General features: G+C 31.9%; 4 protein-coding genes, 2 long non-coding RNA genes and 1 other non-coding gene across 7 annotated transcripts; 5 read left to right on the top strand and 2 right to left on the bottom strand.

Moving 5' to 3' along the window:
• The first annotated feature begins 23,537 nt into the window (after positions 1 to 23,537).
• LOC139518524 (uncharacterized) lies at positions 23,538 to 32,006 on the top strand. Its single transcript, XM_071310025.1, has 4 exons — positions 23,538 to 23,642; positions 27,110 to 27,174; positions 29,121 to 30,704; positions 31,903 to 32,006. Coding segments are annotated over exons 2-4 (1,647 nt in total). The 5' UTR covers positions 23,538 to 23,642; positions 27,110 to 27,113; the 3' UTR covers positions 31,905 to 32,006.
• Positions 32,007 to 34,752: 2,746 nt separating this feature from the next.
• LOC139520559 (isatin hydrolase-like) lies at positions 34,753 to 43,831 on the top strand. The gene is made up of 3 exons (XM_071313331.1): positions 34,753 to 34,845; positions 41,981 to 42,163; positions 43,190 to 43,831. The coding sequence occupies exons 2-3, from the start codon at positions 41,982 to 41,984 to the stop codon at positions 43,812 to 43,814; spliced, it is 807 nt and encodes a 268-aa protein (XP_071169432.1). The 5' UTR covers positions 34,753 to 34,845; position 41,981; the 3' UTR covers positions 43,815 to 43,831.
• Positions 43,832 to 52,520: 8,689 nt separating this feature from the next.
• LOC139522156 (U6atac minor spliceosomal RNA) lies at positions 52,521 to 52,604 on the top strand. The gene has a single exon (XR_011664331.1). It is a non-coding gene; the product is annotated as a U6atac minor spliceosomal RNA (small nuclear RNA).
• Positions 52,605 to 59,473: 6,869 nt separating this feature from the next.
• LOC139520545 (uncharacterized) lies at positions 59,474 to 62,237 on the top strand. The gene is made up of 3 exons (XR_011663916.1): positions 59,474 to 59,586; positions 60,318 to 60,400; positions 61,853 to 62,237. It is a non-coding gene; the product is annotated as an uncharacterized lncRNA (long non-coding RNA).
• A 3,857-nt stretch (positions 62,238 to 66,094) lies between these two features.
• Positions 66,095 to 70,633, top strand: LOC139521532 (uncharacterized). Its single transcript, XM_071315008.1, has 3 exons — positions 66,095 to 66,143; positions 67,870 to 68,235; positions 70,108 to 70,633. Exons 1-3 carry the CDS (start codon positions 66,095 to 66,097, stop codon positions 70,551 to 70,553), a joined length of 861 nt encoding a protein of 286 aa, XP_071171109.1. The 3' UTR covers positions 70,554 to 70,633.
• Positions 70,634 to 70,780: 147 nt separating this feature from the next.
• Positions 70,781 to 77,064, bottom strand: LOC139520546 (uncharacterized). The gene is made up of 3 exons (XR_011663917.1): positions 76,662 to 77,064; positions 74,516 to 74,591; positions 70,781 to 71,812 (listed from the first exon to the last, which is right to left on the bottom strand). It is a non-coding gene; the product is annotated as an uncharacterized lncRNA (long non-coding RNA).
• A 13,898-nt stretch (positions 77,065 to 90,962) lies between these two features.
• LOC139520544 (uncharacterized) lies at positions 90,963 to 118,767 on the bottom strand. Its single transcript, XM_071313276.1, has 3 exons — positions 118,262 to 118,767; positions 97,417 to 97,523; positions 90,963 to 91,994 (listed from the first exon to the last, which is right to left on the bottom strand). Exons 1-3 carry the CDS (start codon positions 118,443 to 118,445, stop codon positions 91,338 to 91,340), a joined length of 948 nt encoding a protein of 315 aa, XP_071169377.1. The 5' UTR covers positions 118,446 to 118,767; the 3' UTR covers positions 90,963 to 91,337.
• Between the last annotated feature and the right edge of the window lie 1,839 nt (positions 118,768 to 120,606).

Genomic DNA, 120,606 nt, shown 5'->3' with positions numbered 1-120,606 from the left:
TTTAATAAATGTTTGGAGGGAAGTTCTTTTCTGAAGAGGTAAAATGATAGACCAATGTTATTTCATTATTACTTTCAATAAGAGTAGCACTTCATAAATTTGGTGTACTTGAATACATTTCTGAATTTATTTAAATCTGTCCTTAGGAACTCTCCCACATCTCATTTATTATCCCAGGGAAAGATTACCTTAGCCGTATTTGGCACAAATGTTTTAGCTCACCTAAGTGAGCTTTTCTCATCACTTGGCGTCCGTCGTCTTCGTTGTCTGTCGTTGTTATTGTCCGTCGTCGTTAACTTTTACAAAAATCTTCTCCTCTGAAACTACAGGGCCAAATTTAACCAAACTTAGTCACAATCATTATTAGGGTATCTAGTTGCAGGACACAAAGTGTCATTGGTGAAAACAATTCGGAAAATGACATTTCATTGCCTTTTCTGAAACTACTTTGCCAGATTTAGGATGTGTTTGAAAATTCTCCAGAAAAGGTACTTATTTGGTTCCAATCGATGTAAATCATTTTGGTTGGCATTTTTTTTTAAAAGTCTGAAACAATTAGGCAAAATGTTTAAACACTGCGATTTATTGTTCGATGACCTTCAACAGTTGTTTCTCAAGTGATGTTGATTAGCTTGCCCTCATTGCAGGTATATGGATCATTTCTATGAAACTACATAACCAATTTTTCTTTATCAAAACTCGAAGTATGTAAGGGTGATTTGATGGATTCCTTCATATGATCTTCATGGGTGATTTTTTTATGATATATTTGTAAGTTTATTTTCGACTTGTGAGTTTGAATGTCCCTATTGTATTTCGCCACTGTCTAGTATGCATCTAAACTTTTTCGAGAATGTATGTAAAAGTTGCAGGAAGAAATACAGGGATTACTATCCATCAGCAGCACTGGAACATATTATTTGTATAAAGCTTTATATTTGAGAGTGTAGACGACATGGATGAATAAATGCTATATGTTATGAAGTTTTCAAAATTTCATATTTCAATTGGCCATGACCTCATTTTCATGTTCCATCAACTGTGGAAAAATGTTTTTTTTAGTTATGTGAATTTCCCAGTTATGAGTAATATGATTTACATATTTGGTACACGCATGAGCTCCTTACTAGGCCTAGATGACCGCCTGACAGTGTTCACCAGTGATTTCGACCTCATGGACCAATGATCAAGGTTATGTGAATAGGTCAGTATCTCAGATACTTGAAGCAGTAGGTCAACTAAATTTTGTGTAAGAGAACAATTGTTATGTGAACATGTCAGTCGAAAAGGTTTCATTACATCTTGACTTCATTTTCATGGTTCATTGGCCAACATAAGGTTTTCATGGTTTGATCCCTTTCTTGTGTTTCAAATACTCTTGGCAATATACCAACTATATTAGGTGTATGGAATGATGGTAAGATGAATATGTCTGTCTGGTTTTGATTTTCATCATTCATTGGTCAATTATCAGTGTTTTTTTGGAATTAAGATTGTTTCTTAGATACTATTATCAAAAGTCTAAATATATTTGGTGCATAGAATGATTGTGAGGAGCACATGTATGTTTGGCTTGTATCATCTGACCTTTTCCCATTGGTCAATGTTAAGTTTTCAAAGTTGAGTTTGTTTCTCGTTTACTAGACAGACAGGTTTTTTTAACCTTGATCTCAAGGCATGGATCTTTGAAAATGTTGTGTCGTTTTTCTCCTCTTATATTTAATGCGTTTCCCTCAGTTTTAGTTTGGTACCCCGATTTTGTTTTTGTCCATTGATTTATGAGTTTTGAACAGCGGTATACTACTGTTGCCTTTATTTAAAACTTGTAGTAAAACTATATATTTTTAAAGTCTTTCAACTTTTAAGATTAGTCATTGTCAGTAACGTAGACAAGACACTTTAGAGGGTGCACTTTTATTTTTGTTATCTTGGTTTGATTCTTATTGGATCTATGAGATTTGAAAATCAGTAAAACAACATTGTCTCATTTTAGAAATTATAAATAATTTATATGGGATTCATTTTTCAGTAAAAATCAAGAGGGGTAAAACACAAAATAACAGTACCATTATGTCGGCGTTTTGATAAAAAAAAAGTATTTTGTCATTCATCATTAAACATTAACGAGCAAGACAACAAAAACGAATCTGTCTTCCCCCACATTATTTTCAAATCATTTACACTGAAATAAAAACAGTTGCAATGCAATAACAATATTTATAAAAAAGATTTATATGATAACAGAAATACTCGCTCATCTTGTAAACCCTTTTATATAACTTCTTTTTGAAACATTCTGTTCATTTGCAGGTCACCCTTTTTAGTCATATCTTTCGGATGATTTAGAGCCCCATATGCAATTTTTTGATATTCAAATAAAGTTAAATGAATCCTATGTACATACACTGTCTAATCAAATCAGAAATACTTCCCAATTATGCATTCATTATAATTTTCAAAATCTGCCTAAGGTTAAAATATTTATAGTCAATTGTAAAAAAAAAAAAAAACCCGCACTTTGTCATATGCCTTTTTCAGTATCGATAGATCCATCGTAACAAATTAACTAGAAAGAGTTTATGGTGTGAACATGTTCTAATGACATTGACTTCGCATATTTGATACATTCCAGTCACAATTGATCAGAAACCGACGCTATCAAGTCATCATCAACCGACGAGTAAAAAAACAAACCCCAATGTAAGTTAAAAAAAATACATAAAAGCTAACAAAATATCAAACATTATCAACCGACGGAACGAGTGAAAAACAACTTTTATATTCCTAGCTTGATCCAAACATTTTTCGACGAGTTTTTACAACTACTTACAACCGACTCTACCGTGCGGGAGTTGTATGGGCAGTCAAGGTCGTTAACACCTTCTATCATCACTTACAACCATTGCTGGTGGACGTGTCATATTGGAGGGTTTCACCAATTCAGTAGTAAACAGTGTTGACACGAAATATCAGTAATGATAATAATCGCCACAGGTGAGTTTTGAAGACGAAACCCGTGTCTGACGTATAGAATTAAAAGCCTGGAGTTGGTTTCACAAAACATTTACGATCAAGATTGATCGTAAGTACACTGAATTGTTCTTGACTTACGATCAATCTTAGTCGTAAGTTTTTTTTTGGGAAACCGACTACTGGTATAACTAGTACTATATATTTGATGAATTATTCAAAGAAGAACAAAATGTCATTAAGATGAAGATTAAAAATAAGAAGGGGTGGATCTACAAGAAGTAAATATAAATGGAAGTTATAAGAGTCCTTCATTTATATAAAAGATAGATATAATACGCTATAATATGTAAATTTTTACAAGAGTTTGTATAGAAGGTATTATCATAGATTTATATAGAATACTCAACAAAGATACGATGGATTATTTTTTGTATGTCTGACTCGCGTTTCGTCTCCAACATTTCATTATAGCTTGAAACGAAACAGCTGGAAGCTTAAATCAAATACAAACTTTATCGACGTTAAAAACCGCAAATGCAGATAAAATGTTCCAAATGCGGCTTTATATTCCTTTGCATAGAACACCGTACTATTTCGAATAATCAAAAAGTCAGTATTCAGAAAATATAATCTTTTCTACCACAGGCATAGATTACCTTAGCTGGCTGGATTAATTTGACAAAACTTTTAAGAATTTTGGTCCTCAATGCTCTTCAACTTCGTATTTTATTTGGCCTTTTTAACTGTTTTGGATTCGAGCGTCACTGATGAGTCTTTTGTAGACGAATCGCGCGTCTGGCGTATATACAAAATTTAGTCCTGGTATCTTTGATGAGTTTATATACATATTAAAAGATGATTACACATATTTCGTCTTATTTTACAAAAGCTTGATAGAAATCAAAAAGATTATATGATATGGCAACATAATTAATTGGATGATTTAATGCGTCCTCGCTTATCGTGACTACCAACTTCTGATCGATTTTGTGAAATAAATATACCCTGTGGTTTCCCGTTACTTAAAACCAGAGACATAATCAATTTTAACCAAGTGGAATTCAACGAGTAGTATTTCGTTTCTCTATCATTACATGTTGCAAATCAAATCTAAATAAAATTGCATAATAAAAGAACTTGAAATTTATCCAAAAATATAAAATGCAATTACTGTCATATTCAATCTTTATTTATGGATAAATCAAAAACACTTTTACGATTGTCATCATATATTTGACATTCATAGAGTATACATCATAAGTGATTCAAGTCATCTTTTTACATTATAAATATCTTATAAGGAATTTTCTATATGACAAAATAGCTTAAGGAATAATCGATTAGCCAGGGTTATAATTTTCTATATTTTTTTTACACGCAATACTTGTTTTGAAGGAACGAGATCGAATCGTTGCTGTTTTTCGATTTTTATTTTTTATAATTTTGTACTACATATAAAATTTTGCAATAAATCTTAAAAAAATATTACTAGCAGTGACCGTTCTTGAGTCGATTACATTAGCTACCTTATATCTATTAACCTGGATGACCGTATGTTCATTTGTTCGTCCTTGGTCCATTGGAGAACACTGAACTGGTGTCTTTGATCAGTTTATTTGCATTCAAATTACAATTTTTAGTTGTCGTCCTTATGATAGTAAATAATTTACATTCCAAAGATATTGTAGAAAACAATTGTTTTACAAATAGTTTGAAATATTACGTCAAAAGTTCATACTTTGATTGACTGCATGTACTTTTGAAATAATGATATAAAGGTTGGGACAAGTTTATTCTTTCTAGAACAGTTTATATTTACGTTTTTTTGCATGGAATTGTCGTTGTCTCTTCGACTTATAGTATTTGATTATCCCTTCATTAAGTTCTGCTTGTGTTTTTCTACGTTCTGTTTCAGACATGTAAGGTTGGTAAAAGGTCCATAGATCATTAAGTATCATTATCTAGTAAAGGCAACAGTAGTATACCTCTGTTCAAAATCACAAATCGATTGAGAGAAAACAAATCCGGGTTACGAACTAAAACCATGGGAAACACATCAACTATAAGAGGAAAACAATGGAACAACAGAAACATTGAAGTGTAATAAAAACAAACACCAATGCAATACACAGAAACGTATTGCAATTTACCGATTTAAAACGGAGTAACGCATTTAATTGTTTAAATCAAGCTTCAGTCGTCAGGTTCGCATGGAATAGATACATCGAACGAGAACTAATAAATTAAACATCACAATATAAATTGTATGTGTCTGAAGCGCTTTTCTGGATTTACCTTCATCATGAACGCTCAAAGCCGAATATATTTGAAGGACAAGGATGTGTAAGATCATAAACAGTTGAAGAGCTATATAACCAAAATGAAATTAAAAAAAAAACCAAACCCATCTAAAGTCAGCTTTGCCTGAGGAAGTTGAAACCTTAGTTTTTAACCATTTCAAAATTCATTTACAAACACTGATAAAAATGATGTCCATACCAAAGTACCGGTGTACTGAATACTGAGCTGATTATAACCTCGGGGACTGATAGTTCACCAGGAGATGTATGGTCTGGGTGCTGTAAAAAAACAACACTATAAATATCATGCGTTCAAAGCGTGTTTTTTTGGGGTTTACCTTTTCAAGATTGCCCAAAGCCGAATATTAGAAAGCTAGAAGAACATAAAGAGCTATGTACATTACCATACTAAAAGAGACAGTTACAACCTTATCCGGTGAAGGTAAAATGACAAATCATGATACATACGGATGATTAATTTGAAGACTTAAACTATCAATTTCATATTGAAATGAAAAATTACTAATGGACTGACATTGCAATATATCATTAACGGATACGTCTCTTACAGTCAACAGTTTATAATCTACAAGTATAATCCGTTTTGTTGCTGCTGTCACAATTTGAACATTAATTCGAATTAATCTCTTATTTGTATTAAGTAGTCTACAACCATTACAATGAAGTAAATAAAGGCAACAGTAGTATACCCCTGTTCAATAGTCATAGATTGATTAAGCGAAAAACAAGCCCGGTTACAAACTAAAACAGAGCGAAACACATCATTTTTAAGTGGAAGACAACGGAACAACAGAAGCAACGAACTGCAACAACAACAAAAAAAACCAAACAAACATATATACAAATGGACTATGTTTTAATTTGATAACAACTACCATATTACTTACTTGATACAAGATATTTGAAAAAAGGTGGATTGAAGCTGGTTTAATGTGTATTTAAATCTCTTTTATGGCAATGTTAAACATCACGCTTAAATGATAACACCAAGTGCCAGGAATAAAGTACAAACAAACGCAAGAACACTCAGCAATGAGAACTGCATTAACAAATAATAAAATAGTACATTATAACATGAGTACCGCAGAAAAACAACGAACACCCCCATGAATCCAACAGTACACTACAAACGAAGTACTAACTGCGAATGGATCATTGCCACACAAACTAAATAACCTTTTTGTCAGATAGTTAATAACGTTTCGATTCGACTTTTTTTTTTACATCCCTGACTTTCAAATGTTTTTGTTTTATCGTTCCGGATGAAGGTAAATAAAAAGCGTTTTTGACACAAGGAATTCATAGCCTTATTTTCACGTACTTGCATTGGATCGATGTATCTGCTGGTTGACTGTTAGTGCCGATGTTATCATACGATTAGTAGTAATTGTTTCTGTACTGACATGATTTTTAACATTGATCGTTTTCATAATTCCCAATGATATATTAAGAAAATATTCAGAAACTAAGGTTCAAACTCCCTCATCGAAAACTGACCTTAACTGATTTTGACTATTCCTTTCATCTTTCTTTTGCTTATATAGCTACTAAAGTCTCTTCGTATTTTACATGCTGGCTTTCCAATACTTTAATTCGAGCGTTTTTAATGTAGGCTAACGAATTTGTAAAATAATTATTTTAATTTCATAGCACGTGGTCGATATCACTTCTGGTGGTCTGTTGCATGGTCCCCGATGGTATTATCAGATCAAGAGTCCGTGCTACTGTATTGATATGATTTGTAACATATATTGTTTATTGAATTCCCCGATGATAGATTAAAACAAATATTCAGCAACAAATGTTTCAACTCCCCATGCAAAGTTGACCACAAAAACATTGCTTTATTCTTTTCAGACAATTTTTTCATATAACTTTATTGAGTCCTCGTATGTTAACATTGCTTTCTTTAACTTGACCTCATTTGTATTGATCATCGGTCAGTGTTAAGTTTATATGTGTTGGAATATAGTTCAAGTACTATAATCAATAGGTTAGCTACATTTAGTGTATGAATTTACTGTAACGTTAACATGTCTTTAAAGCAGAAACAATCTGACCTTGAACTCATTTGCATGGTTCATAGGTCAATGATAAATGTTGTATTTTGGTCTGTTTGTCAAATAGCAATAGGTAAGCTATATTTTATCGTATGAAAATATTGTAAGGTCTATATGTATGTCTGGTAGGTATCATCTGATCTTGACATTTTTTCATGGTTTATTGTTCAATCTTAAGTATTTGTATTTAAGTCTGTTTTTCAAATACTGCAATCAATCAGATAACTACATATGGTGTAAGGAATAATTATATGGTGTACATGTTTGTCTGATAGAATTCATCTGAACTAGATTTCATTGTCAGGGATCTTTAAAAATGCTAAGTTCATGCGATTCTTGTAGTAAAACCTTTATCTGTAAGACTTATAAAATCAGTGATCAGTATAGCAGGCGTGATATATCAGCGTGTGTACTCTCGTTGTATTATCTCCTTGTTTTTCTAATTTCTCGGAGAAGTCGGTTGTTAGAAGTTCGTTTTATGTAGTACTGTCTTGCATGTTTGTTAATCAGTGGTATCAGCTACTGCATCTTGCCACGTTCTTTAATTTGATTTACTTACTTTCAAAAATATTGATGATCCCTCTTAATATGTGTGATTGTGGTTACAAAAGTTAAATTCAACTCAAAATAAATAATGGTTAAGATTATTCTTGTGATTTCAGTATTTACGCTATCAAATCTAATGTATCAAATTGTTGTTAGCTTTCTACATCTGAGGATTGGAACCTACATGACAAAGAATAAGTAAACTAGAATTAAAATAGAATTATAACAAACAATTTTATAAAAGTTCACATTTGACTATGGCCTGTTTGTCTTTTTTTTAGCCATGGCGTTGTAAGTTTATTTTCGATATATGGTATCTTTCTCCCCTCTTTTATCTGATCACCTTACACAATAGGCAAAGTGAGCTGTTCTCATTACTAAATGTTAGTGTTTTGTGACGTCCTCCGTTCTTCGTCCTCTCTAAACGACTAGGCTAAATACAATCACACTTGTCTACTACAATCATTTTTGGGATACACGTATTAAGTTTAAGAAATAGGCCCGATGACCAAGCTTGTATATGTTACCACCAAGACACAAAAAAAGAGAACATTAAAAGATTGACATAACATTAATAGAACGATAGAAATAATCAGCAATACATTATAAATATGTCAATTAACACTGCCAAAACATTCACTTGACTACTTGTAGGATTTGTTTCTCCTTAATGATAGTTTTTGCCAATTTTAGTTTTTGTTATATATTGTCTTTAGCAGTATTATAAAAAAGATAATAATTTCAGCAAAAGGTACCAACAGGTAAAGATCTAAAGAAATATTCAAAAGCTAAAACTGCATGTAAGACAATGTTTTATTGAAATAATGACCTTTTAATGATGATGGTTACACATTGTTGGATTTTTGACAAACAACTTTAGTAAATTACTGCATACCGAAATATAAGAGTAAGACAAGAACAGTCAAGTGGCAGAAATTGTCAGTCAGTCAACTCCTTCAGAAGTTATTACCGTACAATTGTCCTCTTATTATTGAGTTTCTGGCAATACCTATAGAATAGTTATCAAAGGTACCAGGATTATAATTTAGTACGCTATAGAAGATAGACGCTGTAAAAGGTCAGCACTGACAAAATTGCCTATTTCATATAGGAGTTACTGCCCTTTTAATGACGATGTTTTTTGGATTTTTAGAAGAAGAAATACAACATGCAGTAGATTGAGAAACACTGTACACTGACAGAAGGCTGAAAAAAAGATAGCGCAGTCATGAATTTTATTCTAGACCTTAATTGTGGAGAGTGACCGTTCTTAAGAGTGTAAAGCCTTTAACATTCTAGCAATATCATTGGATAAAATATGTAATTCTTATTGTTTAAAGATAAAGACGAAACACATACATCAATCACCAAGTAAAAATAGTGGCTGTATTTTTGAAAAACAAAGTTTATATTGTCATTTGATATTAATCAATACACACACGATGCTAATCAGTGCAAGAAAGGCTTAAAAGTTTTAAGATCTCTTACGTAATTCATTGTTTCATACTTATGTAATTGCATTGATATATCTTTGTCGTGATTGATTACTGTACTATTTAAAAAGATTAATGTATGTCAGTAGCATTGTTAAAAATGCTTATATACATAATACTAATATTTTGTAAATGTATTTTCAACGACAATGTTCAGGAAGCTGATTTAAACTAGTGGATTTGATAAGGTATCGATATTTCGAAAATAAATCATCTGAAAGTTTGTGTCATTTGGAAAATATGTTACCTAAATTTGGACTTTAGAAAACTTGTCAGATAATTCTACTCTTATAGAATATTAAATTAAAATATTTTTTTGAACTTTATTTGTCAATCAATATTGATGTGAGTGTCAATTAATGAATTCTAGACCGTGTATATTTACGCCAAACATTTTTCATTTTAAGCTGAACAAATAGATTTTGAAAATACCCTACAAATTTTAAAATTAATTGGTTTGATAAATGTAACAAACATCTGTTGAAGTCACTTCTGAAAAATCATTTTCGTTATGAGAATTGAAATTTGTAATTTTCATGACATTACATTATTTAATTTCACGAGGATAATATTAAAAGTAATGATAAGTTTGTCTTAAAAAGATATCATCTTATCAACAGTTTGAATTAATTAAAACATTTGAATTTGATTGTTTTAGAAAAGAAACAAATTTCAATCTCCTTCTTAAGGACAAAATATTGAAATTGCTAACCTTAAGCATTTTTCAATTTGCCATAAAATATTGAAAAATGAAAAATGCTCCAACGTGGAGCATTTTTCAATTTGCATTTAAAAATTGAAAAATGAAAAATGCTCCAACATGGAGCATTTTTCAATTTGCCTTTAAAAATTGAAAAATGAAAAATGCTCCAATGTGGAGCATTTTTCAATTTGCTTTGAAATATTGAAAAATGAAAAATGTTGAATTTTCATCTTTAATTTTTTTTTCTCAAAAATGAAAATGTTTTTTATTTTGTGTTGAGGATTTTTCAATTTGTTTAATCAAAGTTTTGTTTTTATGCTTTAAATATAATACACATATGTGTATGTGTGAACCCGTGTATACACATTTATTACCTTACCCCGAAAAGATAGGAGAACAACAACGCACCAGCAAAATTTTGTGATGTGGCGCAGGATTATTATGCAAAAAAATATTGTTATTTCCCTTGCTTAAAACCCTTAACTTTATATTTCCCTATTTTGTTATTCACATTCAGGTTAACTACATATTCTCGTTATATCTGTTAAATCAAATGGATATTGGTTTGTTTAATTCATTGATAGAGATATTTATTTTTACTCCAAAGTTTAGTATTTGCACCGTTGCAAAACATTTGTAAACTTCTTTAAAAAGTTAATATACATTTAAGATAACATCTGAGCAATACGGACACGCATAGATGAAGGCATACATAACCCTGCTCATAACAACACGGTTCGGTTATTGTCATTAAAGGAACTAGCATAGCGGGAAGCAATTACAATATGCCCTATAAAACCCTCAATGACAGAATAGCTTCACCAAAGTGAGAGCTATTCATCAATAAATAGTAAATGAAAAATATTGTAACATAAGATTTCGTACTTTCATGCAATTGCTACGGATTTGGTGATACCCTCGTTGACAACCTAGAAAATATGTAAAGATAAAAACAACACCTAGGAAAGCTGTTCTGTTCCCAGTCTCTCTGTATAAGGTTGATTAATATGCCATTTTTCTTCTAAATACAGCTAATCTTGGAAGTCATTGAATGCTCCCTTTCTTAACTAGATAAAATGAATTAAATAATTTGTTCACTGGTTTTTTGGGGGGAGAGGGGGGGGGGGGGGTAGTATTACTTAGCTATTTTAATACCAATAGTGCTTTAACATTTGGCATTCGTCGTCTCTGTTTACAACTAGAACAAGCTGTGGTTTACATCTCCGAATCTCAATCAGAATTACTAATGCTAAATGTTGGTCCCGCGAGGTTGATGTTGAATTTTACAGCGATTTTTCTGTTTTTAACTGAAATACATTATTTTGGGAAAACTAATCAGAAATGAAGCAGACATTTGAGTCAGTGCTCGGTGAAATTAGATACGACTGTCTTTAGGAGACAAGTTTTGAAAATGTAGGTGTATAATTGTTCCTGTGGTCTTTTATTTTTATAGTATGGTTTATTTGGTATATTTTGTGTCAATGTATAGTCAAAATATGTTTAATGTTGTCAAGACTGATATTGCTGATTACTTAAAGTTTGTTCATTTTGAGACAGATTTTCTTTTATTTGGAATGAATGTGCGGTGGCATTTTAGCTAAAAATTAACTTCAAATGTGAAGCTAGTTTACATTTCTCTACATATAAGAAGATGTGGTATGAGTGCCAATGAGACAGTTTGCCTTCTAAGTCACAATTTTTAAAATAAAAACCATTATAGGTCAAAGTACGGTCTTCAACACAGAGTCATGGTTCACATAAAACAATAAGCTATAAATTGTTCCCAAAATGACTAGTGTAAAACGATTCAAGCGGGAAAAACAACGATATAATCTATATACAGAACGAGAAACACTTATGAATCACATCAACTAACGACAACAAGGAACATTATAGAAGATAAAAAAAAACCTGTTAAACAGACTTAGGAAGAAGGGATATAGTACGATTCTGTTGTGGTTGTCAGATTATTAAAGTTTGCATATTTTGGTTTTAATATTGTTTCACTTATAGGGTCTTTACATCGGGATTAAACATATTTTTTAAAAACCAGTTGTTGGCATGACACGGGTTATGTTCTTCTCTTAAATATTTTATAATTTGTATAATACTGAACCCCTAACGGGAGTTGCCTGATATTCCTATAATGAAGACGTAATCTTAAAATCAGTTTAATTAAGGTCTGGAGCTGACATGTCAGTAACTTCTAGTAGTCTGTTGTTATTTATGTGTTATTATCATTTTGTTTATTTTCTTTTGTTACTTCTTCTGACATCGGACTCGGACTTCTTTTGAACAGAATTTTACTGGGTGTATGGTTATGCATTTACTTTTCTACATTGGTCAGAGGTATCAGGGGAGGGTTGAAATCTCATAAACATGTTTAACCCCACTTATTTTGCGCCTGTTCCAAGTCAGGAGCCTCTGGCCTCTGTTAGTCTTGTATTATTTTTAAATTAGGTTTTTAGTTTTTAATTTGTTGAGTATGGCGTCCATTATCACTGAACTAGTACATGTATATATATATTTGTTTAGGGGCAAACTGAAGGACGCCTCTGGGTGCGGCAATTTCTCGCTGCATTAAAGACCTATTGGTGACCTTCTGCTGTTGTCTGTTCTATATATATGGTCGGGTTATTATCTCTTTGACACATTCCCCATTTCCATTTCTCAATTGGATTGTCTATTTAAAAAAATAAAAGATACAAAATTATTATGCCTGAAGCTGTCAGGGAGAATCATAAAACCCTTGACATAAAATTATCCATATTTTGAGTCAGAGATGGGAGATCTTCCTATGATGCCCGCCCGTCCTCCCCTTAGAAAAAAGTAAACAACACTAAAATCTTATTACAAGTGACTCGGTGTGCGCCTTTTCCTAAATTCATCTTTTTTGTTTGTTCTCCAGATTCCACCTTTGGTGTCCCCTTGATTTCATTACCCACATTTTAATAATCCTATATCCGACCATCCCTTTTTGTAACCTCAATAGCACCCCCTCTCTATATCCCACTTCTGGAGCTACTTGCAAAATTCATTTTGGTCAAGATGGATTGTATGCTCAGAATTATCAGCCTGATATGGATCAGGATAAAAGTTTCGTGATCCCTGTAAAAAAACAAAACAGTTGTGACTTTCTGTTTACATAACGAATATAAAAGGGCAGCGGACGAGCTACAAAAAATATATTAGTATCAACAAAGAGGCAATTTCGATAAATGTTCAAATTATTTAAAATTTCTCAAATTTCGAAAAGAGTGCACACGCTGAAATGTCTCGCCTTCTTTACTAATCATTGATATTATGTTGATCCAAAATCCTGGACTGAAAAACATGAAATCCCGAGGTCCTGAATGAAAAAAAAAATCCCGGGTCCCGAAAGGGTTAATCCCGAAATCACAAGCTTAAAACCACCCGATCCTGACGTCCTGAAAAAGGTCCTGCCCACCCTCTATGTTGATAGTCCTAAATATAAAGCTTTACTACAACTATCACATAAACTTAACATGGTCAAAGAAAATAAGGACAAGGACATATAAACAAAACAAGAAATACATGTACACCTTACAATAAATCACTAAGTATAAATGACCCATGTTAAAAGTTTCTAACTGAAACAGACTTAACCGAGAAAACTAAACACATGAACCACGAAACTAAGGTCAAGGATCTGAACCATGGCAGGCAGAAGTGTACAACTTACAATTCCATACAGCAAGTAAAGTTAACCTATTTCTTATAGTTTAAGAAAATCAGAACAAAACTAAAAAACTGAATACTGTGCAATGACAGTGAAAATGAGGACAAGGCCAAATAAAACCTGCCAGACTGACATGCACATCATTAAATATTTCCATACACCAAACAAAGATTACATATTGCATATAGTGTTAGAAAAAAAGACCAAATATCAAAAACTTAACGTTGGTCAAGGTTTGATAAGCACAACCATGCTTGACACATCTATATCATTTCCTCTATTGTTCAATAAAATATCGTAATTTGATCTCGATGGATCAGCATCGCGTTGTGACTCAGGTTGGATTGGTTGATCTGACATGCATATATGTCTACTGGATCAGAATTCGTATCAGACTCTCCTCTGATTCTACCTCTATCTCTACCATCACGCCCACTAGTTCTGGTATATTTTGGTGGTATGTCTGTGTTGTTTGCGAGAATTCTACGTATTTTAAATGACAATTAGAAGAATTAAAGGGAACAGTATTTATAAACAATATGTATATGCAATATGATGTTGATGATAATGACGAGAGCGTAGGCAGATTACGTTTTGAAAGTGGAAAGGACCTAGACCGGTCGATGTAAGAGCGGTCTATAATCGCAGAAAAGGTGTGTTAAGATCGTGTTGCAATCGAATAAATCGTGCATGTATTGTCGTTATGAAAACGTGATTAGTGTAATAAATCGTGATTATCGTATTGAAGACTCAGAATAGGCGTGATGAGAACGTGACCCGGGATCGTAGTAGCATCGTGAAAACAATGAAAATCCAAACTTTCATCCTGCTCGTACCGGGACCTCACCTTTTAGATCGCGGTGAGCGTGGTGCAATAGTGGTCTAGTGTGACTTTGGCATAAAACATGCTCCTTGTTTCTCTACCTTTCCTACTGATCAAAATGAGCAACTGGTTCTTGTCTTGAATTGTTGATACCGTACGTTTCCTGCTTTCATCGTGTCAGAATACATTTTTTAATAATCGTGAAATATATATCACTTATTGTTCAGTAATTTCAACTGTTGGTATTATTGTTATTGGTCGTAACGTAATCAATAAACATAATCAATACCGAAGAAACTGTGCCATCTTATTTTTTCTTAGTTTCCCAGGTAGCAAGTACAAAAAACATCACCAATTGATACATGTACATTTATAAAAATTCATATATGTATAGCATGTATGGCACATGAAAATAAACAACGCTGTGCTCTCCATGTATTCATTTACTCAATTCGTGAATGGAATGCTCTATAACTAAACTGACGAATACTAGTGATAAACTTTGTATTATTCATAATTTCACAAAAAAAAGATGTGGTATGATTGCGAGAGAAACAATTTTTTCCAACGGATCGTTGTTTTTTTCCTGGAATTTTGGTGGAGTGTTCTTGAAACAGTACTTGATTGATTGCAAAAGAAAACAATTGGGGTCCATGTGCTTGTTTTTTCAATAAAAGCCATACATCTTTATTTTTTACGACTTACACGAGTTCGCTGTCAAGTTTATGCAGGTGTTTTTCAAAGCGTTGATACTTAATATAAATGAAGGATTCTAGCAGATTGCTTTGTCAGATGTAGATCTGCTAGAAGTATAAAGGTGCATCTCCGTCCGACATTAGTTCTAAATTGCTTGATGTACTGTAGGATGATAGACAACATTATTGACATGACAAAATGTGAACCAACTATAAATTAAGTGAGGCGATCATACCATATAACCGTCTACAATGACAAAACCGATACCGTATCGTCAACTTTAAAAGGTCCCGACGTACTTTGATTTTATTTATTTTTTTTAGAAGAAGAGCTATATTGAAAACACTGTGTTCGTCTGTCTGATCGTCTAACTTTACGACCAGTTTTAAAGTGTGTACACTTTCTGATCTGTCTGATTTTACATATGTCCGTTTTTTACAATCAATATTTCACGGTAAATTAAGTTAAGAATAAGGAATCAGTGAAAAAACTATGTAAATTAAGTATTTTTTTATTATCCTACATTGAACTTTTGATGTTGTCCCTTACTTTGGCTTTGTGGAAGCGTCGACCATGTGCATTTTACGCTGTCATCATTGCAGAAGTTGAAACACTATGTATTTCCGTTGGTTCCCCCACCCTTTTGTGGGGAAAATTTGGTTGATTATATAGGAAATCGCCGAAGCATGACTGGACCCCCTTAAGGTCAGTCAGTGCCACCCCTTATGAAAAGTTCTGGATCAACCACTGCTGCTGTCGTAAATGATGGTAGCGAGGGTTAACTGTCGCTAATGCTTTACCAACTCTAGCTTCACACACGTTGATTCCTTTGCTTCATAAATGTAACTACTAGTATTTGTTCCATGTACATGATGCATACGGTTTGAAATTCGATCATTTGTGTCGATCTGTGTCGATCTGTTATTTTTTCCTTTTTGTATTTCAAAAGAAGATTGTCACTGACTGAGACCCCTTTTTTGTGTCGACATATTTGTCCTATAATACTCGTTTTGCTTTCACATATTGAAGATGTAAAATCATATTAAAGACATGATAATAGAATGTACATAATTATACAGAACCTCGGGGGAACTGTTTCATGTTTGTTGAAATACTATTCACATAATTATTATATATTCTTTGCTACATTTTGTTTTCGGTAAAAGCAAATATAAGAAGTCTTTTATTCTTCGAAATATACAATTACCACACATACATGCATGCAAGTTAATTTCATATTTTCTTTTATAAGATGATTGCTTATTTGAAATTCTGCGAATGAAATTGTGAATATCATAAGCTTGGGAAAAACAAGTTTGTATTAAACAGATTCAAAATTTGGAAACGCTGTACAATGTAGAAAAATACAAAATTGAAAACATATACTAGCACAGTAATCAGAACAATTTAACATCTACACCCATCCCTCCCCATCCCTTTCGAATCGCGAACCCTGCTCCTTTAGCATGTACAGAAACTGACATGGACAATATCTAATATTCTAATATTTTCTCTTCTTTTCTAACATGTTTGACACATTCAGCCACGATATGGTTCAATGCAACTTCGTCTACTCCGCATCGCCTAGTAATTCAATTTTCAGAACAAAAACGACTTACGGAAAGAAAAACAAAAGTCAGATAGATAGACAGATAGCAAGATATATACAATGAATGACAGATTGATAGATCGAAAGATAGATATAAACACGTAGCTACAAAGACAGCTATATACATTGTATATAGATAAAAAGAAAGAATGATTCTTTGTGGTCATTATCGTACTTGTCAGTGTACCATTCTTATTCGGAATTTGTTGATACCACACATAGTTCACACACACAAACAAACACACCTTAAAAAGATCTTCAAGACATATTGCGCTTAAAACAAGACAAAAAAAAAACGGAAATAGTAAAACATTTAATAGAAAGGGACAACAATTTAAACATTTAAAACGCCTACATTGAAACAAATTACATTTCGTTCCCATTATTAGACATTTAAATAATGAACATTTTTCAAATTTGAATATTGCACAGTAAAATGAAAATTGAAAAATTGGAGCATTTTTCATTTTTCAATATTAAACGTCAAATTGAAAAATGCTCCACGTTGGAGCATTTTTCATTTTTCAATATTTGAAGACAAATTGAAAAATGCTCCACGCTTGAGCATTTTTCATTTTTCAATATTGTAAGTCAAATTGAAAAATGCTCCACGTTAGATCATTTTCCATTTGTCAATATTGTAAACTAAATTGAAAAATGCTAAAGGTCAGTATTTTCAATATTTGCTTTTAAGAATGAGATTGAAATATGTTTTGTTTTCTAAAGCAAGCAAATACAAATGTTTTAATAATTTTAAACTTTTGACAAAATAAAATCATTTTTAACAGAAAGTTATTGTTATTTGTTTCAATATCTTCGTTAAATCAAAAATATAATTTCATGAAAATAACAAATTTCAAATCTCATAGAGAAAATGGTTTTTCGGAAGTGATTTCTATAGGTTTTTGTTACATTTTTCAAACCAACTACCTTGAAGATTTGCAGAGCAATTTGAAAATTTATTTTTCATTTTAAAATGAAAAATGTTTGGCGTAAATGTACACGGACGAATTCTAATCAGATATTTTATTCACATTTATATAGATACTAAAAATACACTTTCAGGTCAAATTGCGTTCATTACGTTATTAAAAGAGGTTAGTGAATCATTATTTCAGAAAAAACCATTAAAATATTTATCATACTTGCCTTTAATAACTCTCTTTGTATGTGTTAGTAGAATAGTAACAACTTATCTACCTATCAAATAATCCTGTTTAATTGGTTTTTGTTGAAGCAAAGGAACTAAAAAAATTAACCTTCAAATCGAAAATTAGGAAACGTTTCCATACTTGTTTGTGGTTGAAAAAAAATATATTAGAATTACCTTTTCTTTCTGGAGTTCCCATTTGCATTTGACATGTGCTTACAACAAAGGACTTTCCATTTTGAATTTTCCTCGGCGTTTGGTATATTGTGGTTTTACTTTTACAATAAATACACGTACTGTCTGGTAAGCTTAATTGAACGCAAGCAAAACGATTGAAAACATTAGAAAGATAAAGTAACAAGTAAAAGTAAAAAATGAAGCCGATGCAAAACATTTATAATTTTTGTCTCGCTAGTTTCGTCGCGGTTTTCCTATAGCGGCGGTACAAAACTATTTGTATAAAACTTTACAGGTCAGAAGGTTGAAGATTTGGATGCTTCACACCCGTTTGAAGAAACCTTATGATACAAATTTACGTCTGTCATATGACATAGTGTATGACAAAAATATGTACCATTGGAGATATTTCAATTAAATTACAAATGGGCCAATGGACTAAGAAGTCCCTCTCAATAGATACTTGTATTAATTTAAATTGACAGCAGGATTTTTACATACATGTTACTTGTACTTAAATCGGTGGGTCAATTATATGTGGTTTATGTAATGATTATAAGGGATCTGGTCAGTTTCATCTAACCTTGCCATCATTGTTGTGGTTCATTGATTAGTGATAAGTTTCTGTGGTATTGCCTGGTCCTCGAATGCTACAATCAATAAGTCAACTGTATTTGGTGTGTGAATAAACTCATCATAGATATCAGGATTGAAATTTTGTATTTACGCAAGACGCGTGTTTTGTTTATCAAAGACTCATCAGTGACGCTCGAATAAAAAATGTTAAAAACCCAAATATAGTACGAAGTTGAAGCGAATTGAGGACCAAAAATTCCTTAATGATTAAAAGGTGTTTATGTCAGTCTGTCAGTTATCACCTGACCTTGGCCTCATGTGCATGGTTCAGTGGTGAATGTTTATTGTTTGTGTTTTTTCTTCTTTTCGTAATACAATAAGCAATAGGTAAACTATACCATGTGTATGAACTAATTGGAAGAAGTACATGTTAGTCTAGCATAGGTTGCATCTGACCTTAACCTCACATTCATGGTTCATTTTTCAGTGATAAGGTTTTGAGTTTTGATCAGTTTTTACAATACAATAAGCAATAGGTTAGTCATATTTTGTGTATGGCATGATTGTTATGTGGTTACGTCTGTCTGGGAAGCATCATCTGACCATGACCTCAGTTTCATGCCTCATTGATCAATGATAAGTTTTCCTAGTTAAATATGTCTCTTATATACTATAAACAAAATCGAAAGTTTGCACCTATACATTTTATGACAATAATGATGTTGTTCATGCAATGTACCACTTACCATTCACAAAATATAGAACTAAGAATAAGAAATATATTTTTTTAAATTTAGTTTACAGTGTATATACAGACGTTAGACACAAAGATATTACTGATAATGCGTTTAGTTAGTTTAAATATATTTTAATGGTACAAAAGAACAAACGGATCAGACACAAGGTTTTTTCCCCGACTTTGTAACGTCTTTGACAGCAGTTTTAGGGAAGTGAGGTCGTATTATAGAAAACATAATCATATACGTGAGGGTACTTATTTCTCTGCTTTATTTCAAAGAGAGTACACACCGAATTCATGATTAAAACTCATTTTCATGAATCGATAAATACTCGGCACAGAACGTGAAATCCAATGTATTTCAAGAAACTATGAAGCTATTTGTATTTCCCTTTTTTTTTTAACTTAAAAGTGTCTAGCAACACGAACGTACTATTTCTATGTCAGATGGACATTAGCTTTTATACGGTGCATTAAACAATAACCGAAACGGCGGGTTGTTTTTAAACCAATGTCGTTAACAAGGTCATTATAGTTTACAATTTCAAATTTAGTATAACGTAGACTTTCAAACGAACTAGAAGTGACTGCCAAAAAAACTAGAAATACCTTAATTTTAATTGATATTATTTAAAAGGAATTAACAACCTAAACAAATACACAATTGATCTTTCTTTCAATTAGTAATAAGTACACGTAAAACGTAATTTTCGAAGTGTTCAAAATTAAAGAATTTATGTGGGTTTTTTTCTGAAAATACATGAGGTCATTATTAACAATTGCTCCGTAATTCATTAAAGAATATAAAGAAACCAATACAGTTAACAGGTGACGATATAAACGTTATCAATCATAGGGGAGAAGACACATTTGATTAAAAATCTGTAAAATATAAGCAAGAGTATAGTATTCATTAATAATTGAACATCGATTAATCATCTTAGTGTGCACGCTGAATATAAATAATTTTACTTAGATAAATTCGAGCGTCACTGATGAGTCCTTTGTAGACAGAACGCGCGTCTGGCGTGTATATTAAATTTAGTCCTGGTATCTATGATGAGTTTATTCATTTCAAATAGTGGGGGATATAAAATACCTTTTTATAGTATCTGCTTTCTGCAGATAAGAGAATTAAACGGTCAAATATTTCATTTGAAAAAAATCTGGATTAGCCACAAACGTTTAGTACTAAACCTTTTATAAAAAATAGGAAAAGAATACTAAAACTATATATATTTCTTAATTTTTTAATTTTTATTTTCAAACATACCGTCAATATTCTTCATCAAGTGATTCCCTCGATATTTGTTTGTTATATTGAATTTGTTTAAAGGTCAAGGTAAAAAATTAAAAACTGAAGAAACCCTTCTAATGGAACGACTCCATGTTCGACCACAGAATAAATGTTTCCTAATATCGGCCATGCGAATTCAAACACAGTGAATTTTAAATTTTTGGTTTATAGCTCTTCATCTTTTATGTAAGCTTTGGATTTCAAATATTTTGGCCACGAGCATCACTGAAGAGACATGTATTGTCGAAATGCGCATCTGGTGCAAGAAAATTGGTACCGTTAATTATATTAAACAATGGAGAATAGGACAAAATAGGGAATATGACAAAATCGGTAAATATACAGACCAGTCGACTATTTTGGTATCTAATTATCTAGGACCAAGAAAATATTTCGCTGAGACACAACTTTTGTGCAAATAGCAGATACTAGTAAGACATTTGTTCATATAGGTGTGACTTATGATTCTAAAATTGTTTATATTGCTATTTCAACGCATCTTTGTTTAAAATTATTGGTTTATTCAATGAAATAAACATAGAAATAACGATGTTATAGGATCGAATTGTTTGATGGACTTCAATATGTTATAAACGTTCCTTTTAATAGACAAAGTCAACAGTAGTATACTGTTGTTCGAAAGGCATACATCGATTTAGAGAAAACAAATCCGGGTTACAAACTAAAACCGACGGAAACACATCACCTATAAGAGGAAAACAAAGGACAACAGAAACCCTGAAGTGCAACAAAAACCAGCGACAATGCAGCACACACAAAAAAGAACTAAGATAACAACTGCCATTTTCCTGACTTGGTACATGACATTTGAATTAAAAAAGACACACTGTTTATTTTGCAGTCGGGTTATTTTATAAAAAAACTAGTATGTCATACACATTTGATTGCATGGATTGCCTTGGCCTGGTTTGGCACACCTTTTTGGAATGTTTGGTCTTCGATGCTCCTCGGCTTTGTGCTTGTTTGGCTTTATAGCTGTATCGATCTGAGCGTCACTGGTGTAGGCGGGGAGCATGTCTGGTGAATATAATTATAGTCTTGATACCTTTGATAACTATTTCAGTATAACTTACGATCAATTGTAATCGTAAAATTTATTTGCGAAAAGAGTCACAAGGCGCTCTCAATTTTCTGTAATACAAATATACGTTTAAGTGAGAGGCTAAGCTAGCTATATAACCCGAATTAATAAAAAAAAAATGTCTTTACGAAAAAATTCATGTACAAAGTCAGAAATATGACAGCAATTTTCAATTGTTTGATGTGTTTCAGCTTTTGATTTTGACATTTGATAAGGAATTGTACGTTTCATATTTACATTGGAATCAGTATTTAAGGTTACTTTACTTTTTGTCTTTTTTTAACAGAATGATGAGGTGATTTCAACAGTTCATAATGTAAAACTGGACCAGAGAGATTAACTTGAAGAAAAAAAAATGTTTGAAAAACATAGAACAGAGTTTAGAAAACGCTTAATTCATATATTGTTGAAACTGATAGATATTGAAAGATCCTGATTTGATAATAGTTTTTTTTAAAGTAAAATAAACATTAAAAATACGTATGCAGAGAGCATATATAAACTTTTGACGGATAGAATATTTTGACTGAGAAATTGATAATTCCACCGATAAACTCCTACATTGTCAATGCTCTTTCCTTAAGTATGTATGTATAATGTAGAATATAATGAAATAAATGATAACAAATCAATAATAATCAAAAACAAGAATAATTATATATTGTTATCAAAAAAAAGAAAAAAAGATAAGGAAAATAAAAACAAACGGTTAATGTCTATTTTTTTCCATGTTACTCGATAATGTATACTGAGATCTGTATAATTGTCACATTTGCAATTATACCACATCATTTCCTTATTTTTTATTTTTATGTTTTTCTGCTGACCAAACATTATTTTAATTTGTTAAAAAAAATGTAACAGAATATTGAAAGTTTGAGGATTGAGATTGTCTTTGTATGGAAATTATTATTTTTTTCTTTTGATTATTATCACGATTGGTCTTAAAGGGTTTCTCAATGAAAACAAAGCTTTACCTCAACCTGTCGTAATTGAAAGTTGTATATTACATCAGACTCTGCTTCAGCACTTTGTGGAAATTCCTATGGTAGTTGATGCTCATTAACATTTACTAAATTCGTCCCAGAATGAATTTGAGGAATGTGTTAAATTAAAAAGCCTAAATATATAACACTTTATAATTAAAACATGACGGCACTTTGTTTTAAGAAAATTAAAATAATAAAGCACCAAACAGAGTAAACCACACATAACAAAGCGTTTTATTCCAAGTCAGAAATGTGGCATTGGTTTGTTTTCTGTTGCACTTCTGTGTTCTGTTGTTTCGTTGTTTTCCTTTTATAGTTGATATTTTTCTCTCAATTTCAGTTTGTAACCCGGATTTGTTTTCTCTCAATCGATTTATGATTTCTAAATATCGGTTTACTACTGTTGCCTTTATATATTTAGCCCAAGAAGCACCGTGTAGAACTATTGTTATTTATTTTTATATTTGTCTTGCAAAGTACTACTAGTACTAGTAATTTATTTCACTAAATAGGTTTACGGAAATCATTTAGTACACAAATAAAAAAATTAATAACACACAGTGAATACAAAATTGAATGAAGACAATGATTATCAATCAGTTTGCTTGTATGAATATTGATCAGGCATATTTCAATTAGAAAAAGTAGGTTTTTTAGGTTTAGAAAGGATAAAAGTCATTGAGAAAAGGTAAGTTATACTCATAGATTTAAACATATGAAAATTGAGAGTGGGTGAAGGCGCAATTCTTATTCATAGATAAATATAATGCCTAAATGTCTTATTAACAAACTGTAATTTCATACTGTTATAGATAATTTTTTTTATAATACTGGTGAATATTTACTTTGCATCAAACTACGTCTGGCAGTCAATATATGAATGATTGTTGATGTGAAACCCTCAGTTTTGGTTTGCATCCCGGTTTTGTTTCAGTTAAATCAATGAATGACTATTGAACACCGGTATACTACTATTGTCTTTATGTTTTATTATATGTGTGATAAACAGTATATGACAAACAAATCATAAATATTCCGTGGATACCTAGATACCTAGATCTTTGAGAGATAAATAAAGGCAACAGTAGTATACCGCTGTTCAATCTCATAAATCCATGGACAAAAAACAAAATCGGGGTAACAAACTAAAACTGAGGGAAACGCATAGATATAAGAGGAGAACAACGACACAACACTACAATGTAACTAACACACACAGAAACGGACCAAGCATCAGACAAAATCCCACGAGAATAACAAATATAACATCAAAACCAAATACATGAATTTGGGATAGACAAGTACCGTGACACGTCTTATCGAAATGTCAATTACACTCAAAAATAAGAGAAAACAAACGACGCAACGTTAAATTGTATCACACACACACAGAAACGAACTATAATATAACAATGGCCATATTCCTGACTTGGTACAGGACATTTTTAAAGGAAAACATGGTGGGTTGAACCTGGTTTTGTGGCATGCCAAACCTCGCACTTTAATGGCAATGTTAAATATAACATAGAAATGACAACATAATATTACAGGACTACAATACAAATAAATAGGAAAACGTATTAGACAAAGAAACACATGATTAATGAATAACAAAAAGCATCAGGTTTAAAATTTAATACGCCAAAAACGCGCCTCGAGAGGCCTTTTTTGAAAACATTCCATGTTCGTTTAACAAAGTTCGGTAAGGGTTATATTCAATCCCTAAAATGAATTCCATTGTTTCAAGATAAATTTGAAAAGACAAGCAAGAAACGGAAAGTTTTGGCGAACTTTCTCACAAATAGATGTCATCCTAGTCTCTATGATGAGTTTATTAACAACTATTGGATCGATGGCACTGCTGGTAGAGTTTTAATTCCCTGAGGGTATTATCAACCTAGTAGTAAGCATTTATGTTATAAATTAACTGTTCACAAAACTTAGATTTTAAGAAATACTTAGGTATTTCTACCTCAGGAATAGATAACCTTGGCTGTATTTGGCAAAACGTTTAGGAATTTGTGGTCTCGATGCCCTTCAATTTTATTTGGTCTTTTTAACTTTCTTTATGCGACTGATGAGTCTTTTGTTGACGAAATGCGCGTCTTGCGCAAACACAAATGTTTAATCCTGGTATCTTTGATGAGTTTTTTTATATATATAGTACAGACTTCAAGCAACTGAATATTCAATAAATGTAAATTGTTAAAATAAACATAATATCAAAGCGTTCTATTGTCGACACATACATGATATGCTTCCAGCTCTACACATCAATGTAAAAAGCCCTGATTTGCATTGTGTTTCCTAGAAAAATCAAAACTATTCCAATTTTTGACGTCATGAAAAAAACGACATTCTATCAGCAAAAAATAAAGAACTTATACTTTTTAGAAAGATTCTAAGAATAAGATTTTGACAACTACAGTGTATACCTAGAAAAAAAATTAACACTTATAATTTATCAGCTAAAGAAAAAAGTAAAATCACAAAAATACCGAAAATAAACAATTAAAACGGAAAGTCCCTAATCAAATTGCAAAATCAAAAGCTAAAACAAATCAAACGAATGAATGGCAACTGTCAAATGCCTGACTTGGTATTGTCATTTTCTTATATAGAAAATGTTGGACCAAACCTGTTTTTATAGTCAGCTAAACCTCTCACAGACAGTCGCATAAAATTCCATTATATTGATAACGATGTGTGAACAAAACAAACAGACATAATAGGTAAAAATGTCAAAATAGAATTACAACAGTCAACATTGTGTTATAATCTTAATCACTATAAAAACAAATAAATATGTAACAAAGAAACACAAAAAGGCATATAGACAAAGCATATCAGCAAAAATGAAAGACAAGAAAACAAAACATTAACATAGCACAATAACACAACGACGGGATGCACAAGCACCGAGCCACGCCAAATGGACATCATCAAAAATAGATTAAGCAGTAATAGAAATATCCAAAAAGAACAATATTATAACCCGTTATAAGGATGATAAACAAAGCCAGTGCCCAGAATATACACTTCAATACCATCGTGTATTATTTGTTAAGTTGATACGTAATAAAATTAAAGGTCTTGGTACATCCGATGAAGCGCGTTACCAGATAACAACACATATGTAAAGGCCTATGTGTATATTAACCAAATGGAAATCTTTGGCACACAAAGAACTAAATTATTAAAAGGAATCTAAACTAATACTAGTTGTCAAATTCATCTTAGATCAACTTTGCCAGAGGGAGTTAGAACCTTAATTTGTTTGAATCATTAAAATTTTCAGATTTATAAATAGGCAATTATTTTTTTAAATAAATCCTTTCAGTTCCGATCACTGACTACTGAGCTAACGATTATTCAGGAACTAATAGTACACATGCAGAAGAATCGTCGAAGTTTTGTGAAAAATGGAAATAATATTTTTTTGTATTTTTGTTCGTCCGTAGTGCTTTTTTTTATTTATTTAGGAACGCTAATAATAACACCCCAAAAACCAGTATGGTTTCCTTATAAGGATTTTAGTGAAGTTTGTATCCAGTTCAAAGAAGGAAAATTTTCATTGGACTTTCTTATGTTGATACCAATGGTAAACTACTGTTGCCTAATATTTAAATAGGAATAATCCAACTTACATTTTTACATTTTTAACGTTTTTATGTATAACAGACTTCATTACTCATATATTTATTGAAAAAATAATATGAAATTTGATTTGCTTCTTATTTAGCTTGTTCACAAATGTCAGGGTTATTATACATTCATGTCTTATCAAATATCGTTTCTTGACGCAAATGGACGTAAAAGAAACATTAAATCCATCCGTATTAATACCGATTTCGGATTAGTTTTAGATTTGATCTCTAGCAAATCTAACGCTATGACATTTCGAAATTAGATAAATAACTCATTAAGAAATCCTTATGATATTCAGTTTTCAACATAATTTTTTAATGATTGGAAATGCATTTTAAATTTCATCTGCTTTTATTTTATTTCGTCATATAATTTTGTTTTGGGTGATAATATTAGTCAGTGCTTTAAAATTGACGTTCTTCAAGTGTTTTCTTAACAAAATACTCTATAAATATTTTTGAAGAGTTCTATGTAATCTATTCGATAAATTGATATCCTATCTTTCAGGGAAATGAAGGCATTCATCATTGTGTTAGCAGTTGCAATAGTATCTTCTCGGAAAGCACAAAAAGGTAAATATGGGTAAATATAAAAAAAAACATGCGATATGATTGCCAATGCGACAACTCTCCACAAGAGACCAAATACCACAGAAATTAACAACTGCAGGTCAAAGTAAGGCCTACACCAATGAATAAATCCCATACCGCATAGTCAGCTATAAAAGGTCCAGAAATGACAATGTAAAACAATTCATACGAGAAGACTAACGGCCTTATTTATGTACAAAAAATGAACGAAAAACAAATATGAAATATATAAACAAACGACATCCACTGAATTACAGGCTCCTGACTTGGGAGAGGTACATACATACAGAATGTGGACTGGTTAAACATGTTACCGGGATCCGAACCCTCCCCTAATCTGGGACAGTGGTGTAACAGTACAATATAAGAAGGAACTATAAAATTCAGTTGAAAAAGGCTTAACTCATCATATGGATAAAAATACAAATATTACAAATACAAGAGGACGGATCCTGAAAAAAACTTGACCTTGTGCAATGCCAATATACAGGTATCGGCATATTGTAGATCCATGAATGTGTATATGTATATAACAATGATATTTAGTTTGCTTTTATTTTACTGATAACAAACTCAATATTAATACCAATAAAAACAATATTCAATGATCTGATTACAGTGTTGAATTGGTAACTTTTTAGAATAAGTTTATTTAAAGGATAGATAAGTTTACCAGTACTGTTTCTATATTTCCGGGCACGGTAAACAACATTTCCGTAAAAATAAGGATGTGCTATCCCGTTTGAAATAAATTTTCGATAGGTACAACCAAACTTCAAAACCAAGTCTTTATATCTATGGAAGAATTTAGTAAATGTTTTAAGTAATATGTGGTAACGGAATCCCAGGTTTAATAATTTACCAGTTATACAAAGATTACGTTCGTTAAAATCAAGGTCCTATTGTCTATACATCGTGGCAGTCATCAGTGCAGATCTAGCGAACTAATTATAGTTTCTATCGATTTTTTTTCAAAATCAAAATATCTAAATTCAATGAAATCAGCAATAGATTTAAAAACATTACCTGATTAACCTATCAAATATGTGAGACTTATAATTGATAAATATAAAGAGTAAGGAGAACCATCCGACATATTTTTTGGAGGATTATGATTATAACACAGTGTCGACTGTTGTACCCCTAGTTTTGACATTTATACCTATTGTAGCTTTTCGTTTTGTTTCACATCATTTTCAATATAATGGAATTTTATGCGACTGTTTTTTTTATGTGTAGCTAGCTATAAAACTAGGTTTAATCCACCATTTTCTACATAAGAAAATGGCTGTTCTAAGTCAGGAATATGACAGGTGTTATCCCTTTGTTTGATGTGTTTGAGCTTTTGATTTTGCCATTTGCTTAGGAACTTTCCTTTAATAATTTTCCTCGGAGTTCGATATTTTTGTTATTTTACTTTTTATGTTATGAAATTTCATTTTCACAAATTGAATCCTGAGATATTTTTAATAAGTTTTATAATTGTGAAGATGAGACGAATTTTGTTCTAACATTTTTCATTTTAAGATTTTGCATTTTAACGACTGAAATACACTTGTTATATTTTCATTTCGGTGTTTATCTTTATAATTTTTGAATCTTTTCATTTATTTGATTATCTATGTTGACACAAAGATAAAATAGCTAAACATTTGAGCCATTTTAGTGTTAAAATACTGAAATTAAAATCAAAAGACAATAAAGGCATCCGATAATTAAAAATGTGAATATTTCAAACGCAAAGTTGTTTAAAATTTTCATACTTACTATTTCGTATATATTTTACTGTATCCAACTTGACGCAGTATCAGAATATTTAAAATAAGTACATGACGAATAAACACTGTCAAACGTTGATCCATCTATATTTAACAGTTTTTAACATTTGTTGATAACTCTCATGTTAGATATTGATCACTCTATTTAAGCTTTCAATCATTTGGAAGATGACTCTAGTATTTCTGAATTCAAGTGGTCAACTGAGTGGTCAGATTTTGATTTCATGGAACCAGTGAGTAGTTTTGAAGAGGACGACAGTTTATACAGTGAAAATATCGAAGACATGATGGAAAGCGTGATTGTAAGTGCTAAAAGCTTAGACGAACCTGAACAGATAGACATATCTAAAGAAAATACCTCGTCTGAGGATCAGACATATGAAATAACAGATGACCCATTACTAAACAGCAAAATACACATACACGTTTCTGAAAGTTCCGGTAATGGGGTTGCTGGTGAGTATTTATCACCAAGGGATACATTAAAGAAAAAGGATACCATCGATACAGAAAACAGTATATACCACGAAGTAAGTATATCAGATAGTCAGACAAGGAGAGATGTAAAAAGGCAATCACAAGTTAATAGTAAAACATTTGAGGAAATACAAGTAGACACTATAAAACAAGAACAAAAACCTTACGCTTTAGTTTTGAATAAAGCCTTAGTCAAAACCAATACAAGGGAAGAAAACATTAAAAGTGATGCCAATGTAGCAATTAATAGAAATTTAGAAAGTGCAAATGATTGGAAGGCAAAATGGACCTCTGGTATCAAATATAGAGCATGGATACCAAGTGGACTGTTAGATAAATTAACTTCAGTTAACAAGGTTAATGGTACTCAAAAGAATCTACAAACTGTATCTAGATCAAATAAACCATCCTCTGAAAACGTTGCACAAGACAGTAAAGAAAACAGACAAAATGTATTTTCGAGCTTTCAATCTAGGAGAAACTCCATTAGGAACGTAAATGCCAATAAAACAAGCACAGATAGTCAGGAACAGACAGTGAGTGCAACAAGTAAACGCATCGAAAACAAATCCGCTAATACAAGGGAAAATCAAGTTGCTCACCGAAATAGTATATCTTCAGCTTCTGTGAATATTGTTCAAGGCGGAAATAGACGAGGTCGCACATTTGATAGAAGGAACACCGGTTCTGTACATAGGGTGTTTAATTCAGGAACCAGATTTCCAACGAATAATATAGTTAGGGCAAGATTTCCTCCAAAGCAGTCTGGTTTCACGAGTAGAAATGCTCATCATCGTCGACCTCAAACGAGTATGAGAAGCAGAAATGCAGCCAATGTACCTGGTCATTTGATGAACACCAACAGAGTACAAAATGGGGCAGGTGCAAACATTGGACGTCAACAACCTCATAGAAATGATGCACGTGGAAGACCGTTGTCATCATGGAACATGCAGGAGCTCCATGATTTCATCCAACGCTTTGCTTCTAAAAACACAGTCAACATTTCAAAGCAAATGCGTTCTGTGGTTGCAGAATTCAATCGTCGCTTAAGTAATAATCGACAACAGAAAACGATTAACAGATCAAATATGGGGTCATTATCGTCTAGAAATTATAGACAACAATCTATAGGTTTAAAACGATTAACACCAGGTACTGTGTTTACAGGTGGTCCTTTATATAAAAAAATAATACTACGACAACGCACACCACCGTATCGGTTGATAGAAAGATATGTACCTATTTCAAGGACATGTAAGTATTAGTATATATAATGTATCACTTATATTTTACCTTTGATCTTTTTTAAGAGATGTTTGTTGTAAATCTTCCTTCTCGCTTTGTTAAATGTATCATGTTAAAAAACAAATGAGGTAAAATTGACAATAAATGAATTTAATAAGAGTTAGTCTATGGGGACTTTTAAATCTATCGACAAATTTAAAAGATTCTGTTTAAATTTACCAAATAGAATATAGAACCTATAGGTCGAATATAAACAACCAACAAAACGACGAATAGAAAATAAGATGAAAGAACAAATATAATTAAAAAAAGAGAAGCGGTGTGTTTGCAAATGTGACAACAATCCACCAAAGTTCAAGTGAAGTGGATGTTAGTAAGATATGTGCCACCGTGCGGGCTTCCACAGTGAGAAAAACCCAAACCGTATAGTCGGCTGTAAACGGCCCCGACTTTGAAATATGAAACAATTTAATTGAGAAAACTAACGACCTAGTTTATAACAAAGAAAGTAACGTAAGTTTTATAAAAAATCTTAAGTCGTCAAATATAATAAACGTTAAAACATTTAAAGCAATATCTAAACACTTCTTTATATTCGAAATTTTATTGTTTGTTGGGTTCGTGTTGCTCTGTCCTTAGATTTGATGTTGCGTTTTGTATACTGTTTTTTGTGTTTTGGACTTTTAAATGTCCCTTTGGTATGATTTCGCCTCTCTACTATATACAGTAGATCCTGCTTTTAATCTAACCTGACACCTCGAGATTGAAAATGTGGTTTGATTGAAACTAATCTTGACGTCAACAAAGATCATTTTCCTATTGTTTAGTGTTCGTATACTGTATACTACAATTAAAGTATATCCAAATTGGCCTGTCTTTTGCTATACTGGGTTCCTTGATAGAGCATTGGTGGTGATAATGAGCACACTTTTTCACCAAGGGTTCTATGTAGGCAACTTAAAATCATCTTCCGAAAACTTATTGATAATAAATGTGCAAAAGAGGACTTTTGATTACTAAAGATATGCTCCACTAGTAAACACTAATAAAAATGAAAAGAAGAAGGAATTTTCCTTTTAATGTTATATATATATCAAACCAATGTAAACTGAAACGCAATCCAAGCAATATACAAACTTAAACATTTTATATTGATACGTTCGTATAATAATTCTAATTGGTATAGTTTTATTATTTTTACTTTCAGAAAAATGCGGAAATCATGAAGATAAATGAAGTGTCATCCATCATGTTGCTGCTTCAATGAGTAGCATATTTTTCTATTTTAATCAATAAATTTTATTTTTTGTACACTTTATTGCATATGATTTTCATTGAGAAAACTATCGACAATACAAAACAATACAATATTTTTTTTTTTACAAATTAAAGGGCCCATTAAGGGCAAAACATCAATTACAACATGACATAAACATTACAGAGTGATTAAAGAAACATAAAATAATAATTCAAATGCATGAGGAAAGAATCAGTGGTCAAAGGGAGATAATTTTGATATCTTTTAGAGTATTTAAGTTAACTAATTTTCTGATTTTCTAAGTTGCAGGCCTTTATCGAGGCATGCACATAAAATAGATAAAAATCTGCTATCTCAATTAATCATGTTTCATAAAAAAGATCTTTTCTGTTCGAATTATCTAAACTGGGGTATTTTTTTTTTTTATAAAATCAGTCATATCTCTTCTGAGGTTATTGTAAAGAGGGCATTCCAGAAGAAAGTTCATTTCATTTTCAATACAATTTGAATTACAATATAAACATATCCTCTCATGTCGAGGTAATATAGACAAAAACATATATGTGTGACCGTTCACAATTAACAAAAACCAAAACGTAAAGTAACCTGATTTATTATTTGCATCTAATTGTTCTGTATTTGCCACCTAGCTATTTTGTCACGAATATATTCGATAAGGGTTTCCGGTAGCGCGGAACTGGAACTTGATTTTCTTCAGACTGGCAGTACCATCCTTGTCGAAGTGGGACGTTCCTTTGGCTGTGCGGGATGTACAAGTACACAGTCATATCCAGTCAGAATGCGGACTTTACAGCCGATGGCTCAATTACAGAAAGTGTCCTTTTGAAAATCAAAATTTCTTCTTCTATCAAATATCACCTCAATTTCCAGTCGCGTTCGATATTTTTTAATCTTCTTTCCGGACGGCCTCTATTACACGACTCGCCTATTGTATTTATTGTTAATTTGTAATCGTTTTGAATATGCATGCAATTTTTTCCACTGAATGCTATGAAACTAACAAGGGATATTTGTGTTGTGACTACTGATATTGCAACTGAATTTCTGCACTTTTTTGCATCTCAACCTGTTGTTATTCCACCTAGTAATAACAGGGAATGATTATTTACAAAATGTTCACCGATGAAGACGAAGGAAAGATAGACACTGTATGATACACGAGCTCACACTTATCACTCGCATGCAAAACAGGTTAGCAGTAACAATTAAAAGTAATAAAAGTACAGAATTAACTTGTGGAATGTGTCAACGAGACAACAATCCGACCAAAGGGTAAAAATAGCTGAAGGCAACCCATGGGTCTTCAACACAGCGAAAAATAGTAAACATGTTTTGATTTAGGCAGCAGTTGTTTCGAATATTCAAACCTGAATAATAATAAACACTGAACTATTTTAGAGAGAGTGACAGGTAGGAATTTTGCTTATTTCTAAAACTTTGTATAATGCACGAAATTCATATTTGAAGAAGAATATAGTAACATTTAACAAAAAAGATCTTTAGCTATAAACAATATCATTTTTGTTAATGAATGCCTTTGCTAACCATAAAAACATAGAATAAAAGTACATGACAAGTCACATCGACCATGTCAATTTTGTACTATTCCTAATTGTGATTTGTCTCTGGTGACAATGGAATTGCGTTGCGGCCAAGAAATACATGCAAACCAGAACACTAATATCATATCGTTGCGCCCGATCTCGCTTTTATTGAAAAAATAAATATCATGTATGAGTCAATAGAACAGCAACAAGATTTCAATATTGATAAATTATTGTTCCCTTTTATCATTAGAAAACCCTTTAATATACTCATTTACTATGTATATAAAGTAAAAGTACCGATATACCTTCACTTCATTTAAAAATGTCGACAAAGAAATCGTTATATGTTCATATTAGTCTATCAAACACCATTTTTTAATTTTGTCTAACTATGTCTTATAACGAATGTTATATTAGTAAAAAGTTTATCTAGCTATGAAACAAGGTTTAAACAACAATTTGTTTTCGTAAAATGCATGTACCAGTCAGGAATATGGCACTTGTTTCTCACTTGTTCCTTTGATTCATAGCGTTTGAATACTTAGTTTTAATAGTTTTCTTCTTTTTGAATTTGCCTTGGAGTTTGTATTTTTGTTATATTTTTTTCATGAAATGAAAGTAAGAACGGCAATATATCTTGAGATCTTGTCATTGACATTTAACATGATAACATGAGCAGCAATCATTCAGGAAATAATATTTTGCTACAAGTTGTCATCTTGCTGATTGGTTTAGGTCGTATGGTGATTCGGATATTCTGAAATATACGCCATGTGGTCTTTGAAGTTGTTTTTCAATTAGCAATCATATTTAACCTTCTGCCATTTGATAAGTGACTTTCCGTTTTGAATTTTCCTCGGAATTAAGTATTTTTGTGATTTTACATTATGGGTAGGATAACATCGTGGGGCCTTTGATTTGAAATCGATGAGCTTCAATCTTGCAATCATACTTAAATCTTCCCATTTGGATATTTTACAAAACTGTTTGCGGGGTTCAGTCTTTTATCTATTTATATTTTTATTATTTATTTTTTTATATTTGATTTAATCAAAATTGTATTTTATCACGATGTTGCCACAATTTTGACATGCGTACGACATCCACCAACTTAATCATTTTGCAATCAAGTAATGATTTTGAAAAAAATGCAGAATAATTACTATCTTTGCGCTCACAATACAAATAATGGTTCGTATCCTACATACAAGACAAGCAATTAGTATTTTGACGAAATCGTGTATAGTTACAAGGTGATCGTTCACACTTATCACAGAATAGAAAATGTTTGGTTATAAAGAATACCGTATGTCTTGGCCTTCAGGTAAGTTCATTTTCTATTGTTCATTGATAATGCAATGTCTTTATACCATATGATTTTGTTATGAAAATAAATTTGCTATTGACACAACCTCAAAATTGTTGGAAATATTGATAAGACCATACCCTTCATTGTGGCATCAGCAGTTAAACAAAATTAACAAGTATCAAAGTCTGCTACTTTTTTTCCTACTGTGTATTACACTTGTTTTAGGTTAAAGCTAATACAATAATTCAATTACTAAATTGCTAGAAAAAAATCGGAAAATGCCTATACTAAGTGAGGAACATGACAGTAATTTAGCAAAATTAAGTTTTAATATAAATTTGGCACTCTCATTAGTTTTAATACATGAAAGACGCATTATATAATCAAGATCAATGCATATTAATTAAAATGATAGATAAATAGAATGAGATAACATCATTTAAAGCAGTCACTTGCTGAAGTATTTTTCAATAATAACATTAAGGGTACCAATTTTTCTGCACGATGCGCATTTCGACAAAACATGTCTCTTCAGTGATGCTCGTGGCCAAAATATTTGAAATCCAAAGTTTATATAAAAGATGAAGAGCTATAATCCAAAAGGTCCAAAAAGTATAACCAAATCCGTGAAAGGAATCAGAGCTTTGCATGAGGGAGATAAATTCCTTAATTTTTGATAATTTCTAACAATTTGTAACAGCAGATTTTAAAACCACAAACAATCCGTATTTTCATGCCAGTACAGAAGTACAGGCTACTGGGCTGGTGATACCCTCGGGGACTAACAGTCCACCAGCAGAGGCATCTACGACGAACGGTCTCCGTCGTAAAGTAGATCTGCAAATTTGCTTACTTTCTCAGCGGGTTTCGGAGCCCTTCTTCTGTGACATCGTGGCAAAACGTCCAACCCTATTTTCAGCGTCCTAGACCACAGGATCAACTAGCATTAATCAGATATAGCAAGTAGATTGGGTATCTTTCACATCAGCTATTTTGGTCTGTCGTGACAGAATGATAGCGTTACTCCATAACAATTTGCTCTGGTGTTTTTTAATTTGGGTTTCCACCCTGAAATATTCAAATTTAGTTGTTTGGTAGGATAACTTCGTAACAAAACATATATATAAAATCTTTTGATATTAAATCAATGAGCATCGACCTAGATATTAAAACCAAGTTCAAAGGTCACTTTGATGTTTTTATTATCTGAACTTTGAATCAGTGAAGCTTGTGATGGAGTTACTTCATCAACTGTACACGTTTAACCGGAAGTCACCTGACTTGAACCAAGAAATAGTTTTCGAAAGTGGAGTAGATTGAGATTTCCCGCCAATATTATCATTTTTAAACCCTTTTTAATCAGAAAATCGAAATTATTTTTAGAGTAAAGATTAATAAACGCATGATATCCAATTTTATTTAAGAAATAATTGATACAAGGTATACTTTATTGTAGTTTTAACATGGGTCGGGATAAAATTCATGATTATTTTTGCCCGAGCGATAGTAAGGGCTAAAATAACACGAATATAATGCCTACCCATGTAAAAACTATAATAAATAGATATAGGAAGATGTGGTATGAGTGCCAATGAGACACCCATATTGTATCAATTATTTCGATTCTGATTAGGACAATAAAAGGACATTTCTATGTCCGATGTGTATAAGTGTAGAGGGTTTGTATAGGCTCTTTCATTAACATCCTTTTTTTTTATTGTAACAACAAGCAAACGACTGGCTATGTGATGTTTGAGTTGGAGGAGTTTGAACAGCCAGCATGGACGCTTTGTGGAATTTAGGTCAAATATGTCAATTTCGAATTGCAACACATGACAGTCATAATAAATGAATTAGTAACAACGTTTAAGAGTTTGGAAGTGTTTTAAGTTAATGAAATATATTAAATGCATGACAATCTGATAAAATCACTATTCTGTAGTGGTTAATATACGCATGTGCAAACAAATTTTATTGTATGTAGAGCATGGGTTTATTCACAAAGCGAAAGAAGCACGTCATATCAGAATTAAAGACAGAATGGTGTAATCATATATACATCAGGTTTGAAGACATAGTGAAATTATGTTGTTGGCATTACGAATTTTTATAGAGAGGTGTATATACGTACTTTCAAAACCGACTTGTTTTTACTGTAAACATTGTTTGTTTGCAATCCTCTTTGATTCATTTCTTTTTACTAGTTAAATTTGAATTTAATAGGTTTGTTTTGCAGCAACCTATGATAAATCGTATCTGTATGTTTTTGTGACTATTTCCCGATATTCATTGCTGCAGGTTATGCTCATTATGTTATTCAGGTGTTTATTTATGACATTGCATGTTCAATAAAACATCTTATACAAAAAGTATATGTTGCATACTTTAAGAGCCTTTTATGTATACGAATAAATTTTATTATCATGTTTTGGAGTTTACCGGTGTTTCATTGATCTTTTTTGACTAACTAGATTGAAGAAATGGTTCAGTTTAACATGTCTTTATTACTAGAAATTGACGTGCCTTTTCCCCCGTAATTACACTCACCAGAAATCAAAGGCACTTGTCTCAGATTCCGCCCTATATACCTTCATATAACACAAGGTGCTTAACTCGCATTTTTTGAAAAAAAGTCAGCCAGTCGCAAAATTTCGTTAAATGTCGATTTGTCGGTTGTCATCCCAACTAAAATTTGTTATGCCTGTAATCTCAATTGATTCTTCAACACAATGGTGTATGACGCTCTTGCTTTTGTTGTCGAAATCATCCGTAGCAGGCCTACTCAAATATGACAATCGTAATTATTCAGTCTACAGACGCCAAAAAAACGCATAAGCCAAATGTTTGAAAGCCAAGAATGTAGAACCGAAACATTTGAAGAGCTCTTGTAAACATTGACTGAGTATAATGTTATACAATTATATCAGGCTATTTTAGATTTCAAGCAACCTCTAAACACATAGGCTCAGCAGTATCCGACAAATGTGCGTTGTTATTAACATGACCATGTTCATTGTCAATCTTTTTGACTTTATATCTTCTAATTGTAAATTTTAGCTTAAATTTTCCTACACATAATTATCTATTGGTTTAAAATGTGTGTTTGTACTCATCCGACAATGGACTTCGTGTTTATCTGTCAAAGACAGTTTTTAGCATTATCGATAATCTTTACAAAAGACAATAGACAATAATCGCTAAATCAGTAGTTACATGTATTTCTTTATTTTAAGTTTTATGTGCTTCTTAAATAATTATTTTCAGTTTAAAAACGTACTTTAATCGTAAACACCGGACTCAATATTGTAAGATCATTTATTTACTTGTTAAATCGTTTATTAAGTTGTTAAACTTTATACCGACTTGATCTGATCTGTACCAAGTGTCTTTTTGTTGTTAGGATGTACTTATGGTATTAAACATTATGGTACAATTTCAGAGCAATTGAAATACTTATACACAACTTATTGTACTGACACTAAATTAATGCTTGTTTTGGGCACCTTTGGAACCTAAACCTTATGGACTATAACCCCCAAAATCAATCCCAAGCTTCCTTTTGTGGTTATAAACATTGTGTTATAATTTTATTTATTTCTTTTTGCTTATAGTTAAGTTATTATATGGAAACCATCTGTCTTCGGACGACGACGACAGGATACCTATTTAGGACCGCAAAAATTTCTGTGGTTGTATAAAAATTTCAAGCATGAACAATGAAATATAGTTTAAGAAATCGATAAGCCTAGATAGAGCTTATCATTTTTTTTAACATAATTGAACAAACATAATATGTTTGGTTCAAATTAAAATAGAATGCTTTTATCTCCCTAATACTTACATTGTACATAAGAGGTGATACTACTTTGACAAATCCTTGTACATGAGAGTTGTCTTTCAAATCTTTATTTTACAAAGAAAGAATTGCATAACAATGAACTGAGCTCAAAGCAAAGTAATTTAATAATACACTTAGACAAAGAGCTAAATCCAGTGATATACTTTGTACTACAGGTCCTTCGTGAACACCCATCGGCCAAAACCATATCTCAAGAACATTCCATACTACATGGTTGGATTCAGAATTCCTGAAAAAGACATGATTGTTTTATCGTATTTTAAGTATATATATGCACAGGTTAAAACTTTCTTGTGGTATAATCATTCAGTATCTAGCAACTATCAATTTGCTTTATGCACATATTGATATAGGTTTAGTGTACATCTGTTGGAAATAAGAACACACACACCTCCATCTAGTTTTAGCGGTCACGTCCACTTGTGTTTTTGATTATCTGATGAGTTAAGCCTTTTTCACAGATTTTTATATTTTATTCTTATGTGACCTATAGTTGTTAATTTCTGTGGTATTTTGGTCTCTTGTGGAGAGTTATCTCATTGGCAATCATATCATATTTTCTTTTTTTTATATATTGATAGCCGGTAAATAGTCTGGTTATACATTTCACATTATTGGCCTTTATTTTATACGAATTTCATAGGAAGACTGTAATTTTAATTGAATGTTCAAATATTTTGGTCACGAGCATCACTGAAGAGACATGTATTGTCGAAATGCGCATCTGGTGCAGGAAAATTGGTACCGTTAATGTTATTACTACCACTGGCTCGGTGCCTCTGCTGGTGGACTAGTAGTCCCCGAGGGTATCACCAGCCCAGTAGCCAGTACTTCGGTACTGGCATGAAAATACGTTTTTTTTTGTGTTATTAAAATTTGCTGTTACAAAATGTTAGAAATTATTGTAAATTAAGGAATGGTTCTCCCTCATGCAAAGCTCTGATTCCTTTCACGGATATATAGCTCTTCATCTTTTATATAAGCTTTGGATTTCAAATATTTTGGCCACGAGCATCACTGAAGAGACGTGTATTGTCGAAATGCGTATCTGGTGCAGGAAAATTGGTACCGTTAATGTTATTTATCCGAATTGATATCATAGAAAAACCGCCTCTCCAATAAGAGTGATAACTAGTCATTACATAGTAATTAACGGTCTATGTCGTTGAACGAAGTTTCGCTCGAAGTTACTCCATTGCAAATTTTACTTAATAATTTGATTAAGGGATTAAAAAACGTTTGAGCAATATTTTTCATAATTGATAGAAACACAAGAGAAGAACAACAGAATAACAGAAACACTGAACTGCTACAAAAACAGATGTCAACATACATAGAAACGGACTATATGATAACAACTGGCATAGTCCTGCTTTAGCACATGACATTTTACGAAAAAACTGCTATTATGGCTAGCAAACCTTCCCGCTTATATGGCAAAGTTAAAAACTACTGCTGGAATGACAACACTGCTCAACAGGAACACAATCATTCGAAAGAACACCGAGGGTAGAAACACATAATACACAGTAACTTCCGTTATATCACTTCTGAATAAGTCTGTTAAAAGGGAATGTTAGCTTTTAAGATGAATGTCGAAATTCATATTCTTTATATAGAAAATTACTATAAAAGATTTGATGTGAAATACATGAACGTACAGTTTGAGTAGCTTTGGCATATTTCCTTTCCTTGGAGATTATTGGGCAAGGCCTCCTCAGTTATAAAGTCTATTGAGTTCGTAACGTTTACTAGGTTTAATTGATAAATAAATTCTGATAAAGACAGTTGCACATTGTTTACTTGTAAAAGTTTGTGATCATTTCAGTTTGATTTGAACAATAATATATGGTATACGATTTTGTAATGATTGGCCTATGAATTTTAATAGAGATTAGTTTGTGCACTGAATTTTAATCGTGGTTCATAGATTTGGACTGTTTGTGTATATCAACATTAGGACACATAGACATGACGTAATTGTCTACTGGACGTTGAGACTTTAAATCGTTTAAAGAAAAATAAGGAATCGCCTTTTATATCTTGTATTTAGGTAGTCTCATTTTTGGTTTATGTATTGTCATTTTGTTTTTGGGACTAGATTTTGAATAATCGATAACAAATTGTTAGTGGTATTACAGGTGACTGATTCATATCACTTGATTGCTTTTCTTCCATGGATCACACTGTATAAGAAGCTCATGTGATTAAAACTCTAACTTGTTTAAGTTACCCTTTCATGAATATAATGCATCAAACAACATTGATTCAAATACCGTTTACTTACATTTATATGAAAATGTCTTTTATCTATTATATCTTATTATGTAATGTATGTAACATTTGCGTGTTCGAGGGATTGGCAATTATTAAACCTGAAAGTACAAAATGTAATATAATGTTTTAATATATGAAATAATGCTGATTTCTAAAAGATTCGATAAAACCTTTATCTATATTTTCGAACTAATATTTCAACGATTCGATCAAAGGAGTAGGGACAATAAGGCCCTTATTTGGCCAAACAATTACTGCAAATTTAAAAGTTATCATACATATTCTTAAATAACTGAAAATTTGACTGAGGTATAAGGTACTAAGGAAAACAAAACAAGTTTGACATCGAACAAGTTACCATGGCAACAAATCATGACTTAATTTGCATATTATGTGAAATTGCGTGATTTACCTTGCTTTTTCATCAAATTTTAAGTATATTTTAGTTTGAAAAAGTATGTGCGCTCCCAAGAAACAACTTTATATTTGGTGAGATTATGCCAATAGTTATAATAAAGCTTCTGTTAAATCATTTTATTGTTTCTTGGCTGCGCAGGATGTTTCCACAACGGAAATAAAAATAGAAAACATGTGTTACATCCTCTGACCATGCATATACTTTTAGCGTAATATTTAACGTACCATATATATAAAACGAGTTATAAACGAAAGCATTCTTTAATTGTACAGTTGTGTGATCAGATTTCTGTAGTTGTTGTCGTATTAGCAACTATTGTACATGTAAGTAAAACTAACTTACTAACTTTTACAGCATCTGTCATCATTACCTGCTACGACGCACAAATGAAGACGCTTTTAAACTGTTATGTTATCTTAAATCATTCAGGACTTTCTTCATCGTAACTCGTTATATCGTTTGTATCGTCAAATAGTATAGATTTAGTTAAATTTGTCATGGCTAGTACCCATATTACTCGAGAGTAGAACAAAAAAAAAACCCGGGAAATTTCAATATGATTATAAATGATGTGGTTTATTCTTGTCTATTTTTAGAATGTTGTTTGTGAAAGCATTGTTTGTGATTGCTGTTACTTATGCCTGTAATGAATGCGATCTTGATTTTCATGTCATAGATTTGACTCATACTATTGGACCGATGGAGGTTAAATTTCCAGACCAACCTCCATGGAACTTTACAATATTGACTAGAGGATTCAGCAGACGTGCACAAATTTGGTATGTACAATTAATTTTAAGATAAGTCACATTTGCTATCTCTATTATTTTTTGTGAAGGTTTTCAAGAACTTTTTTCTTTTCATATCTTTCTTCGATCTATTTTTTTTTGTAGCTTCTGTGCAATTCTAATTTTTTACCTCTCATTACTATTTGCTGCTGTTTTTTTTTAATTATCATAAAAAGTGAAATCACAAAAATACTGAACTCAGAGGAAAATTAAATCCAAAAGTCCCTAATCACATGGCAAAATCAAATGACAAAACACATCAAAAACGAATGGACAACAACTGTCATATTCCTGACAAGGTACAGGCACTCTAAAATTGTAGAAAATGGTAGATTAAACCTGGTTTTGTAGCGCTAAGCCTCTCACTTTGTACGACAGTCTCATCAAATTCCGTTATATTTACAATAATGCGTGAACTAAACAGAGAAAATAAATAACATAGTCAAAATATGGGTACAGCATATATTTACAGCATATATTTACAGCATAAATTTGCGTAACGTTTTTTCGCCTGATGGATTTTCCTCCTTTCCAATGACATGATTTGTTAACAAGATTTCACTACAGTACTGTACGTTTGTCCTCAATTTAGTCTTATTTGGAAATTTATGAAAGGTATGAACAAATAATTTGCCCTTTGTATCTATATTCTATTTAACCACGATATGAGTGGAATTACCTTAACATGTTTTAATAATTTCGTAATATCTGTAAAATATTTTTTTTCTCCTTTTCAATGACTTTATTTTATTCGTTCTACTTTAAAATTATTCATCATATAATCAGAGGTCTTTAATTAACCATAAATAATTGTGTACGATGGATTCATGTGGAAACTTATGTAACAATATGCATGCAACAATAGACATCGGAAAATAATGGGTTATATGATTTGACGTCTAAAAAATAGCAAAGGAAAGTTATTTGAAACAAAATATTAGAGGTATGTCAATCAATGCAAAACATGGATATTATTTTTTGTTCTCAATGATATTTCTTTACTTTTTCAAATTGTAGGCTAGAGTACAACTACTTTGGGTTGTCTGAACATACACTGACACATGTTGACGCACCTGGACATATGAATAGAAACAGAGCGCGCATGCATGAAGTTCGTATTGAAAATCTAATAGGCCCAGCTGTCATAATAAATGTGAAAAGGAAAGTTGCAATGAACCCTGGATATGGACTAACAATACAAGATCTACTAGACTGGGAGGCTCGATATGGTAGAATACCTTGTGGTGCCTTTGTTATAATGAACAACGGGTGGTCAAGAAGATATCCATACGCGAATAGAGTATTTAATACTAATAATATCTCAGATCCATCCAGCTTTCTTTTCCCAGCTTGGACTGTTGAGGCAGCTGATTGGCTTCTTTCTAACAGACGCGTCAAAGCTATTGGGACAGATGCACCATCACCTGATCTTAGAAGTCAGCCGCAAAGATTTCCGGTTCATGAACGCATATTCCGTGATTCGGTACTAGCACTTGAAGCTGTGGCTAACTTAGATAATGTTCCATGTCGTGGTGCAACCATTTTTGTACCTGCTCTGAAATTATATGAAGGAAGTGGTGCCCCAGCTAGAATGTTTGCAACAGTTCCGAGGCGTAAATGTAAAAGGAAAGCATATCAATAAATATTTATTTTAATATCTATGCGTATAACTTCTTTTTTTTCAGGTGGCAGGCACAATGACACAAAACAAATTTTGTCACCTTTCACTTTGATAAAAAAAAATGTTGCTTTTAAGATAGAGAATTCCAATCACACTATCGTTTTAATATATGATTATGAATTATAACTCACTGGATCTGTTACTCCGAATATACATGATCAAAATAACACTGCCTGCCTGGCAAAATACGTGCATTGAAAATTTTCATAGTATCTCTAAATGCCAATATGTAAGGCGGATGTTCACTTGTTTTGGACTAGAGCTATTATATAAAGTTTGTGTTCTTATAAGTTCTCTAATCAAAATTTAAAAACAATCAATAACATAGGACATAGATGAAAGTTGTTCAAATAACACTCTGTAATCTGGTTGTATTTTAAAAATGTCTGTATAGTCACTTTGTACGTCATGTACATGCGATTTTCAAAGTATCCCCATCTCGAATTCATTGGTGAATTTACCAGATAGAAATACATCTAAACAAAATTAAAAAAAGGAAACCTGGTGTCATTGCCAAATGAGACCACTATCAACCAGAGACCACATTATGTGGATGTTAGAAATTTTAAGTCTCATTACAGTTATTCGTTAAGCCTTCAATAATGACTAAACCAATTATGTATAATCAGTTATAAAAGGCCCCGACATGACAAAATATGAAACAATATCCACGAGATAGCTAACGGCGTAATATGTTACAAAGCAAAAAACGAGAATTAAAGGCTCCCGACTGCTGACAGGTATAAACATAATGTGACGAGGATGAAAATGTTTATGAAAGACTAGTCCTCTGTCATCTAGGGTGCTGGTGTGAAAAGTAAAATCACAAAAAAATGAACTCAAAGTAAAATTCAAAACAGAAAGTCCCTAATCAAATGTCACAATCAATCAAAAGCTCAACATATCAAACAATTGGACAACACCTGTTATATTTCTGACTTTGTACTGGAATTTTCTCATGTACAAAATGTTGAATAAAACCTGGTTTCATAGCTAGCTAAACCTCTCACTTGCACAACAGTTGTATTAAATTCCATTATATTGACAACGATGTGTGAACAAAACAAAACAGATATAATAGGTAAAAATGTCAAAAATAGAAGAACATCAGTCAACGTTGTGTTTTATAAACAAACCGATATATAAACAAACATTTACCATGACATAATAACACAATGACGGGATGTATAAGTAGAGAGCAATGTTACCTGCAAGAAAGAAACACAAAAAGGTACAGAAAAAAGACATATTAAGCAAAAACAAAACAAGATGTATAAGTAATCAAATGCATACCACCAAAAGGACAGACTAAACAGTGACAGAAATATTCATAAAAACAAATAAAAAAAACCTATAACACTTTATTAAGATGATAAACAAGGTCAGTACCCATAATCTATACTTCAAGATCTATAATCTTGTATTATTTGTGCAGACTTTTTTTTGACATACCCCTTGTTCATAAACTTTCTGCTTAGACACTGGTGACGTTTTATAAAGTCTGAGGAGCAGCTGCATTCCCTTGGATACCGAATAAGCTAGTTGGGAAATGTATATACCATATGCAGGTGAAGTTGGTATATTGGTACTAAATGGAAAAAAAATGATAATTTCTCAATTGAAATCGTCTTGTTTGTCATAGATTCTGGTACTGGGATGACCGCTTGTGCAAAATTCGAGGTTTAAGTCCAAATATGAGGCGGAGGAAGCAGTGTCTCTTGTTTCTCTGGGGAATATATTTATCGAACTAAATCAGAAACGTTTGGAATGTTAATGGAAAGAACATCATCAATATATTTGAATGTGAAATTAAATGATATGGCTTCTTTGATCTTCTTGTTTTTGACAAGTGTCTGATTCATGTGAAAATAAGAAGAGGTCGGCATGGAGAGGCGTTACATTCGTTCCCATAGGAATTCCGACAATTTATAGAAAAAGTTTATCTCAAAATTCAACATATATGTTGTCAATAAGAGCATGCCGATCACTTGTTCCTCTGTGAAACATGTTTTACCTTTTTGTTCACTACTAGCATAATATACCGTATGGTATCCCAAAGTAATAAATTATGCTACCATTTTTATGTTGAAAAGCATTATGGATTATTTCTTTTAGACATTTTTTTCAATTTCTCGTAGGGGGTGATGGTATACATGGTTGAAAAGTCAAAAGTTTTGATCGAACTAATTTTAGAAAAAGGATCGAGATTTAAAACCATCTTGAAGTGCTTGATAGTTTATAGAATCCGGATAAGGTTAGTACCACTATACTAGTTTTTTTCAGTATTTCTGAAGACCCTCTTTCACTGAGGACAGAATTTATGTCAATCGACAATTATTTAGTCGAACATGCAGATGAGCCGGCAATGTACCGTTGTTTGTATTGAAATTTGTTGTTCAATATAATGTTCATTGAAGTCATGAATGACTTACTTATGATTCGCCAAAATTTCATTGCAACAATCACAACATAAGAAAAAAGGTAAACATAAGTAAGAAACGACTGGTTCATTGCATAAGTTTCTGAACATCTATCTGACAACTATTACATGTTTTAACATAATGACTCACTGCATGTGTAACTTTGAACAAACTAAACTGATCCTAATATTATTAATTCTACATGTTAAAAGAAGACTTATAAAGGTAACAGTGGTATAACACTGTTCGAAATTCATACATCGATTGAGGAGAAAAACGTAGTTGTCTTGAAAAGGAATTTATATATATGTAAACAGACAACACTTTAATAATAAATGATTTGGTCAAAACTAGTATCACATAATGTTATAACTTAATTAATCAAACGAAACTGCTACTTGATGTTAATGTATTCCCTAGGGCATAACAACTCCCAGTGGTGATTAATAATTTGTTAAGCACATACTGTGCTATTATTTAGCCATAGACGATTTTTGCTGTGCTAATAAGCACTATAAAGTGCTATTTTGACCCTGTTAATTTTGGTATCTTTTAACTTTTGTGCTTTTTCAGTATTAAATGTCGCTAAAGACTATTCCGAATAATACTATTTTAAACCCGCCTCATGCTGCTGAGTCAAACGTCAGAAATTTCTTTGGAGGTGGACTTTTATTTGCTTTATTCCAATGGTTTTTTTTGTCTGTAATGATCGGATGATTTTTGATTGTCATGACTGATCTATAATAATCTCTGTCAAATTTATTTACAACTGTATTAAACTTAAACTGACGGAGACCTTGACATATAAAACAGACACCGTTTCTTTTGTTTAAGACCGGTTGCTAACCTTCGTTGTCTTTTGTATTCTTGTTGATTAGATTGTTTATTTTACTTTAGGTGGAATAGCAAGGCACATCTCTAAAGAAATCGTTAATCATTTTGTTTCCTTCTTCAAAACAAGCACTTGTCTCTGAAAACTTTCTGTTAAATTGCTGAAAAATATATAAGTTTTTTTTTAATTCAGAGACGTATGACTGCGTGTAACCCTTGTCGTTTCTTTGCTTATCCATGCATATCTGATGTTAATTCCATACTGTTTGAACAATTCTCCAGAAAAGTCACAAACAATACTCTTTAGCTAAAACTGACATACGTAAATCAAGACTGTTGTTCGGTGTGAGCCAATGCTCCGTGTTGAAGGCCGTACATTGACCGATAATGGTTTACTTTTTTGAAATTGTTATTTGGATGGAGAGTTGTCTCATTGGCACTCACACCACATCTTCCTACATCTATTTATATAAAAGAAGCTTGCAATTTAAACTCTTTTAAATATATTCCTGTAAAACTCATCGAATGCCGATCATGTGCTCTGGTTAAACTAATAACTTATCTTGTGAATCTATCAATTTCAATTGGGGTTGTACCAGAAGAACGAAAACTAGCCAGAGTGAGACATTCATTATAGAGAAGAGATGATAAGAAATTAAGAAATTATAAGCCAATGTTTAAGGTGTAATACCACCATTGATTTTCCCCTATTAGTAAAATTGAGAATGGAAATGGGGAATGTGCCAAAGAGACAACAACCCGACCATAGAAAAAAACAACAGCAGAAGATCACCAACAATTCTTCAATGTAGCGAGAAATTCCCGCACCCGGAGACGTCCTTCAACTGGCCCCTAAACAAATATATACTAGTTCAGTGATAATGAACGCCATACTAATTTCCAAATTGTACACAAGAAACTAAAATTAAAATAATACAAGACTAACAAAGGCCAGAGGCTCCTGACTTGGGACAGGCGCAAAAATGCGGCGGGGTTAAACATGTTTGTGAGATCTCAACCCTCCCCCTATACCTCTAGCCAATGTAGAAAAGTAAACGAATAACAATACGCACAAATTCAGTTCAAGAGAATTCCGAGTCTGATGTCAGAAGATGTAACCAAAGAAAATAAACAAAATGACAATAATACATAAATAACAACAGACTACTAGCAGTTAACTGACATGCCAGCTTCAGACTTCAATTAAACTGACTGAAAGATTATGATTTCATCATATGAACATCAGGCACAATCCTTCCCGTTAGGCGTTTAGTATCATACCATCCTAACATATATGAGAAGAACATAACCCGTGTCATGCCAACAACTGGTTTTTGAATAAATGTGTTTAGTTCCGATGCAAAGACCCTATAAGTGAATCAATATTAACGCCAAAATATGCAATCTTTAATGACCTGACAACAGTATCGTAACTATATCCCTTCTTAATAAGTCTATTCAAAGGTTTTGTTAGTTTTTGAAGTGAATACTGACACCTTTGTGCTTTATAAAGAATATTTCCATAAAAAATTGGATGTTAAATACCTGAACGTATAAGAAGTCTGCATGTTGAGCTATATTTACGAATGATGTCCTTATACCGATGATAAAATTTAGCAAATGTTTTGACTAGTTTGTGATATCGAAAACCCTGGTGTAATAATTTTTCAGTAATACATAAATTTCTCTCGTTAAAATCTAAAACATTGTTACATACACGAGCGAATCGTACAAGTTGAGATATATTAACACCGTCTTTGTTAAATTTGCACTTTTAAAAAAAATCTGTAGAATTTATCTCTTTCAAATAAAGAAATACTTGGCATGAGTAAAGTTTTATCCTGTCCAGTACTATAAAAAAAAAATTCACAAAATATTTCATTGCATATAAGAAAATAACCATCACTGGAAGGTAACCAATCAAATTTCTCCCCTTATTTTATCTGTGTACAGGTGTAATACCACCATTTATTTTCCCCTATTAGTCTTTGTTAAATTTGCACTTTTCAAAAAAATCTGTAGAATTTATCTATGTTTCAAATAAAGAAATACTTGGCATGAGTAAAGTTTTATTCTGTCCAGTACTATAAAAAAAATTTCACATAACATTTCATTGCATATAAGAAAATAACCATCACTGGAAGTTAACCAATCAAATTTCTCCCCTTAATTTATCTGTGTACAAGGTTTAGTCACCATGTAACCTCAAGATTATAAAATATTCTATAGAAATCTCAAATAAAAAAATAATGGTGCTTTGAAATACCCAAGACATATGTTTATGACACAGAAATCTTTTACTGCAATAAAATGTAGAATTATTTACCTACAACTGTCAAATTCAAGGGAATATTTCTTTTCGACCTATTTTCGTATACAACCGGATGTAACGTACCATGATTTGGTGGTATTACACCTAAAGTCTTACGGAAAAGAGAGCGAAAATGCTATCCCGTTCACTAATGACATAACAGTGCTACCTGATGATAATCCATTATCTGACGTCACACTGGAAATCTGCTGAATAATCGTGCTGCAGAAAATGCATTGCCACGTTTCACAAAATTATTGAACCTGCTTAATTTATAAAGTGAATTAAAACTTACGGTAGTTGCATTTCATCGTATAGTTATGATTAAGCTCATGGATATTTGTGAAGTTGATATGTTCCTTAGTATAAAAAAAAAAAAGATTTATAGATATGTGGGAACTTCAAAAGGACCAAAAGTCATATAACTGAATTTTGCAATGCGTATAAAATTGTTTGTCGTGACGTATGTGTAAAAGTATATTGATGACTGCTAACGATTAACCAAGTGAATGGAGACGGGGAATGTGTAAAAGAGACGACAACCCAACAAAAGTAGAAAACAGCCAAATGCGATTAACGGGTATTAAACGCATCGTGAAAATTCCGCACTCGGACGAGGATTTCAGCTGGCAGCTAAACTAAGAATATTCATCAGTATATGCGAAAATTGGAACTTTAAAAATTTGCTGAAATTATTCTTGAATCATTAAAAGTTTCGGTCTAAGTTTCCTGAATACCATGAAGGTTTGACAAAGTTATCAAAACTATGAAACTTGGATTCAAGTGATCAGTTTAACAAAAAAATCTTACAACAAAATTGACTATGAGTCATTAATAATACTTACAATCACATTAAGTCGTAAGTTTTTTTGTGAAACTGCTGATCAGATCAAATGCGAAATACAAAAAAAAAACTATGTGCTTTTATCAGTAAAGTATGTGGATAATAATGTTTGCTCTGGATAGTGTCTACTAAAAGATCATGAATATATTACACAAAAAGGACCGATTCATGAGTAAATGATACCTAATTCAAAGCCAATCTAAAATTGATAAGTTAACCAAGCCTTCCAAGACGTTAATAAGAAAAAGTGTAAATACTTCAGTCTGACACCCATGGTCTTTGTAAAGTTATCTACAAGATGAATGACTAAAGTGTTTATAACTATTTAGTCACACATAATTAGTTATATCTTAGAGGATTATAAACAAAATCAATGTTGCCACTATGTTTATGGATCTTATCTAAGTTAGGGATTTCTATAAATGATATAACCATAAAAAGTAGGATGCAGTATCCTGCTTGTTTTAAGGATTTTAAAGATCCAGGCTTCAAAACCAGTTAGATGTATAACCGAAAGAACTTGATGTAGATTGTATATAAGTATATATGGTAACGGAGTCCCTTCCTATGTAATGGACAAGTATACAACGGCCGAGTCAAGACTCTGAAATTTCAAATAAGGATCATTGCGAATTCGAACCTAATAAGTTCATGTAATACAAGTGAATTCATTTGGTTTTCATTAGATATGAATTGTATACATTTCAAAGCAATTGAAATTTAATATTATCTCATAATCTAAAACTTTGAATTAAAAAATTATATAACGAAATGTGAAGAAGGGATACGAACGAAAGTCAGCCTACGACATTCCATGAAACTACCTGACTTGATTCGAATATTTTAATGGACACATATTTTTTTTAAATATGACTAACAAATATTCATAAATTAAAATACATAATTTCTTCGATCATAATCGGTTAGAACTAGCTTAGAATATGAATTAAAAAAAAAACAGTCAGTAATATCAGAATATATAAGGATCGGGAACATTCTGGAGGCTGCAGTCCGATAACATTATGAATCTTTCCTTTTTTTGTTTTTATTTATATGCTTCTTTTTATGACTTTATTGCAGTATTGATTTCTTTATTTTAGATTTTTTTAGGTGCAAAAGCAGAAGCGCATCATACCAAAAATTGAAGTGCCTTACGATTATTGACTACCATTCATTACGGATTATAATAAAACATACATGCAATTGAATTATTAGACGATAACATTTCAGATTTCTGATATGATCAATTGGTTCACTGATATTTATTACAAAGTACATTCATCATCAAAATGTTTTCTCCGCATCAATTTTTATCTTTCTAATTTTCTTTAAAAAAAAATGAATGTTAACTTATGCACATTTTTACCTTACTTATTGTACATTAAATATATATTTAACTGTAAGAATAGAATAAATGTATCTTTTAAAAAAGTAATTATATCAGGAATACACCATTATGATATTATTTTTTTCTCTCTTTTCTTTATATTGTAAATGTATTTCTACTGTTTTATGAAAAGGCGACGGTGGTGGTTGGTTGTTGGTCTCATTCCTTAGTCAATTCTCCAATTCGTCATTAATAATATTGACAGAAATCTGGATTTATATTTATATCTTCTAAATAGATCATGAAGATATACATTGACACATTTATTCATCAATGTGACAAAAACATTATGTATACATTAAAATTCCAATTTTCATCAATCAAAATATTTTAATTTGAATATCAATTAAAAACATTTTTATATAACATTCTCAGAAACTAATAGACGCGAACAATCTAGAGACCGCAGTCACTGGGTAAGACAATCATTACTTATTTTCATAATTTTTTTAAGGGAGATAGGTTCGTTTTAAAAAAGATTGTCATTGGTTATATAGTCTCTCTTTTCTTTACAGACCATATTCTGTGTATACTTAAAAAACTAATAATTAAAAAATACATAGATTATTATTATTATTATTACTTTAATCTTATAGTTACAACTAAATGACTTGTTATTGAAAAATTAAAATATAATAATATTAGAAATTCAAATATTGGGAAACAAAAGTCTCACAAGAAACCACATACTTCAATAACATGGTAGTTTTATATATTTCAGTTTATTTCTATCTGAAAGTAATTGGGTTTTATTTCTATGAAATCTTTTACGTAGTTGCCAATATCAATGCACATACAATTAAGGATACATTAAATAGTGTCTATTTCTATTTTGCTGAACATATAATTTTCTCCGAAGTAAGAATCCATTCTAGCGCTGTAAGAAAGGAGAGAAGATTAACACCTTCTTCAATAAGGACGGAAGAGAGATTTTTTGTCTCTTGTCTTTCTACTTTTTGATAAGAAGAAAAAGAGAATATTTAATGTGTTATATGCAGCCATTCTACTATTTACATTTTTGAATTATATATATGATTGCATGAGTAGTTTGTAATTTTTATTTATGATATATGTAGACGTTTTTGCTTTAGGTCTGAGAAGAATTGATCGTTGAAAGAGTTCAAGATGAGGTTTATGATTCTTTTTCTAATTATAGGACTAGTTAAAACACAAGGTGAGTATAGACTGTATATATTTAAGTTATAGTATAATTAATCTCATCATAGATACCAAGATTGAAATTTTATATTAACGACGCGTTTCGTCTACAAAAAAACTCATCAGTGACGCTAGAATCACAAAATATTAAAATGGCCAAATAAAGTACGAAGATGAGAGCACAGAGGACCAAATATTCCTAAATATTTTGCCAAATACAGCTGAGGTACTCTATTCCTTAGGAAGAAAATCCTTAGTATTTCAAGAAATCAAAGTGTTGTTATCAGTCAATTTATAATTATCAACATATCAATGATAACTCAAGTCAACACAGAAGTGCTGACTACTGTGCTAGTGATACTCTAACGGAATTAAAACTCCAACTGCAGTGGCATCGACCCAGTGGTTGTAAATAAACTCATCATAGATACCAGATAGATAAAACATACCTTTTCTTGAAGTAAACTTATAAACTGAATAAAAACCTACAAGACAAAATATCGACCCAAGTAAACAGCTTCAGGTCAGCTAAACCTTGCTAGACCAAGTTTCAACCTTCACGACATCGTATAATTCATTGACTAAGAATTAACAGAAGGAATATATCTTTTCAATAGTACCAATGTCCAAGAACAGACAACTGGCAGGAACACTAATCATCTTCATTTTAAAGTAAAATAATATTATAAATAAAGAAGAACATTGCAATGATTTTCTTATACCCGTTTTGTCATTAAACATTTAGATGTAATTGCCGAGTAGACTTATAGCCAGAGCATTGAATGATTTTTTTTATTATACATATCAATGTATTTTATATGTAAACATATATAAAACCTTCAATATCAATTTGATCACGGAAACAAATAAATAAAAATATACCACATATGTACTAGACTAGTCGAATATTACATTTTATTATTTGTCTATTATTGATTGTTACATTTCCAAATGTGTTTTGTTATATTTTTCAAAGAACTGAACTTTAAAAAGCTATTAACTGCATTACTAGCGTTCATTATCATTTGAGTAGTTATAGCATTAAAATAACACGAAGTTCTCCAATTACAAGACATAACTATATCTTACCAAGTTACAATAATGGTTCACTAACTTAAGATGAGTATACATCTTTCAATTGGACATACTTATATATTTGTATTTTTCTCTGGAAGTAGAACACATGATATTTTACATTCTTTTGTTATAACTCTCGTCCTGTGTATCCTAATTAATATTTATAATATACATTCCGAAACTCGAAATAACAAATATACCAACTACATGTTTTATTATTATTCAATACATTAGAATACTTGAATCTATTTTAGACACCGATTCAAACAGTTTTTCAGACTCTACCGATTCAAATGATTGGTCAGACTCAACCGATTCTAATGACTGGTTAGATACTGATTCAAACGACTTTTCAGATTCAGCTTCATCAACTGAATGGTCAGATTCTGCTAACTCGAACGATTTCTCTGGATCTTCGGACGATGATTCCGGATCCTCCGATGAAGGCTGGAGGAGCCGACTTGCAACAACCCGCAGACTTAATGCTCGTGGACAGTGGATAAACCGTAGAGGTAACGTTGTGAGAGCCTTGAACAATCGCCTTATTCCAAATTTAGGACAAGCTAGTTTTATGAGACAAGCTAGTCCTTGGACAATTATTAGACCAGGATCGAGTTTATGGAATAATGTTATGAGGGGAACCGGAGTTCGATTAGCTGTGCGTGGACAGTTCAATAACATAAATACAAACAGACTACCTCAATTAAATAGAAACATACTTGCTCAAATGAATACAAACAGACTAACCCAAACGAATACCATCAGTCCAGGTAGAACCAATTGGGGCCGTGCTGGTAGAAATTTTGCAACAAGGTTTCCAAGACGAGATTTAAGGGGAAGAACACTGTCATCTTGGATCATTCCTGGTATAATCGGAACAACTCTTAACAGGACACCCAACTGGAGATCAAATACAAGATTTTCAAGCATAAGACGTCAACCTTCCCGCCTAAACTCCCGACGAAGAACAACAAATATTGCAAGAAATTCTTCATTGAGAAGAAGACAATTCAATAGAACATCGCCTTCCAACGCGAGATCTAGATTTGGTCCCGGACGAAGGATGACGACAGGTGGGTCCTCTTTGAAACGTATCGTGGTAAGACAAACAAGTCCACCATACAGATTAGTTTACAAATATGTTTCAAAATAGTTTCATGCCAATAGAGCTTTCTGCTGAGTTGAAATAAAGTTTAAACTCCAATTGTTCATGTAATATGACTCTTAAAAGCTGCACAAAATGTGTAATCTGTTTATTTTTTATATTTTAGTTTCCAAATAAACTATAATTGTAAATCGACAAATAATTGAGTTATCTCTTTTTTAACGAAATATTACTTATTGAGTTCTGTTTTTCGAATAGTGTGTATAAAAATAACATTGAATCGGCAAAAACGTTCTTAAGATCATCAAATATCAAATTTCAAAAATCCTAGTTAATTAGTTTTTGATACACATATTTCCGTTTTTATGCTGTAAAATGATAACAGGGTCACCGACTTCGTTATCATTGTAAACTTCATTTAAAGTGATGACCTGGGTGAAAAGTCGAAAACGTATTTAAAAAATTAAGGACTTCGGTGTTAATTCAAAAATTGGGAAATTCATTTAACCTGAATGTTAGACTTTCTTAACTAACAGAAAGGTGATTTTAAGCGTTACGTCATAGCTATGTTAGCAATTTGACGTTGTTTTTTTTTTGGGATGTTTTTCACTACTAACTAGGTAACAGATTGAATACAACGCAAAAAAAGCTCGGTGACCAAATGATTACAGTCACCAACCAGACGGCAAACTTTCTCGATGAATTTAAAAATCTGGTATTAACTAGCATTCGGCAATGTCATAACTTGGAAAAGTAAGCGGAGTTGACGCTACAATTGAACATCTTTTGACACATTTGATACAACTATTTCATAATGGTTTTTCATATAGTGATGACGTCAGTGAAAGTGAGGACAACGTTGAATAATTCCATACTTCGAAGGGCTTTTCCGAAACTACTTTCATCAGGAATGCTCAAAGCTTAGTATTAGAAAGCGTAGGATGTAAAAGTACCGAAAAAGTAATTGAAGAGCTTTAAGACAAAAATACCTAAAAGTGATCACAACAACTTTACCATTTAGAATCCCTAGTTCAGCAGCTCCTTAGGAACTAGCAATTCTCGATTACGACAATCATTTTAAAAAGAAGATGACAAAAAATACTAAACTACGAGGAAAATTCAAAACTTAAAGTCTCTAATCAAATGGCAAAATTAAATGCCCAAACACATGAAATGAATGAATAACGACAGTCATATTTCTGTTTTTGTACAGGAATTTTCTTATGAAGAAAATGATGGATCAAACATGGTTTTATAGCTATCTAAGCCACCCACATATATGACAGTCGCATAAAATTAATTTATTGCCAACAATGTGGGAACAAAACAAAACGACATAATAGATAAACATGTCAAAAGTAGGCGTACAGTAGTTATAATCGTAATCACCAAACAAAAACCTACAAATATGATTACAAAGAAATATAAAAAGACATATAGGCAAAACCGAGAGACAAAAATACAAAATAGCACAATAACACAATGACTGGATGTGTAAATATCGAGTCACATTAATTGGATATCACCTAAAAAAAAGACAAAACGGTAAAAGTAATTATTTAACAGGGACAAATAAAAATAAGCTTTAACACATAATTTAGATGATCAACAACGTCATTGCCTAGAATCTATACTTCGAGGTCATTGTGTGTTTTTTTGTGAAGTTGATAATGAATATTTATCCTGAAGACATCTTCCGTTGAACGTATTTAGTATTTAGAAAGAGGAAACGTTCTTTATGGGGCTGACTTCATGCAGGAACTTCTTAGGAAGAACGATAAGAAGTTAGCACTATCTTTTAACTCTACTTTTCGCTATATAGATGATGTTCTTGCACTAAATAATTCAAAATTTGGTGACTATGTGGAACGCATCTATCAAATCGAGCTAGAGATAAAGGATACTACAGATACAGTTACGTCGGCCTCATATCTTGACTTACATCTAGAAATTGACAACGAGGGTCGGTTGAAAACAAAACTTTACGACAAAAGAGATGATTTCAGCTTTCCAATTGTGAACTTTCCATTTCTAAGTAGCAACATTCCAGCAGCACCTGCATACGGGGTATATATCTCCCAATTGATACGATATTCCCGTGCTTGCATTTCCTATCATGATTTTCTTGATAGAGGGTTGCTGCTCACAAGGAAGCTATTAAACCAAGAGTTCCAAATGGTGAAGTTGAAATCATCCCTTCGTAAATTTTACGGACGGCATCACGAGTTGGTTGACCGTTATGGAATAACCGTATCACAAATGATATCGGATATGATCCTTACGTCGTAACTACAATCCCCTTCCCTTTCCTGAATGTGACCTACCGAATTAGACTTTTTACCGGATTTGTTATCACATAAGCAACACGACGGGTGCCGCATGTGGAGCAGGATCTGCTTACCCTTCCGGAGCACATGAGATCACCCCTAGTTTTTTGGTGGGGTTCGTGTTGTTTATTCTTTAGTTTTCTATGTTGTGTCGTGTGTGCTGTTGTTTGTTTGTCTTTTTCATTTTTAGCCATGGCGTTGTAAGTTTGTTTTAGATTTATGAGTTTGACTGTCCCTTTGGTATCTTTCGTCCCTCTTTTGAAATAATACTGGTTCATTTTCTGCTCAGACATTGGTTACGTGCTACAATTCTGAGAAGCAGCTGCAAGCTCTCGAAATCCGAATGAGTTGAGAAATGTTTATCCGATATGCAGTCAAAGTTGTTATATTGCTGCTGAGGTTGAGGAAATAAAAATCGTCTCGTTTGTCGTAAATGTTGGTACTGAGATGACCGCTTATGTTAAATTCGAGACATAACTTTCATACTATAAGTCTAAAGATGAGACAGAGTAAGATTTGTCTGTTGTTTCTTCAATTTCTAGTTCTTGAGGATATATTAATGGAACCAAACCAGCAAAGTTTGAATAGTTGATGGAAAGAACATCAGCAATATAATCTGAATGTGAAATTAAATGATGTGGTTTCATTGATCTTTTGGTTTAAAAAAAACAAGGTGTGGAATATCATATCAACTGTGAGATATATACTCATATTCATAAGACTTTTAAATTCTTCTTTGACAAATAAAATTAATACAAAATAAAAGCAAGTACAAACGATATATAACACAGCGATATTAAGCAAAAAAAATAAATTACAACAAGCATGTATGTGTTGTCATACTTTAAAATATGAAAACAACAAGTTCTACCTTCCATGCGTTCTACTGGATTTACCTGCATATCAAGAACGGTCAAAGCCGAATATTTGAAAGCCAAAGAATAAATTAAAGCCTAAAAAGTTGACAAGCTATATAAGCAAAATGTATATAAACAATAGCCAAATTAATCTTAGTTCAACTTTGCCTGAGGGAGTTTAAACCTTAGTTCCTTCTCGTTTCAAAACTTTTTAACGAACAATTTTAGAAAGGGTTGTTATAAATTATATTTGTACTGACTACTGATCTGACGATAGAATCACCAGTATGGGTATCGACCATGTGCTATAAACTATGAAAACAACACGTTATAAATTGGATGTGTCTAACGCGCTTGTCTAGATGATCTTGATCGCTCAAAACCGAATATTTGACAGCAAAGAATGTATAATAACATAAATAGTTGACGAGCCAAATTACCAAAAAGGACATTAAATAGCCTTATTCATTTGCCTGAGGTGTTAAAACCTTAGTTTCTAATAATTTCAAAATCTATTAACACAGTGTAACAGTCAACTTTACAATGGTTTGTTATAAGTCATGCTAGAACTAAAGTTCTAATTAATGAGCTGATGATACCTTCAGGGAATGATAATTCACCAGCAAAATATTGACTAAGTGCTGTAAAAAATGATAACAACAGGTTATTAATTTCATGTGTTCGAAGCGCTTGTCTGACTTAATTTTGTTTTGAACAAGAAGTGTAACAATTTGTTATAGTTCATTCAACATATAGAAAAAGTTGAAGTATTGGCAGACAGGAGTTGGGTATCGTGCAAAGCTGGATAGTGCATACCTTTTCTACAACTCACTACTGACCAAATATGAAGTCATTCAATAAAGTGATTTCAATAAAAGTTTAAAAAATTTATGATATTATTATATTAATCCTCCTGTTCACACATCGTTGTCCATATTATAGAATTTTATGAGACTTTCCTTCTAGTGAGAGGTTTAACTTGCTTAAAAACTAGGTTACATTCACCATTTTCGTCATAAGAAAATGTCTGTACCAAGTCATGAATATGACATTCGTTCGAAGCTTTTGGGTTTTCCATTTGATGAGGGACTTTCCGTTTTGACTTTTCCTCGGAGTTATTTTATTTTTAACAAAAAAGGTATACCTCATTCTGAATTCTTTATGACATACAACACATTGATTGGTCAAAACTGCATACAATGTCTTTAAATCTGTATGCATTATTACGTATGTGACTAGACTCGAAGATATGTATTGACGCAGTTATTTATAAATGTTATAAAAACATAACATGTATTTAACATTTAAATATAAATTTTCATCAATCAAAATATATCAATTTGAATATTATTTAAAAAGTCGTATAACATTATTAAATCTAGTGGACGTGAATAATTTGGAGACTGCAGTCACAGAGTAAGGCTATAATAACTTAATTTTCTTATTTTTTTTAGCTTATTTATGGGGAGGGTTGTATGAGGTTGTTATTTTTCTCATTTTGTAATTGGTTCAAATCCAGTCTGTAGTCTGAATTTATGACTCCATTCTGTGTAAACTATAAATCTTTGAAAGATACATAATTATACTCTTATTAATATTCTTACTTTAATTATTATTTAATGACTTGCAAAATATCTTTATCTAATACAATATTCTACTTTTGTTCCCTCAAGTAAAAGTTATTACCTGATTTTAATGATTTTAAGATGTAATGCTGAACATGGTTTAAAATTATTTATTAATTAATAAATAATTTTAAACCATGTACAATTATCCATGGAAATTATCAATATGGGTTTCGGAAACAAAATTTGAAAATAAACTTTATAAATCTGTCTCCGATGACTCACTTTGAGCTAGCTCTTCTAATTGATTATCTCTTTATTTTTTCATGTCTGATTGTTTTAAAATACGATAAAAGTCCAAAACAAATCAAAAGCTAACAAAGGCAATTCGTAGCTGAAGTCTGGTCCACTCCAAAGTCCTTTGATTTGTGGTGGATATGAAAGCCTAACAGTGTGCTAAAATCAATATAAATACAAATAAGGGATCTGTATTTGAATAGGCCATATACATAATACTAAGTGTTTTATGATGTTATGATTTGGACATATATATATTATAATGTAGACATGTTTTTTTTATAGAATCCGGAAAAATTAGTCGCTGAGAGTAGTCAAGATGAAACTTTTGATTCTTTTCCTTGTTATAGGACTAGTAAAAACACAAGGTAATTATTTAGTGTGCATACATGTTATGGTTATTATATTAAACATAGTGTTTCTAGTTGTAACTAACGTGTACACTAAGGCGAGTTACTCGCAACTGATTAAAGCCTGAAAGAAAAGAAAACAGTCGAAATAAAACAGCTTTCTTTTAACTTTGCCAGATCAAGTTGCAACCTTGCAGAATTTATCAACTGAAAAATTACACGATGCATATATCATGTTCATGATGCAAATGTCCAAGACCAGACAAGTTAATTGCTAGAGAAATGATTACACTATATTTTCATTAAAACTAAAGAAGTCAATTGAAATGATTTTGTCATGTTTGTACACATTTAAATCAATAGACCCATTTAGGATATATTCGTCGTGCAGATACTCTGAATTTTATTGTTTGAGCCTTGAAAGATCTTGAAAGACTTTTTCGTATTACACACATATATGTCCTATACGTAGCTTATCATATAATCATATATCATATAGTGGATAATTTTCGCTTATTTCGCAGATAGAACAAAATCCACCAAAATAATAACCACCAAAATATTTCGTATAATTTTAAATCAAAATAGCGAAATACTACACCAGCGAAAATAACCCGCTATACAGTATATTCGAATTTGTTCATGAAATCAGATAAATAGAAAAATTATTCTTACAGTTCCATAGTAATCGCATATATATTATTTCATCTTTTGACTTTTTTTTTATTGATACATTTCCTAACATGTTGTCTTCTAATTGGTAAATAACGAAATTTCGAATGTTAGTATCTGCATTACGTAAATACGTAAAAAAAATGTTTTACCCTGATTAAGTTTTGGCACGTAATTGACCCACATCTCACATTCAAAGAAATGTATTTCTTGCCTAGTCATAATAATGAATATAATAACTCCATGGGACACGTCTCTCTTACCTAGATCTCCTACTAGTTTTCTAACTTAATGGGACAATCATCTTCCAGATTGTATAAATGCTAGTCCTCCATCTTAAGATACATTTATATCTTACCTACTTCTAAAATTAGTTCTTCAGCTTGAAGACATATATCTCTCACCTAGGCATGATACTAGTTCTCAAACTTCATGATACTTATTATCGTTGATACGGCGAAAGTGAGAAAAGTAATCAAGGTGAGATGACCGATGATAATCTGTTTATCGTTAGTTTAACTATGACGACGTTATTAATTTCAGTGTAAATTTCGTTATCAACGCCAAGTGCACCCTGAGTTTCTAGCGATAATTATTCATGTCACTCGATTCCGCTAAGAGAGGAAATTATCAGTCGGCATGACTAAAGGAACATTTTGTAAAATAGCGATAAATGCATATCTTAAATAGTTTTAATACTATTTCTCCAACATTTAATTTAATTCACTTATATATTTTACATGTTTTATTACCATTCAATACATTAAAAGATCTGATTATGTTTATCTTATTCTACAGATTGGTCTGACTCAAACGACTCAAACGGCTTCTCAGATAATTCCGGGTCTTCCGAAGAAGCAGTAGGCTTTGGCAGACATACTGGTTTTATGCGTCGGGCAGGTGCTTGGGCAAATACAAGGCCAGTAGCCAGTTTATGGAATACTGCTGTGAGAAGGAATACTCGAAGCAATTCAAGACAATTAGTCAATTCTTCATTTAGAAGACAATCGCCAAGAACATCCAATTTGAACGAAAGATCAAAATTTATCATACGTTTCGTGATTAGACAACCCAATCCATCATACAGATCAGTTTACCAACATGTTTAGTCTAAAGTTAAAGGACTGAAGTGAAGAAAATTCAGTAGTGTGAATGTTAAAAGCTACTAAAATTTGTTAATTTATATTTGTGTTATTGCTTTAAATTCCAACAGATATATTTGGAATGCAAAAACATGTAACGTCAATTTATGCAAGACAAACCTATAGTTTGGCATTGCACAAGGTAATGTTTTTCTCTGATTGTTAATGACGTCTTTTACTAAATCCATTGGAAGTTGGGTGTGCACTAATTGACATTTCAGTTTTATGTTTATAAATGTTTAGTAGGTGTTATTGGCTTTGAACTTGCTGTCAGTAACTTCAAGTACTCTGAGATCTGACTTTGTGTCCTTTTTGTTAATAAAATGAGTAATGGATAATATCCTGTCATGTTCTTTCTGTGTTTCTCCTGTTTTTCTATGTATCGATTTGAGACTTTTAAACTGACTTTGGGATTTTTTTCTTATTTGTGTTGTTACACGACTGTCCCATGTTAGTAGAGGCTTGAACGCTAACAATATGCCTGTCCCAAGTCAGGAACCTGTGATTCAGTGTGTGTCGTTTGGTTCATGTCTTTCATATTTGATTTTCGTAAATTGTTCTGTTATTGATTAGGTCAATAGTTTTCTCATTGACTTTTTTCATATTGTTCTAGCCGACTATATGATTTTTGTATATTCTCACTGTCGAAGGACTATAATTGCTTCCATCACTTGTATTTAAAAATTGGTGGATACGTGTCTTATTGGCAGTAATACCACATCTTCTTTTTATATACAACCCAATTTCTTTGCAAAAAGTTATTGTCTCAAATAGCAACAAAACTAATCAGTTCTTTTTCAAAATACGAAACAAAATAGTAGACCAGCAAAATGTATTGTTTCATCACTAAACTTTTCGGAATTGTGGGTTATCGATGCCCTTTCAACTTATATTTTATTTTGCCTTTTTAAACTGTTAATTCAAACGTCACGTATAAATCTTTCGATGAAGAAACGCACGTCTTTCAAACAAGATTATAATTACGGTATATTTGATGAATTTATTTTCGTATAATGATGCGTAGGCAGCTGATTGAAGTAAAAAAAACAAAGAATTAATACGAGTATGAATAATGTGTACTGTTATGTGGTGAATATGTATATACATTAAAACAAACACTTTGCGGTTGTACTCGTAGATATTGCAACTATAACAAGTTAGTAATACAACAGAATGATGTAATCCAAAAAAGGCAGTCTGTACACATTTACAAAAAGCAGACACATACTTTTTGAAATACATGAAATTTGCAACAACTGATTCTTCTGTAATGTTTTGACAAGGAGGCTATGATGCGTCTGATTTTTTTTATGAAAATCCATGGGTTGAAAAACTTCCCACTTATTCACTTTTGTAATCAAGATAACAACCACTGTAGGAAGAGATACAATTCCCGATGGAGGTATCACAAGCCAAGTAGTCATCACGTCTTAGTTGACATGACTTAACATTTATATAGTCATACTTATGACTTTAGTTAAGCAAACTTTCAATATTTCGAAAAAATACGAATTTTCTACGTCAAGGAAAAGACAATAACCTTTGCTGTATCAGACAAAGCTAACGAAATATTTAGTTCTGAATGCTTTCAACTTCGTACTGGATTTGTTCTGTTCGTTTAACCTTTTTTCATTCGAGCGTTAAAGATGAGTTTTTTTTTTAAAGAAAATGCGCGTCTGGAGTTCAAAATTAAAATTATAACCTTTGATAATAGTTTTTAATGTATCATCTATATATGTTGTCTCTGTTTGGTTAATTAGATTAAGTCAAAGCATGTTTTTTATAAATGCGGTTACCTTATTAAACGTATATACAATGCATGTCAATCTTAAAATCTGTTTTTTTTCATAGAAATGCTGTATAGGATCATCCTTATAAGTTTGCAAAAAAAAGGAAAAACTGACTCAAACCTATAGATAAATCATAAATATTGTATTATGATTGATACCGTAGTATAGGAAGTGATGTGTAATAGACCTTTATTTTGCTAAACAATATACACGAAATATTAAAAGCATTGAATCATTTATTTAGAATCAAAATCTAAATGTATCTGTACATTTGTTGTGATTCAAGAATTTTATTAGTGTCAGTAATCCCCAGACATTGACAAAGAGAAATTGTTTATTAGTTTTTGTCTGCAATGATTGGTTCTTATGAAGGCAACCTGTTATAAAGAAAAAAATATAAATCATGTTGAACTCATCTTGAAAACACATCTATTGATTTAAACAAAACGCGCGTCCGAGGCACACATTTAAAAAACATGGTATCTATGATGTTGTTATTTATAACCATCGGGGTGATGCTACTGCTAGTGAAAGATTAACTTTTGTCCCGAGGGTATTTCCAGCCCAATAGTCAGTATTGGGGACACAAACTTTTAATCCTGTTATCTGCGATGAGTTTATTGCTAAATATTAGTCTAAACATGTGTACATTAATTTTTTTGTAGGCATGCATTATATAAAATAGCCTTTACATGTTCATGTTTATGCATTTATACTTATGTGACTAGACTTGAAATACATTTATTCATTAAAGTTTCGAAAACATTACATGCATTTCAACAGAAACATGTGAATTTTAATCAATCAAAGCATTTCAATTTGAATATCAATTAAAACTCCGTATAACATTATTAGAATCTAGTGGACGGGAGAAATTGAAGATCGCAATTACAGAGTAAGTCTTTCAATACTTAATTTTCTTATTTTTTATTTTTACTCATTCTTTTCTTTCGAAATCGCTCATCACAGTCTCTAGTGGATTTTTTGGTCTGTTTTTTTTCTAATAAGAATATATGCCGTTTTTTTTATATTAAATCTGTAAATTAAATGATTACACTATTATTACCGTTATAACTATATTTACTATTTAGTGACTCGCAAACTGTCTTTATTCAATACGATATTTTACTTTTTTTCACTCAAGTAAATAAAATGAACGGTATGTAACATCATGATGTTGATCAAAATATTTATCATTCAAAATAGTTGATAACATTGGAATGTACAATTATATATGGAATTTCCAATATGAGTTTCGAAACAAGTTTTGAAAAACAAAACTATTACGAATATGTCTCCCGAGACACGGTAGTTTAAAAGTGAAGATAAACTTCTTGTTTTTCGAAGTAATTGGCTTTTCGATTTTCGATTTTTGTCTTTTTATTATGAAATTAAAAAAGAAGTGATATGTTGTTGCTCGTTTTTGGTCGTTGCTAGATATAGAGGCCTTAAAATAGCATGTAGTTGTTCATGTGATTGCGCTTAGGTCTCATGCGGATAGTTAAGCCATTGACATTTAAAACACATCACCATATTAAACTAAACAGGTAAATCAAACTAAGGTCACCCAACCCTCCAAAAGATGTTGCAGATTATTTTTTTTTTTTTTTTTAAATAAAAATACATTTACATGATAAAAAAACGGAAAATTTAAAATTAAAAATGTTTCATTAATATACTACTACCTAACTACGTACTGGCTACTGATTTGGCGATTGGTATCTTTAATGTTGGAACAGATCGTCATCCTTCTGCGTCTATGATCCCCGAGCATTTTTTTCTGAGGGTGTTATCTTACATTACATTCAGCCATCTGCATTACCGATATAAGAATTATATTCCTTATCGGATGGTACCGTCCGGTGCCACTTACGGATGCTACTATGAGGTCAATATCATTAAAGCTTTATTCGGGCGACATCTTTTATCTATCTAAAAATATAAATTTTGATTTATCTTTTTACCAACTTATAAGCATGAGCTTGTGAGTTTTGTTCATCTGTATAATAACTTTTTGATTTATGATCATATGATCTGGACACTTATATATTTTTTGTAGACTAGATTGTTTTGAGACTAAACAGAACTGATCATTGAGAGTTGTCAAGATGAAGCTTGTGATTGTTTTCCTAGCTATAGGACTGGTCAAAATGCAAGGTGATTATGTAGTGTTCATTTTTGAATTCACTATAAAACACACCTCTTTGTGAAGGTTATTGATGTGCAAAAATTCAATATAGCACATTATCAATTTCAGGCGCCCGAAACGCTGTTCTTAATTTACCTTCATCAGGAACGCTCAAATCCAAATATGTAAAAGCCAAAAATGAATAAGAACCGAAACAGTTGATTGCCATACTACTTAAAAGAACATATTTGAATAGTCAAGTTTAATATATAATTTCAAATCTTATAAACGTGCAGTTTTAGAAACTTTTGTTATAAATCATGTCCATACCAAGGTACTCACTACTTGCCTGATGATTCCATCGGGTATTGATAATCCACCAGCAGAGGTATCGACCCAGAATGACGAATAAAAACCGAAACAATTGAAGACCTATACTTTTAAAATGACCTAATCAAATAGCCAGCTTCAAATAAATTTGAAAATTTATAAAGAGAAATGTATGATCTTTACTTAGTTTTAATACTGTTTCTTTAACTTAAAAAAACCGTATAGATTTCATCTAGTTGTAAAACTAGTTCTTTAATTTAGATAAATACAACAGTAATATACCACTGTTCGTTTGAGAGAATACAAATCCGTGTTACAAACTATAACCGAAGGAAAAACATCAACTATAAGAGGAAAACAAATGAAGTACTTACGTGCAACTAAAACAAACGCCAACATAAATAGAATGGAACTAGATAATTGCCATATTCCGGACTTGGTACAGGACATCGTATGCAAAAATGTCGGCTTGAACCTAGTTGTATGGTTAGCCAAACACCCCACTTATATGGCAATGTTAGAAAATATCGCTTAAATGACAATATTAAGCGACATAAAAACAGTACAAACACACGCAAGAACACTAATCACAGGGAAACGAACAAATAAAAAATATATAATAGTCGACACAACATGCAAAACGCAGAACAACACTAAACATCTTCCATCAACGACAGAATACACAAGACATCACAACGATCAGTGATGCACTTATGTAACGACTATTGTTTTTCTGTTTTTCTGTTTGTCTTTTTTATTTTTAGCCATGGCGTTGTCAGTTTGTTTTAGATTTATGAGTTTGACTGTCCCTTCGGTATCTTTCGTCCCTCTTTTCTCTCGACCTTGATACAATTATTTTCACAATACCAGTCCAAAACTTAATATATATCTTACAATTTTCCTTGTTCTAATACTTGTTCTCCAATTTAAAAGGAACATATGTGGTGTATCTAGTCCTAATAATAGTTCTCCATCTTAAAGGGATATACATATTTTTATTAGTGTTAATACTAATTCAACTTTAAAGGACATATATATTTAAATTAGTCTCAATACTAGTTCGACTTAAAGAGAAATATATCTTTAACTAAGTTTCATACTAGTTCTCCAACATAAACAGACATATTATGGTTTACTTTTACAAACTGTGACTTGGATGAAGGGTTGTCTCATTGGCACTCATAACGCATCTTCTTATATCTATATATCTCTAATATAACCTATGTATCATACTAGTTTTTTTCAACTTGAACGAACATATACATATTTATCTTATCTAGTTCCTATACCAGTTCAACAGCATGAAAGATGTATACATCTTCCATCTGGACATACTTATATATCTATGTAGTTTTCTGGAAGAAAACCTTATTTTTGGTACCCTTTTGTTATAGTGCCCACGTTTGTATCTGTTTTTTTTCACAGAATCGATTGACTTTAGATCCTCAGGCGATGATTCAAGATCTTCCGCTGAAGAAACGGACCAGAACAGACTCGCATCACCCCGTAGAACAAATGGCCGTGGACAGTGGATGAACCGTAGAGAAAATGGTTTCAGAGCTTGGAACAATCGTCAAGCTCGAAATTTTGGACATGGTGGATTCCAGAGTCAAACTGATGCTCGGACAATAAGAAGACCAAGACCAGGTTTGAGGAATACTCCTATTAGGGGGAATAATCCCAGAAATTCGAGACCATTTGTTGATTCTTCATTAAGAAGGAGACAACCGCCTAGACCTTCACCTTTCAATGCGAGATCAAGATTTGGTTCCAATAGAAGGGTGACGCCAGGTGGACCTTTATTCAGACGTATCGTGACAAGACAATTAAGTCCTCCATTCAGATTAGTGTACAGATATGTACCAGTCTAATTTAATGCTAACAGTCCTGTCCACTGAAGTGATGTAAAATCTTAAAAGCTACTATAAAAGTGTAAACTTTGTTTTTATTTCAGTTATTTCTTTAAATTCCTACAGTAATATTGAGAATACAAAATATATAAACGTCAGTGTACTCCAATTTAACAAAGATGGCTCTGACAAGCAGAAAAACTAAACAGTTCTAACTCGAAATACATTACAAAATAACAGACCGTTAAATGGTATTTTTCATCATATTTTTATTAAAATGTGTATGATAATGAGTAAGCATCTGTCACAATCACCAGACGAACACACAAGTTAAGTACGTTTGTACATTATGCAATGATTGTGTACTTACACTCAGCAGTTGTAGGCATTGAACTACTTCAAGTTGTCTAACAATCTAATTGAAATATAGATACTTTGTCAAAGCTTTGCTTACAATGTTCTGTAAACACTCAGTTTATAAATCATGTCCATACCAAGGTACTCACTACTTGCATGGTGATTCCATAGGGGATTGATAATTCACCAGCAGAGGTATCGACCCAGAATGACAAATAAAAACCGAAACAGTTGAAGACCTATACTTTCAAACTGACCTAATCAAATAGCCAATTTCAAATAATTTGAAAATTTATAAAGAGAAATGTATGATCTTTACTTAGTCTTAATACTGTTTCTGTAACTTTAAAAAAACGTATAGATTTCATCTAGTTGTAAAACTAGTTCTTTAATTTTAAATAAATACAACAGTATTATTCCACTTTTCGTTTGAGAGAAAACAAATCCGTGTTACAAACTATAACCGAAGGAAAGACATCAACTATAAGAGGAAAACAAATGAAGTACTTATGTGCAACAAAAACAAGTGCCAACATACATAGAATGGAACTAGATAACAACTGCCATATTCCTGACTTGGTACAGGACATCGTATGGAAAAATGTCGGGTTGAACCTAGTTTTATGGTTAGCCAAACACCCCGCTTATATGGCAATGTTAGAAAATATCGCTTAAATGACAATATTAAGCGACATAAAACAGTACAAACACACGCAAGAACACTAATCACAGGGAAACGAACAAATAAATAATATATAATAGTCGACACAACATGCAAAACGCAGAACAACACTAAACATCTTCCATCAACGACCGAATACACAAGACATCACAACGAAACAGTGATGCACTTATGTAACGACTATGTTCTCTCGACCTTGATACAATTATTTTCACAATACCAGTCCAAAACTTAATATATATCTTACAATTTTCCTTGTACTAATACTTGTTCTCCAATTTAAAAGGAACATATGTGGTGTATCTAGTCCTAATAATTGTTCTCCATCTTAAAGGGATATTTTTATTAGTGTTAATACTAATTCAACTTTAAGGGACACATATATTTAAATTAGTCTCAATACTAGTTCGACTTAAAGAGAAATATATCTTTAACTAAGTTGCAATACTAGTTCCCCAACATAAATAGACATATTATGGTTTACTTTTACAAATTGTGACTTGGATGAAGGGTTGTCTCATTGGCACTCATAACGCATCATCTTATATCTATATATCTCTAATATAACCTATGTATCATACTAGGTTTTTTTCAACTTGAACGGACATATACATATTTATCTTATCTAGTTCCTATACAAGTTCTACAGCATGAAAGATGTATACATCTTCCTTCTGAACATACTTATATATCTATATAGTTTTCTGGAAGAAAACATTATTTTTGGTACCCTTTTGTTATAGTGCCCACATTTGTATCTGTTTATTTTCACAGATTCGAATGACTTCAGATCCTCAAGCGATGATTCAAGATCTTCCGCTGAAGAAACAGACCAGAACAGACTCGCATCACCCCGTAGCACAAATGTCCGTGGGCAGGGGATGAACCGTAGAAATAATGGTTTTAGAGCTTGGAACAATCGTCAAGCTCGAAATTTTGGACATGGTGGATTCCAGAGTCAAACTGATGCTCGGACAATAAGAAGACCAAGACCAGGTTTGAGGAATACTCCTATGAGGGGGAATAATCCCAGAAATTCTAGACCATTTGTTGATTCTTCATTAAGAAGGAGACAACCGCCTAGATCTTCACCTTTCAATGCGAGATCAAGATTTGGTTCCAATAGAAGGGTGACGCCAGGTGGGCCTTTATTCAGACGTATCGTGACAAGACAATTAAGTCCTCCATTCAGATTAGTGTACAGATATGTATCAGTTTAATTTAATGCTAACAGACCTGTCCACTGAAGTGATGTAAAATCTTAAAAGCTACTATAAAAGAATAAACTTTGCTTTTATTTTAGTTATTTCTTTAAACTCCTACAGTAATATTGAGAATGCAAAATATATAAACGTCAGTGTACTCCCATTCAACAAAGATGGCTCTGACAAGCAGCAAAACTAAACGGTTCTAACTCGAAATACATTACAAAATAACAGACGTTAAATGGTATTTTTCATCATATTTTTATTAAAATGTGTATGATAATGAGTAAGCATCTGTCACAATCACCAGACGAACACACAAGTTAAGTACATTATGCGATGACTGTGTACTTGCACTCAGCAGTTGTAGGCATTGAACTATTTCAACGTGTCTAACAATCTAATTGAAATGTAGATACTTTGTCAAAGCTTTGCCTACAATGTTCTGTAAACACTCATTTTTAGCAGAACCTGGGCAAGATAATGTATTTAATCAGATTGGTAGTTTTACAGAAAGATAGAAAGCCAAATAAAGTAGAGCTGAGATAGACTCTGTTGAATTAGGAACAATTGTATTCAGGCCATAGGCGAGTAAGACCTGATACAAATGTATAATGGACAGACATTTCATTGGTCTTTTAATGCTAAGTTAAGGAATCGCTTTCTCAATGTCACAGTGTCGATCTAATTTAGGATAGTCGGATTTAAAGATCTAAAACTTAATAAAATCAAATGAATTGTCATTTATTGTACCGGTACAATAAAACGCCTTCTGGTAATTAAACTCGGCCGGAAAGTTCTAAACGTTGAAATCGGTCTTTGATGATATCTTGAAATACCTGAAATCGGTTTTTGTTGATATCTTGGAATAATTGATAACGGTCTTTGTCGATATCTTGGAATACTTGATATCGATCTGTGTTGTGGATATCTTGAAAAACTTGATATCGGTCTTTGTTGTGGATATCTTGAAAAACTTGATATCGGTCTTTGTTGATATCTTGAGATACTTCCTATAGCTGATACATATCTATTTGGTCTTCTTCTCGTGTGAACAAATGTTCGTCTGTTCGTCCATTTATTATCGCCATTGTCATTATCACTATCATTATCATCGTTTCTTAACGAAGTGGAATTTGCGTCAACGCGTCTTTGTTTGGGATCAACAATTCTAAATGTTCTTGAATAACTCGTTTTCGAAAGGTCCTCTCGAAATCGTTTTTTTTCTGTCCCTCCAATAAAGGAAAATCCACTTGGCAGTTCCACGCTGCTATCTGTATTTTAAAAAAAAGATATATTAATGATAAAATTGTTCATGATTCTCCTCAAGGAGTTTGACTATACAAATCTCTGTTCTCATTAACATAATTGTCTTTTCTTTGAATGATAAATGAGATGTTGGTGTTTTACTGGGATTGGTTTCATGATTTAATTTAAAATCATGACAGCTGCATAGTATGCGAATATATAAAAAAAAGAAGAGGTGGTGTGATTGCCAATGAGACAACTCTTAAAACAAGACCAAAATGAGACAGAAAATGGAATATTACATGATATAATGGATTATGTAGATAAGCAAAAACCCCTAGCTAACTGCAAAAATATCAGGCCATATTCTACAGACACGGGAATACATTATACTGCATCCACACAGCACGAATAACAAACTCAGCAGTAAATATAAAAAAAGAAGATAAGGTTTGATTGCCAATGAGAAAACTCTTCACAGGAGACCAATTGACACAGAATTTATAACATTAATATAACGGAATTTGTTGACATGTAAAGCTGTTGTGTTTCAAGGAACACTATTCATCTTGAACAATTACCAAATTTCTTAAGCGTTTTAAAACGCATTAATAATACGAGATAAATTCATTTACCTAAATATATTACCAGTTATACAATAAATATTGTTTGACATTGACAGATCCAATTGTTCAGTAAATCACTAAAACACATTGATTTATCTATTGGTTTAAGAATAAATTTACTGGATTATATTAAAATTCAATGCATATCTGTAGTAAATGTATTATAATACATTAAATTTTAGTGTCGCATAAAATTATCATTTGTTTTGTCTTTCATTGTGTACAGTCATATTTTGCTATTTTAAAATAAAGATAAGGAATGAAATCAGTGGTGAATCATAATATTATGATTATAAAGATTGACAAAGAATTTTGTGTATCCCTTGGCTTGACTATCAGATCGGAACGGTGCATAAAAATATCCCTCCCCCAAGGCAAAAACAAAACAAAAACAACCAACAAAACTAGTCAAAACATTTACTAAATTTCATAATCGGTCCAATGACATCATTCGTAAATATAAATCAACATGCAGACATCTTATACGTTCAAGTATTTCACATCCAATCTTCTTTGCAAAGCATCAAAATGTCGGCATTCACCTCAAAAGCAAACTAAACCTTTAAACAGAGTTATTAAGAAGGGATAAAGTAACGATACTGTTGTCAGGTCATTAAAGGTAGCATATTTTTGCTTTAATTTTGATTCACTTAAAAGGTCTTTGCATCGGAAATAAACACATTTATTCTAAAACCAGATGTTGGCCTGATACAGGTTAATTTGTTCTTTCTCATAAATTTTATGATTGTACGATACTTAACCCCTAACGGGAGGGATTGTGTTTGATATCCATATATAATGAAAACATAATCTTTTAATCAGTTTAATTAAGGTCTGTAGCAGGCATGTTAGTAACTGCTAGTACATGTAGTCCTTTGTTAGTTCATGTATCATTGTCATTGTAATTTTGTTTAGTACTTTTGTTATCTATTCTGACATTGGAATGGTTTCTTTTAAACTAAGTTTCACTGTGCATATTGCTGTGTGTTGTTTATTTTCTACATTGGATAGAGGTATAGGGGAGGGTTGAGTTCTCAAAAATATGTTTATTAACCCCGTCGCATTTTTGCGCCTGTCCCAAGTCAGGAGCCTCTGGCCTCTGTTAGTTTTGTATGATTTTTAATTTTAGTTCATATATATAATTCGGGGTTTAGTATGACGTCCATCATCACTGAACTAGTACAATTTTTTGTTTAGGGGCCAGCTGAAGCACGACTCCGGGTGCTGGATTTTCTCGCTGTGTTGAAGACCCATTGTTAGCCTTCGGCTGTGTTCTGCTCTTTGGTCGGCTTGTTGTCTCTTTGACACATTCCCCGTTTCAGGCCAATGCCACCAATCAGCGGGAAAAGTATGACCGGAAGTTTTCTTCAGTTGTCTCATCAACACAAAACGTGTACTAGTTCAGAAAAAAAAAGAAGTCACACTAAATTCCGAAACATAAATGAACCAAAATTTAAACAACATTCAGGACAAACAAAGACCAGAGGTTCCAGACTTAGAACAGGCGCGAGAATGCTTTTATTCGAAGGATCAATTCATTTGCATTGATCATGTCTAAGTTTACGAGACTTCTACCCGAAATTACCGTAATAATAAGGATTCGATGTCCCGCTTTTTACATGAAATCAACAGGTTCATCTTAACTTCAAAATTAATACTATCATGTATCTATGAAGGAATTGGGAAAATTTTTAAGTTGTTGATAAAACAATATCCCTATTGTAGCTTATAATAACTTACCACTTATGCTTATATTATGCTCACTGACATGATAATTTACGTTTTTTACGTTTATTTGATAATTTGTAATTTCCTGTGTATCAACTGATCGATAAACCGATTGTGTCAACTAAGTATAGATGTACTTTGCGAGAGATGCATACATGCATAGCTTGAGACAATCAACAAGTTTACGTATCCGGTCTCATTCCTTTGTTATTACATGCAAATCCCTCAGTTTGTTTTCCTCTTGATGTATATGCTCTACATATCTTTTTTAATAATTGGGTACCGGTAAATAGTTGTTGCCCTACTTTAATATTCCAATGCGTTTCTGTCTGTGTTCATTTTTTTTCTGAAATCTTTTCGATCGTTCCATCTTACCTGAAGGATCTAACTGTCCGTTACATGCTGTAACAGCGAACCCAATGATAACTGACACAAGGCTGATTAACTGCATCTGAAAATAAATACTGATGGTTTAAAAATTATTTGTATGTGACAGATTATATTAGAAAAAGAATGGACTACAGAGCTTCCTTTGTCAATGTTATTTTTAGTGCAAAAGTTCGGTAAAAACTCTTCGTTTATGTAAATAATATAAATTACAGGAGAGGAGAAAGATACCAAAGGGACTTCCAAACTCATATGTCAATAACAAACTTAAAACGTCAGGGAAAAACAGCACAACAAATCAGTTAAGTGTGTGGTCAAAACCCCTTTTTCAGTTATTTTTGGCAATATCACCATGACATGGCGGCAGGATTTTTACTGATGGAGGAAACACGAGCATCGGAGAGAACCATTGACCTTCTGCAGGAAAAAACTCAACCATTGTCGGTTAATACCACAGTCCCACTAGGCAACGATCGCACTACGATCTGTGAAAAAAATGCAAATTTTGATGACCGTAGTGCGATCGTGTAGATCGCAATAAGGTCGTATCACAGTCGTGGTGAGGTCTTCAAGATCGTGATCAGCGTGGCCAACTTTGAACATGTTCAAAACAATCGTGGTGCGGTCGTTGCGAAATCAGGTCGTAGTAGAATCGTAGTGAGATCGCACTAAGGTCGTAGTAAGATCGCAAAGGTCGCTGTACCATCGTAGCGAGAACGTAGCGAAAGCGTGATTCTATTCGGAGAGACTGCACTACGATCTCACAGCGATGTTATTACGACCTCACTACGACCATCACGTTCTCATCACGCTCTTCTTACGACCTGACTACGACCATCATTCTCATTGTCATTTTCACATAACATATATTATATATCTCCCGAGTTTTTGTTAGTCTGTATGAAGTTCTTGTCCATTTTCTCTAACGGCTCAACCATGCTTCTCGTTTATATAGATTAGACCGTTGGTTTTCCCGTTTGAATGGTTTTACATTAGTATTTTTGGGGCCCTTTATAGCTTGCTGTTTGGTGTGAGCCAAGGCTCCGTGTTGAAGGCCGTACCTTTGCCTTTGATGGTTTACTTTTATAAATTGTTACTTGGATTGTGAGTTGTCTCATTGGCATTCATACCACATCTTCCTATATCTATTGACACATCTGTGTCATCTCTGCTATCGTTCACTAAAATCGTCATTTGAGCTTTATGGACCAGCAAAATGTTGTAATTTAGGTTGGATTGGTCGGTCCGAAATCTCTGCTTGATCAGGATTCGTTACTATTAGAGCCCCCCTGCCTCTACATCAACCCCTACCACCACGCCCACGTGTTCTAGAAGATTTTGGTGGCATAACGGTATTGTTTCCGAGAAATCTATGTATTAATCAGAAATAGAAGGAACGGAATTGTATTGATATGGAACACGATGTTGACGTTATTACTGATAATGTAGTAAAATCGCGGTATGAACGTAGTACAATCGTGGTAAGAACGTACTATAATCGCAGTAAAAGCGTGGTTAGATCGTGTTGCAATCGGATAACTCGTGGTGTGGTCGAAGTGAGCGTAGAAAGATTTGGATAAGTGAAGGCAGGTCGCAGAATAAGCGCGGTGAGAACGTGATATAATCGTAGCGGGATCGTTGTAGAAGCGTAATGAGGACGTAAAAGCATCGTGACAGCAACGAAAATTTACATTTTCATGCTGCTCATACCGTGACCTCACCACGATCTGAATTTATTTTAGATCGCGGTGAGCGTAGAGCGATCGTGGTCTAGTGGAACTGGGGCTTTATGTCGGATTCGAACACATCTCACTATTTCTTTTGGATTTTTTAAGGTTGATTTTTCTGCAGATTTTGTCCCATTATTTTTTATTGGGTAAACCCCATCCAGATTCTCAAATATAGAGGGCCTGTATTATCACCATAAAGTTCAAAAATCGACTGTTTGTAAAACCTATGACTGTGTTATCTATGCAATCGTTAAGATGGTCCTTACTATTACCCACATGATACGCGGTGCATACTGCCTATATTAGACAAACTAAGATTTTTTATAAAACACTCGAACAGCAAGCTTAAATTCAGAATTTATTCTAAAATTCTAACTAAATAATGGTTACTTATTTGTACTTGCCTTTAAATTGATCTACAAGCCTTTCTTCTTAATTCATCCGATAAGTAGCTTCATGTAATAATGTATGTATCCTTTTTCAATTTTAAGTATCTAAGACCATTTCAAATTTTCACTATAAAATCTCTTTCAAGAACAATGAATATTTAATGGCATCCGTGACATAGTGTTCCAAGTATATATTTTTTGATTTTTTTAGGAAATATTGTTTTTATGTTAAAATGATAAACATGTTATTTTGGAATATAAATCACTACAGGTTAATCATCAAATGCATGTCACCACACAAAATCATATGTCTCATCTTTGTACTTTGAAAATAGATAAAAATTATATTCGGAATCAACAGAATCATAAATATGTTGCTAAGGAACTGAATCACTTCTAATGACTACTTTCTACAGGTATATTGCGACGAAGACGAAAGGAAAGGAGAAATAAATAGCAGTCACCTAAAAGATAGATCACTAGCGAGATATATCGAAAGAAAAAAAGACACAATTATAATTGATTGTTTGGGAATTAAAAATATTTTATAGCACAATAAAAAAATTGTTTCTTTAATAGTTAGAATATTCAATGGATAATTTTTACATAGATTTCCGCATTGTTACTGACACACCTAATAAAGTGATTCATTAAGACTTAGTATTAATACATGATATGACTTCATACAAGACGAAATGTCTTGACTTGATTTAACATACCATAAGAAAATCAATATAATTATGTTTTAGGGTATTTTTTGCAAATTTTATGAAATCTGATAGTGAACAAATAAAAATGACAATGGATTCATGATTAAAAAAATAATCAACGGACTTGATTGTTTCAAATGAACAACTAGTGGAGTAGCTACTGATTTCCCTTCCCGAATACATGAATTCACGCCAAATTTTGTAAGATCGTTACTTGTCTTGATCATATTTTTTTTATCATGTCTTTTTGTATCTTTTATCTAATCTACTATTTTGTATGTCTTTATTCCACCTTTAACTGTTTTAATACTCCTCTTTTGTATCTTATTAAAATTGCCGACGGTAATCTTACAAACCAAATGTAACTTAGCACTAGTTTGTTGCCCATAAAATAAATTGATACACCAAATATACATTTCGGCGAATATCAATGTCGCTTCGGTGATGCTGGAGGGCAAATTAATTGAAAATCCAAAAACCTAATACGAACAACTTACATTAAATTCTTTTGTTTCTATCTATTTACCTCTATATACCATATGATTTCCAAATGACAACCTTTGGGTGACCAATGTATTACTAATACAAACATGAATTATCAAACTTTACCAAATTATCAAATTATTTAACAGCGGAGTAACTTATTGCTCAAAGAAATACTACGTTTTGGTCTGAATTAAAGTTCTACTCGAAAGAAAGGTGATAATTCGTTTGATTTAAAATGTTTGAAACTTAAGCATCTTTTTGGCTGGTGTGTAACGGTTACATACAAATGCATATACAATACAATATATATTAACCATGATATTTCACATTAAAACATAAAAACACATACTAACACACATTATCTTTAAAAAAAATCTTCAAACATAAACAAAATATATACATGTAGAATGCTTGAGAATGGAAACGGGGAATGTGTCAAACAGAGAACAACCCGACCAATTAAGTATAAAACAGTTAAAGGCCAACAATGGGTTTTCAATCTTAAATGAAGCTAAAATGCAACTTTTTGGATTTTCTTATTTAATCAACTTTTTGGATTAAATAAGAAAGAAAAACCCGGCATATGATCTATATAGAAAAGACTGTCAACAAAACCCCACGAATGTGACCTTCTGAATAAGACTAATTACCACTGCGTTGTACTCACTTGACCAATACGACGGTTCCACATGTGGAACAGGATCTGATTACCCTTCCGGAGTGCATGAAATCACCTCTTTTTGTACGAGGATCGTGTTGCTCAGTCTTTAGTTTTCTATGTTGTTTTTCATGTGCTGTTGATTGTTTTTTCGTATTTTTTTGGTTTTTGTTTGTCCTTGTCATTGCCAATTGATTTCTGACTTATGAGTTTGAATATTCCTTTTGAAATCTTTTTTTTTGCAAAGTAAGATGCTTAAGATACTTATCATAATACCGTGTTTTCTTTTACCATTATTTCCATCTGTACTACATATTTGTAGTATGAACAAAGAAAGAATTGCTGATGATTTTACAACTTATAAAGTTGGTGATGATATTTTGGTTCTGTTCTTTAGAATGTTCATAGAAATTGACCTTTGACTTTGTTAATATTTCGTAACATAATGTATAACTGAACATCGAATGTCAAGGTTTCAAGAACTAAGAGCTTTGTTTTCAACCTCATCTTCGGAAAAAGAAAATGTGTATTTAAAAAAGTATACGTCTGTTAGTCCTTTTTTGTACGCGTTGGATCATTCATTAAGGAGACCGAAAATGGAAGTTGAATTACAATGTCATATGATTAAAGAGTTAACTTTCAAATTGTACATTTATCAAAACAGATACAAAAAAAGTAAAGTATGTCTTCTGTTGTTTATTATTCTCTGGTGTTTGCTCAACGTCTAATGGCAAATTGTTTTTGTATATTCATGACTTCATTAAATCGACAATAAAGATAATACTTAGGTTCGGAAACATTTATATGTTTCAACTTCAACAGGAAAAGTTGACCTGAGACCCTTTGGCTAATTTTTTTATGTTCATTTTTGGTCAAACAGGTCTTCAACATAAATAAGTAAAGTGTTTTTTTTCCCTTCTGTAAACTGGGTCAACCGGAATAATGAATTCACACTGTGGATGCCTCTGGAAATAAAGGGTATGTTGCAATCAGAAACCTGAATGATGTTTTACAAGTAGCCTTTAAACTGCGGAAAGGGTGACACTTCTTCTACAAGTAGCATCGTATCTTATATCCCCATTTCGAGAGAACATGTGTGTACATTTTTTCTTAGGATAAGAAGTGTATATTGAGTATTCACAGGTGAGGTGTTAGATATGTTTCCCTGTCCATTGATGTTATCATGTAAATCAATGGGATATGCAGCTCTTTTATTTTTATCCAGGAGAGTTCATTTGTATTTTGTTTGTGTTCAGTTTTAGAGAATTTTGTTATGGGGGTTCTGCTATTTCTTTATTTTACGGTATGTAGCTTTCTATCTTCCTGTTGTATGACACCACTCTGATTAAATACAATATCTTGACCAGGTTTTGTATTTTGTTTGTATTTAGTTTTTGGTTTTTTATAGGGTCCTGTTATTTCTTTGTTTTATTTGGCTTTCTATCTTTCTGTTGTAAGACAACCATTCTGATTAAAACATTATCTTGACCACGTTTTGCTAGAACTGAGTGTTTACAGAACATTGTAAGCAAAGCTTTGACAAAGTAGCTGCATTTTAATTAGATTGTTAGACAACTTGCAATAGTTCAATACCTATAGTATAACTGCTGCGTACACAATCATCGCATAAAAATACAAACGTACTCAACTTGTGTGTTCGTCTGGTGCTTACTCTTGACTTACATCTATAAATTGACAATGAGGGTCGGTTGAAAACAAAACTTCACGACAAAAGAGATGATTTCAGCTTTCCAATTGTGAACTTTCCATTTCTAAGTAGCAACATTCCGGAAGCACCTGCATACGGATTATATATCTCCCAATTGATACGATATTCCCGTGCTTGCATTTCCTATCATGATTTTCTTGATAAAGGGTTGTTGCTCACATGGAAGCTATTAAACCAAGAGTTCCAAATGGTAAAGTTGAAATCATCCCTTCGTAAATTTTACGGACGCCATCACGAGTTGGTTGACCGTTATGGGATAACCGTTTCACAAATGATATCGGACATGTTCCTTACGTCGTAACTTCAATCCCCTTCCCTTTCATGAATGTGACTTACCGAATTAGACTATTTACCGGATTTTTTATAACATAAGCAACACGACGGCTGCCACATGGGGAGCAGGATCTGCTTACCCTTCCGGAACACCTGAGATCACCCCTAGTTTTTGGTGGCGTTCGTGTTACTTATTCTTTAGTTTTCTATGTTGTGTCTTGTGTTCTATTGTTTGTCTTTTTGTCTCTTTCAGTTTTAGCCAGGCGTTGTCAGTTTATTTTCGATTTATGAGTCTGACTGTCCCTCTGGTATCTTTCGTCCCTCTTTTACTCATTATCATACAAATATTAATAAAAATATGATGAAAACTACAATTTGACAGTCTGTTATTTTGTAATGTATTTCTAGTCAGAACTGTTTAGTTTTATTGCTTGTCAGAGCCATCTTTGTTGAATTGGAGTACACTGACATTTATATTTTTGTTGCATTCTCAATATTACTGTAGGATTTTAAAGAAACTACTCAAATAAAAACAAAATTTACACTTTTATAGTAGCTTTTAAGATTGTTCATCAATTCAGTGGACAGGTCTGTTAGCATTTGATTATACTGGTACATATATGTACACTAATCAGTATGGAGGACTTAATTGTCTTGTCGCGATACGTCTTAATAAAGGCGTCACCCTTCGATTGGAACCAAATCTTGATCTCGCGTTAAAAGGTGAAGGTCTAGGCGGTTGTCTTGATGTCAATGAAGAATCAACAAATGGTCTCGAATTTCTGGGATTATTCCCCCTCATAGGAGTATTCCTTAAACCTGGCCCTGGTCTTCTGATTGTCCGAGCATCAGTTTGACTCCGAAATCCAGCATGTCCAAAATTTCGAGCTTGGCGATTGTTCCAAGCTCTAAAACAATTATTTCTACGGTTCGTCCACTGTCCACGGCCATTTGTTCTACGGGGTGATGCGAGTCTGTTCTGGTCTGTTTCTTCAGCGGAAGATCTGGAATCGTATCTTGAAGATCTGAAGTCATTCGAATCTGTGAAAATAAAAAGATACAAAGGCGGGCACTATTACAAAAGGGTATCAAAAATATTGTTTTTTCTCAAGAAAACTATATAGATAATTTAGTATACCCAGATGGAAGATGTATTCCTCTTTTATTCTAGAAAACTTGTATAGGAATGTTCGTTGACGTAAGAGAACTATTAGGAGGAATAAGTTATATTAGAGATATATAGATATAAGAAGATGTGGTATGAGTGCCAATGAGACAACTCTCCATCCAAGTCACAATTCACAATTTGTAAAAGTAAGCCATATATGTTCATTTATTTTGGGGAACTGGTATTGGAACTAAGTTAAAAATATATTCCTCTTTAAGTCGAACTAGTATTGAGACTAATTAAAATATATATGTCCCTTAAAGTTGAACTATTATTTACACTAGAAAATATGAATATCCCTTTAAGATGGAGAACTATTCTTAGGACTAGATACACCACATTTGTTCCTTTTAAATTGGAGAACTAGTATTAGGACTAGGAAAAATGTAAGATATATATTAAGTTTTGGACTGGTATTGTGAAAATAATTGTATCAAGGTCGAGATAACATAGTCGTTACATAAGTGCGTCACTGTTTCGTTATGATTTCCTGTGTATTCTGTCGTTGATGGACGATGTTCGTTGTTGTTCTGCGGTTTGCAAGTTGTGTCGACTATCATATATTATTTGTTTGTTCGTTTCCCTGTGATGAGTGCTCTTGTATATGTGTGTGTGTACTGTATTTATGTCGCTTACTTTTGTCATTTAAGCGATATTTTCTAACATTGTCATATAAGCGGGAGGTTTGGCTAGCCATAAAACTAGGTTAAACCCAACATTTTTTCATAAGATGTCCTGTACCAAGTCATGAATATGGCAGTTGATATCAATAGTTCAATCATATGTATGTTGGCGTTTGTTTTTGTTGCAAGTCAGTATTTCTGATGTTCCTTTGTTTGCCTCTTACAGTTGATGTGTTACCCTCGTTTATAGTTTGTAACACGAATTTGTTTTCTCTCAAGCGATTTGTGACTTTTGAACAGTGGTATACTACTGTTGCATTTTTTAGAGAACTAGTATTACAACTAGGCGAAATCTAAACGTTCCTTTTAAGTTAAAGAACCAATATAAAGACTAAGTAGAGATCATACATTTTTCTTTATGTTAATAAATGTTCTTTATGAAAATTGATAATTTGTTGTTTCTATTTTTGCACATAAATAACCTTCACAAAAGGTGTGTTTCATATTAAATTAAAAAATCTACACTGTATAATCACCTTGCGTTTTGACCAGTCCTAACACTAGGAAAACAATCACAAGCTAGACAACTCTCAACGATCTATTCTTTTCAGTTTCAAAACAAACTAGTCTACCAAAAACATATATATGTCCAGATCTTAAGATCATAAATCAATAAGTTATTATACAGATGAAACGAAAAAGTTAATAAAGCTACTGCTTATAAGTTGATAAAAAGATAAATTCAAATTTATATCTGTAGATGAATATAAACTGTCGACAAAATAAAACTCTAATACTATGGACTTCATAGTCTCATCGGTAAGTGGCACCGGAAGGTATGGCATCAGATGGTACCACCCACTTAGGAATAGAACTCTAATGTTATATAAGCTAAAGTCCCCAAAGATCTGCGCAGAAACAAAAACGGAGTATATGTGCTAAAAGGCTCGCGGATCGTAGGCGCAGAAATACAACGATCTGTCCCTAAATTAAAGATACCAACCGCCTAGTCAGTAGCCGGTACGTAGTTAGGAAGTAGTATATTTTTAATGTTCAAATAAAATTGAGAATGGAAGAAAAATTAGTAAAAAAACCGACCTAACTCAAAAAACAAAAAATAAACAAAACATTAAGAAAATTAAGTATTGATAGACTTACTCTGTAATTGCGATCTCCAATTTCTCCCGTCCACTAGATTCTAATAATGTTATACTGGGTTTAAATTGATACAGTAACTGCTTTGATTGATGAAAATTCATGTTTATGTTCAAATACATGTAATGTTTTCGCAACTTTGGTGAATAAATGTATTAAACCATATCTTCAAGTCTAGTCACATAAGTATAAATGCATTTGAGACAATATCTGAAAAAGTCTAATTTCCATGCGCACACTTTACCAGCAATTATTTTTTTATTCAGGCACCTTTTTGGAAAATTTTAAGTTACAGTATTAACTATAGAGTATATAATGCACCAACTGCAACAAATTAAACATTCTTTTTAATATTTATTCTAATAAAATATTATAATTTAAATGGTCAACCCCCCCAAAAATCATATTGTCCCCTGTTATTTTCTGAAAATTAAATCATTCAAAGAATATCTAAATTAAGTAAACAGCCTTCCTATTTTCACAAATCTGATAGATTATATAAAAAAAACTTCTCCATTACTGGTCTGGTTTTGTTATAACTAAAGCATGTAAGAAAATTTTGCATTTTTAAGGGTATTTTAAATGTTGTCCCAGGGGTAATTTCCCTCCTGTTACCTTTTTTCTTCCTCTGGACATGTTTGAAAGACCAAAAATGTATTTCTTGTAATGCAATGTGAAGAGCATCATTTCCTGAATGTATGACTCCAAATGTTTATGTGAATAGCAACCAGTATAAAAAAATCTGAACTCCCCAAAGATCAGAACTTGGAGAAAAATAATTTTGTTGTTCTCTCCTGTTACAGCCTTTTTATGTACCTTCTGAGAATATTTCATTGTCAGCACTATACCAGTACATGTGTTTATATAGTATCTTATCAAATTGACATGTAGATGGAAGATGGAAGTAAACTTATACACAATTCAAGTAAATGAACAAAAAGTACTGCATAATTCCTTTCTGTTACGTTCTGTCATGTTACCTGAAAGTAACAGCATAACCATAATCAGTAACAGGAAGGATGTTCAAGACAACTTCACTGATGAATCAAAAAGTTAATCTACTATATGCCAACTATTTCATTTAATATAAGTTATCATCACCATATTAAATAAATTTCAAAATAATATACAGTATATTGAATGAAAAAATAGGTATTTTGGGTTTGATAACAGCAGAGAACATTGTGCAATTTTAATATAGTAGATAGTAACAGAAAGGAATTTATTTTAGAATTTTTTATTACCTAGGCAGATTTTTCATCTTGCAAATACAGTTTCGAAGGATAAATGACATTGTTTGCTGTTATCTTCCAATTGTGACCAATCTGAAATGATGTATTTTTCTTAAACTATAAAATAAAGCATATTTTTTTTAGAAAAAAAAATCCTTTCTGTTACCAACTCTGTCCTGTTACCGTTGTCCTGTTACTCGAGATACTTTCATGTTACCGACATATCTGACTATATTTTAGGATATTTCTAAACCTTTTGTATTGCAAATGCTAAAATCAATAATTGGCATTTGATAAACTATTGCAGGATATACTAGTACACCACAAATAGTGTCATAAACTTATTCCTTATTCCCATTAGAAACTTTTTAAAATTGATTCACTTTGGTAACAGGAAAGAACTGGATTTTTTTATACCATTTTTAAAATTGCCATTGTTACCACATTTAACAATTGTTTGAATTACAGATAACAGTTCCTAGATCCTGAATGTGTGTTCTTCGATTTGTGTTATTAAAATACCGGGTCTAAAGATTTTTTTGTTTTTTTTCTTATTGCCAAAAATTAGACTTTTTCAGATATTGTCTCATATACAAGTACATGTAAAGGCTATTTCTTATAATGCATGCCTACACAAAAATGAGAATGTACACATTTTAAGATTAATATTTAGCAATACACTCATTGCAGATACCAGGATTAAAAAAGTGTGTCCCAAGTGCTGACTATTGGACTGGGTAAACCTTCGGGAGGAAAACCTCATAGATACCATTTGTTTTAAATTTTTGCTTCGGATGCGCATTTTGTTTAGAGCAATAAATGTGTTTTCACAAAGTGTTCAAAATGATCATGTATATATTTTCATTATAACAGGTTGCCTTCAAAAGAACCAATCATTGCCGCCGAAAACTAATAAGCAATTTCCCTTTGTCAATGTCTTGGGATTACTGACATTAATAAAATTCTTGAATCACAGCAAATGTACAGATACATTTAGATTTTGATTCTAAATAAATAATTCAATGCTTTTATTATTTCGTGTATATTGTTTAGCAAATAAATGTCTATAACACATCACTTCCCATACGGTCTCACTTATTAGCGACAACAAGAATTTTAGCGACAACAAGCGTCAACAAGCGACAAGAAGCGACAACAAGAATTATTTTAGCGACAACAAGCGACAAGAAACTATTTAGCGACAAGAAAACATTTTTTTTTAATTAAAATGAATTATTGCAATAAATATTAAAAGAATATGCAAAAGAAAATAATTTTAGCGACAAGAAAGTTAAAATTGATAGAAAAAAAGAAACATTATTTACATAATATTTTATCATCTATTATGAATAACAGCCAGTATTACGTTTAATTATTGTATTATGAGATTACTTTTCCTTGTGTTTAAGAACTGTTACATATTATTTATCTTATAATTTGTTTTTTAAAACTCTTTTCGTGCAATATATATTAAGCTCGCAAAATGAATTATTTGTGCATCATTGTCCTGAAAATATTGACACAAATTGTGAAATACAAAGAACTGAAATCAAACAGGAGGAAAAGAAAATTGAAATGTGAATGTTTTTAATCTTTTTATTTGATTATTGCCTCATCAAACGATATATATCATGTTTATGCATATTGATTGAAGATGAAAGGAAATTAATGACAATCTTGAGTTTTCAACAGGTGTTCATTATTTACAATGATTGTATATTCTGGCGCGTGTAATTGTATAGTCCGACGCGTGTACAAAGTTGAAGGTGTTAATTGGATGTTATTGTAGCAATAAAACAGGGGACACGCGACTCGTTAATTTGGTGTGGTCACGTTTCTCCAACATTTGGTAATTAGACTAAAACAACATTAGGGAATATGGGGTCCTCTTAAGGACTCGATCTTGATATCTACCTGTAATTCACCTGTTCTTGACCAAAATATTGTTAAAAAGGTATATATTTTTTAAAGATATATATAGTTTTTAATAGTCTCCCAAAATTGTAAAAGTCCATATAGTCTAACACAGTGATGTAATTTTTTATTTTATATAAAAAAAAGATGTGCATGGTATGATAGACAATGAGACAACTCTCTACAAGAGACAAAATGAAACAGAACTTAACAATTATACATAAAAAAAGAAGATGTGGTATGATTGCCAATGAGACAACTATTTCCAAGAGACCAAATGACACAGACATTAACAAATATAGATCACCGTACGACCTTCAACAATGAGCAAAGTAATACCGCATAGTCAGCTTTAAAAGGACCCGAGAAAACAAATGTTTAACAATTCAAACGAGAAAACTAACGGCCTAATTTATGTACAATATAATGAACGAAAAACGAATTTATTACACAGCAACGACAACCACCGAATTACAGGTATCCAGTATCTGTTACCGTACGGCCGGAAGCAATTTTTTGCTTTTTTTCATAATTTTGTTCTCTATTTTTCATAATAATGTATTATAGATTACAATGTTGCGATCTTGAATTAAAATTAACATTTTATATTTTGAGAGCTATTAAGAATTTATATATCTTGAGTCATTAATCTTATATAAAAGTACAAAACGCAGCTTATTATCACCGATACAGTAACTTTATTCAAAATTCTTAGTCAACTTGCATCAATTGTCCAAAGCTCAAGTAACAAATCGAAAATACTAGTACTGAACAATATTCACCAAGCCAGTTCCCACAGTTAAACACTATATAGATCACGACGCGAAGTGATGTACCCAATTTGTATCATCTCCGTTTTCGTGGGAAAAGTGGACAGATATACGACTGACTATTTCATCTGCTAAGACAGCATACCACGAAAACTGGGTTCGGCTCTACTGATATACAGACAGAACGACTAGGTAGATATATGGTTCTTCGCACTAGAAGACAATCGCTTTTGGTGACTTTTTACATACTAAGTAAATAAAACTTGGCTGTTTTGCATCGGTTTAGATTTTAACATCTACATGTAACACAAACACAAAAATATATCAAGTAATAGAATACATTACTAAAATGAGGTATACGTACAGTCAGTGAACATTTCGATTTTTCATGTTACTTTTAATAAAAAAAATCTTTAAAAAAAAATAATTTCTTGATTATTTCTTCATAATTTTTTATGAAATTTTCAGTTTGATTAGAATTTCCCTTGTTTATTTAAGGATTTTTTTGTTGAATAACCTTTTTATTTTTGTAAATCAAATACGGCGGATGAAAATAATAACGTAACCGTTTCTGGTTATACTCGACCAAAAATATATGGTTTGTTAATGTTTTGATATAAATATTTTTTAACAATATCCCTTTTTACAATCTTTTAGTTAAAACCTGATATAGTTGAATTACAGGTAATTTTCACGATGCCAGTCCTTATGAGGACCCCCTAATCCCTTATGTTGTTTTAGTCTAATTATCAAATGTTGGAGAAACGTGACTAAACCAATTTGGTGTGGTCACGTTTCTCGGTGTGGTCACGTTTCTCCAACATTTGGTAATTAGACTAAAACAACATTAGGGAATATGGGGTCCTCTTAAGGACTCGATCTTGATATCTACCTGTAATTCACCTGTTCTTGACCAAAATATTGTTAAAAAGGTATATATTTTTTAAAGATATATATAGTTTTTAATAGTCTCCCAAAATTGTAAAAGTCCATATAGTCTAACACAGTGATGTAATTTTTTATTTTATATAAAAAAAAGATGTGCATGGTATGATAGACAATGAGACAACTCTCTACAAGAGACAAAATGAAACAGAACTTAACAATTATACATAAAAAAAGAAGATGTGGTATGATTGCCAATGAGACAACTATTTCCAAGAGACCAAATGACACAGACATTAACAAATATAGATCACCGTACGACCTTCAACAATGAGCAAAGTAATACCGCATAGTCAGCTTTAAAAGGACCCGAGAAAACAAATGTTTAACAATTCAAACGAGAAAACTAACGGCCTAATTTATGTACAATATAATGAACGAAAAACGAATTTATTACACAGCAACGACAACCACCGAATTACAGGTATCCAGTATCTGTTACCGTACGGCCGGAAGCAATTTTTTGCTTTTTTTCATAATTTTGTTCTCTATTTTTCATAATAATGTATTATAGATTACAATGTTGCGATCTTGAATTAAAATTAACATTTTATATTTTGAGAGCTATTAAGAATTTATATATCTTGAGTCATTAATCTTATATAAAAGTACAAAACGCAGCTTATTATCACCGATACAGTAACTTTATTCAAAATTCTTAGTCAACTTGCATCAATTGTCCAAAGCTCAAGTAACAAATCGAAAATACTAGTACTGAACAATATTCACCAAGCCAGTTCCCACAGTTAAACACTATATAGATCACGACGCGAAGTGATGTACCCAATTTGTATCATCTCCGTTTTCGTGGGAAAAGTGGACAGATATACGACTGACTATTTCATCTGCTAAGACAGCATACCACGAAAACTGGGTTCGGCTCTACTGATATACAGACAGAACGACTAGGTAGATATATGGTTCTTCGCACTAGAAGACAATCGCTTTTGGTGACTTTTTACATACTAAGTAAATAAAACTTGGCTGTTTTGCATCGGTTTAGATTTTAACATCTACATGTAACACAAACACAAAAATATATCAAGTAATAGAATACATTACTAAAATGAGGTATACGTACAGTCAGTGAACATTTCGATTTTTCATGTTACTTTTAATAAAAAAAATCTTTAAAAAAAAATAATTTCTTGATTATTTCTTCATAATTTTTTATGAAATTTTCAGTTTGATTAGAATTTCCCTTGTTTATTTAAGGATTTTTTTGTTGAATAACCTTTTTATTTTTGTAAATCAAATACGGCGGATGAAAATAATAACGTAACCGTTTCTGGTTATACTCGACCAAAAATATATGGTTTGTTAATGTTTTGATATAAATATTTTTTAACAATATCCCTTTTTACAATCTTTTAGTTAAAACCTGATATAGTTGAATTACAGGTAATTTTCACGATGCCAGTCCTTATGAGGACCCCCTAATCCCTTATGTTGTTTTAGTCTAATTATCAAATGTTGGAGAAACGTGACTAAACCATCTCATTTGATGTTCCACATGTTTGCTTATCAAAATGGGATCACCATGTACAAAATGTATAAATATTATGTTAGATAGGAATGTACATATTACTATATAATGACTAAAAATAATTAAAAAAAAATAAAAAAAATATATGGACCCCAAGGTAAAACCACGTCCTCGTCGTGGGGTCTGGAAACACGATTAAATAATAAAGATGGCAAAGCGTGGTTGAGAGTTCTATAAATAAAGCATCGAATTGACATAACAAGAGTACATTTAGAGCATAGTATTAGGCAAATGAATCAAAATATTATATTCAATTATGTCCGCTCCATATATATCTCCATTCGTTTATTCATACTTTGACTTTGATGAAAACAGATACATACATTATCTTATACATATTCTTCATATTTAAAAATAAAAAAAGAAGTTCAATCTCTTTCTTCTTCACAAATGTTAAATTTCTTCATCTACCAATATACTAAATATAAACTTCACAATCTCTTTCTTCCTCACAAATGTTTCATTTCTTTGTCTATCTATATAATAGAACATTTTAATTAGACATATCTGCTCGTATATTTAAAAAAAAATGAAATTCAAATTTCTTTATATCTAATAAAAAAAAAATGTTTTCTTGTCGCTAAATAGTCTTCTTTTCGCTTGTTGTGGCAAAAATAATTCTTGTTGTCGCTTCTTGTCGCTTCTTGACGCTTGTTGTCGCTAATTAGTGAGACCCCTTCCCATACTATGGTATCAATCATAATCCATTATATATGATTCATCTATAGGTTTGATTTGTTTTTCCTTCTTTTTTTCAAACTTTAAAGGATGATCCTATACAGCATTTCCATAAAAGAACAGATTTCAAGATTGACATGCATATACGGTTTATAAGGTAGTAGCATTTATAAAGATGCTTTTATTTACCACACATAGACAATATATATATAGATGATACATTAAAAATAATTATCAAAGTTTATAAATTTAATTTTGAACGCCAGACGAGTTTGAAAGCATTCAAAGCTAAATATTTCGTTGGCTTTGTCTTATACAGCAAAGGTTCGGTACTTATACATATTCGGATTTCAAATGTTTTGCTTTGAGCGTTCCTGATAAAGGTAAATCCAGAAATATCGCTTCGGACGCAAGAAATTATAAAACGTGTTGTTCTCAATATTTTATTGTCATTTCCTTGACATAGAAAAATCATATTTTTTTCGAAAAATTGAAAGTTTGTGTAACTTAATTTCTAAGTATGACTATATAAATGTTAAGTCATATAAACTCAGAAGTGATGAATACGTGGCTGGTAATACCTCCATCGGTGATTAGATCTCCTCTAGCAGTGTTGATTACAAAAGTAAATAAGTGTGTAGTTTTTCAACTGATGGATTTTCTTTAATAAAAAAATATCAATAGCAGCATAACCTCTTTGTCAAAACATTACAGAAGAATCAGTTGTTGCAAATTTCATGTATATCAAAAAGTATATGTCTGCTTTATGTTAGTGTGTACAGACTGACTTTTTTGTGGATTACATCATTCTGTTGTATTACTAACTAAGTCTCTCCCTTCATCCTTGTTAGATGATGCTGATTTATATGATTCACCAGAATTATACTCATCAGTCTTTTCTGGATTCTCTACTTGTGTAGTCACTAGTTTATGAATTGGGCTTTTAACATTAGTATGGTCCGGGTCTACTGGTGGTCCACCAGGAGGAGGATGTGGAATTAGTCCTCCTTGTTCTGGTTGTGGCATTCCCATGTGACCCTGATGTTGATATGGATTATTTGGTACTATTGGCATGTATTGTGGTCCTTCGTGAGGTTGTGGATGCTGTCCACCTTTTGTAGGATCTTGATTTCCATCATCTTGTGGATAGGGATAGTTTGGATTGACTGGTAATCCATGATAGCCATGAACGAACTGTGGATAATAAGGATAAGGCTGAACTGAAGGACCTGGAACATCATCTGGACCTTTTTTCTCACTTAGATTTTGTTCATTGGGTCCATAAAATTGATATGGCCAATCCTCAGGTGGCATGTCAGCTTCAGGTGGTATGTATTCTACAGGTGGCATGTATCCTCCAAGTTCAATTTGATTGTATTCTCCTGGCACTTGTGGATTGTGGACTTCTTCTGGTTGGTTTGTTGCTCCTGTTTTGTCAAAAGAGTCCCCTGAACTTTCTTCCTGTTAAATAAAATTATGCTGATATAAATACATTGATTAAATTGATTGTGTAGGTTTTTTATGATACTACATGTACAAATTGTAAATCTGAAACTAAAGTTAATGTACAGAAATAATTCAAATGGAATTTAGCTACATATCCAGTCATAACTTCCTAGAGAAAGATAAGATAGACCAAATAACCTGTGGAAATGAAACCAACGTTTTCTTAAAAGAATAAAACATTAAAATAACCCGTCAATTGTAAACATAGAAATAATTTTTTCTGTGGAGAGGGGGGGGGGGATGATAAAATAAAAATAACAAGAATGTGTCCTCAGTACACGAATGCCCCACTCGCACTATCATTTTCCATGTTCAGTGGACCGTGAAATTGGGGTAAAAACTCTAATTTGGCATTAAAATTAGAAAGATCATATCATAGGGGACATGTGTACTAAGTTTGAAGTCGATTGGACTTAAACTTCATCAAAAACTACCTTGACCAAAAACTTTAACCTGAAGCGGGACAGACGGACGGACGAACGAACGGACGGACGGACGCACAGACCAGAAAACATAATGCCCCTCTACTGGGGCATAAAAATATTTGTGAAAAATTATGTATAGGCACGTGCCTAAAGTGCCTAATGGCAGCTACGCCCTTGTCTGGGTAAACTGATTAGGGTGCATTCATACTAAAAATCTTTATACAAACTGATACTTCAAACTGAATATCTTTAACATATGATTAATATTAAACATTGTACTATATGTATTAAAATGTGTTGTAAATAAAACAAGATGTCTGGAGTACATCATTGAGATAGTAACACAATGACACAGAAAAAAAATTTAAAGGTTTTTAGCAATAGTCAGATTGTTATCTCATTTGTCATTTCTTTTGATTTGACTCAGAATGTTTTTGTGATGTTCTTGTTGACTTGACTCAGAATGTTTTTGTGATGTTCTTGTTGACTTGACTCATTTTTGTGATGTTCTTGTTGACTTGACTCGTTTTTGTAATGTTCTTGTTGACTTGACTTGGAATGTTTTTGTGATGTTCTTGTTGACTTGACTTGGAATGTTTTGGTGATGTTCTTGTTGACTTGACTCGTTTTGTGTGATGTTCTTGTTGACTTGACTCGTTTTTGTAATGTTCTTGTTGACTTGACTTGGAATGTTTTTGTGATGTTCTTGTTGAATTGACTCGGAATGTTTTAGTGATGTTCTTGTTGACTTGACTCAGAATGTTTTTGTGATGTTCTTGTTGACTTGACTCGGAATGTTTTTGTGATGTTCTTGTTGACTTGACTCGTTTTGTGTGATGTTCTTGTTGACTTGACTCGGAATGTTTTTGTGATGTTCTTGTTGACTTGACTCGGAATGTTTTTGTGATGTTCTTGTTGACTTGACTCTGAATGTTTTTGTGATGTTCTTGTTGACTTGACTCGGAATGATTTTGTGATGTTCTTATTGACTTGACTCAGAATGTTTTTGTGATGTTCTTGTTGCTAAATCTTAATTTCTTCAAGTGTTTTGTGGACTGTTCCTCTGTTCTTTTTTCATGCTGTTGTCTGTTTTATTTGAAAGCTCCCTTTTACCCTTTTCTTTCTAATATTAGACATATGTTTAAGCACTCACAGATACCAATATCCCAAGCAACTGACAGATCCTTTTAATAGCTGGAAACTAAAATTGTATTTTCCCCAACATTCAAGTACATTTAATTTGACATTGAAAAAGTAAAAACTGAGAAAATGAAATATATTAAATAAAATATTCGTTATGTCAGATTGCCAATGAGACAACTCTCCAAAAGAGACCAATTGACACATGTACAGTAAAACAACAAAAATGAAATTAAACCTGTCTATAAAAGTGGTTCAAAGCATTAAATTAAAATGTCAAGCATTTTAAAAAGCGGTTCTCTATTTATGATTTTAATACCAATAGTATGATGGACAGACAAATACATAGGAAATTTTATAACCATTTAAAAAAAATATGAAAAGAAAATTTTCGATTTAAACTAACATGAAAATGCACTTAAGGAGAAAATATATCCAAATCCTATATTAAAACCAGATGCTCCTCAGGGCTCAGCTTTATACGACCGCAGAGTTAGAACCCTGAACAGTTGGGGCAAGTATGGACACAATATTCAAGCTTGATACAGCTCTGAATTTGGATTGTGATTAAATAGTTGACACAACATAGGTTTCTGACACAGAATGAATGTGGTCTAAGAACTTAAACTTAAAAACTTATTTTTTTTATAAATTGGACATTTACCTATTATGATCCAATATCCAAAATCTAAATACATGGTTAGATTCAGCATATGGTCAAAGAACCCCAAGAACTCAATTTTTGATGAAATCAAATAAAGTTCAATTTTGGACCCTTTAGACCTCAATGTGGTCCAATTTGATAACCGGGCCCAAATATCAAAAATCTAAATACATGGTTAGATTCAGCATATATTAAAGAACCCCATATATTCAATTTTTGTTGAAATCAAATAAAGTTTAATTTTGGACCCCGATTTGGTCCAACTTGAAAACTGGGCCTATAATCAAAAATCTAAATACATGTTTAGATTCAGCATATCAAAGAACCGCAAGAATTCAAATTTTGTTGATATCAAACAAAGTTAAAACTTGCCCCATGAGCAAAAATCTTAATACATGTTTAAATTCAGCATGCATATCAAAGAACCCCAAGGATTCAATTTTTGTTGAAATCAAAAAGTTAAATTTTGGACCCCGATTTGGACCAACTTGAAAACTGGGCCCATAATCAACCAGATGCTCTGCAGGGCACAGCTTTATACGACCGCAGAGGTTGAACCCTGAACGGTTGGGGCAAGTATGGACACAACATTGAAGCTGGATTCAGCTCTAAATTTGGATTGTGATTAAATAGTTGACACAGCATAGGTTTCTGACACAGAATGAATGTGGTCTAATGAATTTAAAATATTTTTTTTGTCTTTGAGCAATTCACTATGCTGTTGAATATTAATCCTCTCCAAAAAATGTTTGAATAAATTTTCTTTTTATTAATGAAATCTGAAATGAGAAAAATTTACCCCCCCCCCCCCCCATTTTTTTTCACATCCCCCTTTCCCTTTTTCCAAAACTGATCTCAATTCAAATTTCTAATGGAGTTTGCAACAATAACTACTCATTTAAATACATCATAAAATATTAAAATGTAGAATAAAGTGCTTGTTATCACTGAATGGCAAAGATAGTTTTAATTTATCAGTTGGTAGTAAAAGTGAATATACATTGTATATTGTATAAAACAATGATTTAAGTTGATTCAACTACTATTCTGGACAAAGAAAGATAACTCCAATTGAAAATTTCTTGCTATTGCACAATATTGTGCAATTAGATATTTCTTGCTATTGCGCAATACTGTGCAATTTTAAATATTTGCTATTGCACAATACTGTGCAATTGAAGATTTCTTGCTATTGCACAATACTGTGCAATTTAAAATTTCTTGCTATTGCACAATACTGTGCAATTGAAGATTTCTTGCTATTGCTGAATACTGTACAATTGAAAATTTCTTGCTATTGCACAATACTTAATATAATAATTTTGGATCCTGATTTGAACCAACTTGAAAACTGGGCCCATAATCAAAAATCTAAGTACATGTTTAGATTTTCAGCAAATCAAAAAAGCCCAAGAATTCAATTTTTGTTAAAATCAAACTTAGTTTAATTTTGAACCCTTTGGACTTTAATGTAGACCAATTTGAAAACGGGACCAAAAATTAAGAATCTACATACACAGTTAGATTCAGCATATCAAAGAACCCCAATTATTCAATTTTTGATGAAATCAAACAAAGTTCAATTTTGGACCCTTTGGGCCCCTTATTCCTTAACTGTTGGGACCAAAACTCCCAAAATCAAACTTAACCTTCCTTTTATGGTCATAAACCTTGTGTTTAAATTTCATAGATTTCTATTTACTTATACTAAAGTTATGGTGCGAAAACCAAGAATAATGCTTATTTGGGCCCCTTTTTGGCCCCTAATTCCTAAACTGTTGGGACCTAAACTCCCAAAATCAATCTTAACCTTTCTTTTGTGGTCATAAACCTTGTGTCAAAATTTCATTGATTTCTATTTACTTATACTAAAGATATTGTGCAAAAACCAAGGTTAATGCTCATTTGGGCCCTTTTTTGGCCCCTAATTACTAAACTGTTGGAACCAAAACTCCCAAAATCAATCTCAACCTTCCTTTTGTGGTCATATACCTTGTGTCAAAATTTCATAGATTTCTATTTACTTAAACTAAAGTTATAGTGCGAAAACCAAGAAAATTCTTATTTGGGCCCTTTTTGGCCCCTAATTCCTAAAATGTTGGGACCAAAACTCCCAAAATCAATCCCAACCTACCTTTTGTGGTCATAAACCTTGTGTTAAAATTTCATAGATTTCTATTCACTTTTACTAAAGTTAGAGTGCGAAAACTAAAAGTATTTGGACGACGACGACGACCCCAACGTGATACCAATATATGACCAAAAAATTTTCAATTTTTGCGGTCGTATAAAATCTAAGTACATGTTTAGATTCAGCATATCAAAGAACCCCAAGAATACAATTTTTGTTGAAATCAAACAAAGTTTAATTTTGGACCCCGATATGGACCAACTTGAAAACTGGGCCCATAATCAAAAATCTAATTACATGTTTAGATTCAGCATATCAAAGAACCTGAAGAATTCAATTTTTGTTAAAATCAAACTAAGTTTAATTTTGGACCCTTTGGACCTTAATGTAGACCAATTTTAAAACGGGACCAAAAATTAAGAATCTACATACAGTTAGATTTGGCATATATATCAAAGAACCCCAATTATTCAATTTTTGATGAAAGGGCCCCTAATTCCTACTAAAGTTATGGTGCGAAAATCAAGAAAAATGCTTATTTGAGCCCCTTTTTGGCCCCTAATTCCTAAACTGTTGGGACGAAAACTCCCATAATCAATCCCAACCTTCCTTTTGTGTTCATAAACCTTTTGTTTAAATTTCATAGATTTCTATTTACTTAAACTAGAGTTATTGTGCGAAAACCAAGAAAAATGCTTATTTGGGCCCTTCTTTGGCCCCTAATTCTTAAACTGTTGGGACCCAAACTCCCAAAATCAATCCCACCCTTCCTTTTGTGGTCATAAACCTTGTGTTTAAATTTCATAGATTTCTATTTACTTTAACTAAAGTTATAGTGCGAAAACCAGTGTGTCTTCGGACGACGATGACGACAACGACACCAACGTCATACCAAAATACGAATGCAAATTTTTTTTGCAGTCGTATAAAAAAATTATTTATACATGCGTGCCCCCTTAACCAAGCTTAGAAATTTTTGGAATAACAGCTGTATTAATTGCTGTTCAAAGCTCCTACCCCAATCCAGTCATGAGGAATATCACATGGTCTGTTGCAGTGATGTATCATAAGATCATAGTTATCTTCAACCTGTTTTCTTTTCTGTTTAGCACAGTCATCAGCATCTGTAAGGAAAAATAATAAATGAGGATCATGAAATTTTTGATGAATTTCAGATATATCTAAGGACAGGAATTTAAATTTTATATTATAAAACACTTCACAAATGCTAAAAGCAATTAAAGTCAATTAGGGTCAGTAAAACATTTTGTATAGAATACCCTGACTTTCAATGTGGCATTACAATGTAATGACCTATACTTGTTTCTAAAAGCTGTATCAAAAGTAGTTTGTCCAAATGAGTAACTGATTCATGACTTTTCCATGACTATTGCAGACATCAATTCAAAAGTATGAGGCCATTATTTTTTTCTATACAACATATAACTGAATAAGACCGAAGACAAGTGGGTACATATGGGAACCAGATGCTCTGCAGGGCATAGCTTTATACGACCGCAGAGGTTGAACCCTGAACGGTTGGGGCAAGTATGGACACAACATTCAAGCTGGATTCAGCTCTAAATTTGGATTGTGATTAAATAGTTGACACAGCATAGGTTTCTGACACAGAATGAATGTGTTCTAATGAACTTAAATTTTTTGTTTTCTCTTAGAGCAATTCACTATGCTGTTGAATATTAATCCTCTCAAAAAAATGTTTGAAGAAATTTTCTTTTTTATTTATGAAATTTCAAATGAGAAAAATTGAACCCAATTTTTTTAATCACATCCCCCTTTCCCTTGTTCCAAAACCAATCTCAATTAATATTTCTAATGGAGTTTGCAACAATAACTACTCTGACATTTAAATACATCATAAAATATTAAGATGTAAAAAAACTGCTTGTTATCACTGAATGGTAAAGATTATTTTAATTTATCAGTTGGTAGTAAAAAGTGAATATACATTGTATATTGTATATAACAAAGATTTAAGTTGATTCTGGACAAAGAAAGATAACTCCAATTAAAAAAAAATCTTGCTATTGCACAATATTTTGCAATTAGATATTTCTTGCTTACTATTCTGGACAAAGAAAGATAACTCTAATTAAAAAAAAATTGCTATTTCACAATATTGTGCAATTAGATATTTCTTGCCATTGCGCAATACTGTGCAATTGAAAAGACTTGCTATTGCACAATACTTAATATAATAATTTTAGATCCTGATTTGGTCGACCAACTTGAAAACTGGGCCCATAATAAAAAATATAAGTACATTTTTGGATTCAGCATATCAAAGAACCCCAAGATTTCAATTTTTGTTAAAATCAGACTAAGTTTAATTTTGGACCCTTTGGACTTTAGTGTAGACCAATTTGAAAACAGGACCAAAAATGACAAACTACATACACAGTTAGATTTGGTACAGTATATCAAAGAACCCCATTCATTCAATTTTTGATGAAATCAAACAAAGTTTAATTTTGGACCCGATTTGGACCAACTTGAAAACTGGGCCAATAATCAAGAATCTAAGTACATTTTTAGATTCAGCATATCAAAGAACCTAACTGATTCATTTTTTGTCAAAATCAAACTAAGTTTAATTTTGGACCCTTTGGACCTTAATGTAGACCAATTTGAAAACGGGACCAAAAGTTAAGAATCTACATACACAGTCATGACAGTTAGATTCGGCATATCAAAGAACCCCAATTATTCAATTTTGATGAAATCAAACAAAGTTTAATTTTGGACCCTTTGGGCCCCTTATTCTGTTGGGACCAAAACTCCCAAAATCAATACCAACCTTCCTTTTATGGTCATAAACCTTGTGTTTAAATTTCATAGATTTCTATTTACTTATACTAACGTTATGGTGTGAAAACCAAGAAAAATGCTTATTTGGGTCCCTTTTTGGCCCCTAATTCCTAAACTGTTGGGACCTAAACTCCCAAAATCAATACCAACCTTCCTTTTGTAGTCATTAACATTGTGTTTAAATTTCATTGATTTCTATTTACTTAAACTAAAGTTATTGTGCGAAAACCAAGAATAATGCTTATTTGGGCCCTTTTTTGGCCCTTAATTCCTAAACTGTTGAAACCAAAACTCCCAAAATCAATACCAACCTTCCTTTTGTGGTCATAAACCTTGTCCTAAAATTTCATAGATTTCCATTCACTTTTACTAAAGTTAGAGTGCGAAAACTAAAAGTATTCGGACGACGACGACGACGCAGACAACGACGCCAACGTGATAGCAATATACGACGAAAATTTTTTCAAATTTTGCGGTCGTATAAAAAGTACATGCAATATTCTCCAAAAAATGAAAATTGGTGTCTATGATGAAAACCATTATAATAATACACTAAGATCTATATACATTTTTTTATTTTTTCTGTTTAAATCTTTTTTTGAATGCTTCTTCTCGTTATGAAATAAATGGGAAATGTGTCCATGGGACACAGATAATTCCCCCGCTTGCATATCATATTAAGTTATAAAGAGATATACCTGAAGAACAATAAAAGTGACCCTACCCAAATTTGAACTTGATCTTAGTTTCGTATATATATATATAAGATTCATAAAATTTGGTTGATGCAAACTTAAGTTAGAGAACGTTAACAAACAATTGCAGCATTTTTTTAAATTGTGAGGTGGCATAACTCTAGAAGCCCCCAAAATTCAATCTTGATTTGCATTGTGTAGTAATAAGCATTATGGATAAGTTTCATTGCATTTGGTTGAAGCAAACTAAAGTAAGAGAACAGAAATGAAAAATTCAGCATTTTTTTTCATTTGTAAAGGGGCATTACTATAGAACAGTAAAAGTAACACCCCGAAATTCGAACTTAATCTGTATTTTGAGATAATCAGCATTTTGAATAAGTTTCATAGCATTTGGTTAAGGCAAACAAAGTAAGAGAACGGAAACGAAATATTCAGCAATTTTTATGTTTGTAAAGGGGCATAACTCTAGAACGGTTAAAGTGGCGCCACTTAAATTCAAACTTGATTTGATCTTGATCAACATTTAGTTGAGGCAAACTGAAGTTAAATAACAGAAATCAACTTTGGAACCTATGGACAGATTTTATACAAATTAACAGACTGGTAACTTTTTCTTAATAATTAAGTATAATTAAACGCTAGAGAGCAATCAGTGATGTAATTTCATTAGTGGGGAAGGCTGGCAGGTCTGAATTCAGTGGGACTTACATTGTAACTATATCAATTAGTGGTGCGAGATGACAGCCTTTATTCACTCACATTTAACTCCTGTTGACAAGTGGGGCTATTGGTAGGCCTTTATTCATCTGGATTAAACTGTTTTAATTAGAGGGGCAAGTAAGATAACTTAAGTGGGGTGTGTTAGTAGAAAGTGGGGCAAGTTGCAAAAATGCAGTAGAAAGTTGGGGTGAGTTGGTATAGGGTGATTTGCCAATTGGAGCGAGTTCTTCCAGTTTTCCTTTTGAATAAAGATGATTCATAACTGGTGCATATGTGGCCTATTTATTTAAAACCAGTTAATAATTTAATTATATACAAAACGGTGCAGAGAACAGATGTAGTGATTAAAACATTGTACAGGAGTTGAAGCTTTTTAAATGATAGTGGAGAGAAACAGTTCAAGATAATAGTTCTAGTTTTTCCAAATATTCAAGTCATAGGTTGCATCTTTCCAAAATAGCATTCAGGGCACTTGTCTTTGATTTTTTTATCTATATATGTTATACATTATTAAAGTACAAAGATAAATTCTTTTCAGAGACATTGAATGCCTGGATAAGGCATGTCTAGTTCTGTCAATGCTAGGTCAAAACTAGTCCAAATGATTATGGTGTATTGAAAGGCTATTCACCACACATAACAATATACCCCTTCAAGAGGGCAAAACTATTTGGACTAGGTCATTACAGGAAAAGTGAAAGTATAAAAAGTTTACTGAAAGTATATTAGGTTTGTCACTAAACGACAAAGAAACACATCAAGTGTTAGTGACATGATTGATCCCCTAAAATGAAGAGACTGAGTAGCATACAGAAGAACTGATGCACGCCTTGTCATGTTCTATAAAATTTCATACCACCTCATTGCCATCACAAAAACAGACAGACTTATTATGTAGGATTTAATAATTGACTGGGCATGTCATTTTGAAAAAGCTCATATGAGCAATGATATAGGTTAGTTTTGAATGGATAGAAGAATGGAAAAACTTTTCAAAGTACAAAACTAACATAAAACTAACATGGATGATAAAAGCTCACCTGAGGTTGGAATTGCACATGTGAGCATTAATATGTTAGATTTTTGTGGGCACATATGAACTACCAAACTGCACATGTGAGCAACCTGACTTGCATACAATTCTTACTTGCATCTCATGTGCTTCACATGTGAAACTTATGTGCTTTTGTCAGCAATTTCTGTATGGGTGTCCTCCATGACAAAATGTCCACCGGACACATTTTGACAATATTTACTTATTTAAATGTGTCCTGGACACAATTTCCTATGAAAACATGTCCTCAGGTATAAAAAAGTGTCCATGAACATGGACATTATTCACTACCATAATATTGTCCAGGTGGACATTTTTTTCACAGGACATTTTTTGATATGATTAAAGTATTAAATGATATCCAATATTGCCTTTTGCTATTACTGGACGCATTTTAACTTTAATTACAAACTTGAACAAGTGAAACTGCGAGCTACTGCTCACTGATGATACCCCCGCCGCAAGTGGATAATATTAATAGTGTAAAAATATGCAAGTGTTCGGTAAACAGGAAGTTGTTGAGTGATGAATCTGAAAACGCATCACACGGTATAGCTGACTTATAAAAATCCTGAAACCAAATTTCAGAAATCCTTGTATTGTAGTTCCTGAGAAAAATGTGACGAAAATTTTTAACTTGGTTATCATGTGTAAAATCATACAAGTGTTCGGTAAACAGGAAGTAGTCGAGTGATGAATCTGAAAACGCATCACACGGTATAGCTGACTTATATAAATCCTGAAACCAAATTTCAGAAATACTTGTATTGTAGTTCCTGAGAAAAATGTGACGAAAATTTTCAACTTGGCTATCATGTGTAAAATCATACAAGTGTTTGGTAAACAGGAAGTTGTCGAGTGATGAATCTGAAAACGCATCACACGGTATAGCTGACTTATATAAATCCTGAAACCAAATTTCAGAAATCCTTGTATTGTAGTTCCTGAGGAAAATGTGACGAAAATTTTCAACTTGGCTATCATGTGTAAAATCAGACAAGTGTTCGGTAAACAGGAAGTTGTCAAGTGATGAATCTGAAAACGCATCACACGGTATGGCTGACATATATAAATGTTGATACCAAATTACAGAAAGGGTGGATGTATAGTTCCTGAGAAAAATGTGACGAAAGTTTCATGGGACGGACTGACTGACGGACGGACGGACGGACGGACAGACAGAGGTAAAACAGTATACCCCCCCTTTTTTAAAGCGGGGGTATAATTAATATATAGTTCTTTTGACATAAAAATTGTCTCATTGGCACTCATACCGTCCTTATCTTCATATCTATATTTTTTAATATAATTATATACATGTTACATTTGTAGATGCTGTTCCATTTTATTTTCCTTTGAGGACACAATTAAATAACATTCACCACGAAAATTTGATCTGCAGATGGACCATATTTCATAACTGTTGCTGTAAAATGCTGTCCACTTAGGAGACAATATTTCATGGCAATGGACATTATTTATTTTCTATTGCCTTCTTATCTGACATAATAAATATTACAAAGTTCTTCATATTTGATTTTACACTTCCTTCTTATTGTTATTCTTTCATTGTCATTACAATTTGCTGGGAATTTCTTAGAACTTAAATTTCTCTATATATTCACTTCCATCCATTATTTATTTGTTTACATTTGTATATTGATCAATTTCTCATCAATCCTTCATATTTTAATTAAAATTCAAGTATAATAAAACTTTGTTATGACCTTTGTATACTGTACTTCCCTAATAGAGGACACAATTTAATAGCAACTATGAAAATTTGTCCTGTGAGTGGACACTATTGCGTATTGTTAGCAGTAAAAATCTGTCCTTTTGAGGGACACCATTCCATGGCAATGGACATTATCAAATACCAAAATTTCAATGAAAAAGTGTCCAATGTGGACACTTTTTCATAGGACACTATTATGTCTTACAATACAACCGCTCAGACAGTCCCGGAACTATTGCATGCACTCTCATATCAGATTCCATCCTGCAGAACACAGATACGCCAACAATCTTTCTATCCAAGAACAATTAAAAACTGGAACAGCCTTCCTTTGAGTATTGTTATGAGCGACTCTATAGACATGATAGAGTCGTTCAAAACAGCCATATCAACCTACACCTACAGTCAGTAAATTCATCATGTGTAAATAGTTTTATCTTAATATATAAATATATAAAATAAAAATATGCACTACCACTATATAAAAATGATATAATCAATTTTTTTTGAAATCATAAAATGTTGAACTTTTCACTGTATATAACGTTACGTCTCCACAAAGCAATGCGCAGTACAAGTGACATAAACTTCAACATGTTGAAGGCGGTCACTAAAAGGTAGAAGTAGAAGTATTATAAATGTCAACCTCCTTGTATTCATCAAAGATATCATACATTAGGTTAGGGGGGGGGGGGGGGCCAAGGGGGGTTCAAATAACAGCAAAACAGTAAATTGATTTGGCTTAAAACAGATAACAAGGAATTGAAAAGGGACAATAACAGATAACAGTAAATGAAATCTTAAAATCAGTCCGGTCCAGAACCAATACAGTACTGTCAGTAGATCTTATTATATAACTGCTTGTATGGATCTGGTTAGGCTTTAACAGATATATTCACTTATTTAAAGGATATTTTATCGAGAAATTAAATTTTTGAAGCTGTTAAAGACACATCTTTAAATGTAGCAACAGTTTCTGAGCTTCACTTTTCACTATGTGAACCAGGTAAAAAGCTTTTGAAAAATTTATAGTCAGGGTTCTCTTTCATGTAAATACTAAGTAAATGAGTAGAACTTCTAAATATGAATGCTAAAAGCGAAAGATGTTGTGTAATTCCCAAAGGCAATATTTCACTCACATGCTCAAACAAATGATATGAAAATGTACAATTTTATGAATATAAAGAAATGTATATATGTACTTTACACTCACAAATTTCTGTAGTACACAGTTACATGCAACTCATATTTTTATGACTTATATTTACTGGTTTTAGTGTATGCTTATTTTATTGATCATTGTAGGCACACATGATTTATACAAAAAAAAACTTGAAAATTTCAACATGGAATATCAATGGTTATATTAGTAAGGGATTTAACAAATTTGAAGATGATATTTTTGTTGACAATCTTTTACAGCAAGACATTTTTTGCTTGCAAGAAACCCACTGTGATCTGGATAATTGTTTAGAACTTCCAAATTTTCAAAGACCGGTTCATCTTATAAGACCTAGAACCAAACCTAGTGGGAAAAGACATGGTGGCTTGTCAGTATATATACTTAATACAATAAGACCGGGTGTTAAATTTTTAGAACATGCCACAAATGATTTTATATGGTTAAAGTTAGACAGAACATTCTTCGGGTTTCAGGAAGATTTATACATTTGTTTTGTATACAATCCACCTGAAAATTCTTCCTACTATAGAAAATTGAATTATAATATTCTTGAAATGATTGAAAATGATATAGTAAAATATTCCCAATCAGGAAAAATCATGATAGCAGGAGATTTTTAAAAATGCAAGAACTGCTTGTGAAATTGATCATATCCAAATGGATTCAGACAAACATATTCCATTATTTGACAATTACAAATGTGATTCTTGTCTAATTCAAAGAAAAAGTAAAGATAGTTCTATTAACACTAGGGGCAGACAACTCCTATCTCTATGTATATCTTCATCATTGCGTATCCAGGAAGTACACCACTAATTCATGGTCCCATTACTTTCTATGTTAAATTCCTCCATTTCAACCAGGCACACCTCTTTCATTTTAAGTTCAAATAAAGTGGCAATCATTGCATGTCAAAGCAACACTTTATGGCGTCTTCTACTGAAAAAATCAACATACCTTAGGGAGCTACCATTTGATTTTTATGGGAGGGGCTAGGATGAAATTTGAAAAAAATAGGCAGGACAGGAGTTTTGAGTAAAAAAAAAGGCAGGATGAGACACTTGCAAAAAAAAAAAAGTCAGGACGACAATTTAGGTAAAAAAAAGTCAGGATAAACTAAAAAAAAAAGGCAGGACCGAACAGAGTGAAAAATAAAAAGACAGGACAGAGATTACAACTAAAAAAAAATGCAGGACAAAATTTTTCATCCTAGCCCCCCCCATAAAAATCAAATGGTAGCTCCCTTACATGGCATATAAGAAAGAACTGGTTCCCAGAACTTCAGATGTACCAAAACAGGTACTTCAGATCTGACAAACAGACCAAATGTACCCTCTTTTCAAAATTTGCTGCAGTTTTTTAAATATTTAAAATTAAAAGTCCAAAAGTGTTCTACAATGATCACCAGTCCTTCAGCTTTCATTTGATGCCAAAACTACCTAAATATCCTACAAATTTTGAAAGTTACACTCATGCGTAGGAACTATTTTGCGTTAAATATGTACTACTTTCTGGTATGTGCTTTCTGGCCGGGCCCGAATTAGTGGTGTTACACCTATAACAGAACCAAACTTGCTATATTGACTTGAGCATTACTTTATTTCATTCTATGACCTATTTCAAGCAATAAAAAACACATAAAGCTTTAGTTCAAATAGTATTTTACTAATTTAAAGCTCAAATTGGACTTGTAGTAATATTTGGGTTATTCAAAGAAAACTGCATATGGATATTAGATTTTGGTCAATATACTTTTTTATTCTCAATATCATTGTTTTATCTATTAATATCTTTTAGGAAGGCTATGTGCTTACCAAAAGTCATATTCTTATCAGAAGTTCTTCATTAAATAAAAATATATTAGTCCAAAGTTCAGACATAATTGAGAATATTGTCCCCCCTTTTTTCTTTAATTTGGAAAAAGGCATTTTTTTTGTATAAACCATACTTATGTGGTTAAACATAGATTATTAAGAGCAATTTATATATCCCTCAGCTAGATAACTTGCTTAACTGGTTCAAAATTGCATGTACAGTAAGATTTTGGAATTCTAATATGAGTATATACCATTTGCTTAGATTGTAAAAGGCTACCATAAGAAAAACAATAAAACTTAAATATTCATAGGATTATTTGATCAAGAGCCTTTTTTGTACCATATACAAGTCATAATATACATGTTTTATTGATTTCAATCACAAATAATGCTAAAATATGAACTTGGAGTCAAGTCTTAATTGCATGCATGTTGTATGACCATCAAGGCTAAACTACCTTAGTATGCCAATTTAAGAGCTGAAATTTCCCTTAAATAAAATTGTTAACCAAAAAAAGATGACTGAGCATGATTACTAACATCCAATTTGACTTGTTTTCATTGGAATAGGTACAACTTCTAATATTTGGATTTCTGATGATTCTCTGTAATACAGAACCAAACTTGCTATATTGACTTGAGCATTACTTTATTTCATTCTATGACCTATTTCAAGCAATAAAAAACACATAAAGCTTTAGTTCAAATAGTATTTTACTAATTTAAAGCTCAAATTGGACTTGTAGTAATATTTGGGTTATTCAAAGAAAACTGCATATGGATATTAGATTTTGGTCAATATACTTTTTTATTCTCAATATCATTGTTTTATCTATTAATATCTTTTAGGAAGGCTATGTGCTTACCAATAGTCATATTCTTATCAGAAGTTCTTCATTAAATAAAAATATATTAGTCCAAAGTTCAGACATAATTGAGAATATTGTCCCCCCTTTTTTCTTTAATTTGGAAAAAGGCATTTTTTTTGTATAAACCATACTTATGTGGTTAAACATAGATTATTAAGAGCAATTTATATATCCCTCAGCTAGACAACTTGCTTAACTGGTTCAAAATTGCATGTACAGTAAGATTTTGGAATTCTAATATGAGTATATACCATTTGCTTAGATTGTAAAAGGCTACCATAAGAAAAACAATAAAACTTAAAAATTCATAGGATTATTTGATCAAGAGCCTTTTTTGTACCATATACAAGTCATAATATACATGTTTTATTGATTTCAATCACAAATAATGCTAAAATATGAACTTGGAGTCAAGTCTTAACTGCATGCATGTTGTATGACCATAAAAGGCTAAACTACCTTAGTATGCCAATTTAAGAGCTGAAATTTCCCTTAAATAAAATTGTTAACCAAAAAAGATGACTGAGCATGATTACTAACATCCAATTTGACTTGTTTTCATTGGAATAGGTACAACTTCTAATATTTGGATTTCTGATGATTCTCTGTAATACAGAACCAAACTTGCTATATTGACTTGAGCATTACTTTATTTCATTCTATGACCTATTTCAAGCAATAAAAAACACATAAAGCTTTAGTCCAAATAGTATTTTACTAATTTAAAGCTCAAATTGGACTGGTAGTAATATTTGGGTTATTCAAAGAAAACTGCATATGGATATTAGATTTTGGTCAATATACTTTTTTATTCTCAATATCATTGTTTTATCTATTAATATCTTTTAGGAAGGCTATGTGCTTACCAATAGTCATATTCTTATCAGAAGTTCTTCATTAAATAAAAATATATTAGTCCAAAGTTCAGACATAATTGAGAATATTGTCCCCCCTTTTTTCTTTAATTTGGAAAAAGGCATTTTTTTTGTATAAACCATACTTATGTGGTTAAACATAGATTATTAAGAGCAATTTATATATCCCTCAGCTAGATAACTTGCTTAACTGGTTCAAAATTGCATGTACAGTAAGATTTTGGAATTCTAATATGAGTATATACCATTTGCTTAGATTGTAAAAGGCTAACATAAGAAAAACAATAAAACTTAAAAATTCATAGGATTATTTGATCAAGAGCCTTTTTTGTACCATATACAAGTCATAATATACATGTTTTATTGATTTCAATCACAAATAATGCTAAAATATGAACTTGGAGTCAAGTCTTAACTGCATGCATGTTGTATGACCATAAAAGGCTAAACTACCTTAGTATGCCAATTTAAGAGCTGAAATTTCCCTTAAATAAAGTTGTTAACCAAAAAAAGATGACTGAGCATGATTACTAACATCCAATTTGACTTGTTTTCATTGGAATAGGTACAACTTCTAATATTTGGATTTCTGATGATTCTCTGTAATACAGAACCAAACTTGCTATATTGACTTGAGCATTACTTTATTTCATTCTATGACCTATTTCAAGCAATAAAAAACACATAAAGCTTTAGTCCAAATAGTATTTTACTAATTTAAAGCTCAAATTGGACTGGTAGTAATATTTGGGTTATTCAAAGAAAACTGCATATGGATATTAGATTTTGGTCAATATACTTTTTTATTCTCAATATCATTGTTTTATCTATTAATATCTTTTAGGAAGGCTATGTGCTTACCAATAGTCATATTCTTATCAGAAATTCTTCATTAAATAAAAATATATTAGTCCAAAGTTCAGACATAATTGAGAATATTGTCCCCCCTTTTTTCTTTAATTTGGAAAAAGGCTTTTTTTTTGTATAAACCATACTTATGTGGTTAAACATAGATTATTAAGAGCAATTTATATATCCCTCAGCTAGATAACTTGCTTAACTGGTTCAAAATTGCATGTACAGTAAGATTTTGGAATTCTAATATGAGTATATACCATTTGCTTAGATTGTAAAAGGCTACCATAAGAAAAACAATAAAACTTAAAAATTCATAGGATTATTTGATCAAGAGCCTTTTTTGTACCATATACAAGTCATAATATACATGTTTTATTGATTTCAATCACAAATAATGCTAAAATATGAACTTGGAGTCAAGTCTTAACTGCATGCATGTTGTATGACCATAAAAGGCTAAACTACCTTAGTATGCCAATTTAAGAGCTGAAATTTCCCTTAAATAAAATTGTTAACCAAAAAAAGATGACTGAGCATGATTACTAACATCCAATTTGACTTGTTTTCATTGGAATAGGTACAACTTCTAATATTTGGATTTCTGATGATTCTCTGTAATACAGAACCAAACTTGCTATATTGACTTGAGCATTACTTTATTTCATTCTATGACCTATTTCAAGCAATAAAAAACACATAAAGCTTTAGTCCAAATAGTATTTTACTAATTTAAAGCTCAAATTGGACTGGTAGTAATATTTGGGTTATTCAAAGAAAACTGCATATGGATATTAGATTTTGGTCAATATACTTTTTTATTCTCAATATCATTGTTTTATCTATTAATATCTTTTAGGAAGGCTATGTGCTTACCAATAGTCATATTCTTATCAGAAGTTCTTCATTAAATAAAAATATATTAGTCCAAAGTTCAGACATAATTGAGAATATTGTCCCCCCTTTTTTCTTTAATTTGGAAAAAGGCATTTTTTTTGTATAAACCATACTTATGTGGTTAAACATAGATTATTAAGAGCAATTTATATATCCCTCAGCTAGATAACTTGCTTAACTGGTTCAAAATTGCATGTACAGTAAGATTTTGGAATTCTAATATGAGTATATACCATTTGCTTAGATTGTAAAAGGCTACCATAAGAAAAACAATAAAACTTAAAAATTCATAGGATTATTTGATCAAGAGCCTTTTTTGTACCATATACAAGTCATAATATACATGTTTTATTGATTTCAATCACAAATAATGCTAAAATATGAACTTGGAGTCAAGTCTTAACTGCATGCATGTTGTATGACCATAAAAGGCTAAACTACCTTAGTATGCCAATTTAAGAGCTGAAATTTCCCTTAAATAAAGTTGTTAACCAAAAAAAGATGACTGAGCATGATTACTAACATCCAATTTGACTTGTTTTCATTGGAATAGGTACAACTTCTAATATTTGGATTTCTGATGATTCTCTGTAATACAGAACCAAACTTGCTATATTGACTTGAGCATTACTTTATTTCATTCTATGACCTATTTCAAGCAATAAAAAACACATAAAGCTTTAGTCCAAATAGTATTTTACTAATTTAAAGCTCAAATTGGACTGGTAGTAATATTTGGGTTATTCAAAGAAAACTGCATATGGATATTAGATTTTGGTCAATATACTTTTTTATTCTCAATATCATTGTTTTATCTATTAATATCTTTTAGGAAGGCTATGTGCTTACCAATAGTCATATTCTTATCAGAAGTTCTTCATTAAATAAAAATATATTAGTCCAAAGTTCAGACATAATTGAGAATATTGTCCCCCCTTTTTTCTTTAATTTGGAAAAAGGCATTTTTTTTGTATAAACCATACTTATGTGGTTAAACATAGATTATTAAGAGCAATTTATATATCCCTCAGCTAGATAACTTGCTTAACTGGTTCAAAATTGCATGTACAGTAAGATTTTGGAATTCTAATATGAGTATATACCATTTGCTTAGATTGTAAAAGGCTACCATAAGAAAAACAATAAAACTTAAAAATTCATAGGATTATTTGATCAAGAGCCTTTTTTGTACCATATACAAGTCATAATATACATGTTTTATTGATTTCAATCACAAATAATGCTAAAATATGAACTTGGAGTCAAGTCTTAACTGCATGCATGTTGTATGACCATAAAAGGCTAAACTACCTTAGTATGCCAATTTAAGAGCTGAAATTTCCCTTAAATAAAATTGTTAACCAAAAAAAGATGACTGAGCATGATTACTAACATCCAATTTGACTTGTTTTCATTGGAATAGGTACAACTTCTAATATTTGGATTTCTGATGATTCTCTGTAATAGGAAGTACACCACTAATTCATGGTCCCATTACTTTCTATGTTAAATTCCTCCATTTCAACCAGGCACACCTCTTTCATTTTAAGTTCAAATAAAGTGGCAATCATTGCATGTCAAAGCAACACTTTATGGCGTCTTCTACTGAAAAAATCAACATACCTTACATGGCATATAAGAAAGAACTGGTTCCCAGAACTTCGGATGTACCAAAACAGGTACTTCAGATCTGACAAACAGACCAAATGTACCCTCTTTTCAAAATTTGCTGCAGTTTTTTAAATATTTAAAATTAAAAGTCCAAAAGTGTTCTACAATGATCACCAGTCCTTCAGCTTTCATTTGATGCCAAAACTACCTAAATATCCTACATATATATATTTTGAAAGTTACACTCATGCGTAGGAACTATTTTGCGTTAAATATGTACTACTTTCTGGTATGTGCTTTCTGGCCGGGGCTGAATTAGTGGTGTTACACCTTAATGGCAGAACAATGGGTGATTTAATGGGTGCACACACTTGCTTCCAACCTTTAGGAAGTAGTGTTGTCGATTATTTTTTAGCATCTGAGGAACTCTTACCAAATTTCACATATTTTCACACTCATAATTTTTTACCTGATTTCTCAGATCATTGTCAGATCTCATGCATGTTAAAATGATACACAAAAATTTATGAAAGAAACTTAAATCTAGCTTTAATGCCAGATAAATATATATGGGATGATAACTCAGTCTCAGCATTTCAAGATGCCATAAATTCAAATGAAATCAAAAATTTTATTAAACAATATAAAGATAAAATTTATGACCAAGATTCAATTAATAATGCTGCAGAAGATTTAAATAAGATTTTTCTAAAAGCCGCAGATTTATCACTAAAGAAAATTATTAGAAAACCCAAAAAAAGCAAGAAGAAGAAAATTAAAAAGAATAGAGAATGGCAAGATCAAGATATAATAAATTTAAAACAAAACTTATATCGAAAATACAAATTAATGCAAAATCACAACACAGATCCTTATGTACGAGGGTCCTTTTTTAAATGCCTGAAATCATATCGAAAACAAAGAAGAGCAAAAATAAGAAAATTCAAACAAGACATCATGAATAAACTCGATAATTTATATGATCAAAATCCCAAAGCCTATTGCCAACTACTAGATAAAATTAAAAATATCTCAAATAATAGTCAAAACAAATCTGAGAATACTATCGACCCATCTGAATGGCAAGAATACTTTCAAAAATTAAATAAGAATGAACAATATAGTGATGATTTGATTAAGAAGAAACTTGAATCATTCCATAATGAAAATGTTTTTAATGAACTTGACTACTTAATAACACCTGAGGAAATAGAAAAAGCAATAAAAAGTCTTAAGAATTCTAAATCGAGTGGATTCAGCATGATCTCGAATGAAATGATAAAATATAGCCAAACCGTTAGTATCCCTCTAATACAAAAACTCTTTAATTTAGTATTTTCCAGTAGTATTTACCCAAAATTATGGGGCCAAGGCTTTATCACCCCCCCCCCCCCCCCCCCCCCTTCACAAGTCTGGATCTAATCATGATCCATCAAACTACAGGGGCATTACTATTGCAGATAACATAGGCAAGTTATTTAATTCAATTCTAAATAACAGGTTGACAAATTTTTTAAAAACTAGAAATATAATTAGAAGTGAGCAAATTGGTTTTACTAAAGGATGTCGCACAACAGACCATATGTATGTGTTAAATACCATCATTCAAAAATTTGTGAAAAATAATTCGAAGCCTCTGTATGCATGCTTTGTAGATTTTAAGCGTGCATTTGATTCAGTTTCACATCTCCACCTTTTTTATAAACTTAAATGTATAGGTGTTGGAACAAAATTTTATGACATTATAAAATGTATGTATGAAAACACAGAAACTTGTGTAAAAATAGACCAACACAGGACAAACCTTTTTAAATCAAATATAGGAGTAAGACAAGGGGATAATCTCAGTCCCTGTCTCTTTTAATATATATTTAAATGATTTGCCAACCTATTTTGACCAAACATGTGACCCAATCCCATTAAATACACATCCTTTAAATATTTTAATGTATGCTGATGATGTAGTTCTTTTATCATCATCAGAGCAAGGACTTCAAAATTGTGTTAACAAATTAAATAAATTTACAGTTGATTATAAAATGACAGTTAACATAAAAAAGACCAAGGTTCTTGTATCTAACAAATCAGGAAGACTTAAAAATATTAAAATATCATTAGGAAACCAGACTTTAGAATGTGTACAGAACTACACATACTTAGGTATAAATTTTTCATCATCTGGGAGTTTCCAAACTGCAAAGAAAGAACTTTATAACAAAGGAATGAAAGCATATTTCAAATTAAGGAAGACCTTTTCAGTGGAAAGCCCAAAACCTAGTACTTGATTACACATCTATAACCATACAATCCGACCAATCTTGTTGTATGGATCTGAAATTTGGGGTTATATACCACATAAGAAACAAATACATTTGGATAACTTTATATCAAAAGAAACTGATTATCTTGTACTAGAGAAAATTCATACTAAGCTTTGTAAATTTTCACTTGGAGTTAATATAAAAACATCAAATATGGCATGTAGAGGAGAACTAGGTTCACTCCCTACACTGTATTATGTAATAATGAATATGGTAAAATATTGGATCCATCTTATGAAAGATATTGAACCTTCAAATATTATTCTAAGGGAAGCCATAAATCTATCTCATTCTATAGACAAACATAACCAGGAATCTTGGATAGGAAGCATTAAACATATATTTAAATTTCTAGACTTAGAATATCTATTTGTTAACCAGTCAAACTTTAAACAAACATGACAAAACCATATTCTAAAAAAAAGTAAAAACATCTTTAACTATTAAATTAAAGAAAGCTGGTTAGCTAGTTTAGAAAGCAATTCTGGGAAGTGTACTAATTTACAATCTGGCAATAAATTAAGAACTTACAGAAAATTTAAAAATATTTTTATGTTTGAACCATATTTAAAAATGAATTCAAAAAAAGACAGGCAAATAATCACAAGATTTAGAACTAGCTGTCATGATCTTGAAATTGAAAGAGGGAGGTATATTGGAATTAAAGCTTGAAGACAGAAAGTGTAAGCTATGTAAAAACGCAGTTGAAGACGAACTGCATTTTCTTTTAAAATGTCCTGTTCTAAAAGATACTCGATCTCAACATCTATCTAATTTAAATTCTAAATTCAAAAATTTTTCAAGATTATCTGATGAAATGAAATTTGTTTGGATTCTTTCATCTGAAGATTTGTTTGTTACTTCAAACTTATCTAATTTATTGCACTCCCTTTCTGAAGAACGAAAGAAAATTATAGAAAATATTGTTGTTTGAAAAAAAAAAAAAAAAAAAAAAAATAGAAGAAAAATATATATATATCTATAGGAAATAAAATTGATCAGGAGTTGTCTCCCATAGACCTAGAACTATCCTAAAGATCTATGTAATTTCCCCAGGTCACAGTGGCACCCATAACAACTATGTATTGTCAATAACTTGGTTTATATCAGGTTAATTAGTGTAAATGTGTATTCATGTGTTTTTCTTGTTTAAATGTACTTTAATCATTCTAATCATTTTCTGTGCTTTATTTTGTAATTTATTTGATTGTATAGCTTAAATTTTGGGCACCATGATTGGTTAATAAAATTATCTTATCTTATCTTATCTTATATACTATTTTTGTATTTTGTAAATAAGTATAAAAGGAGATGTACATGTATGATTGCCAATGAGACAACTCTCAAAAAGAGACAAAAAAACAAAGAAATTAACAACTATAGCTCATCATACCACCTTCGACTATGATTATTTTGAGCAAACCAAAACTGCATAGTCAGATATAAAAGGCCTTGATATGACAAACGAAAAACAATTCAAAAGAGAAATTTAACAGCGGCGAGCCTGATTTATCTGCAAAATAATAAATGAAAACAACCACTGAATTACAGGCTCCTGACTTTAGACAGGCACATACAGAATGTGGCAGGGTTAAACATGTCAGTTGGGGCCTAATTAACCTTGGACAGTGGTGTAACAGTACAACATAACGTTTATTGTTTGGTCATTGAATTAAAATTATATACGGTGTATCAATGCTTTTTTTTTATAACAAAATCCAAATGATAAGTTATTGTAATAGTTACTAGAACACACCCGTGATATCACGGGTCCGTGACTGAATTAAATAAAGTAGATAACTATGCGCAAGCCTTATTTTAGTATTAGTATTGTCATCTGATAAAGTCATGTCGATTATAAGATACACAGTTTGTCTCTGCTTTCAAGTCTTTCTGTTTGAACCCGTTGAACTGGAACTTATCAGTTATTGGTAATATTAATTATTTGGAAAACAAAAGGTCCTGGAATGGAGTATTTTTTAATCAACAGCATTGTCCTATATAAGTTATAAATAAAGTTGAATTCTTTGCTTTGCTGTTTTACGTCATGCCCACTAACAAATTGAAAACTGTACCTATACGCCTTATTTTTAGTCCAGATTTTTAGTATTCGTATTGTTATCTTAGAAAGTCTTACTGATTAAAATACTACAATAGGTAACAATTTTACAATTAAGTAGTGTCAAATTAACCCTGTGGTTATGACCCGTGTATATAGAATATTAGTCCTGAATACAACGTTTGGTGGTGCCCCTGTCAGATGCGGAACGTACAGATAAGGTAACAGGTGAATATACTATTGGTATCGGTAGCGGACTCGACCCGGAACTTCTTAATTATTGGCAATATTAATTACGTGGAAAACAAAAGGGCCTGGAGTGGTGTAATTTTTAATCTACACCTTAGTACTATATTAGTTATATATATATATAAAGTTGAATTCTGTGATTCGTCGTTTTTACGTGATGACGGCTGACAAATTGGACCTCGTAATTTTAGTATTATAGATATAAGTGAATTTTAGTCAAATTTCATACAAATTTTTATTTTTACAAATTATAATTTGTACAAAAAATGTGTACAAAGTCAAAATACAAATTATAGTTTGTAAGAAAAATGTGTACAATTAAAGTAAAAAAAAAAAAACTATAATTTGTACAACATTATACAGACAATGGAATTTATTACAAAGGATAATAATAATGTATACTGGAATGGTCCTGGACCAGACAGTTTTTATGTCAAGTTGTTACTGAATTCCTGCAAATATGTGACCTCCATATCACCAGTGGAAAGACCCCAATAGTGATAATAAGAAGATGTGGTATGAGTGCCAATGAGACAACTCTCCATCCAAATCACAATGTTTAATGTTCTTCAATTTCTATTTAAGATTCAATTTGGCTGTCAAAATGCTAACATTCCAATTTTCAATAACAGTTAACAGCAAATACAATCTCACAATAACAGATTACAATAAAAATAATAGTATACCAGCTAACAAGGAATAAGACAATAACAGCTAACAGTAAATATATTTTCAGAATAACAGATAACAAAGAATTAAATTACCCCATAACAGCATAACAGTTAAACCCCTTGCCCCCCCCCTCCCCCCCCCCCCCCCCTCATTTATAGGCAACATGTTGAAGGCGGTCACTAAAAGGTAGAAGTAGAAGTATTATAAATGTCAACCTCCTTGTATTCATCAAAGATATCATACATTAGGTTAGGGGGGGGGGGGGGCAAGGGGGGTTCAAATAACAGCAAAACAGTAAATTGATTTGGCTTAAAACAGATAACAAGGAATTGAAAAGGGACAATAACAGATATCAGTAAATGAAATCTTAAAATCAGTCCGGTCCAGAACCAATACAGTACTGTCAGTAGATCTTATTATATAACTGCTTGTATGGATCTGGTTAGGCTTTAACATATATATTCACTTATTTAAAGGATATTTTATCGAGAAATTAAATTTTTGAAGCTGTTAAAGACACATCTTTAAATGTAGCAACAGTTTCTGAGCTTCACTTTTCACTATGTGAACCAAGTAAAAAGCTTTTGAAAAATTTATAGTCAGGGTTCTCTTTCATGTAAATACTAAGTAAATGAGTAGAACTTCTAAATATTAATGCTAAAAGCAAAAGATGTTGTGTACATGTAATTCCCAAAGGCAATATTTCACTCACATGCTCAAACAAATGATACATATATACTATTTTTGTATTTTGTAAATAAGTATAAAAGGAGATGTACAACTGTACATGCATGACATGTATGATTGCCAATGAGACAACTCTCAAAAAGAGACAAAAAGACAAAGAAATAATAAATGAAAACAACCACTGAATTACAGGCTCCTGACTTGAGACAGGCACATACAGAATGTGGCAGGGTTAAACATGTCAGTTGGGGCCGAATTAACCTTGGACAGTGGTGTAACAGTACAACATAACGTTTATTGTTTGGTCATTGAATTAAAATTATATACGGTGTATCAATGCTTTTTTTTTTATAACAAAATCCAAATGATAAGTTATTGTAATAGTTATATAAGTGAATTTTAGTCAAATTTCATACAAATTTTTATTTTTACAAATTATAATTTGTACAAAAAATGTGTACAAAGTCAAAATACAAATTATAATTTGTAAGAAAAATTAGTACAATTAAAGTAAAAAAAAACAAAACTACAATGTATAATTTGTACAACATTATACAGACAATGGAATTTATTACAAAAAATAAACCCCTTGCCCCCCCCCCCCCCCCCCCCTCCCCATTTATAGGCAGTGTGATTTTACAAGATATATATATTATGTATTAAAATAAATAATATATATCTTACTTGAACTTATTCTGCGTTTTAGAGAAATTAAAATAACTATTGATTACCTTCCTCAGAAGCAAACAGTAACAACCAATGAATTGTTGGGTCGTCCTCATAATTTGTTGACGGACTTTTAATCGTACAAATTTGTTTGGCCGATGGAAAATATTTTCTCATATCATCCTGATTTAATTTTTCATTCGGTTCTTCAATATATACACATCTTTTGGTTAAAGAAGATCGTTCCATCTGTCTTCCCTCTGAAAATGTTAAGGTGACAAGAGCGCAATTATTTGTTTACATTTTACCGGCAAGATTCGGTACGGACTAGTTCCACACCAGTTTAGCCGGAAAGTAAACATCAGCATGTTGATGGTTTTCTGAAACTAAAGAAGAAGTCACACTGACGGAACAGATCCCAGCTTTTTCCCGGTATTTACTTTTGAGGGTCTCACTAATTAGCGACAAAAAGCGTCAAGAAGCGTCAAGAAGCGTCAAGAAGAATAATTTTAGCGACAAGAAGCGACAAGAAGCTTTTTAGCGACAAGAAAACATTTTTTTTTTTATTAAAATTGAAAATTGAATTGTTGAATAAATGAAACATAAATGCACGATTTATCATTTTGTAGATGTACAAATTCAATAAATTTCATGTAGCAAATTATGTGGAATGCAATTGAGATGAATTCAATTGTTGCCCGGATAAGCCAAAATCGCCTATAAGTCAAAGATACTGCTATATTTTAAAATATCAATGCGATGTTTGTCTTATATCATAGCGATATTTTTTTAATATCAACAATTTATGAATGCGATACTTTTCTAATATAACTGCCCTAGTTTTCTAATATAAAATTAATACGATGACATGTCACAATGCATGTCAAAAGAACCGCAAACATAATTCACAAACTTAGTTCATGACCGGCTTAATGTTTGAGGATCAATATCACTAAAATTTCGTATCTGTAACAAAACTAACGCTTACATGAACTTATCATTTTGAAATGTTGCTGTGATGATGCAATGGTGGAATTTTAATGCGGTTGTAAATAGTCTACCAACCTATTAGATTCTAATATAGGTCCAGTGGCAAATCAATGCATTTGAATGGGGATATATGGTTGGACCCCACCCCCCTTATCCTAGGTTTGGAACCCCCTTTTGAAAACGGCTGGATCCGCCCTTGAGTTCACACTGCTATAGCCTATCCACATGGGTAATATCAAAACAGACAAAAACTAGATATGTCAAAGCGACACGAATTGTCCCGTCTTAAAATGTTGAAAAATCTGCAATTTCAATAAAAATGTAGACACAAACATGATGGATGTCAAAAACCAGCTCAAAATCTAGAGGAGTATAGAAAAAAAGTTTGTATAACTGTGTTTTCAACAATTTTCGAAGTTGTTAACCCGGCTTAATTTTGGCCAAAATTAGCGGAGCAAAACAAATTTAAATTTCATCTTCAAATCATCATAGTTAGCTCACATAAAAAAAATCAGTCCAATATCTGAAAGCATTTAGAAAAAAAGTCAAAATGCGATTTTTCAAATATTTATCAAAGTCCAAAGCCCAAAATTACAGCAAAAATTAGCCGAGTGAAACATAACTTAAACTTGATCTATAAATCATCAGGGTTAACTTACAAAACAAAAAATCAGCCCAATATCTAAAACCGTTTAAAAAAAAAGTCTGTATAACTGTGATTTTCAACAATTTATCACAGTCCCTAGCCCGTAATTGCGGCAAAAATTAGCAAACCAGAAAAAACATATTAAAACATGATCTGTAACTCATCATGGTTAACTCACATAACAAAAATCAGCCCAATATCTGAAGGCGTTTAAAAAAAAGACTGTATAATGGTTTGTAACGGAATGACGGAATTCCGAAATTACGGAAATTTAGAATGACGGAATTTTGGTATTATGGAATTTCGGATTTTCGGAATTACGGAATTTCGAAAAAGGGTAGAGCTATATGGCACCTACAACTTCGTTGTGGGCCATACATATCATTACTAAAAAGAAAAAAAAACCTCCGTAAAATGGTTTGTTACGGAATGACGAAATTCCGAAATTACGGAATTTCAGAATGACAGAATTTCGGATTTTCGGAATTACGGAATTTCGAACAAGGGTAAAGCTATGTGGCACCTACAACTTCGTTGCGGGCCGTATATATACATATCATTACTTAAAAGAAAAAAAAAAACATTCATTCAAACAATCCAATCCAATACAGCTCCAAATAACAATAAATATTCAAATGGTAAAATAAATGTTCCAAAAAAATTAAAATGTACAAATGCTGATGTCCCGAACTTTGAAGATAACAACTGAGTAGCATCAGACTATAAATTGAACAACTTCAGATACAACGAAAATCAAAAATCTTGTCAAACACG

This window comes from Mytilus edulis, chromosome 4, assembly GCF_963676685.1.
Source record: "Mytilus edulis chromosome 4, xbMytEdul2.2, whole genome shotgun sequence".
Taxonomy (NCBI): Eukaryota; Metazoa; Mollusca; class Bivalvia; order Mytilida; family Mytilidae; genus Mytilus; species Mytilus edulis.
Note: the sequence above shows the minus strand (reverse complement) of the source record. Positions and strands in the feature narration are given on the sequence as shown.

Coding starts and splice junctions, on each gene's coding strand:
- LOC139518524 (XM_071310025.1), top strand. CDS start 27,114: ATGAAGGCATTCATCATTGTGTTAGCAGTTGCAATAGTATCTTCTCGG. Junction 27,175..29,120: donor TTCTCGGAAAGCACAAAAAG/GTAAATATGGGT, acceptor ACTCTATTTAAG/CTTTCAATCATTTGGAAGAT.
- LOC139520559 (XM_071313331.1), top strand. CDS start 41,982: ATGTTGTTTGTGAAAGCATTGTTTGTGATTGCTGTTACTTATGCCTGT. Junction 42,164..43,189: donor AGCAGACGTGCACAAATTTG/GTATGTACAATT, acceptor TTCAAATTGTAG/GCTAGAGTACAACTACTTTG.
- LOC139521532 (XM_071315008.1), top strand. CDS start 66,095: ATGAAGCTTGTGATTGTTTTCCTAGCTATAGGACTGGTCAAAATGCAA. Junction 66,144..67,869: donor AGGACTGGTCAAAATGCAAG/GTGATTATGTAG, acceptor TTTTTTTCACAG/AATCGATTGACTTTAGATCC. Junction 68,236..70,107: donor CAATAGAAGGGTGACGCCAG/GTGGACCTTTAT, acceptor TTATTTTCACAG/ATTCGAATGACTTCAGATCC.
- LOC139520544 (XM_071313276.1), bottom strand. CDS start 118,445: ATGGAACGATCTTCTTTAACCAAAAGATGTGTATATATTGAAGAACCG. Junction 97,524..118,261: donor ACTGTTTGCTTCTGAGGAAG/GTAATCAATAGT, acceptor TTTTCCTTACAG/ATGCTGATGACTGTGCTAAA. Junction 91,995..97,416: donor TTCCTCATGACTGGATTGGG/GTAGGAGCTTTG, acceptor TTTATTTAACAG/GAAGAAAGTTCAGGGGACTC.